The sequence below is a fragment of the Magallana gigas genome, chromosome 7 (genome assembly GCF_963853765.1).
Source record: "Magallana gigas chromosome 7, xbMagGiga1.1, whole genome shotgun sequence".
Taxonomy (NCBI): domain Eukaryota; kingdom Metazoa; phylum Mollusca; class Bivalvia; order Ostreida; family Ostreidae; genus Magallana; species Magallana gigas.
In genome coordinates this window covers 46,474,430-46,588,866 of record NC_088859.1, presented here as the reverse complement: position 1 = coordinate 46,588,866, position 114,437 = coordinate 46,474,430, and the positions used below count along the sequence as shown (strand labels likewise).

At 34.3% G+C, this 114,437-nt stretch overlaps 8 protein-coding genes across 17 annotated transcripts; 4 read left to right on the top strand and 4 right to left on the bottom strand.

The window, feature by feature from the left end:
* Nucleotides 1–267: 267 nt before the first annotated feature.
* LOC105345958 (transmembrane channel-like protein 7) lies at nucleotides 268–16,334 on the bottom strand. Its single transcript, XM_011454366.4, has 17 exons — nucleotides 16,135–16,334; nucleotides 12,831–13,152; nucleotides 12,529–12,565; nucleotides 11,695–11,776; nucleotides 11,088–11,392; nucleotides 9,723–9,874; nucleotides 9,317–9,461; nucleotides 8,811–8,972; nucleotides 8,513–8,676; nucleotides 7,517–7,655; nucleotides 7,066–7,163; nucleotides 6,669–6,782; nucleotides 6,455–6,530; nucleotides 6,219–6,349; nucleotides 5,788–5,955; nucleotides 5,522–5,600; nucleotides 268–1,356 (listed from the first exon to the last, which is right to left on the bottom strand). Exons 1-17 carry the CDS (start codon nucleotides 16,256–16,258, stop codon nucleotides 1,276–1,278), a joined length of 2,379 nt encoding a protein of 792 aa, XP_011452668.3. The 5' UTR covers nucleotides 16,259–16,334; the 3' UTR covers nucleotides 268–1,275.
* Nucleotides 16,335–28,362: 12,028 nt separating this feature from the next.
* LOC105345912 (dynactin subunit 1) lies at nucleotides 28,363–33,276 on the top strand. Its single transcript, XM_034455135.2, has 8 exons — nucleotides 28,363–28,513; nucleotides 28,821–28,874; nucleotides 29,136–29,481; nucleotides 29,653–29,862; nucleotides 30,960–31,052; nucleotides 31,409–31,561; nucleotides 32,265–32,327; nucleotides 32,413–33,276. Exons 3-8 carry the CDS (start codon nucleotides 29,137–29,139, stop codon nucleotides 32,707–32,709), a joined length of 1,161 nt encoding a protein of 386 aa, XP_034311026.2. The 5' UTR covers nucleotides 28,363–28,513; nucleotides 28,821–28,874; nucleotide 29,136; the 3' UTR covers nucleotides 32,710–33,276.
* A 1,781-nt stretch (nucleotides 33,277–35,057) lies between these two features.
* On the bottom strand, nucleotides 35,058–52,493 carry LOC105345915 (uncharacterized). The gene is made up of 4 exons (XM_011454275.4): nucleotides 51,843–52,493; nucleotides 37,412–37,528; nucleotides 37,082–37,219; nucleotides 35,058–36,261 (listed from the first exon to the last, which is right to left on the bottom strand). The coding sequence occupies exons 1-4, from the start codon at nucleotides 52,114–52,116 to the stop codon at nucleotides 36,020–36,022; spliced, it is 771 nt and encodes a 256-aa protein (XP_011452577.1). The 5' UTR covers nucleotides 52,117–52,493; the 3' UTR covers nucleotides 35,058–36,019.
* Nucleotides 40,189–42,641, bottom strand: LOC105345914 (uncharacterized). Its single transcript, XM_011454274.4, has 4 exons — nucleotides 42,013–42,641; nucleotides 41,532–41,651; nucleotides 40,679–40,816; nucleotides 40,189–40,527 (listed from the first exon to the last, which is right to left on the bottom strand). The coding sequence occupies exons 1-4, from the start codon at nucleotides 42,272–42,274 to the stop codon at nucleotides 40,295–40,297; spliced, it is 753 nt and encodes a 250-aa protein (XP_011452576.1). The 5' UTR covers nucleotides 42,275–42,641; the 3' UTR covers nucleotides 40,189–40,294.
* A 1,297-nt stretch (nucleotides 52,494–53,790) lies between the features above and the next one.
* LOC105345913 (voltage-dependent calcium channel gamma-7 subunit) lies at nucleotides 53,791–70,903 on the top strand. 5 transcript variants are annotated; one of them, XM_034455132.2, is made up of 8 exons: nucleotides 53,794–54,216; nucleotides 58,206–58,411; nucleotides 59,794–59,940; nucleotides 64,705–64,790; nucleotides 65,385–65,462; nucleotides 66,333–66,434; nucleotides 68,444–68,578; nucleotides 70,371–70,903. In XM_034455132.2, exons 2-8 carry the CDS (start codon nucleotides 58,380–58,382, stop codon nucleotides 70,649–70,651), a joined length of 861 nt encoding a protein of 286 aa, XP_034311023.1. In that variant the 5' UTR covers nucleotides 53,794–54,216; nucleotides 58,206–58,379; the 3' UTR covers nucleotides 70,652–70,903. The 5 variants fall into 5 exon arrangements, with proteins under 5 accessions (XP_011452570.2, XP_034311023.1, XP_034311022.1 ...); XM_034455131.2 differs by lacking the exon at nucleotides 53,794–54,216 and adding an exon at nucleotides 57,069–57,545; XM_034455133.2 differs by lacking the exon at nucleotides 53,794–54,216 and adding an exon at nucleotides 57,080–57,545 and having other exon boundaries at nucleotides 58,206–58,415.
* Nucleotides 70,904–71,049: 146 nt separating this feature from the next.
* LOC105345916 (uncharacterized) lies at nucleotides 71,050–88,455 on the top strand. Of its 3 annotated transcripts, none has more exons than XM_066067437.1 (2): nucleotides 71,050–72,163; nucleotides 85,423–88,455. In XM_066067437.1, exon 2 carries the CDS (start codon nucleotides 85,426–85,428, stop codon nucleotides 87,205–87,207), a length of 1,782 nt encoding a protein of 593 aa, XP_065923509.1. In that variant the 5' UTR covers nucleotides 71,050–72,163; nucleotides 85,423–85,425; the 3' UTR covers nucleotides 87,208–88,455. The 3 variants fall into 3 exon arrangements, with proteins under 3 accessions (XP_065923509.1, XP_011452578.3, XP_011452579.3); XM_011454276.4 differs by lacking the exon at nucleotides 71,050–72,163 and adding an exon at nucleotides 78,342–78,540; XM_011454277.4 differs by lacking the exon at nucleotides 71,050–72,163 and adding an exon at nucleotides 78,693–78,842.
* Nucleotides 88,456–93,200: 4,745 nt separating this feature from the next.
* LOC105345917 (NK-tumor recognition protein) lies at nucleotides 93,201–99,641 on the bottom strand. Of its 4 annotated transcripts, none has more exons than XM_011454280.4 (5): nucleotides 99,504–99,641; nucleotides 97,456–97,637; nucleotides 97,149–97,370; nucleotides 96,910–97,059; nucleotides 93,201–96,826 (listed from the first exon to the last, which is right to left on the bottom strand). In XM_011454280.4, the coding sequence occupies exons 1-5, from the start codon at nucleotides 99,520–99,522 to the stop codon at nucleotides 93,377–93,379; spliced, it is 4,023 nt and encodes a 1,340-aa protein (XP_011452582.3). In that variant the 5' UTR covers nucleotides 99,523–99,641; the 3' UTR covers nucleotides 93,201–93,376. The 4 variants fall into 4 exon arrangements, with proteins under 4 accessions (XP_011452582.3, XP_011452583.3, XP_011452581.3 ...); XM_011454281.4 differs by lacking the exon at nucleotides 99,504–99,641 and adding an exon at nucleotides 98,260–98,788; XM_011454279.4 differs by lacking the exon at nucleotides 99,504–99,641 and adding an exon at nucleotides 98,020–98,192.
* Nucleotides 99,642–105,344: 5,703 nt separating this feature from the next.
* LOC105345920 (uncharacterized) lies at nucleotides 105,345–113,732 on the top strand. The gene is made up of 14 exons (XM_066067700.1): nucleotides 105,345–105,403; nucleotides 107,824–107,869; nucleotides 108,346–108,525; nucleotides 108,641–108,897; nucleotides 108,983–109,107; nucleotides 109,201–109,324; nucleotides 109,433–109,618; nucleotides 109,701–109,823; nucleotides 109,936–110,263; nucleotides 110,346–110,531; nucleotides 110,626–111,021; nucleotides 111,107–111,292; nucleotides 111,929–113,455; nucleotides 113,551–113,732. Exons 1-14 carry the CDS (start codon nucleotides 105,401–105,403, stop codon nucleotides 113,670–113,672), a joined length of 3,789 nt encoding a protein of 1,262 aa, XP_065923772.1. The 5' UTR covers nucleotides 105,345–105,400; the 3' UTR covers nucleotides 113,673–113,732.
* Nucleotides 113,733–114,437: the final 705 nt, after the last annotated feature.

Below are 114,437 nucleotides of genomic sequence, written 5' to 3'. Positions count from 1 at the left end.
AATGAACTGTAAATCTCTGTAATGTACACGGTTATTAATTATTATAAAAATATTCTCTTTGTTTATTATGCTGTATATATGGATTATGACATTTTTTTATTTTAAAGAGGCTGTGAGACGCAATCTCCAGAGGATTTAATAATCATTTTTACAATATTCTTCACTAAAATATAAATTTATTAAGTGTATGACTTAAGAGACTTCATCTAGAGGAGACAAGACATCATTCTTACATACAACCCACTCCAGTTATCCTTTTTTTGGCAGGAAAGATTGTCCTTGCTAACATGTTAATAAAAATGGTACTACTACAGCGGAAGTAATCTCATAAGGCCCAAGCCATAGAAACGGTGACTAGATCAAACTAAGAAACTATTGAACAATAAAACTACCTAAGGGCAATAACAGGCAATAAAATATTAGAATGTCTGGAAATCAGAAATCATGTGCAAAGAAACCAACAATTAACACTACTAGATACTAGAAAAAAGAATAATGCAATAACTATGTAATCTCAAAATTACATGTACTAGTAATATTAAAAAATTCACAACAGCAAACATTCCACCTTTAATCATCTCATTAGGGTCAAAACTAATGGGCTAGAAGAATTATTTTCCTAGTCAAACATTTGGCAGTGGGTCAGCTAAACCCCCCTCCCACCCCATAAAAAATATATATATATATCTGTAATTCCCACAGGACATTGTGTGCAGTTGAAAGATTAATTCTCTATTTGTAATTATTCAAATTTAAATAAGAGTAATCATGCAAACAATGGCCATCAAAATTTCACTGAACACACTAACATAAAAAATTGCATAAAATACATTAGAAAGAATCAATTCAATCCTCATTTAATGGTCACTGAATCTCTGAATCACAGCAAAGAAAAAAGCTGAGATTTTGGTAACGGGCCTTCATTTTGACAAGTATAATAAATGAAATACAATAATACAACTGTTGTACATCGTAGAGATAAAAAATGGATGTACAAGAATGCATCAAAAAGATTTCAAGACACACTTCACTTCGAATCAACAAAATTATATTAACTGTGAAAAATACAGATATTTCTTTTTGATTCGAATTGAAAATTCTTACATTCACCAAGTTTATGGATAAAAAGCTTTCACATAAGCAATTTTGATTCCATAGCATTTATAGCAAACTAGAAAAAAAGGATCCTCTTTTACCCAAAGGCACATTAATTCAAATAATCACTCGTACTCATTATTTTCAGATTCTTTTAAACTCTGCGATTTTTACCAACAATTAACAATCACTGTCCTTCCGTAATAATTCCTCCTTTTCCTTGTTAATTTGTTTAAGAAGAAACTTTGTGTCCATTTTCTCCTGCAAAAAACAATACAAAACAATGAAGAAAAAACCCAGACCCCTTACTTCCACAAAGCAGTGAAATTTTAATATTTTTTTATGACATTAGCTAGGAATTAAAATAATGCTGTATTTCTACGGGGTTGTGTCACAAAACTTATTAAAATGGGGTACATCTGTAACGTGTTTTATTTGCGTCAGTCAATTTGCACTTAAACAATTACTAATGAAATAAACAATACTGAATTGGGTTACATGTACGTGGTTGCACAGTTTCTAGCAGAAACCCAACACATGTACACATATGCTTTAAAGTTAAATAATTTTGATTCATTAAGTGACATTCATTTTTATAGAAGCATACATTAACGGTCCGTATATATCATGAAATGTAGCTGAAGATCTAGCGATCTGTAGTCTGCTCTGATGGACAATTCTATTGCTTGTGGTATGTCAACCCATAGTAGATACATGTATGCAGCTATTATTAATATGAAACAATTTTTGTGTGATAAATGTACAATATCTGTCAAAGTCTCCTCTGAATTTTGGACTAGTTCTATTGTAAGTAATACGGGAAAATTTGTATGAAAGTCGACTGCTTGTTTCAATGTTAACCGGATGACTTTAATTTCTTGCCCACTTCAACTTTTACCTATGGGCAATATTCTAACCCTCCAATACTACAAAACGTTTGTTTTTTTTACCTTTACTAGTCTAGATTAAAATCCTAAAAATATCAAGTTGTTGATTTGAACTGCATACGGTAGGGATTTACTTAAAGTCGAACATAAAAATACGGGAAATGTCTATTGTCAAGTCGTACATAAAATTCATGTTTTAACTTCGCTGTTTTACGATAATTTAAACATAGGTAATCATAGATTACTAAGCTCACCGAGACGGAGCATCACCCTTATGAGACATCACCTTCATAAGACCACCTTTATCATTTTATATGAAAATCATAAGTTTATGATCTTGGATATTCATGGATTCTGTTTTGACAAAATATCGTATATCATCTGATAAATTTTTTTATGATAATCATATGTTCATATGTTAATCAATACAATGATATAAAATTAAATATTGCATCATGTCATATTTCTAATATAATATATATCATATAATAAATAAAATACCGTAATAAACAATAATGAGATTTGATATTGTAACGTATGATATGACATTGTATTGTGTTATACCTTATTGTATTTGATCACATAATACAATATCATAAAATATAATACAATATAGTATCATATTACAATATCATGTTACATAATACATCATAACACTGAAACATGATATTATATTGTATAATATAGAATGATATTGTATTGAATGACACTGAAACATATTTGATACATTATATGATATTATATCATATAATACAATATAATTTGATTCCAACATTGTATCTTATCAAATGATACAATATTATGTGATATGGTAAAATATTATAAAATACATTATTATATTATACATATTGCATCATATGACACAATAAAATATATTACAATATCATATAATACAATTTCATGTGATATGATAATATATCATATAAACCAATATCATATCATACAATATCGTATGATACAATATTATATAATATTACAATATCATATAATACAATTTCATGTGATATAATTCTATATTACTGAAACCAATATCATATTATACAATATTGTATGATACAATATTATAGAATATACAATATTGTATCATAGGATACAATATAATATTTTGCAATATCTTATGTAATTGTATCATGTGATAAAATAATAAATTAAAAATACAATATAATATTATACAATATTGTATCATAATATACAATACTATACATAACAATATCATGATACATAATCATATCATAAAATATCAAAAAAATTGATACAATATCATATCGTATCGTATAACTTTTTATAATATAACATATGATATCATATTGTATCATATCAAACAATATTGTTTCATATCATACAATACTTTATCATAGGAATCATGTTATATCATTTATCAACAAACACATCTATCTATCGAGCTGGTTTGAGTGAGGTAGGAGATTTCTTTAGCATCCTTGATAATGGAGATCAGGCTCTGCTTCTGAAGCAACCTCTGCATTTAATTTATAATAAAGTTAAATCAACTATGCAAGCTATCATCTATAAAACATGTGACCTGTTCCAAAAAACTAAACCTCATCCAGCATCCGAAACCTATGGCTCAGATTCAGCATTCAAGCCCATCAGGTGCATTTGTATCATAAGACGCATCATCCATGCAATTTTGGTGAAGTTTGGACCAGTAATAACTAAGATATCATCATCAGAGGGCACTAGCAATTAAAACCTTAACTTCCTCCAGCATCCGCAACCTATGGCTCAGATTCAGCATCCATGCCTGTCAGGTGCATCTGTATCATAAGACACACCATCCATTCAAGTTTGGTGAAGTTAGGACCAGTAATAACTAAGATTTATTTTTTAGCATCCTTGATAATGGAGATCAAGCTCTGCATCTGAAGCTACCTCTGCGATTCATTCATATCACAGTTAAATCAACTATGCAAGTTTGAAATAGTACTTTCATCTATTAAACATGTGACCTGTTCCTAAAAACTTAACTTTATCCAGCATCCGAAACCAGACTATGCATTCAAGCCTGTCAAGTGCATCAGTATCATAAGACACACCATCCATGGAAGTCTGGTGAAGTAAGGACAAGTAATAACTAAGATATCATCATCAGAGGGCACCTGTTTCAAAAACTTTATCTAACCAGCTCTTAAAACCTTAACCTCCTCCAGCATCCGAAACCTATTGCTCAGATTCAGCATTCAAGCTTGTCAGGTGCATCAGTATCATAAGACGCACCATCCATACAAGTTTGGTGAAGTTAGGTCCAGTAGTAACTAAGATATAATCATCAGAGGGCACCTGCAACAAAACTTTAACCAGCTCTAAAAACTTTAACCTCTTCCAGCATCCGAAACCTATTGCTCAGATTCAGCATTCAAGCTTGTCAGGTGCATCAGTATCATAAGACACACCATCCATACAAGTTTGGTGAAGTTAGGACCAGTAGTAACTAAGATTAATCATCAGAGGGCACCTGCAACAAAAACTTTAACCAGCTCTAAAAACCTTAACCTCTTCCAGCATCCGAAACCTATTGCTCAGATTCAGCATTCAAGCTTGTCAGGTGCATCAGTATCATAAGACGCATCATCCATACAAGTTTGGTGAAGTTATGACCAGTAGTAAGTTAGATATTGCTATCAATGGGTACCCGCAACAAAAACTTTAACCTGCTCCAAAAACCTTAACCTCCTCCAGCATCCGAAACCTATAGCTCAGATTCAGCACTCAAGCCTGTCTGGTGCATCAGTATCATAAGGCACACCATCCATGCAAGTTTGGTGAAGTACAGACCAGCAGTAACTAAGATACTGCTATCAAAGGGCACCTGCAACAAAAACTTTAACCTGGTCCAACAACCTTAACCTCCTCCAGCATCTGAAATTTAGGACCCAGATTCAGCATCCAAGTCTTTCAAGTCCATAGGTAGGTCCAGATGCATCATCCATGCAAGTTTGGTGAAGATAGGACAAGTAATAGCTTAGATACAGGACCTGCAACAAAAACTTTAACCAGGTCCGGACGCCGACGCCGACGCCGACGCCACCGCCGACGCCGAGGGTATAGCATAAGCTCTCCTTGACTTCGTCTCGGTGAGCTAAAAAGTATGAATCAATTGACTTGAAAATCAATAGGGATTGTCCTTCTACCATGCAAAAGAAGTGTACAAAGTTTGATGAATATTTATTAGGTTTTCTTGGAATTTTGCTAAAGAGCAGCTGGGAATGGACACACACACACACACACATACATACACACACACACGCACAGCAGCGATGCTATATACCCCTCGCAACAAGTTGCGCGAGGGGATAATAAAGTTGAGCATCTTATCAATACATATATATTAATATAAATACAATGCTTGGGCATCAAAGAAGTTTTTGCCATTTCCAATCAGTTATCAATGTTAGTATTTTCACTTTTGTTATTCAAATATTGCATTATTATTCAAATGTCAGTCCATTTGAACAATGGTCCACTATTTGTTGACATCTTCAATTTTCATCTGTAAAATTAATTATCTATTCAGAATTTACCATTTTCAAGTCCTCTAGCGCAAACTCCTCTTTAGTGGCATACCCACGTCCTATGACCCAGTAATAGTACATCAGTAACCTGCAATTTAAGCTAAAACGATTAACAAACACTCAAGATACATTTTTTTTCTCTGAGGTAGAAAAATGCATTGCTTGAAATTATACAGGTTTTAAAAAATATAAATAGAAATTCAGTCATTTGGTTTAATTTGTTCCACAAAAATTATCAATCTGTAAGGCTAATGCAAACAATAACCGTTACTCACAACAATAAAATAAGGAGTGGAACCACGAAGATGCCGGTGCCGATGAAGAAGAAGACAGCCTGGGGAGCCTTGTTCCAGGAGTAGACATAGTTCACCAAGCTGTGGTACATTCTGTAGGAGTGGTCACCATACATACGGAAAGGGCCACAACTCTGGCTCGGCTGAATTCTGCAATGATAACATTAATTAAGAATATTATTGTTACATACAGCAAGTAAATATTTTTGGTGGTTGCTTATGTTGGCTAATTACAAAAGTTAATACCGTCATCAAATTAAACCTAACCTCTTGAAATCACCGAATTTTATAACCAATAAAATGAGCTGCTACATTAGGTATCAGAAATGAAGCTATGAGCACATCATCATTATGATACAGTATGGATTAAAAGAGTTTCACCATTGCCATTCAAGTGCCATTTAATAACCTACTTTCCTACAATGTATCCAGCAGGAACAACTGCCAGCATAAAGGATAGCAACAACACCTTCATAAACAGAGAAGTGGACTTGGAGGTTTTATATGGCCTGGATTCTGGACGACAGTTTTTAAAGAGGTCAACCTGTGGCAAAAAAGAAAACTCTAAATAATAGACATTGTACCTGTATTGATGGTCTTGGAGGAATTAAGACAAACAGCTGTGATGAGGCAAACAAAATGTGCGTACCTTTTTTACAAAGAAGACTATGATATTGTGAAGAAGCGTTATAGCAGGAATCAAGGGACAAAACAGGAGACCGAACCTGAAAAAACAGAGGAAATGAATTACAGTGTATTACTATCAAAACCAAAACCATTTTATCACGGAGCATTACTCCAAAATTGAAAATAACAAGAATGAATGCATTGCCACAACAACTCTGGCATGTATTGACACTTACCAACACAGATTCTGTGCATAAATAATATCAACAACACTCTTTGCTAAGTCAAACTCTTGGGGTCCAACCAATCTCACAAGTTTAAACCGATCCCGGTATTTTGTGTTTATATATCTGAAATATATAATGAAAGAAATATTACAAATAAGAAATTCAGTGCTACTGTATCAAGATTCTTCTTATTATTTTAACATTAGATGTCTATGTGTCGTGAAGATTCATTTTAAACAACTTAAGTATGTATAAAAGATTTCTTTGCAAAGTAACCCAGATTAAAAAGTTAAATTTAGAATTTAATTTTATGGGCCATTTGCAGCCTTAATTAATTTCTTACAAAGTCATTTTTTGCCAAATTCTACAGAGTACGATGGAATCCTATCAATGTTAGCAGGCTTACCTTCTTGGGGTGTGCCACAGTAGGACCACCAGTATACCAACCACTATATCTATCAGCAGAAGCTTATAGACCTGCTGCCCTACGTAGGTCTCCCAGCACTGGAAACACAGGAAAAATTAAGATAATCAGACACATTCTCCAGACAAGTGAGTTTAATAATTATACAGGGGTTCATAAGGTTTTATGCAGTACTGAAAACTCTTTATTTTATCAGTGTCCTAAATTATGCAATTCTTTATGCTGTATCAAATTGCGACAACATTGTAAATCAAAAGTGCTAAAAAATTTTTATAAATTATTCCACGTAATATACAACATAAAAAGCAATAAAATGAGATACACTGTATTAGAATCAGCAAAAAGACCTCCATGCAATTTTAGGCAGATATTTATTCCTTAGTCCTTACATTTTATTAGGATTCTACAGTAAGATATAATATTTGGGGTTTACCCTGACAGAGCTGGGGTCATCATCAGCAGTCCACCTCAAATTCCCACAGATTTTTGTTTCTTCATCATCTTCCAACAGTAACTTATCATACAACATGACCATCAATGCAACTGGAGAGGCTAGTCGCAAAAGTATACTCCTAAAGATATCAACAAAATCATGCATTTAATCTTTACATACCTGTTCAGATATGACAAAGAATACTATACTATATCATACTACATGTAATTACCCAATAGTGTATCATATTAACAAGGAATCTAAAAATAAAGAACAGTATTTCTTCTCAGAAAATAGATAATACAGGTAATATATCATAGCAAATGACACTGACTCTTAAACATCAACACATTACTAAATGTTCATAGCTAAGGGCAAAGGATGGACATATAATCCTAGTCAAGGTCATGCATGAATGCTTCCATTGGACAGATAATCAGATATGCTGGTGTTGGATGGATTTCGATGTAATATGATGCTGCATGTGCAATGCTATCTGTGATTTTTAAATGCATGGTGATTTAAACACTGGTATGTGAATGCCATTCCTCAGTATTGCATGCACAGCAGAACAACATTATGCAAAAAGGAACAATTCTTCTCTCTAACATCCAGTAACAGCCAAGGATGATGTACTTGACAGCTTTATAAAGGCCATTTTAAGTGCCAGGAATATACATGCATGTATACTGGTGTCTTTTATTATCAACTTTAACTTTTGAAGACATTAACAACTACATGTGTTTTTAAGATGATTTTTTTTCTTTATTTTAAGTTTTTTGACAACTAAATAACATTAAATTCAACATCTCATATTTCAGGGACAAAAGATTACTACAAGACTATCCTACTAATTTTTTCAGTACGTGAACAAGTAACACAACATAATGGTACCACTGATATGATGAGAATAGAGTATACATAAACATTGCCAATGATGAGATAAATAGCGTATCAATTCATTTACAAGAACATCAAGAAATTTGTAAATATTACCTGAAGAGTGTGATTTTTATTTGCGTTTCATGTTTGTACTCCTCAAAAAACACAAGCTTCTGAAAGACTCGAGGCACAACCAGATTAATTAAAGTGATGGTTAGGTGTGGTACAAACTGGTAGAAGAGTGTGTAGCCGGCACTACTCTTGGTCCCATTGCTTTCCTGCAAAAAACCAAAATACACAAAATTAATGTACTTTCAGGACCTGGTCTAAGCTTAAAACAGCTGACACAGAGATGGTGCTGTACTGACACCTTCTACACACAAAGCTCCCCACTGTATTTGGTGACACTTACATCTATCATCTTAGAGGTGGTGAGACCTATCAGAGCAAGAGACCCACACAACAGAATAAAGACCAGGGTGTTGATGACGATCCTCATCCCCCAGACCTCCAGCCAGTCCACCCATGTCCTCAGACCCAGGCGCTTACTCCGCTCTTGTTCAGCGAGGTCAGCCTGTAACAAAGTCCGGTCAACCATTTACTGGTACAACTCTTGTTCAAAAAGTGATTGATCCATCAGATGTCATTTGAAAAGGGTATTTAGAAATACTGCTACACCATTTACAGGCTTAAGTATTTTAAAAATCATTTTTCTTTCTTTTTGTAGGCTTTCATAAACTTTACATTTAATCATTACAAATATTAAAAAAAAACAACATAAAATACAGATACAAATGTAGGTACATGTAATTGTCTGTTTAGACTTTCAAATCCAAAATTTCAAAACAGCAATTGTAACAATTCAAAATAAATCCAATTAGACGAGTAGCTTGACATAACCAAGGGACCTTAACTTACAGCCAGAGCTCCCCCAATGACCTTCTTTTTGTGATTAGCTGCCCGGCTCTCCTTGATACAGTAGTCCCAACCCCCAAACACCTTGTTGGTAAACTGAGCCACTGACTTCTCTACACCATGAGAAGCTTTCATATTCTTAGCAGAACTGAAAAATTAAAAAATCTTGCATTTTTATTCTGTATAACTTAATTCAGGAATAATATTTATAAAGGCTTACTACGTCAAGCACATCTACAGTTCTGGTGTGGTTTAAAATTCATCATCAAAAACTTTGCATTTCAGACTTAAATTGAACTGTGCGTTAACTTGCATTTATTTTCAGTAGTAGCAAGAATACAGATTTTATAACAAATAGAGGGAAAAAAATATACAATGAATGTAAATATGTATTGAAATGGAGCCTTACTTCTTGATGATAAGGATGAAGCTCAGAAGAAAGCTACTGAAGACACTGATGAGATAGGCCACTCCGATGTTGTACACCGTTTGGTGACCATCCTCTTCATACGTTCTATTGTTGTAAGCACCATAAAACAACATAGATCTCTCCATGTATCCCTGGATCAAATAAACAACAGTATTACAGTGTTGAACCTTTACATTCTACAACAGAGTCAGATCAATGAAATGCTTCACAATGGAACTAAATCTCGCAATATAAGTTTGGAAAATATTTCATCAAAATTTCTAACAAATCAATTGACTTGAGTTTTTCTAGGATATACAGTTTTATATTTAACGAGGCCGGGTCTAATTAGTTCTGCCCTAGATTTTTTAATGAAATTTTTTACATGAATTTCTACTGAAATAATTATTATTTTAAGATTAAAAAATAAGACATTTACCACACCGTTTGTTTAGGGGGTCATCTCAAATTTTGTTAATCTTTAACATAGGACCCTATGGGATTTCGCTTGAAATGTATCAATTTTGCACATTTTTTTAAACTTCTGCCCTAGGGATTTCTTTTTCTGTTCTATCTATTAAAGTTATTGCTAAAAGGCATCAAATGGTCAAATAAAAAAAACCTTTTATCTCCTGGTTTGTTCCAGGGGTCTTATCAAAGTTGATTTTTGTATGCCCAATTTCCCAGATTTGTCAGATAATGGCTATTTTTTATTTGACAGAGGCGGAAAAGGTGATCTATATAGTATTAGTAAAGCATTCAGACATATTTAAGTAATAAAAAAATATATAACATCACATATTAAGGGTCATTGATATAAAATACATGGTTACTGTCTTGAAATATATGAATTAAGCTATATTTAGGCGGGTTAAGAAAACGTGACAGAGGGTTGACCTGCTGAACCCTCTTCACGTTTTCGACCCGAGCTTATACTTCGAGACAGTTATGTTTATTTCACAATATAACATTAATTTTACGCATTAAACGAGCCATTTTCAACAAATTTCGCTGAATATCTGCAGTTGAAACTATCACGCCATGGCGTCAACCAAGCAAAAAGATGACGTCACAATACAAATGAAACGCTGCGCGAAAGCGTGCGTACTTGTTCTGTACTCGGCCTCGTTAAGGGAACACTTAATTTTTTCAAATTTAAGGAACTGTTCTGCTTATCATGTAATTAGGTTCAATTTCTCAAATAAAACTAATTTTTCCAACTTTTTATTTTTTCCCCACCATCAGTCACAATCCATTGTTAACTTTGCTCTACATCTGTGTTATAATAAGTATCATTGTAAATGGATATCTATGACAGATGCATATTAGACAAGAGCCAGAGAATTGGGCTGTTCGGGTGCTTACCGTCCCCTGAATGAGATCGACAAACAGTGTAGCACCGGTGTGTACGGATCCGTGGACTTGGTCCGTGTGTCTGATGTACTGCTGGGTACAGTTCACAGCCTGTAGGGTCATATTGTAGACCTCACTCGATACATTGGCCGCCGCAGGCAACGACTTGTTACCCAGAATATCATCAAACTTTGAGGGACTCAGCGCAGCAAAAGGAATCACCAAGATTGCAAATGTGATCAGCATGATGTAGAAATTTAAGAACATCAGCCACTTCACAAATCGGAAGTAAGTCATTATTGCCATTCCATATCGACCTGCAACAAGAATACACGACAAAATGACTGAGTGTTTTACAGTGCCATTGTAACCTTCAAATAGTAAATACTGGAAAAAATTTTAAAATATATTATTTATAGTTTAATATTTAATTTCGCATAGTTTGTATGGTAAAATCATTGTACTAGTATATCAGATTTTCATAATGCAAATTAAAATCTCCAACCCCATTGCCTTTAAAAGAAGGCGTCTTAAAAAATAAAATAACAAGAAACATGTTATTGTCCCTTAATTGAGGACCATATTTCCAGTGATGGACATGCTGTGTTTGTGACCTTACCCTCTATCCCTCTCAGGGTCCCATGGAACACGGTCAGTGACTGACGAATGTCCTTGAACTTCATTTTCCATTTGTGCCATTTCTTTTATGACAATAAACAAGAAACATTTTAAGTTTTCCTAATTAAACTAACTGAATGCTTGTGTATTTTACGAGTCCTATTAAACTTTTATAAACAATACATGTTGATATCAATATTTTGAAATAATCTAAATTCAACTTAAAATAATTTTTCATCAAAACCAGTTTTATTTGATTGTTTCATTTTCATAAAGTCATGTAAACAATAAAACCCACAAAAAGCAAAAAAAAAAAAAAAAAAAAAAAAAAACATGCTTAAAAAATCTTTAAAAAATTGAGTTACTTGTGAAACAGGAACAATAATAAACCATTGGAAGCAATCAGGGTAAAATTTCAGGGTGTTTATTAAACTCAGGAAGCATGCAATGCAGAAATAACACTTGAACACAGGAAAAACTCACTTTAGGAAGTTTTACTGTACACTTCTGTCAACTAATAAAAAGTGATAGGTGTGTTGTCATGTGTAAAACTGCAATTACCGCCTGATTAATTATCATACAAGCTTGACTGGATCAAAAATGAAACATATAAATTATGAATGGCCAGTGGCCATATATTATCAGCTCGACTTGATCCATGACACGATGTGGTACAAAAATAATAATTTCAAAGCAATTACTTTCTCTGAAATACACCCTTATATGTGTGCATTTTTATAGCCATTTCTACATCTTTGTTTAGTAAAGTTGATTGATTGGCACTTTCCTATATCTTAGATCAAGATATAAATGCTTTAAATGTTGCTATACTAACCCTTGCTTGTATTTCTATTCTCTCCAATGTTGACACTCTACAAGATAGAATAGAAAGGCTAAATTAGCTAACCATAACACGCAATGTCACTCAAAAAACACAATACTGTTCTGTTATTATGCGAGGTAATCAGATCACACACAACAAATCACACGAAATAAATCTATTAAAGACCCTCGTAACAGGAGGCATGTCACAAAAGATCAACCTATAATAATGTAGAGCTACCAATCTTTATGAATGGGTAGCATGTGTCATGCATTTATCAAAATTAAGTCATTGTGCAATAATAGTTGACTTACTTTACTGCTTTGGCAACATTTCTAAAAGACATCCGGTTCCTGTTTTTAAGGTCCTCGTACCTCTCCCAGAAAGGCCGCGGCCTGACATAGCGCCCCTCGTTGATCCTCTGTAGGTCTATCCTTCGGTCTTTGATTGACCTGGACGTCGTGTACCTTCGGATCCGAACACTGGGAAGCTTACTCCGAATGTCTCCTTGTAGATCCAGATCATTGTCATTCAGAAGCAGGGTCACCACTCGGGCTGTCCCCCTCTTCCTGAGGCGGGGGTTCTTCCTCAGCCTCACAATCACCCCTGAGTCTGTCTGACATCGTCCCCGGAATCCTAAACGACGATTCATTACGTAAACAATCAAGAACACATGCTCTCATTCTCTATGCATTCATGAATAATGACTGGGATTTACTGCTTGACCCAACTGTAACCTTGCTAAGAAACAAACCATCCATCACAATTTAACACATTAAACTGTTTAAGAGTGACAAACTTGATAAATCATTTGTCATTGATTTTTCCATATATATGAAATGAATCACATCAAATAACACTCTCTCCTTAATACGTAAGACCTTCAGTTATAATAACCACTCCACACTGAAGTGCTCTATATATATCCACTGTGTGAACTTCAACCCAGTACAGGGGCTCAATCCATCTGTCATGGAAAGGTGATCACTATTGTTTGGAGAACAACAAAATGTCTGAAGGCTGGGCTATTGACATATTTAATTTCATGGTGGCTATTTTCTGCCTGTGTTATAGTAATGTACTCAAACAGGCACTAATTTGAACCCTGGATTTGTTACAGTCAAGGCAAGAGTTCAGTCAAATCAACCCTTAAAAAACTTAACCACATGAATTTATTTTCTTATTTTAAAAAAAAACCCTGACATTGCTGAAGATTATATTCTATCCAAAATTGCTTCACAAAACACAATTAAAAAGATTTATGATTTTTAAAAAGCAAAATGAAAACTTAGAAGGCACTTTCATTTAGTTCAAATAAACAGAACTGTTTCTCATATCCCTTTGTGTTGTAAATTCAGCATATTGCAGTAGAGTTTTTCATCCATGCATGTACAAAAGATAAAAATGTGCTTGTTCAATGTCTTCAATTTCCTGAATATGTAACAATAAAAAATGTGTAAGAAATGTCTAATTATGATAACAATTTACATATCCTGTCACATATTAAGTTTGCTACACTACAGACTCTGTAGTACAGAGTATGTACTAGAGTAAGTTTATTCAGACCAGGAAGTTAACAAACATAAATTTACTCCAAGACGTACGTGTGAATTCTAGAGTGTTACCCTCTTAAATTACCACTCTCTAAACCTGCTGAGTGCTCAAAAGATATTTTACATTAATTTGCTAAAAATGGTATATCTAAGAAGATGAAAAAAAATTGTAAAAATTCTTATCTGATATTTATGAACAAAAAAAGCTTAGCTTTTAAAAACAAAAGAAATTAATAAAAAGGTTTCCAAAATTCTGATTTCAAATCAGAAAAAAAATATTTCTAGAATATAAAGGCTTAGAAACAGTGTTAAATCAGACCCAACATTCTCTGTCAAATAACATTAATGGTAATCACCAACCAACGTATGACTAAAAAGATCAAAATAGATAAAACCTCTCTCTCTTTCTCTCTCTCTCTCTCTCTCTGATCTTGGGAATATACTTATGAAAATGAAAATACTGCTTTTTATTAGGAGACCTTCACATTTGTAAGCAAAACACTCCTGCTAAACTTTTTTAACCAGTTTCATAAGAGGGTCTTATCAGCTTGTGTGAAACATATTCACAATTACATGTATCATATTTTCTCTTTGCATTTTATTTTCATTTTTTTTTTTTGTCAAGTGATTTATTACTTCATATGCTACAACCAAACAACCACACCCACAGAAATACAGATTAAATTTGATATCATAGACATTTCTATTCTACTTGTGTTTTTCAAATACTGATTTAATAGAAAGAATTTAAGAACTTTTAAAGAAAATCTAAAAATTAAACATCACATGCATGTTCACTTATTTTGTGTTATGTTATTCCTAGGTCCATTCTTTTTCTCTTTATTTATCTCTCTTTCCTCAATTCACAAACCCTAACATCCCTCCTAGCAGGAGATGATGTGTCTTATAATATTGTGGAGACAGCTTTTCCCATTCAGACACAGAGTCTGTTATGAACAACATATTCAATAAAAAGACCTTAGATGTTATTACCATTTCAATACACATAAAATATGATGGAAAATTGTAACACTAGACCAAATTATTTTAAGGTACAAATAAGTTAAAAGATAATCATTTTTTAATACTGAGAAAGAGCAAATTCCTATGATACAATGAATAAACATGCATATAACATGTATAAATGGTAGAAATGATTTTGGTTGCGGGATATACAAACTTACATCTTTCATGCACAACTTCAAACCAACTCTTTGAAGAGACTTAAAATTGTTATTTAGATGCATCCTCATTAAAATGCTTAGGAGAGCAATTTTTCAAGACACTGAGAAAGATTGACTTGTAAACTAATTTGCAAAGTAGTATGAAGTTTGATTGTAGCCAAGAACATAATTTATTTCTTCTCTTTAAACTTCAAATACTTTTAGCTATGATTTTCAAACAAATTCATAGTGTGTCATGGTTCACTCCAATAAAAGAAAACAGAGGAAAATTAAAGCAATTTATCACAATATGTGTTAGTTGCACTTTCAGGGCAAAAAGGTCATGTTAAATACACTGTAGCGCTAAAAAAAGCTTATTGACCTCCAATTTTTGCTTTAATTTTGGTAAAGCTGTGTGTGAAGTTTAAAAAATATATCATACTCGAGAAAAAACTTTTTAAAAACATTTAGACTTTTGATTGCAGGATCAATCCCCTTAACATTAAACATTTATTACGACAAGAATCATGACTGAAACTACTGTCTGATAAACATTATCAAGGCCCCATTTACAAGCACATAGACCTACCACAGGCACTTGAATTTTTATCAATCAGTCGCTCAATAAGCCAAATTAAAAAAAAAAATCTACCTCCTCATGACTTCTCTATATAAATACAATGTACACGTGTATTTTATATAAAAGGAGGTAAAAAAAAATATATATTTGGCTTATTGAGCGGCCGTTTGATAAAAATTCAGGTGCCCGTGGGCCTACTAACCTACTATAGTAAATATTATCGTATTTTAAATTTTACTGGGTGGATCCAAACACTCGGTATATTGTCTTGACTATGCTTCATGTGCAGTAGTGCGCTACAAAAACATTAAGAAATCCAAACCTTCTAATGGCGTGACATCACTCAATAATGGCCTTTCATTTTCCTGTTCAGCACCAGGTTCATGGAGCACTATATTCACAGTGTCGTCTTCTTCTTCATGTTCGTTTGGCTCTCTGGCAGCCATCACATAACATTGTCTGACAGTAAGCGCCAAAACCCATCCGGTCCTCAAAGACAATCCGGAAACACGTGAGTCACGGCATGCATCATCACTTCCACATACCTGCGTGGTCTTGTATTTAATTTCACGACGATTACTTACTATTAAAGCAGCCCCAGCACTCAGACGTGTGCACAAAGATTGATTTATACCACTGAAAACTTTTGAAGTGTTGAATTACTGCATGCGGGAAAATAGTCGCCTTTATTCCTACAGCTAGTAATTTTTTGTTTAAAAATGAAAAGGGTAATAGATGTGGGATTTCCAAATATATCTGTAGCTAATAAGCATCAAACTGGAATGGATTCTTTCTGTATTTTAACACCTTTTCCATTTAAAAATAAAATTGAATAGTCGAATTTATATACTATCGAAATAATTTTATTCAGTATATCAAAGATGTCTATTTTATGTCATATCATATGCGATACTGTGGATAATTTTACACATGGAAATGCACTCGTGTTCCTCCAGGTTGATTGATTTAGGATACCAGGTAAAGGTTTACTTCTGACAAATGTAATTAACTTTATAGAAAGATTGAGCACTCAAGGCATTACCATATCTACACGTTAGATTATCCACGTGTTCGATATGCTATCGGGTTCTCGCGCAATCGACGTTTCAGATTATTGGAGTTATATCACTGAGAAATATATATGGATCAAATAGATAAATGAAACACCGATATGCTATCGGGTTCTCGCGCAATCGACGTCTCAGATTATTGGAGTTATATCACTGAGAAATATATATGGATCAAATAGATAAATGAAACACCTGTTTGTATTTTTTTGCACTCGAGTAAAAACAAATATAGATATATGACTTGATGTCTTTTGGTATTTTAAATTTTTTATACCCCAGATAAAAACAACTGCCTTTATGAACAGTTTTCTATCTTCGTCTATAAAATTGTGGAATGAATTACCTCTTCACATTAGAATTTTACCAACTGAGTCTTCATTCAAAACAGCCATAAAAAACATATTCTTTAGAAAGCCAAACAAACTTTATGACTTTGGAAACAGAAAAGCAAATATTATACATTGTCAGATAAGAAATAATGCAAGCAATTTAAATGCTGACCTATTCAATCATTTTTGGTGTGAAAATTATATTTGTGATATGTGTGGTTATGTATCTGAAAATGCTTATCATTATTTTTTTGTCTGTCCACATTATGATGCACAGAGGCAAGTTTTTATACAGTCAGTAAGTAATTTACACTTAGATATCCTCATCTCTCTGGACTTATTGTTATATGGGGACAGTGGTTTGCCTTATAACGAAAATGTTGCCTTATTTAAGATTGTACATGATTATATATTAGCTACCAAAAGATTTAAGTTTTAATGCATTATTCACAGTGTCACTCAAACAGCTGAACTGCTAGCTTTCTACAACTATTTTTCATTTTATACATAAATAATACCCGGTACCAAGCATTTTGATTCCACTTATTTTTTCCTTTATTTTTCTCTACTATATTCTATTGTTACATTGTACCATCAATGTTTGTCAAATTGACTGATTAAGGAGAGGGCTCAAATTGTCTGCTGCCCAATCCTATTATGTAATATTTTTTACATAATAAAATATTGTTTAAATAAAATGTCTTTTGGTATTTCAATAATTTAGATTTTTGGTTTAGAATATATCAATTCTACATTTTAAAAATTTTCAAAATACAGTGCTCAGTTTTTAAAAAAGGTGAAGTTATGACATTTTAAATAATCTAACAACAATTATATGACGTTATCCTGTTAAAGTTTTATCTCCTGTTAAAGTTTTATCATCCAGGAGAGCTTGATTGCATCCAAAAGTGTTTAATTTATGAAAATGTCCGTTTCCGGGGAAAAGTGGTGGATGTTAGGTTGAAGCTTTACTTTGCCTTGAACCTTTTTTAAATTAATTCAAAGCCATTGCATAACTTTTATCAATCAACCACTCTGCGGGTGTAGTATATGGCAGATAAAGACAAAACAAGAAATAATAGAGTCCGAACAATGATTTTACACAGAGGTCTGTAGTGAACTTTATCTTTTCCATCGAAACTTGATATTGGTGTTACATTGAAACTCGATACTAATCGGATTTAGGTCACTGCAGAGGGTCTATTTGGTATTGTTATACTTTCATGTTAAATACTGAAATCTGATTGGTTAAGACGCAGTTAATAATATTTACTATTACCCTCAGCGTTAGCAACGCACTTGGCAACGGGTAACATTAAAAAATGTTACATGCGCGAAAATTATGCGCGTACGGTTCGCTGTAGAATTCACGTTATTCCTACATAAAAGCAGTAACATTTTCTTAAAATTTTTAAAAAAGACATTCAGTATAACAAAATAAATAGTGCCTGTTTGGGAGGATAACAGTTGAAATTGACACCCCTCGAAAACCATTGTCAACCTCCGCTTCGCGTCGGTTGACAATGGTTTTCTCGGGGTGTCAATTTCAACTGTTACCCTCCCAAACAGGCACTATTTATATAATAACTATTCTTAGCCAGGTAGCATAAAACCATATTTCAAAGAGATCGTACTTGTAAGACCCTAACCTTTGATCTAAAATTTGGTTGAAAGTCACTGCACGGCGTTTATTATCAGGCACTCCTTATAATAAGTATGAGTAAAACATGCAAATATTTTTTTAATAAATAATTTTGATATGATCTTGACGTTGACCTATAGACTTGGTTCAGGGTCACTGCACACCATTTACTCAAAACCACTCTGTGGGTGAAGGCTGAGCCAGATTGTTCCAAGGGAAGAGAATAATATTCTGCGGAAAAAAGTAACATGCTCCGAAAAGACCACTATAGGATGGCTGCAATGCGATCTTCTAACAATTAAACGTAAATTAAGAGGTTTACGCTCAATAACATTTATTCTAAAGGTAAGTCGTAGAACAGCGTAATTACAGTGCACACGTGACTGAGTGACAGAGTGAGTTTCTACTCAAAGCGAACTTCGAGGTTTATTCTATGGTACTAGTACATGTACATGATAAATGACATAATTTTTGCATGTTTTATTCTTTGCGAATTCAAAATGATCGCGAAAAATGGGGGAAAATAGATTACCGCGAAAAAACCGGACATACGGTATTATCAACGATTGTAAATACAATTTTGGGATATAAACTAGTGTGATGGTTTTGTGTATATTTGATTATGTGTATATCCTTGTCCCGAGCATATCTTTTCTCCCTTTGCTCGAATCTGACTCATACTTCACCCCACATGGTGCCTATGACCAAGGGGTATGCAGTAACCTTAAATGATGCTTGTAGGTCAGGTGTTAAGGTCATATCGCATCACTCAATGATCCTTTTTAAGAGAATGCATGTATATTTTAGCCCTATTTGGTTTATACTTTACATAAATAAAGCTTAAATTAGTCACGCCTCACTGCACATGGCTTGGATATCTTTACACTGTGCACATGTCAAGTGCAATCACTTTTTAAAATGCCCCTCTACTTCATAGGAAGAGTGTTCTTAATAAATCAGGATATTTTTACATAGCTTTGTTATTTACATTCAAAAAAGTAATTTGAAATGAAGTGTCTTGCGAATTTCTTGTTAGATTTAGTAAAAAACGGAAGTATAGAAAGAAAACAAAAAAGGAAAGCATGTCAATTGATCGAAAGTGCAATGGTGGAATATTGACGTGTCTAGAAATAGAGGGTTTTTTTTAAATAACGTAAATATATGCTCATTTTACACTTCAACACAATATATTTATAGCTACATTTGGCTATTATATTAATTTGGTTAACATTTCCTGACTAAATAACAATGTAAAGCAGAGTGTCTTGTATTAAAAACAGGTGGATTTCAAAAGACAACTCTAATTTGTTGCTGTATAGTATGAAAGGACAAGAAAACAGCATCAACACCCACTGTAACCATTGTAAACAAATAAATTATAATTTATGACTACAATAGACACATTTCAGATATCTGAACGCCTCACCTACCCGGACGACTGGACTTGGGAACGAAAGCGTCCGGATAACTGAGGCTCCACTGTACATTGCATCTAAAAATAATGAAATGCGAAATACAAATTATCTCTAAACTCTATTATAGATATGTGTAAATTATTTACTAGCTTGAGCGTGCAAGTTAAATATTCCTATCAGTGTCTATCAGAGCAATATATTTACATCTACCAAGTATGATTCCCTCTTTCTTACGGAAACTTAATAGTTAATTCAAAGTTCTATAGAAACAGCCAGACTGAAATCTACATGCCCCGTTTATCGGTAAGTCGAAATCTACAGCGACTGAAACTGACAGGAAAATCGACACGCCCTTTTTATCGATTGGTCGAAATCTTTAGCGATCTAAGAAAAATCACGGACTGCACGAAAAATATAATCATGATGATGTCAATTTTAAACTCAAAGTCTCACAGGAGACGGTTTGGCTGTTTCTTTTAGCTAATGTACTTATGTACGTTAACAGCAATTTAGTGAATTTTACTTACTTTTAATGATCAATTTATTAGTTAGTAAAAAGAAAGATGTTAATATAAACAATAAAATGCTTTCTTTGATGATTCATGCGGGTTAGGGTATGAAGGTAGCGATCATTTCAGGAAAAAATACATAACCCGCTAACGCTTACGGAGGTTGGCACCTGATATAATAGTAATGTCAATCATCCGAAAACCACTTAAATATAAAGATGGGGACCTAAAATGTTCATTTATTTTATTTGTGACCCATGTCACAAACAGAAATGATAATTTTTTTCTAAATTTTTGCTAAAATTTGACATGAAAATTGATAATCTGAAGAAATCAAACAAATATTTATAGTTTGAACTATTATTTAGTTATAATTTAAATACAGTATGAAGTTAAACACATGCAGTGACTATAAGAGTAAAATCTGAGTCAAAGTTTAAAAAAGCTTGCTTTACTGGTGGCTTCAAAGGCCAGTACTTAATAAACACAACAACATATGTTACAAAATTTTGGAGAAATCAAATTATAACGCAAATAAAAAAAAATTATAGTATAGTATAATGTCATCTTTCCAAAAGTTTGCATACAAATAAACATACATTCAATGTCTCGTTTAAAAGTAAAACAAGTAGGGGTCACATCTAAAAAATTTAAGATATAACATGAAATAAGCTAATTTTAGGCCAAAATTGGAGTTAATTTTTTCTTAACTTTTATGAAATTGAAGCTAAATATGCCAAAATATATCGGTAGAAATATCAAAATATTGTATAAATATGTTTTTTTTAGAACATCCTGAATATATTGTAATACACAAACTATCTAAAAGTTTGGTCTGCGCTGAAAATTAGGAAGCTAAAGTAACAGTAATCTAAAACTGGTGAGTTGTGAAAATTGTTCATTTTCTTCTTGAAAACTTCTCGCCACAAAATATAGTTCCTTACTAAACTCAGTAAAAATGTATTTTTTTTAAAACAATTTTATTCAGTAAAGTTTATTTGGCATTGTAAAGTATAAATATACTACTAGAATTGATATGTGATGCAGAATTTTCAGACTAGAGGTGACCCAAAATGGCTACCCAAAACCTAAGGAGCGAACCTCTTTAAAAGCAAAAACATTAAAGTATACTATATGACACTAGTAATTTATGAAACAGTGCAGTTTTATACTATTTTTAAGGGGATGATATATTCCCCCGAAAAATAAAAATAAAAAATCTGAAGAGAAAGGGAAAGGGGGCAAAAATATATTGTAACATATTAAAACTTCCAAAATCTTAGGTAAGATGGTTAGGGTGTTAAGTTGAGAATTAATGCTAACAGAGAATTGCTCAGCGACAGCATTAAGTGGAGAAAATTATTGTAACTCCTTTTAGTGATCCGATTTGTTCGTTTTGATTTAACAATACTAGACATCAACACGTGTTTGCACAGGCTGAGTAAAATTAACATGATTTGAAATTTAAAAAAAAATGAGTTAAGAAACTACATGTATAACCAAAACCATGCGATCTAGAAATAGAAGTATATTTATAGTATGCGTTTTTGATAGGAAATAAATATAAATAAAAAGTGTTATACATGTATAATATTTATTATTGTACATGTAATACAAAGAAGATGGGTGGATAAGGCTTGTAAAATGCCCATACGCGGTCGGACAGGCTACTGAAAAATTAAAGTATCAATAAATCTGATGGTTTTTTTTTTAATAATTTAAAACAATATATATTCAACGAATCATTGATTTTTAACCTAAAGGTATGTTCAATACTTGGAATATGTTGACTCAAACAGGCGTATACGTATCAAAACCTGCTCCCTTCGAAGAAGGGAGGGAATATTGCTTTGCTGCTGTCTGTCGGTCTGTCGGTCGGTCGGTCGGTCTGTCGATCGGTCCACCAACAGTTTCCGTTCATTTTCTTTGCAAAGGATAAACATTATAGCATTGAATCATGATTTTTTGAAGCATACACTCTCATAACTGCAGCGGTGTGTGCATACAAATTGAGTAACGCGCGTTAGCGCGTTATGAAAATTTGTATGCACACACCGCTGCAGTTATGAGAGTGTATACTTCAAAAAATCATGATTTAATGCTTATATTTACATTTTTTAAAACTTCTTGCCTTGTCTGCAAATGTGATTCATACCTTAAAATTCCTATCTTATCCTAAGGGTAAGTTAATATTAATGGAAGAGCCACAGTAACAGCCACAAGCGTGAACTTTGATTTTCGCTTGTGACGTTGCAGTTTACAGCGTTCAACATTTGTGACGTCATAATAAAACTCGTCAATTTGACCTTTGACTACTTGTTGCATTTAGAGGCCATCACGGAATTTAATGGGAAAACACAGTAGAATGTAAATATATTGAAATGAAATTTGGTATACAGGTTTATCATGATAATATCTAGGTCAAGTTCGATATTAGGTACGATCGAGCAATTTTCGACAGAGTTATGGCCCTTGGACTTAGAAAAATTCGAGTTATTTGCAGTTTCCGCTCATTTTCTTCGCATAGGATAAACGTATTGAAATGAAATTTGGTATACATGTTTATCATGATAATATCTAAGTCAAGTTTGATATTGGGTACGATCGAGCAATTTTCGACAGAGTTATGGCCCTTGGACTTATTTGGAGTTATTTGTAGTTTCCGCTCAATTTTTCCGCAGAGGGTGCACATATCAATATGAAATTTGGTATGCAGGTTTATCTAAATAATATCTAGGTCAAGTTTGATTTTGGGTACGATAGAGCAATCTCCGACAGAGTTATGCCCCTTGGACTTAGAAAAATTCCAAATATTTGCAGTTTACGTTCATTTTCTTTGTGGATGTTTCCAAGGGAGGGGGCATAAGTGTTTCACAAACATCTCTTGTTAACTATTGTTTTGATCCAAAATTAAACCGGGATTCTCAAACGTTAAGGTATGTTTATCACTGTTTTGACGAATTTGGTGCATATATATAAACTGTGGTTAAACATTTTCCGATAGTTTTACTTCGTGAATTAAATAACTTTTAATATTCCGCGTTTGTTAAAATGATAATGACATACATTCGATCGTTGCAAACAATGAAATTATTTATCAGAATAACTATTAATTGCATGATGTCTGCATATATTTTTACTATAATTAACATTCGATAAATCTATTTTATCGGCTGTGAAACTAAATGTATGTTTCGCTCGTTTTGGTGAATGTGGTGCGTTATACATTAGAACCATTTTAACAAGACCTTGGACTTTCAGTAGGACGTAACTATTTATTCCTTGCGCTAAAACAAGTTAAAATGACGCGTTTTCTAGCGAAATATGTACCGATTGCATAGTCTTAGCTCAAAAGCCAAACAAATCTTGTTGATTTCAAAGAGCAATGGAAGCCCGTTGGCGCCACTTAGAAAAATATTTTATCTGGCGGCCGCCATATACTTTTCTGGCGGCCGCCAGATAAAACCTGGCTTCCTGATGCGCGCGCATGTTTTAATGGGAGCTTTTTAGGGAGTTGCGGATACACTCTAATTTATTAGTTTTATTAATAATTTCTGAAACTTGACATTAAATATCAATTGCAGAGCCTAAGTTTTGAAAAACTGGTGGAGTTGAATGTATAGTAGACTTTGTTAAAATATAGAATGATTTAGATATTACTTTGTGCCTTGTATTATACCTTATGTTGTAAAACGTTATATTTCAGAATTGTTTCTAAACTTTTAAAACTAAACTTAACACCCGTTCAGGAAATCTTTACATTAAAAAACCTGTACTTGAGAGGACTGTTATGTAAACACGTTTAAGTAAAGGAACGCACTGCCTTCTATATGTTTTAATTCTGGTATAAGTATTTACCAACGCAGATTAAATTCAGTTTTATTGACCACGACAGCTAGTACAGGCAATATTTTCACGAGGGCGGATCCTGCTATGACTTTATAAAGATAAACTAGGATGAGTGTGTACTAGCATTCGTGGCCATAAAAAGGCAACTATTTAACTGACTGTGTTGTTAAACTCTTATTCCAAATCACATTGAAGGCAGTACAATATATAAAAAGATCGCGATCGGCCACAGTGTTTCTTGGTAAAAAAATTTATGGTCAGTTAAGAGACTTTATATGAATGACATGACTGATGGTCAGCATACCAAATTCAAGCGTGAGAACACATTGGCTTAAAAATCCCCAAACAACAGAAACACTGGAATTACTTAATTTATTACTTTCCTAAGAGTTTTAAAATATGACTACAAGTTATATATAACATAACAAAATAAGGGGCATAACAAGGACAGCTTGCATTTTTATTCCATACTTATAATGAAAATACCGGTAATCAAGCATGTAGTCTAGCTTTCGACATGTTTATTTTGTGGTGTTTACACATTTCCTTCTATGTAAACACCATATGAAAATACATAGCAGCGGCTGTGTCAACATTCATCTTCTCAACCAAATATAAATACACTAACACTCACGTTTTGCAAAATAATTTATGTGGCGGCCGCCAGACATTAAGTGGCGACCGCCAAAAAATTATGTGGCGGCCGCCTGATAATAAGCATAGGAGTCGGAACCGGGGAGGCTAGGGGGGGGGGGGGCTCCCCCCCCCCCACTTTTTTTGCAAATGTAGACCTAACCATTAGGCACATAGCATCATAGAGGGTTTAGCCCCCCCCCCCCCTCCACTTTTTATCGCCGGAAATATAGTTGTCCCTAAATTAACCTTGAAAGATTGAGAAAGTTGGAGTAATAGGCCTATCCCCCCCCCCCCCCCGCAGATTAGGAATTTCATGATTTGGGGGGGGGGGGATTTTGGTAGGTAAAATTTTTTTTGGATAAGTATACCCCCCTCCCCCCACGGATTACGATTTTCATGTTTTTGGGAAATAGTTTTTTTTTCGCAATATTTCTGAGGTTTAGTGTAGCCCCCCCCCCCCCCACTTTCAATTTGCTTCCGACGCCAGTGGTAAGTGGTGGCCGCCACATAACTATCTGGCGGCCGCCAGATAAAATATTTTTTCTACGTGGCACCAACGGGCTTCCGTACCATGGCGAGTAGCTAGCAACGAAATAGACAGGCCTACGTACGTCACATTGCTGTTTGACACAACTATTTTCCCGCCGTTGGTTCCTCCATGCATATGACTTCTAAGAGCTCTACTGGCTGCGGCTGTTGCTGCAATAGCATAGTGGCTACTAGCTTAACGAGGCCGGGTCTAATTTGTTCTGCCCTAGATTTTTGGATGAAACTTTTTACATGAATTTCTACTAATATAATTATTATTTTAAGATTAAAAAATAAGACAGTTACCACACCGTTTCTTTAGGGGGTCATCTCAAGGTGTGTTAATCTTTAACATAGGACCCTATGGGATTTTGTTTGACATGTATCAATTTTGCACATTTTTTACATTTTTTTAAAACTTCTGCCCTTGGGATTTCTTTTTCTGTTCTACATATTAAAGTTATTGCTAAAAGGCATCAAATGATCAAATAAAAAAAACCTTTTACCTCCTGGTTTGTTCCAGGGGTCTTATCAAAGTTGATTTTTGTATGCCAAATTTCCCAGATTAGTCAGATAATGGCTATTTTTTATTTGACAAAGGCGGAAAAGGTGATCTATATAGTATTATTAAAACATGCAGACATATTCAAGTAATAACAACATATATAACATCACATATTAAGGGTCATTAATATAAAGTACATGGTTACTGCCTGAAATATATGAATTAAGCTAGGCCTATATTTAGGCGGGTTAAGAAAACGTGACAGAGGGCTAGGCTTGCTGAACCCTTTTCACGTTTTCGACCCGAGCCCAAAATATAGCTAATACTTCGAGACATTAATGTTTATTCCACAATATAACATTAATTTTACGCATCAAACGAGCTATTTTCAACAATTTTCGCTGAATGTCTGCAGTTGAAACTATCACGCCATGGCGTCAACCCAGCAAAAAGATGACGTCACAATACAAATGAAACGCTGCGCGAAATCGTGCGTACTCGTTCTGTACTCGGCCTCGTTAAGCCTTGTTTAGATTGGAATTGTATTACTAGTTTTCAATATAATTAGTAATATTTCATTCTTTTTTATGTTTTACGGTAAATTTGGGAGCAATTAGGTTTGCTGCGAGAAAAAGTGAGGGGTCCCTCCCTGATGTGTGTCTAATGGTGGTGGTCTAACTTTGCAAAAAATCCCCCCCCCCCTTACCTGCTCCGACGTTCATCATCTTCATATTTTTTCAAGCATCGTGGAAAATGTTATTAGAGCCACATTGAGGTGGATGTATTCTGAAGGAAAACATTTGATAATTATATACCTTATTACTAATCGTGAGGTGGAAATAAAGTCACGTTGAGATGTGTAAGATTAATCCACATTGTGGTGGAAATGGAGTCAAAATGGAAGTTGAGGTGGGTGTAAGTTTGATGCATGAGAAAATATGATGCTGATGATGATGATGAAAGGATCATGCAGATGTTCAATATCGAATAAGGAAAACGGATTAAAAAATGGATTTTGTACGTTCTTCAAATTTTGATTCCAACACAGAACTTATAGAATAGGTTTCATAAGGACTTGATTGTAGGTCGCATCTCGTATGAGGTCTATATATTCAACCCCCCCCCCCCCTTTCGTTAACACAAAGCGAGTAGGAATGTGGTTTTGGAGTTAATGACCGTTTTCTGTGTAATATACTTTAGGTCTGTCACTGTGATAACATGCTGGCACATGTAAAAAAAAATTAGTCTTTTTACAATTCAATTCAATTCAATTCAATTTTCAATTCAATTCAATTTCTTTATTAACCAATTAAGGGCCTTCAACATGAAGACTGTACATACAACATCCAATGTACATAAAACATTCAATAAACATATACAAGAGGGAAAGAGTAGGATGATTGAAAGAGCTAGGACAGACATGAACATTTAATTAGTATATATATGTATGTCTCTATACATTCAATACAGTGTCTTCTATATATTTATGTTAAACACCATACATAAATATGTCAAAATACAAATGTACATACAAATTTGAAATAGTTTATCATATGATTGAAAAGTTAAAAACCAATATTTGACTAGGAAATACAAATTAAGGCAATGCCTTTTGTAAAAATTTACCAAGAGAGTTTAATATATCTAATTCTTCACAGCTTAAAATCCAAAATAATTTTTGTTTATCTTGTATACTAGTAAAATGTTTTGCTTTAGATGAAATTAAATCAAATAGTTCCTCTCTTTCTTTTGTAAATTTGCTGCATTGGATAAGAAAATGTTCATCTTAATTCTATTAAGTGTACAATTTTTACATGTTCTTTCTGTTCTAGGTGTGTTATTATATCTGCTCAATTCAATGAAAAGTCTATGCGCTGATATCCGCAGTCTACCGATCTACATATAACGTTAGTGTCTCTAGCTATTGATTTTTTTTTAAGATAAGAAAGTTCATTTTTTTCTAAAATGGAATATGTTGATTGAGCTTGTTTTGACATTGCTCTGGAAATCATATAAATAAAGTCATTCGATACACGAGATAATACTAAAAAATGCATGTTCAAACAAACCAATGAAGGAAGTAATCCATTTATTGCACGAGTTAACCACAAAGCAAAAGTGAAAGTAGGAAGTTCCCATAATGTTTGGAAGTCCCCGTAATTTCTGTTCTTGAAATGACTTCAGCAATATTGACTGTTCACTTACGATTTACATTAAGGTAAGAATTTACGATTTGAACAACTTATATTTTAGGAAGGTTGTATGTAGTTATTGTCTTTTGAGTTGAGCAGCAGAAGGCTTATATAGAGCATGCAGAGGCTAAAAGGGGGTATAAACTGTAAATTTCTTCTCTAGCATTGCAGTATCATTATGAGTCTAAATATCAAATAGATTTTCTTGCTTTCATAGACGTAAGGGTAATTGTAGACATTAACGAAACATATAAATTTAATGCCTTTTTGTAGTTAGTTCTTGGACATACAATATGTTAACAAGTTTAGTATTTTTTTTTCAATTTGTTACAGAAACAGGATGTATGATAGCATTAGAGAAACTACACCATTAAGGTCTTAATACAGGTGAGTAAATAAAAAAATATATATTTTTAAGTGTCCTCAGTCATATATCAGGATATCCTGTGTAATGTTTACGGGAAAAACCAAAATGAAACAATTGAGTTAAATGCATAATAATTTATAAAATAATAGTTTGTGATTTTGGATTTAACAAAAATATGATTACAGAGAGTTTTGTTTCAGATAATCCTTATGAAATACCACAAATTAGAAAATCCCCTTTTTTCTGTTAAAATTTTCAATTTTCCTTTGTTTACTGTTTAGGATGCATCATAACACTGGAGGTGGTGGGCCCCACAATGCCTCAGAATTATCCACGGATGGAGATTATTCATCAAGGCAACCAAAAATACAGACGCATCTAGCCTATCAAAAGAACCAGTTTCCAGTGAACTTAGACTTTGCAGTTTTTAACAACTCAATGGATCCCAGAAGTTTTCCACATTCTTCTCCAGGCTCCATGTCAATGGATACCAAAAGAAGGGAACAAAGGATGGCTGACCTTTGGTCCCATAGCAACGGAGTGTCACAAAGTCAGTTCTTGTCAGTTGTTAGAGAATTAAAGAGAACCCAAAATGCTTTGAAGGAAGCGCTTAAAAAACCAGGCAAAGTAAGTATTCTATAGCTCTTTTCACAAAAAAACTTATTAATACAGTTAAATATGAATAGATATTTAAATTTTTATATGTCTTTTCTTGGTACATAGACAAATAAAGGCCCAGTGTATGAAACAAAAAAAAAATTAATTAAACATCTGTAGTTTTGATGATTGATTTACTAGGGAGATCAGCCAATTGAAACTACGAGTACCCTGTTGCTGGAGAGTCGAGTAAAAGCTCAGCAGATTGAGATCTGTGAACTCAAACAAAGAATCGAGAATCTCCAAGTCCACAAAAAGCAGCTCAAAAACAATATTGAGGGAATTTCTGTAGCCCCCTCCTCCAGTTCTTTTGAAATATCCAGAACAAGCAGAGAAAATAGTTTTTCAAAGGTATACAGGGAATGCCTTCATTGTTTAACTTAATTGTGACATATTTGCTTGATACAAAAATCAGTACTACCTGTTTGCTTCTGGTATAAAATTTCTTTAAAGCTTGAACTTGTACCTGAAAAGTGTTTTCGTTTATAAATAAATACTTATTTTTAAATGTTATATAATAAGTGGAGTTTTAAAGTCATTTTTAACACTTGGCAAACAGAAGTGCTTGAAGCAGTTGTACAAAACAAATGAAATTCTTATATACTAAGGACGACGGACCCAATTCCATTTGCGCAGATATATCACACAGGTTAAAGGAGTAATTGTCACGAACATCTCAATAGTACGTCACAATCACTGAAAGTCAATGAAAAATCGCTTATGACACAATATGTAGCTGTTCAACGTCATCAATACACACTTTATGTAGCACAAGTAGAGGCTGACCTTGCTATAATTTAACATGCTGAAATATGCTTTTCAACATTATTAAACATGCACAAATATTTTTAAGGGATGTCAAGTACTGTGGTGAGTTTTATATTGTTCAAGTTAATAAGCATCTACATACAGGTTAGTTTACAGAATTTGAGCCAGTGAACAAATCACTTACATTTCAATCCACTTCAATACATGTACTCATATTGAAAATAAAGTAAACACCTTTTCCTATTATGTTCAGTTGAAAAGGAGAAGAAACACACAAATTTGTTTAAATGGTCCTTACTAAAAATCTAATTCAATTTTATGTTATTTTTTGATTGCATTTTATATATCTTTAGTAACTCTTAACTCATATAAAATTTTCATGAAAATCCCTATTGTAGAAGTGAATTGGGTCTGTCATCCTTAAGCAGAAATATTTTATCAGAAATAACTTGTATTGATGTCAAGTTTTATCAAAAGTCATTTTGATCAATTTATGTCCAACTTGGTTTCTAAGATGTATATCATTTTGTATTGCAGAGGTATGTCATCTCAGATTCAGATATCTTACTGAAAAGTGCAATCAATGTCAACTTTATACTTGTAGATGTATGACTAAATTATTTCAAATGCAGTTTTAATTTGAATTTTGTATTATGCAGTTTGTGAATTTTATTTCACAGGAGGAGGCTGAGTTTAGTAGGAGGGAAAAACAGCTGCAGGATGAAATCAACAACTGGAAACAAAAAGTGGAAAACCTCAGGAAGGAAAATAATGTATGTGAAATCTTTTGAAAGGCTAAATATGATATATTGTTTATTGGTATCACTCCATTTTTTTTTAAAGCTTCTGTAACTTCAATTTTTTTCTTAATCTACAAACAATTATCTGATCATTAAAATTTCTACCGAGAGACATTAACAGAAAAACATGGTTAGAACAAAGTGTAAAGGACAAGCAATTTTGATTTGTTAAAAATTATAGTAATTAGTGACATCCCAACAGATTATAATACATTTCTAGATCTGTGATTATGGTAATGATACTGACTTTGCTTAAGTGTAAGATGTTTCATGAATAAGTCGATTAAATTAAAATTCATGGGTGATTATTTTATTTATTTGTCTCCTAGGAGATGAAAGAAAGCTGTTCAAGGTTAGAAAAAAGTTTAGAGGAAGGAAAAATGTCTTCAATTCAGAGATTGACAGAACTCACTAAAGAAAATGCAATGTTTACTAAAAGATTAGCAGAGGCAGAGGAAATTCAGAAAATCCTCCTTGATCAGGTATATTCTCAAAGTTTCAGTCTCAGACCCTTAGAGTTTTACACATTGTTTACTGAAAATGCTGAATGCATTATTTGATATACAAGTACATGTAAATATTTTTTTAAAACCTTAAGTAAAAGAATTCTGTTTAGTATCTTCCATTTCATGATTGTATTTCATGGGGCTCTCTCAACAGAACAGTTACCTGAATTAAAAAAATGTAGGGTTGTTTCCCTTTAAATGTCATGCAACTGCATGGTCATATACATCATAACATGTATCAAAATTAGAATTGCAAAAAGACATAGATGTGTACGTATATATGATATATCCGTCATGCGTTTGCTGTAAAACTGTTCATAGACTAGCTTGCAATTGACCATTGTGATAGACACGGATCTTAGCTACTTGTATGAAGCGCAAGTCCACAGAACACACCACCATTCATCTACACTGCTGGTTTTGATAGGCTTCATCAGATCTATTGATTTTTTGTTGTTGTCTGTGATGAAGCCATGTACTGGGAAGTTGATTGCTTTTTCAAAGATGTTGCAATTATAATCCAGAATTTTTTTTTATTTAATTCTGCGAATTTGTTTTGCCAGGAACTTGGTAGAGTAGTTTACTATAATACTGTTTTATCGATATACATAAACATTGAAGCAAATAAATCAAATGTAGATATAAACATAAACTCTGTTTTTTCTTTTGATGATAACAGGTACAGCAGTTGAACTATAGGCTTAAGGAGGAGACTGAGAGGCTACAGAAAATGGAGGAAAATGTAAGAACATTAGTTTATATGTGTTTTCATTCCTAAAATAAAATGTTTTATATTTAGATATTTACTCTTAGATGTTTTATTGCAGTATAAACAGGCCATTCAGGATAAAAATGTGTACGAGCAACGAATTGCAGAAATGAAAGCGTGCCAAGTTCAGGAGACCAATCCTATATATAGAAGCCCCAAAACAGTTGCTCATGGGAGCTATGAGAAGCCCGTAAGTGGTAGAACTCACAGGACGGTGGAAGACTTACACGAAGCTCTAAACGAGTTTAGGAGGCAGCCAAGTAACAACCCGCGAACTTACAGGTGTGATAGGTGCTACGAGGAGTTCACCTCAGAGGAGGATCACTTACAACACATTCAAAAGTGCTACGATTGATGGAATATCTGTTTGAATCACTCGGACTACTGCTTCTTCCACTTTTATTATGTGTGTCAGTAAATATGACTGTTGTATATTTGTTATTACTGAATCATTAGCATCCATATTTCACTACTTTGAGATTTTTATCAAATTGGCATACACTCATTAATATACAGAGAGAGAGAGAGAGAGAGAGAGAGAGAGAGAGAGAGAGAGAGAGAGAGAGAGAGAGAGAGAGAGAGAGAGAATCAAATTGGCATACACATTAATATACAGAGAGAGAAAAAGAGGAAGAGAGAGAGAGTACAATGGATGATATATACGGTATGTGGAAACTGGTACATGTAATTATTTCGTAAAATAGTTGATATGTGTTGGCCTGTACTACTTATTTTAAAAGACCATTGTTTTACTTTATCATATACATGTATTTTTAATATCTTATTTTCATTCACTGAAAATAATTTATAAAAGTTTTTACCAAAAACTGTGAAAACATATGGTTTCCACACTCGTAAAAAGCAAACAGGACATGGTGTACAATGACTCCACAATGATTTGTGAATTAACAACTACACCCAATTTTTTTTTCTGTTTCTTGAAAAAAAAGCCAACTAATGTTTGAATAGTAATTAAAAAGTCAAATCTATTGTCTGTATATTTAACATTGATTAACACTTAAATTAGTGACATTGTTTTTCAGTGAATAAATTTGTACACTGTAAAATGATTTATTCTTCAGTTTTGGTGTTTACTGTGGATGGATGATTTCGAGATTGATTAAGACTGTTTACTACATTTACAAAGCTGAAATTCGGACTTTGTTAGATTTACAAATAGCTGTAGTGACCTCCATACAAGGAAAGTTTGGCCCCTCCCTCTGTGTAACATACTGGTCGACAATAAAGATAGCGATCATTGCAGAAAAAAATCACAAATCTGTAACCTGGGGGGGGGGGGGGGGGTTGTTATGTATTTTTCATGGTTCACTGCCTTTGTACCCGCATGAGTCATTTTAGGGTTATACCACTTGGTTTCAGTTACTGCATTTTCAACAAATATTTCTTTTGACCAGGCAAAACTTTTTGAGAAAGGATTAGTTGAATGATGCATCTGGGTATACGTGTGTTGGAAGCTTTAAAATTTATGTGACCTATATTTTTTCATGAGTCAACAGGTTTAAGTTTTTTTTGTAGCAAATCATCTCATAAAGTCATTTTGCATGGATGTAGTATCTTAGCCTGCAGTATTTATGTCATGCATTAGAGGCTGAAATGTATAAATGGGCACTTGTGTCTGTAATAAAAGTTCACCCTATAGTAAAATGATAACATCAATATAATAATATAATGATAATAATATAATATTATTATAACATGGGATACATTTAATCGCAGAAACAGATGCCTCTGTATTAACAGTTGAATACTAGTAATTAAGCGGATAATATTAATGCTAATGAATTAAGAGGAAATTTCATTCTCAAAATATATTGGCCAAATATGGGATGAAGCATATACAGTTATGGCTAGTATATCAGTTCTGATGTCGAATTATACACGTGGAAATAAGTAATACTGTATATTGCCTACATACTTTGCAATGAATAAAACTGTTTACGGAAGTTCCTTTGACAGCAAACGTGTATGGTTGATGTATATATAGGTATGCAATATACCAATCTTATTTCAAGTTATTACATATGTAAAAATAAAATAGTAATTACTTAATAAATAATAAATAATGACTTAAACTTCATGCGTGAGTTACTTTTTAGTATATACACTAGAATACATGAACGGAAAAAGTTTCAATCAATCGATATCATAAATATGGTTTTGGCCTCTCATATAGATGATCGTAAATCAATGTATGGTACTTCCGCAATCAAAGACCAACTTCTGTATTTTATAAGGTTCAAAGCTTGATTAATAATGTTGAAGGGAAACTTCAATATTAATCAGAAAAGTCAGTTTAGAATGACATTAATCAAGGTAAAACAGTTTAAATAATGCAAGGTCATCTTCGGTGAAAGTATTTGTGTACCTTTTACGGCGCTTTGAAGACAAAACATTTTCTTAAGGTGTTGAAATACTAGTACACTCTCTTAGAATATGAGATAACTCAGTTTAATTAAAATAATGTGGACAGACAATTGGAAATTCTATATATCCATCCATCTTTGAAAAAAGGAGTGATACTGTTAAAGAACGATAATCAATAGATCTGTAGTGCTACTGACTTGAATCATAGCCATTTCCATTTCTTCAAAAGAGTGGTAACCTGGATGTCTGCCAGAGAATGAAGAAAGTCGACCCCGGGTACGAAAGAGCTACGCAATATATTCATACACTGAACACAAATAAACTGATAATTTTATTAAAAGCAATATAGATACTGTACATAATATTCTGATTACAAAAGATTATTAACTGATTAACATTACAAACAGTATAACTAACAATTATTAACAAAGAAAAACATGTTATAGAGTATAACTTTATATAACAGTACTATTTGCTGTCACCGTGTCTAAAACATTTCTCGTTAGTTTATATTTTACCTGAATTTGGAGGAATAATTATTGCTGGTGTCAAATTTAAATATATCAATGATACACTAGCATATACTAATACACAAAAATTCAACAATAACGTTTTATGCTTAAAAAGAATTAACATGAACAGAAATAATTATGACCATCTACCATCATTTAATACACGTAGTGCATATACAATACAGTGGTACCTTATCATTACGACCACCTTTAATCTAAACACTATCGATCGATGAATATAACGTCGATAAAATTAACAAACAGACAAACAAACGAGAACTGCTTTGGCGTTTCACAAAATATAATTATTACAATATTTCACTAATCCTGAAATCTTGCTTTATCAACGCCATCGGAGAAATCTTCAAAAAGTTGCAAGAAGGACGGGTTGTTATGGGACGGAAATGCTTCATTTTTGGGACAAGTTTACCACTCACGACAATGTTTTTTTTTATCCGAGCTTTCTGTCTTTCTTCTCACAGGCGCTGAGTCACGTGAAATAACAAACTTAAACCATTCTTAATAGAAGAAAAAAATAGAATAACTGCTTATCTAGGCAGTATTGAATTTTGTTCTTCCTTGAGAATAGTTTTAATCGATTCAATGTGATATATCCCTATGAATACCTCAATGTGATATATCCCTATGGATACATTCAATGTGATATACATCCCTATGAATACATCAAGTGTTTTGCACGTCTGTCCTTTCGGGTAAGGCACATTTCTAACTGCACCAAAAAGTCCAAACCGATTACAAAAAACCCACTTAATACTTGTCGCTCATAGTCTTAGTTTTGATTATTCTTAATGCTTGCGTTAAGAAGACCCAAAATATGCTGTCTGCTACTAAGAGAATCAGAGAAAACCACGCCAAAGGAGCGGGCCAACCCACGCTCACATCTCGAACCGGACAGACGCTGTCAGGGATATCGTACAGCGCGTGGCAGTAGTAATGCTCGTAGTGGTGCTTCAGGTGAAAGATCACTAAACCAAAGAAGACGAACACACCTGCGTAAAAGAATTGAAAAAAATATCAATATGTAAATTTAATAAAAATGAAGTTACCGTATATTTTAAAATATTTTCTGCATTTACTTTTGAAAAATTTATTTAGCATCAGTATACTTGCTATGCATTACTTTGAAGAATCAAATAAGCCCAACCTACTTGCTTTCTAGGACTTGAAATATCTAATAAGTCCTGGCATACATGGTCTTGCTTTGCAGTACTCGAAATATCTAGTTTGTCCTTACATACTTGCTATGCAGTACTTTTAAATATCTTGTTAGGCCTGACATACTAGTTCTTGCTATGCAGTACTTTGATATATCTAGTTATGCCTGACATACTTGCTATGCAACACTTTTAAATATCTAGTTAGTCCTTACATACTTGCTATGCAGTACTTTGAAATATCTAGTTAGTCCTTACATACTTGCTATGCGGTACTTTGAAATATCTAGTTAGTCCTTACATACTTACTATGCAATACTTTGAAATATCTAGTTAGTCCTTACATACTTGCTATGCAATACTTTGAAATATCTAGTTGGTCCTTACATACTTGCTATGCAATACTTTGAAATATCTAGTTAGTTCTTACATACTTGCTATGCAATACTTTGATATATCTAGTTATGCCTGACATACTTGCTATGCAGTACTTTGAAATATCTAGTTAGTCCTTACATACTTGCTATGCAGTACTTTGAACTATCTAGTTAGTCCTTACATACTTGCTATGCAGTACTTTTAAATATCTAGTTAGGCCTGACATACTAGTTCTTGCTATGCAGTACTTTTAAATATCTAGTTAGGTCTGACATACATGCTATGCAGTAGAGAGCGCCCGCCACCATACAGACGGGGACCATCTTCCTGTAGGTCCCAAGTATCGCCAGAAAGTTAGCCACAATCAAGTCTATGATTGTCACCATAAAACACACCACTGTTGAATTGTGCAGACCTGAATAAAAGTTTGATTAATTTGAAAATTTAAAAAATTGAGTGTATAGCAATTGTTTTCTTTTCAAATTCTTGATGCAATGTTTAAAAGTTTTTTAACTATGCCATGGACGTATAATAGTAGTTTGGTGCAAAGTATCTGACTTTAATGTAAACACTATGATATCGCATTTCCGCCATACTTAACGCATACCCATGAAAGACTTGGTGTTGGTAGACACCACCATCGATTCCTCGTCATAATCAGACAGGAAGTTAAAACACTCCTTCCGGTCCAGCCCTGCAGCCGTTAGTGTGGCCCTCGCAGTGTCTGAAATGCAAAACTCAAAACTTAAGTCAAATCTTTATTTGTAATTCTGAACAGACGTGTCTGAATGGCATTTAAGGTGGCTCGACAGTCCAGTGAATTATTTAATGGGTCGACAAAGAATCATTTTTGACAAATGATTGATCAATTTATGCACAATACAATTATCTATTCCAACAAACATATCAAAGACGGCCTAATAAACTCTATGATATTTTTTTAAACAAAAATATTTATGCAAATGAAAATCAAGAATTGTAGATATTTTTTAAACAATCAATTGAGACCAAGTTTTAAGCTCTAAAATACTCTGCTTGCAGTTAAAACAAAGGAATTCATGTAAAATCATTAAAAGTCGATATTGGTCCCTGTTTTGTAAAATCATATTGAAAAAAAGAGTCTTTACCGGTCCATCAAATAAAATGTTGGTGTGTCGAGGAACCTTAGATGACCTCAGTAGATTTATATACTAGAAGTTTGACTTATATGAAGGATTGTGCAGAAATTACGTAACGAAAGTTAACTAATTTCCTCTCTTTTAAATGATTAAACATCAAACATTCGTTGTTTTGATCATTTCATATTTCCCTGAGTTTTGGAAATTCATTAAAAACGTTAAAATTCATTAAATTGAGAAGGCCGACTACATATTGTACGTGCACGGATCTCCAAAACTAATAAGCTAAAACCAATCCGCCTTTCATCTCAATAAAGTTTTAATTTCATCTTCTGATGATAAAAGGTTTGTCATTAATGAAGCTTGATAAGACGAGCAATATATCCAATTAATTGGTTAATGAGAGATGAGTTAAAGGGAAATTACTGCTCCACGTAACGATACAAACAAAACGAGTTTGCTTGAAGGTTATTTTATTAAAAATATCCATCACTTTCATCCAAACAGTAGTTGAATAGGATATTTTCGTATGACAAAAGTTGTGTTTTAACCCTGAAAAGTGGTTTGCCCAAAAACAAATCTTCGTAAAAGAAGGTGTAGGATTCACAACATCGTAAATGTAAGTCTTTTAAACATGGATATTTGGTCGCTACAACTTTACAGAATTTTCATATCTGAATGATTTTATTTGTAAAGATGTCACAAGGGATTTCCGAAGTAAATCTAGAAAGATCAAATTGTTCTTTGATAAACATAACTAATGTATCCTTTTTCACAACATGTTTGTTTATAAGCACATTGAAGTCGGTTGAAATATGTTTTAAATTGATCTCCATTATCAATATACATAAATTACTCTCTATTCTGGTATAGCCCAATGTAACAGATAAAAAGTAAATTTGCTGCATACACAAAAATAGTAAAAGGCAGTTGCTAAGCGATACAATTTATGTTATAATTGGATAATTAAAATCTTCCGAGTCGTTCTTTTTGTGTAAATTGTCCAACTACATAAGCTTATGAGAACAGAAAAGATATCTAATCGAGAAACTGTTTATCAATATGGCTGAGAATGCATTGGGTTGTTTTATAAATATATCCCATTGAGCTAGACAAGGTTAATCCAATTATCTTCTGCATATAAATGTATCAATTATTTCGACCAAAACCTGATTTTTTTTTTCAAAGTGCGTTAACATCGACGATTCAAACGCACTTTGACAATTTATTTTTCAAAGTGCGTGACTTTGTTCCAAAATTTAGGCACTTTGAAAATTTTTTTCGAAGTGCTTAATTTTTCAAAGTGCGTTGTAACATGGCTTTCAGCTTTTTATTACAAGGATATTTTCTAATATTACAAGTGAAAGATAATGCTTGGTGTTTTGTTTTAACTTAAAACTGGTGTTCTGACTCTATCTTTGTTCCGAGATACGTACACTTACGTTAAACAAGTTCATTAAAATTTTATGACCATAAGCAGCTAACAACGTTCCAGTTTAAATTATATGATGTCGTTGACACCATAAAAGGACTGTGACATTCTCAAAGAGACATAAAATCCTTTTGTTTAAGCAAAGAAAAAAGAAAAGAAAAAAAAGAAGAAGGCGCAACTCCGTGAGGAAATTCGGAGTTAAAGATACAACAATAATCACAGAAAAAGAGCGAGTCACGTGACATTGTGGTTTGATGTATTGATTTATATCACCAGCTTGTGCAAGTGATAATTTCGAAATAACATGAATTAGAAATTAACAGTACCTGGAAAAGACAAGTGATATAGGCACTTAGAGACATACGCATTAGAATGCCCTGATGTTTAGACTAAAAACGACATAGGTCCTGTCATCAGGAACAAACAACACTGTGTGTCTACACTCTTCAATCAATACCAAAAAGTCTTCGCTCAACGAAGAATCATTTAGAAATAAAAAATACTAAAATTTTTAAATATCGGGATTTATCGATTTTTCATGTAGAAGTTATATCAAATTCATGGACAAACAAACCGTTTGATTTCTATGAGCGACTGCGTACTGCAGCCATAAATGTCAACTGACATTGCTCTCTAATAAGGTTGCTCAAGATTTGAACAGCCACATGAATGATCAAAAGCAAGATATGACGAAATCATATTAAATATTATCAAATGTTTACTTTTTAAATTAACTCATCAATCACCGTGTTTGATGGAATTAATTCCACCATGTAACACTGACTTTGAGTTTTGAGCACATTGCTGTATTTAATAAGTCAATGTTTTATTAATGGATTTAGTTCAATTTATTGCATCAACATCATTATCATGTCTTCATAGAATATTATTACCAAAATACTATATATTATGACATGGAATAAAAATAAACTGCAAATGATCATATCATAGTTTTTGCTTTGATGACTCTGAGAGCACGTGTCAGAAATAACCAAAGAATACTGGCTACTGAACAGATGATGACGCCCACCCACGCAACAGGCACCGCCCACAAAATGGTGACTGTTCGGGTGTCACAGGCAGACTTTGGTATAGGGTACAGTGACTGGCAGTAGTAAAGCTCGTAATGATGCTTCACGTGGAAAATTGCGAGTCCGAAAACAGTGAACAAACCTAGAATAACAAAGTAAAAATAATACATGTAACTCTATTACACAACGTGTTAGTACCGGAATTTGATGTCAATGAGAGAGAGAGAGAGAGAGAGAGAGAGAGAGAGAGAGAGAGAGAGAGAGAGAGATTTTCATCTTCATAGGATACTGACTAGCCATACAGTACAAAACTCCGGTAACCATGCATGCCGTGACGTGTTTGTTGATAAGCGAAATGACCCCGACACCTAGCGCCGCCACGAGGTCAATGATGCAGACGATAAAACAGGAAGCGCCAGAATTCTGTAGTCCTGTAAAAGCATAATTACAGTTAAAGATAATTTTATACGGAACTGAGGCAAACGATGAAATCAGTAAACTTTAATAGAAAGAACGGTTGGTGCCCTCACTACCCCATGGGTAAAATATTCTCAAAATTATCGACTTATTTTGTGCCGAAACCTCATCAATATTCCATGAAATCTGTGACTTGATCGTAAAATACCCCTAACAATTGCTTATAGGTTGCATTGTTCTGGAAGCAGAATCTTAAAAGTCTCTCGGGAGTAATAAGAAGTCGACAACTCCTTACATAACAGCTATAACGCGAATATTGCAATAAAGCACGCAGCAACAATACTGCAAGACTTTACTCTTAAGCACGATTTCTTGTGGTTATTAACCCCTATTCATAAATGTACCCGGAATGAGTCATAAAATACATGCATATATATGAAAAAAATAATAGTAAGTAAACCTTCTTATATGAAAGGTAATGCATTTGCATTTAACTGATTGTTACGACAGTATCTGTAACTTACTGGCAATAAATCTCCCGTAACTCTGTATGGTTCTATTAAACATGTAACTGATGGTTAATTTTACTAGCTATATGTCTCCTGTAACTCTGTATGGTTCTATTATACACGTAACTGATTGTTAATCTTACTGGCGATAGATCTGCCGTCACTCTGTATGATTATATTATACATGTAACTGATTATTAAGACAGTATGTGTAGCTTACTGGCGATAGATCTGCCGTCACTCTGTAGGGTGGAGGACTCCTCGTCATACTCCGACACAAAATTGTAACACCTGTCTCTGTATTCACCCCCTAAGGTGCCCATCTCAGCCCTGGCGGCATCTGCAGAAAGACAATAATGTTCACCATTGATACACCATACTAATTCCATTTTGCACGCTTACCACTAGTGAAGCATACAGTCTTTACAACCAATTAACCAAAATTTACTAAACTGTAACTAAACTATATATATATATTTAATGTTGTCTGCACTCAATCATTACAGCAACACAGTGATAAGACAGAAGGTGGAAAGTTAATCATGAATATTAACTGGAAATTAAATGTGTCTTGGACGATTTGTCTTTCATGTTTCCTTTTATCGAAACAGACGCTAAGTATTGATTTGCTCATTATATGAAAAGAAAAGACCAAGAAATGAAAACAGTTAAACAAAAGAAATGACGATCGCAATATTTACCTGTCAGTAGGTCACATAACTTCCATGGCCCCCCATACTGGTAGTACAGAAAGTAATATGTCCCAGAACCCAGTTCCTTATAAACTGTGACGTCAGAACGTGACGCGGCAGGCGTAACTTGAAGCGTGGATGAGTTGGCTTCAACGACAGAAAAGTCTATCTCTTCCCAAGAATCCACAGAAATGGCCAATAAGATAAACACGCTGCCGAGAATCCCGACTACCACGGACAATGACGCTAGAATTACCAGCGGCGAAGGCATCACTAGACACTTACAATGGAATGCTAATCTTCAGCCATAATGAGTTCTGTATCAATTTGTAGTGGACGGATAACTTTGAGTGGCAATTTCCTCTTCCAATTACATCTTTAATTCATATTTTAAACAAAAACAACAACAACAGGTATAAAGTTTAAAAGATGGTCCAATTTCCTCCTCACCAGCGCATGCGCAATGCGAGAATCACCATGGTAGTTAAGTATGTGTATTGAGCGTTTCATTTATAGGGTAAATGGCAGTCGATTAGCGGGATAACACAAGAACAGCAACAGGGAGAATATCGTTATAATCGATCGATTCTCTTCTTATCAAAATTTTAAACACGCCATACTCTGAACGAGATCACGGAGTAACCGACTTGATTGCAAAACAATCACTATACGAAACAAAACATTGACGGCAATTAGGAATTCCCGCAAAGCAAATTTAAATATACCTCAAAGGAATGACAAAAAATGTGATCATATTCAAAGACACATATCGCACAACTAATTCAAAACACACTCAAGTTCAATACATCTATAAGGCTTTATAGTTTTGAGTTAAGGACCAACAAGAATTTTTAGAAGAATGGAAAACTCAAGTTTCTCCAAGATATTGCTGACGATTTTTCAATTTTTCTGGAAAACATGGCTAGCATGTTTAACATTGATTAAAACTGGTATTACTTCAGTAAGTCCAGACATAATCCACACATAAATCCTACTTAAACTTTAATTACATTGTAAACTCCATCCTCCCGATTGGTTCCTGCAATCGCATTTCAATTTGAAAAACACGGGGCAGACCGACAAAGACGAGAGAGGGGGATCCGATGTCCTATTATGGCACATTATCTTGGAGAAGTGCTGTGGCCATCGATCAGTTTTCCTTCCTTATTCTCAAGGGCATTCAAAATCTTCAGTGGGATTAGGAGAGTACTGACTAAAGTGCATACATGCAACAGAACATCATTATAAACAATAAAAGGGGATTTGCAACAAAAAATTCATAACAAATGTTGATAGTTTCCTCACAGTTCAGTCTAGCATCGCTGAAGTCATTCATATTCATCTAAACCCTGGTTTCGCCTAATATCGGTAACAAATCAAAGTAAATACTAGTACATGTACTGTTATTTAGTGTTTTAATTGGCACAACTGATATAAAGCCTCAACAGAAAGATAACAGATACATTTTTTTTAACTTCTATACTTATGAATTAAGACTTTTTGCCGATAAACTACAGAATGCCTGCACCAGAGTAACTGCTTACACCTTAAGTATTTCAATACGTGTGAGATGATGTCCGTAAGCTATAATTGAATTTTATCTGATAAGTAATTATTGAGAAATAAATTAAAAACCTACTTTCATTTTCGACAAACCAGCCTAAAATAGCAAATATGAGAGTAAGGTGGTGGACACGCTTTGGTGGATCCAAGTCGGGGGGATTTGCATCAAAATATATGCTTGTATTGGATGAGAATATCTACTGGTAACTTATTTAGGATATACATAGAAAATAAGATATGACAGATGTAGAGTAAACAAAATGAGCCAATTCGTTTCATGAATACGCGATTTTAGTTTAGATGGAAAGAACTTTCCAGAACTGGGTAACCAAGAACGCGGATTGACTAATTAACGTCATGGCATTCAGTCTTTTATCTGAAATCTGTATTTGAGACAGTGATAAAAGTTATAGTGAGATTTTAACTATAGAACAAAGTTTAGAAAAGAGATACGACGCACTTTACACCCACTCCCTAATTTGAAATAAAATAAAAATGTTTGTAATTTTTTTCAAGTCAACTGCAACAGAAGGATTAAAGGCCTAGGGCATGTACATGAAGTACATTGTATAATATCAATGTAAAAAGTGTTAATTTCTGCGCTTGCGCGGAATATTATCTAGTTTAACTAACAAAAATGCATTTGATTAGAACGTGGTTTGCAACACCTTATTCAATAAGGGGGTTTAAAGATTTGGTGGCAGGAAGGGGCCTAAAGTCAAAAATGTGGAATTTAAACATTGAAACAAGCTAATTCACTAAACTTCTACAACTACTTTTGCACACAGCACATCGTCATTTAATCTCTTGGCTTATATGAAAAATTGTTAAAATATTCAGAGAGAAAATAATTGTGTACTTATGCCAGCAAAATAATTGGCATAAATGCAGGAATCGTTAATCAGAGAATTCAGTAGCTTTCTTCTCTGTTTACTCTAATAATTGTATTTGTTGTAAACTTTCTTCAGACAATAAATATACGATGGTTTTTAAACACTCTTGCGTTAGCACGTTCTTGTTTAATGTATGTAGTAAGCATGGAACTTGTTGATTTGTGTTTTGTTTATATATATATTTTGTGTATGTGTGTGTGTGTGTGTTTGTTTCCTGTAACACCACTTTCTTATTTGATTATCATGCTCATTCACTAAACCCTGAAAAGACAACCTGTCTGTGTAACTCATTTACTCAAACTGGATTGATATCGAGTGGCTACGACGCACGAAGAAGTTTAAACATTCCAAATTCTCCACATTATAGATTTTTCTTCTGAACCATTTCCCGCTTTAAGGCACATGTCCTCACTAAAAAGAGAGACAACTCCCACAAGAATAAATTTTGTAACAAAATTATATTTTTTTCTCTAATCAGAAAGCCCCCGACCAACCACTTCAGATTTCAGAAACAATTTGATTCACAAAATTTTGAATATTATCAAAACGCGTTTACTTGATCGTAGTGTCCTTTCGTGGTCTCGTAAAAACAAGATTTGAAAAATATATAATATCCGAAAGGTGAGAAGTAATGAAATTTCATTTTTACACCAACGTTAGTTTCAAAATAAGTAAGAAAAGAAAACCACCAACGTTTGTTTTAAAATAAGTAAGAAAAGAAAACCCACCATAATTACAAATGTATAATATTATATGATATCAATGATAAGATTTGACATTTAGAACCATTTAAACAAGGCCTTGGACTTTCAGTAAGACGTAATTATCTTGCGTTAATACAAGTGTCCTTTAAAAAAGGACTACAATACGTGGACCATCTGCATGTGTTTCCAACGAAAACGTGAAAGCCTTCAGATTATCTGATTCATAGATTCCACCGACTCTAGCCCTCTGCTTTTAACCACTAAATTTGTACATTGTATTACGTATATACATGTACGTATAGCCCTGACTTTTTATCTCAGAATTTAAAGGGTTCATACTTCTAAAATAATTATGATCTATCTATGAATGAAGTTTGCCTGTATAGTATCAGGCATTCGGTGAATTCTACTATTTGCGCACACATTACGATTCGCACTACTTTGTTAACTATGCAGTGACAGCTTTGTGTAAATTAAAAATTTCATATTTTAACGCATTTTTCTTGAGATTTAAACTTTTACACAGTGACATAATTATTCAGTCATACTTAAATGCTTAAAAAATTTAATCGAGAAGTACTCTAGCCTCGCCTTCTAGGCCTATAAAAGTAAAGTTAAGTTACATGTATATTCGGAAAACAACAAAACATTGCTTATGCTATTTGATGCATGTTGTAGTTTCGGCATAACATTAACTTATTTCATAATACTGATAGTTCATATCACATGCCAATCATTTCTTTAAAAGGAATACTTTGTTTCTGTACTGTTTACTGACAACATTACAATTAAAGCGCCTTTGAACTTATGCACACATATGGCACGGAATCCCGATCCCGATTCAGATAAACGTGTGCTAGCCTGGTTCCCTAAGCTACCCATTACGCACAAGAACCAGGCTAGCTCATGCGCAGGCTGAATTTTCCCCAAAGCATCCGGTTTCACCTCGCTTATATATCTCAGGGTCCACGCAATGACTCTGGCTTCAGGTGAAATATACACCGATTGAGTAGTCTTAGAACAAAAGCCAGACAAGTCGTATTGATTTCAAAGAGCAATGGCTGAGTCGCCTACAATGAAATAGACAGGCCTACGTCACATTGCAGTTTGACACCAACTACCCAAAGTCAAAGCTCTATGGAACGCCAAATTAACATATATTCAAATATTTGTACCTATCTTCAAATAATTGTACCTATCTTCAATTAATTGTACCTATCTTCAAATCATTTGAAGATAGGTACAATTGAATTAGAGATAGGTACAATTGAATTGAAGATAGGTGTAAATAATTATACCTATCTCTAAATAATTATACCTAGGTACAAATGAATTATACCTAGGTACAAATGAATTATACCTAGGTACAAATGAATTATACCTATCTTCAATTCAATTAAAGATAGGTTCAATTGAATTATACCTATCTCTAATTCATTTGAAGATAGGTAAAATTCATTTAAAGATAGGTACAATTGATTTGAAGATAGGTTCAATTCAGACATATCTACAAAGTATTTGAAGATAGGTACAATTCAATTATACCTAGGTTCAATTCGTTTTGTGTATTGTTGAAAATAATGAACGCTCCCTTTAAGACAATTCAACATGGAGGGAAACGAGTGTGTGTGTGTGTGTGTGTGTGTGTGTGTGCAATATATTTGCAAAAGGCATCATTTACTTATTAAAATATACATGTATATCAATAAGTAAGCCAAAAACATGTATACCCGAATACCCCATTCAAAAGTGACGGAGTTAGGGTAGTGACGTAGTTAGGGTCACTAACGTTATATACCTAAATAAAAAAACTGGCTTTATTTTTTTCCAAAATTTTATCAAAGAATGTATAATTCAGTTGATATTCACTCTATTTATTAACGCAGTAACAATTATTATGAGTTTTTGTTTGTTTTAAGGCTCAATCTTTCGAAAAGTTGACAAAATCATATTGTCTATTTTATCATCCCGATCCCGATTTTATTGTGACGTAACGAAAATGACGTACTATACAGGGAGTATTCATTATTGCCAATATTTTAGTAATTGAAGATAGGTTCAATTCAATTGTACCTATCTTTAATTCAATTGTACCTATCTTCAATTCATTGCATTTGTACCTATCTTCAAATCAATTGTACCTATCTTCAAATGAATTAAAGATAGGTATAATTGAATTGTACCTATCTCTAATTCAATTTGAAGATAGGTACAATTGAATTGAAGATAGGTACAATTGAATTGAAGATAGGTACAATTATTTGAAGATAGGTACAAATATTTGAATATATGTTAATTTGGCGTTCCATAAAGCTCTTGTTAAAATGGTTCTATTTCTTTGCACTCGAATTATATAAATCACAAATTACAGAATGTACTTAATTCCACTGAGATGACAAAAATCATTTCCACAGTACGGAATCAATACACGGCACTGTTCAGGCTTTTATGTTTGACTGTTTCGATCCTTCTGATCTCAAAACTTGCCAGAAGCGCTTTAACAAATGACTTTGATTTGAACAAGCCGAGGACAAATCAGCAGAGGCCATCAACTTCACGCTTACTACATGGTACTACAGCTGTAGCAAAATAATTAATATCAACAGGTAAAGGGATCTTTAAACACAAATTGTTTACATTTGCTTTTGAAAGCAAACAGAAAAAAATCAAAATAATTTACTAAAATAATAGATGTATGTATCATCTGAATCAATAAAAATAGATTTTATCTTACATTCTTTACAAGCACATTATCTTTTCAAAGATAACTAATCAAACAGATTATACACGTTGTCGACTAAATGTTGCGCGGAGCTCAGAACGTTAGTGAAAAATAATGAACCGAGAAAAAGATAAAGATAAATGATATCATATCATATATTTCTTAAGATTTCTCTTGGATAAAAAATACATCACAAAAGAGGATAGCGTTACGTAATCTATTGACCAATACCGACCTTTGATAATGTTCTTTTCTCATAAAGTCATTAATAATTGGGGAAAATAGTAAAAGATAGACAGATTTTCATATCATATCAACAAATCTGTTGAATCAAAACAACAATTTTCGGATAGGGACATTGTAATTGACCAGCGATGTTTTGTGATAACAGTCCACCAGCTGTGAACAGTAGAGGTAGCGAAATACCAGTCCACCAGACACACCGGTAACCCCCCCCCCCCCCCCTTATATCTCGCAAAGGCTCATCATAGTCCAATCCACTTAGTAGTATATGGACGGCTAATTGCATTCCACTTAAGTAAATAGATAGATTAGGGGAAAATGGCAGCAAAGGTTTCGTGTTTTTCGCGATAACTAATAAAAAATTATTCATCTATAAATAGAATATTTAATGGAATTCAAAATTGATTTTTATTTCAAAATGTTTGTCGTCTAAACAAAACTAAAATGTTTAGGAGAAGAATTTCATGGACACTGCAAGTATCTTTGTTTATCCAATGAAATTAAAAGTTTTCTCGAAATTAAATAGAGATTTAGATTGAAGGTTGTAGAAATGATCGCCAATCCTCGATATTTAGACTAAATTTATCGCAGTTCACAAAGTCACAGCATTGTTTTATTGATAGCCGTAGGCCATGTCTGTCCCCAGCATCAACTATCATTGACTATAGAGTTACATGCGAATCGTAAATCATTTTACTAATTGATAATTTTCAATCTTGGATAAACTGTTAAAGACAAAAAAACAATACCAAATAAAATAAGCAACAAAATACGCAGAAGAAGTTGTACTCTTTCCAGAATATCTAAATTGTTAAACGGGCTTTTATTAAAACTATTTGCTTGATACAATAATGCACATTTCTATTATTTTCATTAGATTTTAACAAACAATAATTAATTTTATTCAAAACACAAGGTTATTCTCATGGAGCCAAAGGTCACAACTTTAACTAAATATAATCAGAAGATCGGCTAGTGACCAAAAGTTGCCCTTTCTGACGAAATTCCTATATTTGCGAACGACAAACATATTCTAATTTTGAGATACTTCTGTATTGACGTCTCTACAGATACTCTAAGAAATCGTATCATAGTTGTCCACTTCGTCACGAAAAAGAATATATCATTCGTTTGAAACAATCTTTTGGTCCCGTCGCATCATCAGCCATAGCGATATATCAAGGAAGCTGATCCCGAGCACGCTGTACCGGAATCCGGAACTTTATTTTTTATTTTAATGCTGATTCAGCCTGTTAAGTTATTTTCTCATTCGAAACAAAATCAAAGAGAATACAATTAAGATTATTTTTAATTCACATCATAGACTTGAACTTTTTTTTACAGTCTAATCAGTGTACTCTATACGAATTTCAATGTTCAACGATTCTATTGATCTTTAGGCCGAATAATTTGATATTTTGCAAACGATTTGGATGCTGTAATGATGTTTAGTGGTAAATTATTTATCTTTAATCGATTTATCTGCTGTAATTGTATTATAATCATTGATTTTTTTTGTATTTATTTACCCCATTCTTACACTAATGTAAATAGTTTGACCGATGATTATTACAAGGACTCTTTGTTTTTGTTTGAAATGAACAAGAAAATTGAATTAAAGTGGCTGTAGTTCCATTCAAGGACTTATGCAAACGTTTGTACAGGTGGAAAACAACAGAAAAGTTTCAAGCTTGAGATCTGTAATTATACGGACTGTTAACGTCTGTGTGGTCAAATTCATCGGAAGACTATCCTCAACCAAGCCAATATTTGTTGTTTCTTTGCGTAACGACAATGATTGCCTCAGAATATAACAAGATGTTAGGTAATCCACTCATTACGCAAACCACGTAATTCTCAAGCGTGCGTAATATCGTGATTAAAATATTGTGATAACCAGAAAAAAATATAATTTCTATTCAACTTAAGCAAATCATGTACAAGTAATATAGTATATAAAAAAGAGAAAGGCACAGACAATTATAAACTCTCTAACTGTGTAAAAGGGAATTTACTTTTGAAAAGCTAAAAAAATATATTTTTGTTTTAACTATAACTGATAGCAATAATTCACACAGTTAGTCACAGTTTCATATATGTTAACAATTTCAAATTTTGATATGCGTCAGTTAACACTTCTCTGGCCAGTCATATTTCCCCAATAAGTTTATTGAAGCTCTTTTACAATTTTTCATATATATGGCATTGGGACTAAAAAATAAATAAATTTATAACATAATATTTTGTAAAAGAGTTATATAAGAGAGACAGAAAGAAAGAGAAAAAGACAGACGGGCAATCACATCATGTACATCAAACATAGAGCAGTTATGTAGAGTTTACCTTTTTACTGACCAGCCATTTAATCATGGGGGTTTATTTGTAGGCACTTTACCACTCTTATAAATTTATCATGTGAGGTTTATTTTACACTACAATATTGCGATAATCTCAGACCTGCTTATTGATTCTAAGTGAACATAAGGCCAATCTTCTGAGATTCTCAATGAACCTGGGGCCAATCTTCTGAGAGAGAGAGAGAGAGAGAGAGAGAGAGAGAGAGAGAGAGAGAGAGAGAGACTTACAGTATCAAGTAAAAAAAAAGATTGATATTAAGACGGGAGACAAAGCAGTTTTGATTTATTTTGTTTTGTGTGTTAATTCCATTAAATGCGTTCCATCTCTTGGTACCAGAATCGTCAATCAGCTCAGATTTTTCCCTTCACTCACGTTGTAAAATGAAAACCTCATCTCTTAATTCATTTTAGTAACCAAACTCCACATTCATATTATTTTCTAAACCCCTCATTTTGATTTAATGCCTTACCTTATTCGACATTAGTTTCAATCTTTTGTGCATCTAGTAAAAGAGGTGGTTTCAAAATGATATTTTTTCCTAATGACTTTTTACATGGACAAAGGTTTATAATGCGCCGGTCTTTCCGCGTGATGTCTCTAGTGTTTCATTAATGACTTTGCAATAAGACGGGGATTGCATTTCATTGCACTGAACAGAACTTTGCTCACGATAGAAGACAGGCTATATTGCGTGATTTATAAATTCATCACTAAGATGCTTTTCATATTGTTATGTTGTTAATTTTGAAAATATCAGGTGACGGGGTATAAAACATTTGGAATTTCCTGTGGAACATTTGATGACGCATGAAACCTACATCATGAATAGAAAACCAAATGGAAAATCTTTCAGAATATTTTTTTTATATTTTAAATTTATCAAATAAATTATTTTTACTCTATATGTTAATGAGACTTAACAGTATGGAAACCCTTATTAAGTAAGATTTGAATCGCAATTTTATTTGAAAATGATAAAAGAATTCATTTCAATTTTGAAAATTGACAATCGTAATTTTTTTTCATTAAATCTCAGCTCTTTTGAATTTTCATGACGACTGAAGTAATGAATTTTTTTAAACCGAATTCTACTTTAAGAAAAACAGAAGATGTTTTATGTTTAGCGAAAATTTCCATTAAAACGGGAAATGACACTGCATCACTGTAGAAGCCCGAGTCAAAAACGAGTGTCGTAGTGAAGTGCATCTCTAGCCCCAGGTTCCGGAGTATGATACATCACAAATTGTAGAGTCATATTTCATAACCGGTGATAGCAAACAAAAATCAGAATATCAAACGTCAAAAAAAAAAGATACAGTGGTAATATTTGAGAGTAAATTGTCTAAGGTTACAAACCTGTCAGTACGTCACAAAGCTTCCACAGTCCCCAATACTGGTGGTAAAAATAGTAAGTGGTCCAGGGGTCCACCAGAGCCCCCCGGATACTGTAGACATTTAAATCACTGTCCGAGGAGGCCACGGTCACCATTCGGTACGAGTTGTTGGCGGCGGTGAAGCTGTAATTGGCTTCCTCCCAGGTATCCACAGAAAAGACTATGATCAGAAATAAACTGGCCACGAGGCCCACCAAGACCGTCCCGGCCTCGAGGATGGCATACGGGGCCGGCATACAGACAGACAGACGGACGGATTCCTCTCTCTCTTTCTCTCTGATCTGAACACTGCCCTGGTCTTGCGTCACATCTGTGCCAGTCTGATGGCGAAGACCGGCCGTGAGAACGTCTTAAGTATCCCGCCTTGGATTCCTCAGTCGTCTTCAATAGTCGTCGCTCGATGTATCGAGCGCTCCGTTCAGTGGCTGTCTCCCGTAACTTGTGTCAACACACAAGTACCTGACGAAATGTTTGGATAGTATTCACACGTGGATGTGGTCCTCAGGTACCCTGGCTGATCACCAACCGCTGGGTTCTCCCGAGGCGCTCTTTCTTTTGTTAATTTTTCATCCAAATTGTCTTTACAATTGCTTTATCTTTGTTTGGTCAAGGGTGATAGAAAGATCTTATTGTAGCTTAAAACCGTATAACTAAAATATTTACACTTCCAGGAGAACAAAACACCGGTATCTTAATATGTATATAGATATAATATTTATTGATTAGGTTCGGAATGTTTTCAATATCGAAAAGAAAACTTGAGGTACATTGAAAACTGATTTTCAATCGATTATTATTTCTTCACAGTGATGAATTAGACTGCGGCTGTAAAGTCGCGTTGAAAAAAAAAGTAATAAAATGAATTATACAAAACATGGATGTTCCAACCGAATAAAGTCTTTGAAGAATAATCTTTTAAAAGTCTTTAACCATTCTCTATGATCGTGACAAATGGGGAGAAATGCCGCCACGTGATACAGGATCGGGGGACCTACCACGAGAGATGATTGTCAAAAGGTTTATGAATAATTGCGAGAAGGAAGCGTTGACATCGTTTATTGGTTTGTTGCTTATGTCGACCCCCCTCGCTATTATCTCAGTCGCAGAAACCGAATAGGAACCGCTTCGAACTGTGGGTGAACCAGAACTAATCAGGGAATCGTTATCGTCATATAGAAGTGAAAATCCGTCCTCTTTACAGACAGAGAAACATTTGATATATCACAAGATTAAAAGGACAAAAGAATCATTATCCTCGTCATCTATTGATTGAATCTCTGTCATTAAGTTGCTATAAAAGAAATTCAAGATACATGTGGAGTAGTATTGATTGAGATCGAGCGCGTCATGCGTCTTTTTTAGCCGGCATATTTCATCAAATGTATCAAATCAAGAAACGATTTCATTATAGCATTTAAAGAACTTGTCAAACAGTAACTAGTGGCTTGGTCTGTATTTCTATTTGCTGCAAGTGTCTCTGTGGTTTATCAAACTCACATCTGATCTGATTTGAAGTATCGATACCAGTACCTAGTCATTAGCACGTAGACGACAACCAGAAACAAAAGAGGATCGGGAAAACACTGGTAATACCGACTCTCCATTATGTATATTTTTTCCTTACGTATATTCTTTGCCTCGCAATAACTGAACAAATATTTATTTTATTTTAACTATCCGCATTTCAATTCTAGTATTGATATGCAAGTAAATTTCTTTAAATATCGAAACTTCGCAATTTTTTTTTATTTAATCATAAACAGCAAGTGCATATTTCTCATATGTATTATTCAAAGCTATTGACTTTAAGTACAGTGCTGTGTATTGTATCTGGAGACATAATCATTTAAACAATCAAGCTTCATTGTTTCAGATTCATCCATTATGCATCAGTTTATGGTGCCGCTTAGGTCGCTACTGAGTTACATCGACAAACTTTGAAAAATGTGCTGCTAAAAAAATCTTGATAGTCTTAATCAAAACTGACTTAGAATCTTCTTTAATTAATTTAACTTAATAGTCTTAAACAAGAATGCCGATAAACAGTGCGACGGACCCTATATATTTACACAGCTAAATGAATACTACTGAAGTCTGCTTTCTGTAACGGTCACCAAGGGAGCGCATGTCAATAGCATCTGCCGCGCCATTGGTCCTCCGGTCCAGGAGCGCGTGCTAGACGCATCAAATTCACTACTTTCTGTCCCTTGTACCTGCCCCTGACAAACTTTATCCGTCCCCGAGGAACTATTCCAACAACAGCCTCCATGAACCCGGCCCAGCATGAAGGGTCCTCAGCGGATCTCACAAACTGTAATTGTGCGACTTGAAGTACGGTAAGTGACTTGTTCTCTTGTCCTTGTCTTGATGTGAACGCTTGTTTGAAAATGAATGCCACTTTTTATCCGTTCTTGTAGTTTTAGCTTGTGTATATATATTGGTAAGTGTATGTAAAACACATACACTGAATATTTTGGTATTTTATTTTGCATTGCATGGACTTATTAGCAGATCTCCGGATTCTTTTTTATCTTGTTGAGTCTCAGGAATGACAGCGTTCATGGACAGCATTTTTGCCGGAATAAATCTCCATTTGGGGACCTTGCATTAATGAAATTTCAAGTAAATTTGAAAAAATAATGGATAAACATAAAACTGTACATGTAATATGTTCTTTGAATGGATTTTACATTTGCTTGAGAAGTTCAGCTTAAAGTCTGAATAAAATTCAAACTTGTTTCTTGTCAGTTTTAATATATATTAACAAACAGAGGTTGTTTAAAGTTACTCGTATCATTTCAAAGAAATCAACACGCAAACTCAAGATGTTCGCATACAATTTTAAAAAAGTAACTTGTGTAAAATCTAATGTAAATGTCCTATGAAGCTGTTGAAGCTGTATATAAAATAATATGGTGTTACCTTGGGACCACTCACACATCCGCACTATCGCTTAGAGAGAAGATGCGAGAGTGCGAAGTATAAAGTGCAAGTCGCTCCAACGGACCACCACAACAAAGCGAAAAACATAAGTATCTTAATTATGAATAGCAAAGTTTTATATTTTGTAAGTAACCGTAAATCAGATTTCATGATAATAATCTTTTGTATTTTTATTTTTGGGAGTTGATTTTAATTAACTCTCCTATGCAGTCACTCTGGCAAACCGAAAGTGAAACAGTGTTTGGACCTAAGCACAATAAATCATCACCGCTGACAAGTCTTAGTTCTTGAATATAATAGAAAAATTCGATGTAATGTATGCTGAAGCATTATTTTTCAAGGAAACTTATCCATAAACACTTTGAAAATAGTAAGATTTTATATAATACGAACAATTTAGATATTTATGTAGTCTCATGTATTCCTACGCCAGAGTTTAATACAGTCTCGTTCAACCAAAAGCTCGGCTGTCTCCGTAAATCTCCGACAAACAGAGAGGTTCTCTTGCTTGTGGGAGATTAACGGAGACAGCTGAGCATCTGGTTGAACGAGACGTGAGTTCAATATCAATAGTGCTTGGATCCATACAATTTTTAGAATTGTTTCGATTACTAATACATAGTTTGAAATCTATCTTAAATATTGCGCAACATGATTCATATGTGGTTTCTCTAAATTCTTGTCTGAAAAGTATAATTAATATTCATATTATAAAAAAGTGCGTAACTTAAATACAGACTACAAACTAATTACCACGCAAGATAAGTTGATTTTAAAATAAATGATAATCGATAAAATCAACTCCCGTCAGTACTTCAGTACTTTGATTTTATATTTTGCCATAAAGACTACCACAATAAAAGAAAATGTGTTGACACTTATTCAACAACAATTAAAAACTACATGTATCTTTATGCATTCTTTTTGGCTTATCAACACGTGTTCCTATTTATTTAAACTTGTATTATACAAATAAAAATTCGGTTACCAGTGCTAGTATGTGGAAGGTGTTTTCTATGCATTTCTGTCACAAAAAATAAATTTGTAATAGTAACTTCCAACGTTTCCGCGATACAGTGGGGCTTAAGATATCCGGATCCAGAAAACCGGACTCTTCTGTTTACGGAAGATTTTATTTGGGATCAGGAAAGCCGCGTGTAAACACTCTTATATTCAGCAGTGCTTACAAAATAGTTTGCAATTCTATACGTTATAGAACCATTTCAACAAGAGCTTGGACTTTGGGTAGTTATGTTTAACAGCACATTCAGAGATGGCTCTTTGAAATCAACTAGATATGACTGGCTTTCTGTTTATATTTCACGTAAAACCAGCATTATTTTTACTTGTTTTGATGCAAGAAATAGATTGTTGCATCTTACCGAAAGTCCAAGGTTTTGTTAAAATAGCTTTACTTTAGAGTGACGTAAATCCTACAAATATCAAACACCGGCATGTCTTATAGACCACGCACATTTTCAGCACAGTGAAATGCACATAAACTACTACATTTTTCACAAAGAATAACCCGTGATACCTCCTCATTAACTTTACTCTAGTATTTCTCTCACTTTTATCAGCTAAATATCATTTACTTGTACCAGGAACTCAGTGAATTTCTGATATTTCGTTTTTTCCTGTTGATGATTCTTTCCATTTCCGTGTAATGCCTTAAGTCCATCGTTCACCTTTTGCGTTCTCCTTCCTTTCGTGTTAGCGCCGGTTGTCATCCAAATCCCCGGGGAGCCGATCGTGTTAGAGCAAGGAAGAGAATTTTTGAATAAATGACCAAATTAGCAAAAAGAAATATATCTCTTAAAAGCAATTTTTCATCGATATCAAACTTCAAAAGGAACCAGAGAGAGAGAGAGAGAGAGAGAGAGAGAGAGAGAGAGAGAGAGAGAGAGAGAGAGAGAGAGAGATGTTGGCAGCTACACCAGCTGAAAACTTACCGTGGGCATGGTAAAGATTTTTTCTCTCAGTAATTCAATTATATTTTTCGTGTGCTGTGAATTGCGTGCTTCATCCATAGAAGAATTTCACGTGCTCTCAAGTTATTAATGTCTGATTGCTGTTTAATAAATGCAAAGAAAAGTAATTTCATATTGAAAAAAAACACCACAGGAACGATCGATTTGGGATATCTTTAAAAACGGGGGAAAAAGCAAATGTAGACAGTACAATGTCATGAATAATACAAAGGTTGAAAACATAATGGCTGGTATCAAATTCATTACAATCTGGAATTAACGTTAGGTACCGTTTCTGATATTCTGTCTAGTCTCGTTCGTCAAAGTATAGAGGTGCTGATGGTGGTTTAAAACACTGTCGTCGGTAAACCCCCGAGGACTCCTAGGGTAGGGACACATCTATTTTTAGCTTAAACACAGTTAATATCGGTCTTCATTTCTCTTCGGAATAAACATTTTTACTCGCTTGATTCGGTGCTGGGCAGATAGTGATGAAATAAAACTAGATAATGTACATTTTTCACATCTAGATAAGATGACGGGTTTGGAATCATTTGCACCAATCGATCTGCTTGTTGTTCAATAAACTATTTGTATAAAGTGCATTTCAAATATCACATGATAGTAGACGTGGTATAAATTCGTGATTATTCGTTCCGATAACTTGGATATCGCAATCTGTCCACAAATTGTTATGTTCACATGAAGCAGTGCCAGTTTATAATCGCAGGGTCTGAGGACAGTCTTTAAGCGTAAGTATCTCTAACAAATGCCTTTCATCATCAATTTCATGCAGTTTTGAGTGGCTGTCAGGTCGCTGTCAAGTCTTTTACAATATAATATGGACGTTCCCTAATATTCCAGTTTACGAGTGCTTAGCATGCTATACTCTCAAGATCCATGATTGCTACAAACGCTAGGGAAACTTTGTATACTAATCATCGTTCTCCAAATGTGTTGCAAAGGTTTTCATTTATCTTTTTTCAGATACTAAAAGTATTTAAGATTTTTTTATGATTCTTTTTCATTTGGTGTGTCATCGTAATTCTTTTACGTTTTCGTTCTTTATTTCGAACCGAAAGATGTCATAATATTTAAAATATTGCGAGTTTTTGTATGAATATTTGTGTTCAGATGATTTTGAGTTAGGTCTTGTAGGTAAATTTTGCGAATTCTTGTATTGTGGTTAAGATATTGATAGTAGTGTTTCGTCGATTCTTCTAATAAACTTATAAAAATTTCAACTTACATGAAAATATAAAAATTTCAACAGAGTAGAGGCAGCGAACGGAGTGTTTTCGATTATTTTTCAACAAATGATTTATTTTCAAATGTTACAATTCAGCAAATTGTGTAGAGTTTTCTCTTTAATCAATAATTAACTGAAATGTGATATTGTGATGTTTGAACAGGCAACGGATTCTAACCCCAAATACGACTAAAGGCTGGCTTGATAAAGCGTTTTAATAAACCCTGATGAATCTGTTCGAAGCCAAATAAATTAGCAGCGCCATAGAAGGGATTTCCAGCATATCCGGTGTTCATCCTGCAAGACTTCAGATCCTGTTATAGGCTGGTGGCTGTAAATGGGCTGCTTTTTATCAGTATCTGCCGTACAGTAGGTACTAGGAAAAAGTTAAAGATTGAATTTTAAGAAGAAAATAGATAACAATTAAATTTACAATATCTGTATATGAAACGTCTCGATAAATGGGTGGATAGATAGATAGATAGATAGATAGATACTGCAGTAGATAGATAGATAGATAGATAGATAGATAGATAGATAGATAGATAGATAGATAGATAGATAGTGGGACGGGGAGACATAGAATTTTCTAAAACAAATAATAGATCATAAAATTTGAAAGTCAGAATTAGATAATATCAGTAAATAAAGAACCACACGCTTTATTGTGAGTTCCCAAACTTCATAGACCGGGGGTATCAATCAATTGTTACTAGTAACTAGTAGACCGCTGGCTGAATTGGCAATAGCTTATTGCAAATTCACTGATTCATCCTATCAAAACAAGCCACTGTGAGATAAAACAACACCCGATAGAATACTATTTCAAAGTTTGTGTACGACAAACATTTAGCTTCAAGTAATCTTTGGACTGCACTGAAAGTGCAGTTTAGAAAAATAGATTTAATCTAATTAAAAACGATGAAACTATCCTATTAGAATTATGCATGTAGTTTATTTATGACCGAACAAAAAGGGACAAATTTACTTAGCAATGAAAACTTTGTTTTAACAGTAGTTTTTGAGTAATTTTCTTTTTTTATCATACATGTAGCACCGCTCCGATGAACTTATCAGACTCTGATGTTGAATATTACAAGAAAGACAACTGTTTAGCTCACCTGAGCTGATTTTAATTTGTCTTGAGTCGTATTTCACACCATTACTTTCTGTAATGTATAATCCCTACAAACACAAGACGAAAAGTTTTATAAAGAAGCATTAAGGTTAAAATTCTCAAAAAAATCATGAGGCAATCATATGCTCAAACTGAGACTTCGTGGTTGAGGATAGGGGATTCAAACTTCATCTGAGTGTCTCGGAAGAAGCTAAAGACAACAATTTGTGATGTGACTGCAATAATCTTTACAGCGTAGATTCGAATTTGTTCATACTGCGTCCCCTTAATATGTAATAAAACCAAGGAAAGGGATTCCACTTTTGGAAATATCGGTGGAAAATCACATCCTCGATAACTATAACGTGATACGTGTATTTCTAAGCAGGTACATATGTTTTGATAAACAATGTGGCGTCATTCGGGTTTAAACTGAATGCATAAGGATGCTTTCTTATATGATAAATATTCACACTCGTTTACATAACGTAATACCCTTGTAGTCAAGATGTAGCCATGATTACAATTATGTATAAGAAAATATAGAAATAAAGAAAAAATTTCAAATATTGGCTTAAAAAAGTATTACTCAAGTGAGCGATGTGACCCAGAGGTCTTCTGTTTTATTCTACAGGTCATGTTTATACATCAGTAGCATCATGCGATGTTCTACACACACAATCACCAAAATGTCGCTGTTCTTTGGCGCCGTCGCCATCAGCACCATGGCGCTAGCTGTCGCCACCAACCACTGGATCATAGCATGGGAAACCACCACGCCGTACGTATGAACCCTCTCCAGAATATTCCTAATTGTGGAAACTATTAATCTTATTCTCGTTCGTTCGGTTTGCAGAACATACATTCATACTATCTGACAGACACCCTGGTAAAGAAATTTAAAACTGCAGTTCTGATTTGCGTAAAATCATATCCTTATACGGATATTGTAGTGTTTTTAATTTACTAGTATACGGTAATCGTTCTCAGGGTTGCATCCTTAAGCATGCAATATGCCTACCCCAGAAAATTTTTCTTTAAAAAAAAATCAGCAAAATTCAAAAGTAAAGGAATATATGATATATGCTTTGAAATTATCCCTTTTACTAGATAAAATATTGGTTGTCTAATCGTTTAAAAAATAAAGTCGTAACAAGAGGCCCATGGGCCACATCGCTCATCTGCTCACCTGATCAGCAATAGCCTTGATAAAATCAGCTTTATGGACTCATAATACAAAATAACTGGATCATGTAGTATAATACATGTAGATTCTGTATAAACTAAAGGTACTGTGAACACTCTCGCAAATGATACACCATCATGTCATAATCAATCTTTGTGTGAAGTAAGATCTTTTAATGTTTCTCCATAAAAAAGACATGGAGCAGACATGAATTTTGCACTTTTCTGCTAGGACCTTGTTTAAATGACCTTGATTTACGGTCATGACACATCCTCACTTTATTAGCAACCTTTGTATGAAGTAAGAACTTCCAATGTTTATCCATAAGAAAGATATGGACCGGACACGAGTTTTGCATAGACAGACGGACGCCGGACAAAAAGTGATCAGAAAAGATCAATTGAGCTTTCAGCTCAGGTGAGATAAAAAATAGATTTCGAAAGTGTAAGTGCAATCAAAATATAACATCTTCATTGGTATTGTCACAATGCATATCGGGTATGCAAAGAATATCTTTGACTCTGTCAATAAAACTAAATTCTAAATGAGAGGTTACAATTTGTAAACATAAAAAAAGACAGGCAAATTGGTCTGCATTTGTCGGTCGTTACCTACTTTGACCTAAAATTGTGTATACTAGTACTAAGAGACTCTGATTTTACCAGGTCAAAGGTCAAGAGTCAAATTTCTCTGGAAATAATATCCATTTTTAAATCGTTCGCTTAACAGGCATAACAATTTTTAAACTTGTACCTTGTACCTTCCAAGATGCAGATGACCCTATGGATTAGATGTCACAACGTTTACTAGTAAGTTCAAGAGTCAAGTTTTTCTGGAGATAAGATTATAAAATATATTTTCACTCAAAACGTTGCTTATACATGTAGATTCCCGCCCCTAAAGGGAAGATGATCCTTGTTGAATTGGAAGGCACAATATCAAAGGTCAAGGACACATCCATAGTACTATGGATGAAAAGGACACTAATGTTATGGGATTAATACCTTAAAAATCCTTGACAAAGATCAAAGCTGGTCACTCTAAAACCTAGATGCCCCTTATTGATAAAAATATCGCCAACATGTATACATGTATTTTAACCAGAAAAAGTAAATGTATACTTGTACCCCACAAGAAGTAGGTTTCCCCTCCGTTCAATTGTTGAGAAATGGTATTGCAAAATACAGTTTTTGTTTGTAATAACCTTGCCTAATAGAGATCTAAGTTAGTATTATAGTTAACTTTGACTGGTAGAATATCCACAATATCACGATCTTTACAGAAATTGTAAATCCAAAAGAGGGTGTTGCAGAAAAGCGGGATTATTCCCTAACGTGGAAAGGACCTTTAAACACCCGTAACGCTTGAAGAGTCTTATCTAGATATAGACACATTACGTAGAGAGGCTATATTTACATAGCGGGTATGTTTCGTCATCTTCCCAGGTCAAGGGTTTCTGATCCGCTCCGCTCTACCAAAACTGACCGAATAGGCAGACTTTGACGGGGTTACATGTAGAAACCTCGCATGCTGGTCGGTGTCATACAAGTTTGCATGATCCAATAAGAAACGTTGTTTCAATAATGATGTTAATTGTGCATTGATAAATGTTAAAGCGTTGTCTATAAATTTAGCAGACGGACTAGTAAGTATTTGACTTTCTGCTATCGGTTTTTAGTCCGAGTGAATTCATCTTTTAAAACATTATGATGTTTGTTCATGGGAGCAGCCATATTGCTTTAGTGTTTCTGTTTACAACGCATTCTTTAATTGGCCAGAATAAGAAGTCACAAAAGTTCAACAATTAGTACTCTCACTACATGACGTAATCGTTCATTTATTGTCTTTTCTGTCAAAGGTTTATTCAGAGCGGAGCGTAACAGAAACTCTTGACTTGGGAAAATGATGTTTCGTATGTAGGCAAAATACAAATATTTTACGCGCATTGCAATCGAACACGGCAAACACCATTAGATTTTCAGTTAGTAAGATGACCATTTATTCGGTATTATGATGTTAAGATAAATTAGCTTGATTTCTACTGTCAAGCATGTTTAAAATCAGGGATGGGGTAATTGAAAAAAGTATTTGTAATTGAGTGTAATTAATTACATTTTTCAAAGTAATTGAAAGTAATTTGTAATTGAGTCTGTCTTCAATTACAAGTAATTGAATGTATTTAAATACATTCCAAAAATATTGTGTATTTTCAATTACTTTTCAATTACATCTCAATTACTTTTTTTCCAAGTTTTAAATATATCATCATCATCATCATTTATTTATTATAGTGACATGTGTTACATCTTTTACAACTAAGTAGTATAAAATTACATATATCAAACACCCAGCCCATTGGACCTATAAGTCACTGTAAACACTAAGTAATAATTTTAATACATGCGCGAGAATTTACTTTGTCTTAATTTAAATGCAGAATGTATAAAATTAGCAGTTTGTCTTGGAAAATTGCAAATGAGAGTTTGAAATAAATTGTCTTGAGATAAATATGAATTATTCGAAAAATTAACACTTTTATAAAGTTCACTTCTGAGATTGTTATATAGATCACATTTTAGGAGAAAGTGGAATTCGTCCTCTATTTCGTCCAAGATACAGAATTTACACGTGCGCTCAGTGGCAGGTTAAAAAAAGTGTCTTATAATGATAAATAGATTTTATACATGTTTGGCATTGACTTTTGTTTATACAATAATTTAATGTCCCATAATGTTTCATATGTTTATACAGTCAACACTGCCCAGGGCAATAGGTAAAGATCTTATTTTGTGGAGGTGTGAACTCTGTTAACACCCAAGAACCCCCATTGATTTTAGACTTAAGGGAGTCAAAATATCTCATTCTTGTGAATTATAGCAACTATTATTTATATATACTGATATGCTGTACTGCCGTAAGTTGTACTTTCTGAATAAACATAGTTTTAATATGTGAATAAAAATTAATTCACTGTAGAGAAAATATTATTCAGAACCAAAAATGAACTCAATGGTACTTAATGAATTTAATGTTAAAGAAAATTTTTCTAGAAATTTTCAAGAAATCTGATCTGAACTGAACTATACAACCTTTAAAAACATAACCGTACATAAAGCTATGTATATCTTAATGCTATTAATATATGTATATGTTCTCAAGATTTAAAAAAATAAAACTAAAGTATTTGAAATGTAATTAATTACATTTATCAAAGTAATTGAGAGTAATTAATTACATTTTAAAAAATCAATGTAATTGTAATTGCAAGTAATTGATAAAATTGTCAATGTATTTGAAAGTAATTAATTACTTTTCAAAGTAATTGACCCCAACTCTGTTTAAAATAACATTCTGTGAAGCTACATGAATAAATTTGATTCTGGCTATCATCGCATGTTTCTATAGTATCTAAATAAACGTCTAGTCTAGATAAACTCGTAGACCAATTATATTTGTAAATATTTTCAAATACTTATTACTTTACTCCCGGCTCATACTTTTTAAATGATTTTTTTGTTTTGCTTCCAACAACATTTACATGTATCTTTGAAACGACATACCCAGCTATTTCTTTAAAAAGAAAAAACACCAACTTCCTACATTGATGCGTACCCATGTTCAGAAGAAAAAGCTAATGGTTCAAGGTTATAATGTGAACTTCACACAGTAAGTAATGTTGAAAAAATTAAGGATGCATGCAAAATATTACATTGACAATAGCATAAATAACTTTATTCTGATATTATTAAGTTATCAATAAACAAAACCTTTTCATGCAACTATTAGAAATATGTTTTAAAAGTCCGATTATTCCGGGATTCGAACCCAATCAAAAAAAGTATTTCTCGTTTTCAAGCTACATGTATTTTAACTGCGTAAGCACTAGATTTATCTAGACGTGACTTATACCTGGGAAAAACAAAGTGTTCTCGGAATTGAAAGGTATGAAAGTTTTTTTTTCTAAAAGTAAGATTTTTTAAAAATATGCCTCTTTGAAACAAAAATCAGTTTTCAAGAAATTTTCCGGCTCTAAACGTTAAAATTAAAGTAATTATATTTTAAGGAGGAAGTTTTTCACAACAATGAGGATTCCCCCTTTAGAAAGCGTGAAATTTGCCACATTTGTCTCTGTAACTTTTTTCAATTTTTTTATAGTCTTATAAAAGTTAGGATAAACTTTCCAGATAGAATTTCACACTGAATGCTTTATGTACAACGTTGAAAGGGAAAAAAATAAATCGAATTCTTTAACTTTGATTTATCATTTTATCTGCAACACATTTGGGGAAAAATAGATAGGAACTGCAACACCCTTCTTTATCTCGTTGTTTATCGCCTTTAACTTTTCTTTGCCTTCAGATATTATCCATCCCACTTGGAGGACGAGTTTGAAGAGGACTTGAACTTCACAATGGAAGGCGTTTCCTCCGACCTACCAGAAATAAGTAAGAAACAACTAGGGTTCGCTGCTTGTTTTCTGCATGCATCAAGATAAAAAAGTATCGTTTATGCCCACATAACTAAACGTTTACGCATTGCAATATTAAAATAAACTGAAGATTTCAATGCATTTTAAAATAACTGCATTGTTCTGGATACATGTCATTAAATACCCAACTTAATTTCCCCCTATATCCAAAAACTTTTTTTCTGAAAAGGGTGGGGGTAATTTGTTTATTCTATGTTCTCAATTTTTACCAAAATTCATCTGTAAACTAAATACTAGACATGTTGTAATAGGAAAAAATTTCGAGGTAAGATGTTTATTTATTTTATTTTGTTTTTTTTTTGGTTTGTTTTTTGTTTTTGTTTTGGCTGATTATGATCTTCGGGTAAGTCAAAGAATACCCTCTATCTCTTCTTTAACTTTGGACGTATGCGATGCTACGTGATTGTAAGTTTATTTCAGGACCTTAACAATTATAGTCATATTGACGATCTTTTTAGTATCTGTGTATTAAACTTTTTTCTTTTTAAATATCAGTATTTTATCCATCAATTTTATATTTATAGGAAATTTGAGTGCATAATATTTGTAGATTTACTGGTCAATACAACGTCAAACTTTGGACTTTGGCAAGTCTGTATCAGCGCTAAAAGTTTTGAGCCTTCTACAGGTAAGATGACTATAACAAAAAGTAAAAACATAATTTTTTACTTGAAGAGAGAGTACAGCTGAAAAAAAACCCGTATTTTTTACGTCAGATTTACCCATTGTATCTTTAGAAAATAACATTGATCATGACAGTTAAAGTACATACAAAATCCCTTTCACATACCTTATTGATGTAATGAGGAGCCTCCGAAATTGAAGGGTCGTACAAACAGGATTAATCTTACCAATTTCAGTTCATTTTAACATGAATGGACATAAATATGTCATATAACCCCTCAGTGGGCCTCACTTACACAACGAATTATTAAGTTTGTAGCAACTTCTGTGATAAAATTTAAAAAAAAAAGAAGAAGCAAATACATACTTACAAAATATTAATCAGGTTATTTCAAAAACTTTGAATAATTATTACCTGGGAGAAGTAAAAAAGATATATAATTTTAACAACAAACCTGTCCAGGAGAATCTTCGCGAGTCCTGCACATTTTTTTGTTTATAGTAAATACGCATGCATAGTAGTACAGAAGGCTGTGCGATGTTTAAAATTATGTCTGTGGACCATAAATATTTATTAATTTTAATGAAAAAATTTAATTGATTTAATGAAGAAATTTGTAATTTTCTGAAAGTTTATACACTTATGACCAGTATAAAAATGCTGAACCCGATCAGAAACATTAAAGTTTTTCAAGTCGGTTTTTTGATTAGTCATAAGGTGCGCCGTACTGTCTCTTTAATAAATCATCAATCCAAAAATTGCCGAAACAAACGTCACCTCAACTAACATAATCAATAAAAAAGGAATCCAGAATAAAGACTATTTGCATTGTTTCAAATTTTACTATACTATTCTTATACTGTTGCTTTTTAGGCTTCGTAAATGGCATCTATGTTGAGTGTATGAGTCTACTGAAGTATAAGACCACCCCAGCTGAGGACACCTCCAACCAGGAGATCAGCTTAAAAATAGCAGGTATGGTAGACAGCAGACACAATACCAGGTATGGCAGACAGCAGACAAAACAGTAGGTGTGGTAAACAACAGACAAATAACAGGAATGGTAGACAACACATAAAATAGCAGGTATGGCAGACAGCAGACACAATAGCAGGTATGTTAGATAGCAGTCACAATAGCAAGTAAACAAACAGACGATTAACAGGAATGGTAGACAACTGATAAAATAGCAGGTATGGTAGACAGCAGACACAATAAAGGTATGGTAGACAGTAGACACAATAAAGGTATGGTAGACAGCAGACACAATAAAGGTATGGTGGACAGCAGACACAATAAAGGTATGGTAGACAACTGATAAAATAGCAGGTATGGTAGACAGCAGACACAATAAAGGTATGGTAGACAGCAGACACAATAAAGGTATGGTAGACAGCAGACACAATAAAGGTATGGTAGACAGCAGACACAATAAAGGTATGGTAGACAGCAGACACAATAAAGGTATGGTAGACAGCAGACACAATAAAGGTATGGTAGACAGTAGACACAATAAAGGTATGGTAGACAGTAGACACAATAAAGGTATGGTAGACAGCAGACACAATAAAGGTATGGTAGACAGCAGACACAATAAAGGTATGGTAGACAACAGACACAATAAAGGTATGGTAGACAGTAGACACAATAAAGGTATGGTAGACAGCAGACACAATAAAGTTTTGGTAGACAGTAGACACAATAAAGGTATGGTAGACAGCAGACACAATAAAGGTATGGTAGACAGTAGACACAATAAAGGTATGGTAGACAGTAGACACAATAAAGGTATGGTAGACAGCAGACACAATAAAAGTATGGTAGACAGTAGACACAATAAAGGTATGGTAGACAGCAGACACAATAAAGGTATGGTAGACAGCAGACACAATAAAGATATGGTAGACAACAGACACAATAAAGGTATGGTAGACAACAGACACAATAAAGGTATGGTAGACAACAGACAAAACAGTAGGTGTAGTAAACAATAGACAAATTAACAGGAATGGTAGACAACACATAAAATAGCAGGTATGGTAGACAACAGACATGATAACACGAAACAGATATGGTATATAGCAGCTATGGCAGACAGCAGACAAAATAGAACCATTTTAACAAGACCTTGGACTTTCGATGGGACTTAACTATCTATTTCCTGTGTCAAGACAAGTTTAAATGACGCTGGTTTCAAGTGAAATATACACAGATTGCGTAGTCTTAGCTCAAAAGCCAGACAAATCTTGTTGATTTCAAAGAGCCATGGCTGAGTGGCCAGCAATGAAATAGACAGGCCTAAGTCACATTGCTGTTTGACAAAACTACCCAAAGTCCAAGCTCTTGTTAAAATGGTTCTAATAGATAAGTAAGATAGTGCACAACTTAACTGGAACGATAGACCACTGATAAGATAGCAGGTATGGTAGACAGTAGACACAATTATAGCAGATATGGTTGATGACAGACAAAATAACAGGTATAGAAGATAGCAGTCAAAATAGCTAGAATGATAGACAACAGACATAATACTGTAGCGGGTACTGTAGACAACAGTATCAATCGGACGTCAACTTCCTGTTAAATAACGACTTTGTTTATTTTTAGCCTAAATCGAACACATCTTCGTCAAAGATTTCTCAGCAAAAATATTCATCGCAGATGCTTGATATTTTTACACATTCTTTGTTTAGGTATGCCATACGATAAGATCTATTTTTGTACCAATCGGACGTGCACTTCATGTTAAATGACGACTTTAATTATTTTTAGCCCAAATTTTCAAACAAATTTTCGTCAGAGATACTTTAAATTTTACCACACTATTTGTTTAGGAATGCCATACTTCCTGTTAAATAATCAGAGCGGGAGTATTACTATTGAGCATTGGCTCACAGATATCTTGTTTTTGTTGTGTTCACAATATGATTTACTTGGAAGATATTAATGACTTGCAATGAAGTTGGCTTTACATTCCTTTCCAGATAGTCAAAACAACATGGCACCTCATTTCGTAGTCAATCTATTCCTAATGTTGTTGGCTGCCATTTTCCACGTCGTTGGCGCTGTAAAAGCAAGCTCTCGGACTCTTATTGGTGGAATCATCTACATTATTGCAGGTATGCCGTTGGAAGACACTGGTGTGATGCTTATGTCGATACGATCACATGTTCTAGGCATATTTTCTGGAATTGCCTTTCCTTTTTTCAAGTTTTTTTTAATCATTCTACGTCATCCAAATTAGATAATTTACCTTGCGTCTTGTGATGATAATGCTGAAAACAGATTTTTTTTATAAATTGCGGGAATTTTTAGATAATTTCCTTTGTTTTACCATTATTTTATTTTTGGGTCATGTCGATATTTCAAAATTAAAGTAAACAAATAATAATTCGGTTATTTTTACATCGATTTTTTTTAACTAAGGTATTTTTTCTAGCACATCTATCTACCTATGGCAAATAAAAGTAGAGGCTGTGTAAACGCAACCCTTCAGGATGACGTTTACTCAGAATGAAAAAAAAAATTCCACTGATAATTATGAAAAACCAACTATTGTGTGTTATAGACCTTACATGGTAGTGCTATTATTCACTTTCAAAAAAGTACGTCAATGACTTACTTTTTGAGTTAATCGCCATTGAATATTTTTTGAAAATTTAAGAAAAATCCATAAAAATTTTACACTATGATTGAGATTTTCTTAATTGTGAAAATAATACAAATTGCTTAACTCTTTAACAAATGAAATACAGTTTATGAATGGTAGAGACATTAAATGGTTACAAAGCATTAAGTTTTCATTCACAATTTTTATATTCTAGTCCGAATTTCCTCTATCAGTTTTCAAATTACTACCCATTTTTGATTCAAAATACAAAAAACTGAATGATGATAATGCTAAAACATTTACATTTCTCTGCTGGCATAAAATTTATACGAGGTCAATGATCAACATTTTGAGATGTTGTGTCTTTTATCATTTTTAAGCATTTTTCAATATTTTTGTCGTGTTCTTTACGATTATCGAAACGAAAAAGTAAGATAAAACCTACAGAAAATATGCAAAATTATGTTGACTAACAAATTAAATCTTAACTTTAAATAATTTACTACTATGAAAAATATTTCAGTGGAAAACAAAATCTGAAAAATTTAGTCCGAATTTCCTCTGTTTTGCTAAAAGTCAATATCGATTGTTATGTCAATAATAATTCATTTCATAAATACTTTTTGAATTTAAAACAAATTTACTCATGAAATTGAACTTTTTAACAATCCGGATTTGAGAACTCTGAGTAAACAACGTCCTTAATTAATCATTATGAATATCAAGTCCAAAAGTTCTGCCAAAAATTTATTGTCTTCATCATCAAACTTGACTTTACTGTTAACGTGTTGAATGTGATCACACCTTGGGTACTTTTTGGTTATTTGTTGGTCCTGTCTTTTTGCAGTCACTTTACCTAACGTTGTCCCAGTGGAGTTAATCTTCGCCTATCTTAAAAGCTTTCCATTATTTATCACATTGAAATATTGGATGCGTGTAATATACTAAGTCATTACACTACAATAATAACCTTTCCGATCCGTTCAGTGAAACGATTTATGTCCCTGTATATATTGCGCAGTTTAGTTTTAAACGTGGAGTTTCCTTTGGATTTCGCAAATTGGATTTTTTTAAGGGGCTTATTTTACTTTTATTTGATAAAACCTTGAATACTTTGTACAACTTTTACTTAAAATAACATTGCTATTCATTTCTTGTGCTGTACAATTGTTCGTTTTGAGTCGTCATTCATTACACATATCAATGACGTCATATGCATGTATTCCCTTAACTTCGGTTTGCCAGCCTTGTGTTCTCAAATATATGTATGTCAGTGACGTCATTTATTTCTCTGGCTGTAGGTTTGTGTACTGCTGTCAGCATCGTGATATATATTACCTTTGTCAATGATGGCGTCCACTATGCAGGCCCAGAGAAGGAGAACAGCTACTTCGAATATCGCTATGGTTGGTCCGCTTACGTCCTCACCATCTCCTACTTGTCTTCCCAAGTGGCCGCCGTTCTCTGTGTGACGCTGTTCTTACAGAGATACCCCAATGTCAACGATCTAGTCAGACTCATACCTGGCCTGGACAAGAAAGTGCCAAAACCTGAAGGGCCTGACCAAGGAACCCTCATCTAGGGCTGTCGCCCTGGTAATAATAAGCTTGCTGAATGAATATGACTCGACTTTTTTTAACTATGAGGGTTATATGGTAATATAGAGTATGTCCTTATGAAGGTATACCCCTACCTGAATAACTTTTTTATTGTGCTCAATATTATGTACATTGTACATGTCTATACATGTTCGTTTTTTTAATTTTGCATATTGAAACTTTTGCATTGTAATTTATTTAGTTGTTATCAATTATACATATTTGTTTAAAATTTATTTAATGGTTGTTATTGATCCAGTCAACCACATATATACATGTAGACGTCCCTCGTGGTATTGTCTGTTTTGCTAACCTGTCTTTATAGATTACGTTCAACATTAGCAAAAGTATCTCCTTTTGACTGCAAAAGTATTATTTTTGTCTCATCCTTTAAAACTAACTTGTAAATGTTCTTGTAAACTAAGTATTCGTTTTCCAAATATTGTAGAATAGAGTTGATTATGTAATAGATGTTAAAACAATGACCTGCCGATTGATCTCAAGAGGAGCTAACTTTTGTTAATGTGAAAATCGTCTACAGGAAAGTGATAGATTTATTAAATTTTGTTTTTGTTTCTCTATAAAATGCACGGCCAAAACATATATATTGATGCAGACACAAGCTAGGGAAAGAAGATCTATCAAACTGAATCAGAAAGCAGTTGATAATCATTATGGATCGTCAATTTCCAGCTCTCCAGTTACGTTTGTCATTTTCCTAACGTCGTTACCATAGCTTCCATGAATCAGCGCAAACAATTTTATTTCATGTTTTTTTTAAATGAAACTCTGACAAATGCTTGATTTTTCGGTTGCTTTTCTGCAAAATTGCGATGCAGGAAGAAATTGTGTTATAAAATGTCGGTGTTTGTTGTAAATCGTTCAGACTAGAATCTGTTTAACACAGAAAAAATATTAACTCAAGATGATGAATGAAAATAATATCGAATAACAAGTCCAGAAATATGTTCCATCACATTCTAGGATTAACTAGAAATAAAAAAAAATGCATTTCAAACCAAAAATGTTGCATGTCAATTCCACCGAGAGAATAGTTTGCCTGAGAAATCTCACTATATGCTAGCAATTCTTTTTCACATGAACTCTCTGCTTTTTTCTCGTTTGTTAGCCAGCGATATTGATGTGAAAATCACGGGAGATATCAACAGTCTGCTGCTCTCGTCTTATATTCCGGTCTCCGACTACTTCACATTATGGAGAGGTGGAGCGGAGACCAGTGAGCTGTAGAAACGGCTATATAGAGTTATATATGAACCGTTATTTTTGATTGTGTCAGATTAGATTTGGTCCATGGTCAATTCATACCTTTAGTCTAAATGATAATGATTAAACTGCGGTAAAAAGTGTCCAAATTTTGCTGGAAAATTTCCACTGAGAGCAACATTGCCATGATTGCTGAAGATTTGACATGAAGGCGATTTACCATTGAACGAGCTCTCAAGGAGGACCATGGATTGCCAACCAAACTGGAAATTGTATGATATATCTTACTGTTTTGGAGCGAAGCTATATACGTATACTGTTTTTATTTTACATGTTGTTTTCATCCTTAAAACTCTAGCTATGGGTCTGTGATTGTAAGTGCTATATTAAACGAGTCCAAATTTTATATATCTTATTCCCCGGTCCTCGGCGATTTCATGTGTATATCGAGTGGCTCTTCTATGGTCATCGATCCTAATGTCTTATACATGTATGTCATTTCAGTTCATATCATTAACGTTTATCCTAATAATGCAGTTCCTTACATAACTTACTATTGAGTTAAATGCACATGGCTATGTACATGGAGATCCCAGATAACAGGACGTCATTGGACCTTTGTTGGGCCAACAATGTTCCTTATGTTGGGCCACAGTATGCATTTAACATTGGGTCTACGGCAATTTGCTAATCGGCCCTTTATCGGACCAACTTGATGGCTTATTGTTGGACCAATATAGCAGACAGTAGTGTGCCATTGTTGGGCCACTGTATTTTAATATTGGGCAAACATAACTTTTGTACGGTTGGGCCATTGTAAGCAGTTAACATTGGGCCAACGGCAATTTTCTCATCGGCCAACATCTGAAAGTCACACATTAACTTATGTTGATCAATCAGGGGAATGTTCCAACCATTAAACCCTCAGTGGCAAGGGCGGTCGGTGCTTGGGGTTGGTCTCGAGTATTTTTTTTCAGTTCATTTATTTATTCACTCAAAACCATTTCAAACATATGGTTTATGAGGACAAAAATAACACTAAAATATGCATATAAATTGATCAGAGGTACAAAAGTATAAACATATATAAATATAAGGGTTATAAAGTTGGGAAAAGTTATACAAAATGAACCTAATGGAGGACGGACTACATCGTACATGTAAATCTTTGTTATAAACATACACAATTTTCTCAAACAATTTCACGTTACATGTTGTCATGAGGTAATTTTAGCACATTTGGTCTAGCCGAAATTGTTTTGTTTTTGTCTATAAACTCGTTCCGGACTGCATGGTGATATTGCATCACGTGTTTCAGTTTGATTACATTGATTTTTATGTACTAACTAAGTAATAGATAAGTCTATAAGTGCACGTTGTTTACTTAAAGTTGCGGGTTTTTTTAAAAGGTTAATTTAACCTGTGTACGTGTACACCCAGTTTCAATCTTTGGTGAATAATATATATGAGCTGGATCACATAGAGTACCTGCGTGTTTGTACTATATATGTACTCCTGTACTATATATGTACTCATGTACTATATATGTACTCCTGTGCTATATATGTACCCCTGTACTATATATGTACTCCTGAACTATACATGTCCTCCTGTACTATACATGTACTCCTGTACTATATATGTACCCCTGTACTATATATGTACTCCTGTACTATATATGTACTCCTGTACTATATATGTACCCCTGTACTATATATGTACTCCTGTACTATACATGTCCTCCTGTACTATACATGTACTCCTGTACTATATATGTACTCATGTACTATACATGTACTCCTGTACTATATATGTACCCCTGTACTATATATGTCCTCCTGTACTATATATGTACCCCTGTACTATATATGTCCTCCTGTACTATATATATACTCCTGTACTATATATGTACTCCTGTACTATATATGTACTCCTGTACTATATATGTACTCCTGTGCTAAATATGTACTCCTGTACTATATATGTACTCCTGTACTATATATGTACTCCTGTACTATATATGTACTCCTGTATACTATATATGTACCCCTGTACTATATATGTACTCCTGTACTGTATATGTATTCTGTACTATATATGTACTCCTGTACTATACATGTCCTCCTGTATACTATACATGTATATGCACCCCTGTACTATATATGTACCCCTGTACTATATATGTACTCCTGTGCTATATATGTACCCCTGTACTATATATGTACCCCTGTACTATATATGTACTCCTGTACTATATACGTACCCCTATACTATACATGTACTCCTGTATATTATATATGTACTCCTGTACTATATATGTACTCCTGTACTATATATGTACCCCTGTACTATATATGTACTCCTGTACTATATATGTACTCCTGTACTATATATGTACTCCTGTATACTATATATGTACTCCTGTACTATATATGTCCTCCTGTACTATATATGTACTCCTGTACTATATATGTACCCCTGTACTGTATATGTCCTCCTGTACTATATATGTACCACTGTACTGTATAGGTACTCCTGTACTATATATGTACCCCTGTACTTTATATGTCCTCCTGTACTATATATGTACGCCTGTACTATATATGTCCTCCTGTACTATATATTTACCCCTGTACTATATATGTACTCCTGTACTATATATGTACTCTTGTACTATATATGTACTCCTGTACTGTATATGTACTCCTGTACTATATATGTACTCCTGTATACTATATATGTACCCCTGTACTATATATGTACTCCTGTACTGTATATGTATTCTGTACTATATATGTACTCCTGTACTATACATGTCCTCCTGTATACTATACATGTATATGCACCCCTGTACTATATATGTACCCCTGTACTATATATGTACTCCTGTGCTATATATGTACCCCTGTACTATATATGTACCCCTGTACTATATATGTACTCCTGTACTATATACGTACCCCTATACTATACATGTACTCCTGTATATTATATATGTACTCCTGTACTATATATGTACTCCTGTACTATATATGTACCCCTGTACTATATATGTACTCCTGTACTATATATGTACTCCTGTACTATATATGTACTCCTGTATACTATATATGTACTCCTGTACTATATATGTCCTCCTGTACTATATATGTACTCCTGTACTATATATGTACCCCTGTACTGTATATGTCCTCCTGTACTATATATGTACCACTGTACTGTATAGGTACTCCTGTACTATATATGTACCCCTGTACTTTATATGTCCTCCTGTACTATATATGTACGCCTGTACTATATATGTCCTCCTGTACTATATATTTACCCCTGTACTATATATGTACTCCTGTACTATATATGTACTCTTGTACTATAGATGTACTCCTGTACTGTATATGTACTCCTGTACTGTATATGTACTCCTGTGCTATATATGTACTCCTGTGCTGTATATGTACTCCTGTGCTATATATGTACTCCTGTACTGTATATGTACTCCTGTACTGTATATGTACTCCTGTACTGTATATGTACTCCTGTATATTATATATGTACTCCTGTACTATATATGTACTCCTGTACTATATATGTACTTCTGTATTATATATGTACCCCTGTACTATATATGTACCCCTGTACTATATATGTACTCCTGTACTATACATGTACTCCTGTACTATACATGTCCTCCTGTACTATATATGTACTCCCGTACTATATATGTCCTCCTGTACTATACATGTACTCCTGTACTATATATGTACTCCTGTGCTATATATGTACTTCTGTACTGTATATGTACTCCTGTACTATATATGTACTCCTGTGCTGTATATGTACCCCTGTACTGTATATGTACTCCTGTACTGTATATGTACTCCTGTACTGTATATGTACCCCTGTGCTATATATGTACTTCTGTACTATATATGTACCCCTGTACTATATATGTACTCCTGTACTATATATGTACTCCTGTACTATACATAAACTCCTGTACTGTATATGTACTCCTGTACTATATATGTACCACTGTATTGTATATGTACTCCTGCACTGTATATGTACTTCTGTACTATATATGTCCTCCTGTACTATATATGTACTCCTGTACTATATATATGTACTCCTGTACTATATATGTACCCCTGTACTATATATGTACTCCTGTACTATATTTGTACTCCTGTACTATATATGTTCTCCTGTACTATATATGTACTCCTGTACTATATATGTACCCCTGTACTGTATATGTACTCCTGTACTATACATGTCCTCCTGTACTATACATGTACTCCTGTACTGTATATGTACTCTTGTTCTATATATGTACTCCTATGCTATATATGTACTCCTGTACTGTATATGTACTCCTGTACTATATATGTACTCCTGTGCTATATATGTACTCCTGTACTATATATGCACTCCTGTACTATATATGTACCCCTGTACTATATATGTACTCCTGTACTATATATGTCCTCCTGTACTATATATGTACTCCTGTACTATATATGTATTCCTGTACTATATATGTACTCCTGTACTATATATGTACCCCTGTACTATATATGTACTCCTGTATAATATATATGTACCCCTGTACTGTATATGTACTCCTGTACTATACATGTCCTCCTGTAATATACATGTACTCCTGTACTGTATATGTACTCCTGTTCTATATATGTACTCCTGTGCCATATATGTACTCCTGTACTATATATGTACCCCTGTACTATATATGTACTCCTGTGCTATATATGTACTCCTGTACTTTATATGTACTCCTGTACTATATATGTACCCCTGTACTATATATGTACTCCTGTACTATATATGTACCCCTGTACTATATATGTACTCCGGTACTATACATGTCCTCCTGTACTGTATATGTCCTCCTGTACTATATATGTCCTCCTGTACTATATATGTACTCCTGTACTATGTATGTACTCCTATACTTTATATGTACTCCTGTACTATATATGTCCTCCTGTGAAAGCGTTGAGATTAATGAAAACTTGTGGAAGGAGATTGAATAATGATTTTAAACAAATCTTTGTCTGCAAAATTTCGTAACGTAAATTGTAAAAACATATTTCAGCTTTTCTTTGAGTTAATGCTTATTAAAGATCTATTACGTGATTTGTCCTTAGGAAAATTTCGTAATGTAAATTGTAAAAACATTTTTCAGCTTTTCTTTGAGTTAATGCTTATTAAAGATTTATTACGTGATTTGTCCTTAGGACTTTTGTGTCAGACTGTTAATTGAATAAAGCATTTTGGCATTGGTAATAAATCTTATGAGAACTTAATTAATCTACTTACCACCCCGAATTATTCAATTGTTAACCAATTCAGATGTCAGCTTCAGGCGGTGAGGCATTTGATAATCCGATCTACGTGTTAAAATCATATCCAGTCAGTACAATGAAATTTATTTGGTAAAAAATAAAAAAATGAAGAAAAATAATTCAAGTTAAAAAATTGCTGTGAAAAAATTTAACGAATATGTCGGTAGAAATCACAGGTGCTTGTGGACAGGGCCGTGCACTACCCCCCCCCCTTTCCATCGTAATATTTCTGTTATTTTTCGACTTGAGACATACAATGTATATAAGGGGTTGTTAATGATAATGTATTTTTTTTTTAAATACAAAGAAAAAAATTGGAAAGGGGGGAGGGGGAGGGGTCGGTAGTGAACGGTCATGTCCACAAGCACCTGTGGTAGAAATGAGGATATTTTAAACTAAATCATGGGCTTAATTTATATAGATAGCAACATTTCGTACATGTACCTACATAGATGCATGGGTAATTAAAATTAATTTCATTCTTTTTCACGGGAGCTTAAGTAGTTGGATGAGTGTTCATAACATTGTCAAATTTAGAAGGTCACGTTTATACATCAACATGTATTAAATAAAAAGAATATATACACAGTATATAGTTCTTATATATGCATTTCAAGGTTTGAATTCCATTCAATTGTTGCCAGGCCAGAATTTTAAAAAATCATTTTAGCGAAAATGTACAACAGAACCTTATAAATTATGTATTCATAGTGTCAATACTGATCGAACTGCTTATTTGTGAAATCCAAGCACAATCAGATATTTTTGAGAGGATAACTAATTCAGTTAGTTGCAAAAACTTTCATCTATTCTATTTGTAATTTACACTAATGAAAAAAAATCAAAACAAGTTTGGTTTTTATTTGACTTTTGCTTGAATAGGTCAAAACTTTAATAAGAAAATTGTTTAAAAAAAACATTAATATATCGATTCATTTTAAAAGTAATTATGAAATATGTGCTAAACGGTACAAACGCATTTATCATATACGTGGAAAATTGAAGCCTAAGGATATATGTTTACATAAAAAAAACTGGCAGTAAGGGTATATAACCCTATAACAACAGACCCCACGCAGCAGTTCCTGGTGTGAGGTCACAGGGTCGGGGAATGAGTGTCTGCTTCAACAGCTTCTAACTAGGTTAATGTTGAGCCAAACGGGTCAACTCAGCGGGATCCAGCAGTTTTCAAAGTATCACCACGACACCACAAACAAATTAATCGAGCCTGCAAGATGAGTTTGGGAAGAGAAATGACAAAGGAAGAAATAATTGATGTTCTGGTAGGTTCCGACACCTAAGATCATTTTTTCCCTCAGATTCTGAAGCTTTTGTACAAACGAAGTCCTTTAATTAAATAAATTACGAAAATCTACTTTAGAAAGGCAAAGAAAAAAAGGGGTTTTAATTATCCCGGAATAGTGCATTCCATCCGAACGTTTTGAGGTTTACGTATCGGAACCGTAATTTCCCGCATTTTTCGATCTTCTGCTTGTGGTGTCGAGCGTGCGAGGAAACCTGCGAGTGGTCGAGTTGGAAGAATTAACAATACTTATGGTTAAGACAGAAAGGAAAAATAACGGAAGTATGTAAATTATAATAAGGCAATTCATTTATGTGTTCATCAATGATCTGCTTGAAGCGTAGCAGTGCACGAAGTGTACGTAAATTCACTGAGTGCTTTGCGAAACCTGCAAGGATTCAGTTGTGATGTGTTGCGTGAATCTAGGTCTACACGTTTTATTATTATTATTTTTTTTGTATAATAAGTTTTTGCACTTTGTAAAAAAGTACCGGATGTCCATGTGTATACATTTTAGTTGAGTTAATTTTTTTAAACAAATGATCATCTCGCATATATGTGATGCTGACCAAAGGCATTTAAAAAATATGCTAGTTGTTTCTCAGTGTAACAGTTGTTGGAATTAACCCAAGGACTCTTCATGACTCCCATATTAGGGGTTCTGACTGCAGGCTGAGCTAGGGATGATTTGTATACAAAATGGTGAATTTATTGACTGCTGGGATTGGCAGTGTAATATGAGGCACATATGGCAATGGACTAAAAAGGGGCTGTTATGGAACATACATGCAACAATGAAATCAAGCAAACAAAGCTTTTTTGACTTACTGCCAGAACGAACAAGCCAAAGCTAAATGTGTCGATACAAGCATCATCAACAATTTTTTAATGAATCCCAGAATTCCTTTGTGTTGATGATAGAACATTCATCAAAAAGGTGATGGATCGTTTATTGTAAAGCGAGAGTTCTTCCATACCTTTTTTGTTTCTTCTCTTTGTAAAGATAAACTATGCTAAGGAGTACAACATTGCAGTGAAAGCTTATTTCTGCTTTTTCCAGAGTTGTCGAAATATTTTTATCGCTGTCAGACATTCGGTCTGACAAAGTGAAAGGCTCTGTCAGACCGGACAAAGTGAAAGGCTCTGTCAGACCGGACAAAGTTCTATCGGACCAGAAATGTGTAATAAATGTAAAAAAGAAAAAAGTGCACCACTGAAATAATTTTTATTGTTATTTACACAATTCCATTTCGTATTCAGGTCCAGTGCCTCTGATAAGTCAGTTTATTACCAGTCTTTTCATTTTACCACTACTTTTTTAATTTCTGAGCCAACATCATTTTCAACAACTCTCTCACAGGCACTCTCTGGTGTCTTAACTACACTAATTATTGTTATGTCAACTCTTTAACAGCAGCTGCTGTTAATAAAAGAATAACAAAGACATCCCTGGTCGTTCCAAGTTGGCTGATAAGCAGACCAGGCATGCCTGAACTATGATAATGAAATACTTTATCATAGATTGGAACACACAATGACCATTGGTGTTCTCGTAAGATATTTTTAATTGGCCCGGATGTTGTGACATCTCTTTTCTACAAACTTGAACGACATTGCCACCATTGCTGTTTATTTGACCTTCACCTTTGTATTCCGATCGCAATGGACAAGAATTAGCATCATGGCCAAATTTTTCCTTCGGTCATTTGGACCAATAATTTCCATAAAGTTATCGGTCCAGACAAATTTGTACCGGCCTTGCTGACAGGGCTTTTTGGAAATCGCAGTCAAATACCCAAAAATAGACCTCAGACCCCCTTGGAAAACAATATCATCCCTTGGACACCTCCCTCCCCCTGGAAAAAATTTCTGGATGGTCAGTCAGTTTATTCTAAGACAGCTTATACCCAGAAGGCCAAAGTTTGCACTTTCCTCTGGGAGGATACAACACTACTTAAAAAGTGGTTATATTTTTGAGTTGTCTTGGTCAAATACTGCAAAATTGCTTTTTTATCTGACGGATGAATTATAAATAATACTGGTAGATTGGATAAATTGATATGCGTACTTTATTTTAGACTTCTTATCAGTGGGCATCTGATGACAGAACTTATTTATTTCAATCTTTTCAATTTTCTATCATTTTTATATCTATGTGAATTCTAAAAAGGCAATGGCAGGTGGTCCGGTTTAGAACATGAGTTGCAGATTGAGTGTTGAATGCGTTGGTTATGGCAGATTAAGTTTCATATAAAAGTGGTGCTGACTCCTCCTGGTGGATATGACCATGAAAAGAAAATGGTTCTATGTTGCTGCTAGGGCTAGCTGTGTCAATATTTTCTAAATGTACTAGTATAGTACAGTAGCCTATTAAAGGTCGGGATTGAAGTTCGGAATTTATAAATGGCTTCCAGTATGTGTAACTGCCTATTATAAACTGGAGCATGAGTAGAGTCTGGGATATTCTAAAAAAAAAAACAATTTTTTTTTTTAGAAAAATACATCTTCGCTAGCCAAGGGTTTGTGATCCGGACTGTTCCTCACAAACCATTGACAATATCGTGCTATCAAAAGTTGGGATTTTTTTTTGTCATGTGATCTCCCAGCCAATTTATAAATCAGCCAAAAATGATGAAGATGCCTTACTTTTAACATCACTGGTGCAGTAATGGCAGCCTCCATAGACATAGATAATGACACATTAGGAATATTGTTAAATGTTACAGATAGAGTGTATTCATTCGAAGGGTGTAAGACTGGGAGCCGTAAATCCTTCATCTATGAGTGCATGCCTCTGTTGATACACAATTACGTGGTACTTGGTCTTGTTATTGCATCCATGCTACCTGTATCATAAAGGCTCAAACAGAAAGACTTGAAAAATAGGGTTTTTTAGCTATTCGTATTAGAGACACACTCGTGAATATTTAAAACAGTTTAAAAACATTGTCAATTAAATCAGATATGTTTTGCATTTTTTGATTGGTCAAACAGTTTTAGTAAACCCCAATCAAAATCCAGGGAAAAAAATCCTGACTTTTGATTACACGTTATGCCAAGGATTCATGAGCGGTGCAGATCAGAAATTCTTGGCTAGCGAAGATGAGAAGATAACTGAATTTTTGTTTGAAAAAAAGATGATTGGTCTGACAATAAATACAGTAGTTAGAACAAACTTGATTGATTATTACTCGGTATTCAACTGCATGAAAAATTGTCACTAAATGTCAAATGTTAAAGAAGGAAACGATAGGAATTTAAGTTGAACAAAAATTAAACAGCAAGTGCTGAGCCCTGAAAATAAAAATTTCCTTGTATTTCTGAAAAAAAGATATGATTTAAGAAAAAGGTTCTAACATTATTGGGAGATTTAAAGCTTATAAATACTTACCAGGAAATCACGGATATCTATGTAACTACTCCCTGGTCATCTCTATCCTTTGTATTTTTCAATAAAGGATATAAGGAATCATTCTTTGAGTATTATGAGGTGATAATTTTGGTCGGGTGTGATCAAATTCAATAAAGCCCGAAGGGCTTTATGATAGATTTGATCACGCCCTGACCGAAATTATCACCTCATAATATTCAAAGAATGATTCCTTATTACTTATATTTATATAATTTTAAACCATCGTACGATTAAATATTTAAATATTCTCACTATAAAACTCTATACAGAATATTAGTCAATAATTGTAATATTAGCTTGTCCGAAAAATATTGACCAGTCAATATTTTTTTGATATTTGATATAGGAATAATATCTAGAGAACATTCCCTCTAGTATTTAAAATAATCGCCTCTGATTTGTTGATTCGTAAACGATGACGTAAATAACTCTTCGCGACTCCAAAACAAAGTGACGTCATAATAGACAGTCAGTCAAGGCAAGTAAACAACGGACGCGCAATGCGACGGTTTGCTATCATAATGGATATAAGGATTTGCGAATTACTGTGAAGTAAAATCAGGTAAAACATCTGTATGTTAATTCTTACAGTCGGCGAAATATCACCAGTGACCGTTTGATGCTAAGGATATTTTGGAAATGAACTTTGCCGCACAAAATTGAATTCGTGAATTCTTTGTTGAGCTGAGAAACTTACGGCGATCTGTTTTCAATTACTTTCTTAAATTTTGGTTTGTTTCTTCATATAACAAAACAAATGTTGACTGTGTTTTCGGGCAACATTGTGATATAAGCCCCCTTGGGCTGAAAATATTGCCCTCCGCTTCACGTTGGGCAATATTTCGTCCCTCGTTGGCTAATATAATCAATGTTGCCCTCAACCCTAGTCAATATTTGTATAATATATAAGCAAACCCCGCTGGCGCCTCAATTTGGCTTTATGAGTTACATAGTACAAAATCGATACGTAGTGTTATCACAGGCAAAGACACTGGAAAATGTAAATACAATGTATATAAAAATGATCACTTTATATATTTAAGCATTGAATGCTTAATTTTGGATGTTGTCTGTCCTGTAACACACCAAGCGGTGAAGACAAATTGAATACCGCGCTAATGCGCGGTATGATAATTATGACTTGGTTTGACATACCAGTAAAAAAAAAAAATTTCAAGCTGATTTGTCTATCTTCTTTTTCATTTTAAGCATAAATAAACAGTTTCTAATGTTTAACACAATCATTTCAGGTCTAAAACTGAAATTTTCACTTCAACATTCAAAATGTATCGTAAATAAAAGCTTTGTTTATGTAGCAAACAATTATAAGCTCTGTAACTTGCTTATAACTCAACGGATGATACTCAAATTTTAGTTGCCTATTAAAAATGCCTTACTTAGGCAATGTAAACATTAAAATCGGACAATTAATTTTTGACCAAAATTGTGACCATGCCCCTTCAACAAGCTATTGATGTTTATAGCATGATATACATGTGGCATCACAGCGTCATGAATTAACGTCTTTTTTAAAGGTTCGCATTTATGAATAATGACAATCTTCAAAAATTGAAAAAGACCAAAACAACACAATATTTTAAAACAGATATATCATACACTTTTTCTAACTGTTTTAAAAACCTAGGAAATGTTACTGCCCATTTCGGATATCTACGCAATGCCTTTTGTCTCTAGATCAAGGAGTTTTAAAAGACTGGGCATGCGAATAGTGATATGAGGCATTTTTGCTCCGATTGATAGAAATCACTATATAGAAAAAGTACTGGAATTGACATATCAACCTAAAATCGTGAGAGGGTGAACAGGGTACCCTAAACGTGGTTCTAATATCTGGTCCATTTCTTTCTAATTGGGGATCATTGGAAATAGAACCTATAACTTAACACAAAGATTGATTATGACTTGTAAAGGATTGTTGATGTGTCATGATTTCGAAGCAAGGTCATTTGGGCTAGTTTAAGGTCACTGAAAGGAAAAGTGCTTAATTTGTGTCTCATCTATACTTTTCTAATAGAGAAACATTGGAAAGTCACACTTCACACAAAGATTGCTTATGACCTTATGCCTATGTTGTTTTTATGAATTTGAATCCAGTGTCATTTTTAATGTTCAAATTAAGTCACCGGCCGAAAAAGTGCATGATTTGGGTCTGCTGTATACATTTTGATGGAGAAACAGATGAAGTTTCAACTTCACATATAGATTGTATATGACCTGAGGGTGTGTCGTGATACTGACCTAAGATCATTTTTGCAAGTTCAAGGTCATTGTAAAAAAAATTCATAATCGCTCTTTAGACCATACCTTGTAATAGAAATGTTTAGAAGCTTAAACCTTAGTCGGACATGAATTTATGAAATGTGCATTATTAAGACCGAGAGCACTATGCAGGCTTCATCGCTTTCAGGTATTTTATTTACCGGAACATGTTACATTAGACTGAAAATTTTATAAAAAGGTGTTTGAACACAAATAATATGTCAACCACTGCACTGGTAGAGAATATCCAAAGAAAGATGAAACAAAACAGACTGAAATCCAGGAACTGATATGTCCAAACTCCTCGATCATTGTAAACCGTTTTCCTGTGTTGTCCTGTTATAACATTGCACATGCGCATACCATACACAGTAGCAGATCGTGCAGTGACAGTGTGGACTTTAGAAAATGGTGCATTTTTAGAAACTGATAAAAATGATGTTTACAATGTTTCTTTCTTGGATCAACTATCACTTATCTGCTGTGCTGGATGTAGTGCAGCCCGGATCTACAATAAGATGTACCGGTAGATGTTGTGCACTCTGTATGAAAGACGCGCATGTACAATGTGCATGCCAAGTAAGGATCTGTGCAGAATAATACAGAAATTTTTCAAAGAATATACTGTCTTTTATATTTAACTTACTGTAGTTTCATTTATTCTTCCCCCCCCCCACCCCACATATTATAACAGTACTAGAGGTACTTTGTGTAAAGTTGGTCAGATTGTACCCTGCTTATTTATAAGGAAGATGACTCCCATTAATTTCAAGTCACATAGTTGAAGGTCATGACTCAAGTGACTGATGATTTGGAAATGTCTGCTCGGTTTCCTGAAAACTTGAACCTTTAGCCTATTGGAGATCAAACTTTATAGTATTAATCTCGTACTTTATAGTATTGACCCAGATTAGTAGACAACCAGATATTTTTCATTATCATTACAGACACTTTGCAGTAATAAACAAGATGCTTTGTACATCCCTGTTCAAAACAAAAGAAAACAAACATTCTATACATGATGATACTTCTTTCTTTGATGTTTTATTTACTGGTATATAAGAAAAATTGCATTCAATGTATAGCATTATATGCATTGATGTTGATAAATAAGGTTTTAATGACTACATGCTTACAGAAGTGTTGAAACTTAATTTGATTTAATTTCAGGTAATGGCACTGCACATAAATAAGCAGATGACATCCAGTAGACTTACAGAAGGAAAAGATGAGAGAACAAAATCATCATATCGTGGAAATATCAGGAAGCCCAAGAAATTATTGTCAGATAGATTTGGGTCAATCTCTAATATCACTACAGAATTGGGAAATCGTGAAGGAGACCCTTGTGGGACCGGTGTCTACCCTCTGACCCAAGAACTCATGGACTTTGAGAAGGGAATCCTGAAGAGAAAGTATGACAACTTAAAAGTGAGTGTGAAGTTGGAAGGAAAAGATCACTGTTTGATTGCACCAGGTTTTACACACAAGAAGCTCACATCCAATTCCCCATTTTGTGGGATAAACAATCATGGTTTAGCTTTAAAAAACAATGAAAGATCCAAAATAGAGAACAGTCTAAATGAGTCATCAAGAAAATTTGGGAAACATGATAGAAATTTAGCTGGGGATAATGGTCTGTTTAATCAGGGTTCTACCAGGGCAGGAAAATGTGATGAAACCATTGGAAGGAAGGGATCCTACAACAATGTTGCAAACAACTCTGTTCCATTGACTAATGCAAAGTTAGTCAACAATACATCTGAAGCTCCAAAAAGACCATTTTTCTATGCTGAACAGAACAGTGTTCCACCAAAAAAGAGATTCACCATTGATCATGAGTTGCAACAAAATTCACATGCAGAACACAAGAACAAAGAAGATGCAGTAACAAATAAACCCAGTGGTTATCACAGTAGTTTGCAGCAAGGGGAATCCACACCTTCATCCATTGCATCAGAACATAATGGTTCTGACACTTTAATGCTCTTTGAGGGAAGAACCCTGTTGAAGGGTGGTGTGAAACCTCGCCACATTCCCAAAACTGTTGTGGAAAGAGATGATAAGGAGCTTCCAACTGATCCACGACTCCAAAGACCAGATTATTGCATGCTTAATCATGTTATGGAATATAAAGTACTGTTGTGGCACAAAGATTGGCTTTTTGATTACACAAAAAAGTTGCTAGAGGCCAGAAAGTCAAATCAAATGAAGAGAGAACAGGAAAGATTGAATGTTTGTGCGATGAAAGATACAAGCAATGAGCATACTGAGAATAAAAATGTTGTGGAATTAAAGGACACCACACGTATGAATAAAGAACAACATGATACAAAAAATATCTCCAGCTTGATTTTGGAAAGTAAAAATGTGGACACTTTGAAGTCCGTTTCACCCAATCTTGTCGAAAATGTACGAAACAGATGTGTTGGAGCCGTGCAGTGTTTTGAATATGAACATTCACGTAGGAAAAAGGAAGTTGTACCAAATGTCTATGATCCGCGTCTTAAAAACAGATCCCAAAAGCAAATGGAGACCAGTGAAAGTCATGGCAGAGTAAATACATTCAAATTATCAGCATCGAGAAAGAATAGTGAGAAAAAGGACATAAAATTCCACAAGTATGATGCAAAGCACAAGTTTCAGAAGAAAAAATCACCGGATGGAATCCAACTTTCCCGTGGCAAGACTGGAGCGGTGTTAAGAGAGGATAGCAGGTGCAACTCCCCAAGTTTCAATGCAGTTGACAAAGAATTCAAAACATTATCAACAAACTCTATGCACTCAAACTATTACAACAAAAATCTGTCTCCAATTTATCAAGATACACAGAATTATAACAGTTACCAAAGGCATTTGCCTAAAACCTGCAGAGGCAGTACTGATGTGAACCCTATAGGAAAAGACAGAAGTCAGGACATTTATCCCCAGTTTTGTCAGGATAACTGGTACTGAAAAATCTGAGACACAGGAAGGTTCTTATAGACCTTGACAATATGTTGTTTATATTTATTTTGATCAAGAAATCCATGGTTGTAACATATTTTTGAAAATTATGAAAAGATCATGTACATACAAGTTTGTACTTTGCTAGTTATACAATGTGTATCTTTAAAATCTTTTATCCTGGTGATTATGTAAGCATCTAAATTACAAAATATATGTCCTATAGTATAAAGCACGAAATACCTGTGCAAGATATTTGTAAATTGGAACGAAACCAAGACAGTGAATATGAAGTTGAGGGGGGGGGGGGGGGGGGGGGGGGGTCTATCTTGACAAACACAAATTTATCCTGTTGGCCTTGGTCAAGTATTTTATTTCCCAAATATTTGATTTATTATCTGTATTTTTCAAAAATCTTTGGTATTGTATTTATTATTCAAATGTACTTAATCCATAATTTAACATATGCATCATTGATATTACTAAGCATCATGTTTTCTATTACATTGGCAATGTATAAAACATTTGACAACAATTTTTAGAATTATCATTATATTAACTCATTCAGTATTCCTTGAACATTGGTAACAATGAATCAGTGTTGGTAGAATTACACATCCTAGACACTTGTAAAAATAATTGTATTTCTGGGTAAATATAAGATTCAACTTAAAATATGAAAATAATATTGTTTAAAATTTTATAGAAAACCAGAGAGGTGTCTTATTTTTAAGATTGTTAATCATTAATGTTTTAGTACTGTATGTAGTTAAAATATTGAAATTCAAGACATATCCTTTACATATATTCTTTTCTAAATGAGCATGATTTTATTTTGTTCTTGTATATGTCTTCATTCTTTTGAATTCTCATTTGCGGGGACCAATATGTATAGAGGATTCTGAGCTGTGTAGAATTTTGGTAAAATTCTGTGATAAGAATTATTGGAAGTCTGTTTTATCATTTGTGTAGATATAGTAGTATAAAAGATATGTTTTCTGTATGTTACATTTTTTAAAAGTCTTAAGCAGTTTATTAATGCTATTGAAATTTGCTATGTTTTAGAAGCCAACAGGTTGCGAGAAATTGTTTCTGTAAAATGTGTTTTTATGACAACATGAATGTACGGTTCTGTTTATGGTTATTTTATGTTTGCCTTTAGGAGCTTGAGCTTCTTCACAGAGAATCCTGTAGTGTTAGATGCTTGGAATTTGTTATGTTTACAAAGTGTAATAAACCTATGGTGCTAAATCCAAAGTTCTAGCAGTCTTTTTATACTGAAATGTATCAATTTATCATTAATTTTATTATGCTTTACCCTCAGCATCGGAGTCCACTTAAAGTTTTTGGAGCAGGTCTTGAATCTAAGTTATTACAGGTTCTTACTTTATCAAACTTGCATGAATGTTGCATCTGATCATACTTACGGACTAAAGGGACTTGGATACTGAAGCCAAAAATTTCACTGGAGGATGTTCAGGTTTTTAAATAGTAGATCTTTGATGGCCATATTTAAGTTATAACATGTAGTACTGGTTCTATCTTCATCAAACTTACATTAATGGACATCTTATTAAAGCTGAAAACCGCTTGTAAATAGGCACTGCCCATCAAATTCCCTCGCCGTGTTACTCGATGGGGGTGAAATGATAAAATTTTACAAATAGAAGAATACTAACGCCAAAAACAGGTAATTCACAAACACAGTATCCATATTATGGTCAGCTTTAAACAAGTACACGTGCGAGCGCTCGCCAAAATTCCCTATCCCTGCAATATTTTGGCGAGCACTCGCTCTGCTGAAAACGCCCCTGCCCTGACAGGTATGAATGCTTGATCTGAGCTTTAAGTTTTATATGTTGGAGAAGTGCCTGTGGATGGCAATATCATAGAGTTATTACTGGTCCTATCTTTACCTAACTGATTGTGTATCTTATGATGCTTAAATACATGATCAACATGTTTGAATGCCGATTTTAAAAGGTTTCAGATGCCAGAGGAGGTATAAGGTTTTTTGCTCACCGAGACGAAGTCAGGGGGAGCTTATGCTATACCATACCCTCGCCATTGGCATTCGGACCTGGTTGAAGTTTTTGGTGATGGTCCTGTATCTAAATTAGTACTTGTACTATCTCCACCAACCTTGTATGGATGATGCATCTGGACCTGCTTATGGACCTGAAAGTCTAGGATGCTTAATCTGGCCCATAAATTTCAGATGCTGGAGAAGGTTGAGATGTTTGGAGCATGTTATAGTTTTTGCAGGTGCCCTTTGATGACCTTATGCAAGTTACCACTGGTCCTGTCTTCACCAAACATAGGTGGATGGTGCATCTTGTGATACTGATGCATACCACAGCCTTTGATGCTGAATCTGAGCAATAGGTTTCGGATGCTGGATGAGGTAAAGGTTTTTGCAGCTGGTTAAAGAATGCACTGCATAACCTTGGATGCTGAATCTGAGCCATAGGCTTTTGTTGCTGGATGAGGTTGAGGTTTTTGGAACTGGTCAAAGTTTTTGGAGCAGGTGCCCTTTTATAGACAAATCTTCGTTATTATTGATTCAATCTTTAACAAATTTAGATAGATGATGCATCTTGCGATACCCATGCAATTCACAGGCTTGGATGCTGAGCCATAAGTGTAGGATGCTGGAGGAGGTTAAGGTTTTTGGAGCTTGCTACTTGTTTATGTAAATTATAATAGTACTTCTTGAAACTTGCAAGCCCGAATTATATAACTTAGATACTGAGAGTGATCTTGATTATCTAGACCCTTAGGCAGGTTTAGAATTTTAAAACAACTCAAATTAAATTAGGGGCTTAGAACTGGTTATGAAATGAAGTAAATTATTATTTTGTTCATACCAAGTCAGACTAAAACAGTTGATATAAATAGAGATATCTTCAGATAAAAAGCTTGATCACAATTATCTTGATGCTTGAGCAGGTGTAAGTGTTTTAAGTAGTTAGATACAGGTTTAATTGTTGGAAAAAAAATTGTCCTGACTATTATGGCACACTCAACTTTGGTTTTGAAACATAAGGCAAGCCCTAGATACAGGAACTGAACTCCTTCATCAAGGCTTTATAGATGTAATTTATGATATACGTGTATATTATCATGATTCCTATGAAGTGAATTATATGATATAATATTTTATCATATAATATGATATTGTATCACATCATATGATACTGTAATATATAATATGATCTTTTGTTATACTTTCATGTTAAATACTGAAATCTGATTGGTTTAGACGCAGTTCATAAGTTGTTCTATTACCCTCAGCGTTAGCAACGGGTAACATTACGAATTGTTACATGCGCGAAAATCATGCGCGTACGGTTCGCCTTAGAATTCACGTTATTCTTATCTACAAGCAGTGATGTTTTCTTTAAAATTAAGACATTCAGTATAACAAAATAAATAGTGCCTCCGCTTCGCGTCGGTTGACAATGGTTTTCTCGGGGTGTCAATTTCAACTGTTACCCTCCCAAACAGGCACTATTTATATAATATTATATGATATTGTAACATGTGATAAAACATGATATGAAATTATATCATATTATATGATACAATATATTATAATATCCTGATATTTTATAGAGTGATTTGATATTGTAAAATACATGAAATAATAATGAACATTGTATTATGATATGATGCACTTTATATACGATATATTTTATTATACTTTCATGTTAAATACTGAAATATCATTGGTTAAGACGCAGATGATAATCCGTTCTATTACCCTCAGCGTTAGCAACACACTTGTAACACAAATTGTTACATGCGCGTACGGTTCGCCGTAGAATTTGCGTCATTTCTATATAAAAGCAGTAAAAATATCTCTAAAATTAGTACATTCAGTATAATAAAATAAATAGTGCCAGTCTGGGAGGATAACAGTTGAAATTGAATTAGAATTCGCGTCATTTCTATATAAAAGCACTAAAAATATCTCTAAAATTAGGACATTCAGTATAACAAGCATTCTGAGAGTATTGCATAAGCAATACACGTCCCCTACCGGTTTGTATTATTCTATGAAAGCTTCCAAGCACACAACTATTTCAGAGCTATTGTAAACGAGATGTCATGCTTTAATCAGAGATAAAAGAACAGAGGAAATTAAAACTATATAGTTGATATAGAAATTAAATAGGAAATAGGTAAAATAATACTCTTCATTTCATCTCCTGTAATTTCGCCAAGTCTATTCTGTATTCGCTGGTAAAAATTTGTAAAAACAATGCACTGTTATGCACAATATCATTTCTTACCGTCTTCTGTACCCCGAATCAAACCAAACAGTTAAACAGCCCAACCCGACAACGAACCCGATTGTAATAATACAAAAAAAAACCTGCCGATTAAATTTACAACACATTGCTTGACACTATTTTATAGAATTTATTTGTTTGTTAGAAATGATAAAAGGAATGGTACAGGAAAAGGAATGGTACAAGTAACGCACGATATTATTACTGACTACATACTGACCTCGTTTATACAGTTACACACCGAACCCGATAACGAACCCGAACATTAAAAAATTGGAATATAAAAAATTAATTTTCTCGAAAATATGTCAATCAGACGCTACAAAAGTGTAAACTTGATCTGTAGTTTGACATTTTGAAGCTGTTCAGCAAGTTTCATATTATTCCTCAAATGCATAAAGAAAAAAAGTGTGGAAAACTGAAGTGGGACAGACGGACGGACTGACGGACGGACGGACAGACGGACGGACGGACGGACGGACAGACGGACTGACGGACGCAGAGGAAAGCTATAGTCCCCTCCGGTGAAACCGGTAGGGGACTAATAAAATAAATAGTGCCAGTCTGGGAGGATAACAGTTGAAATTGACACTCTTCGTAAACCATTGTCAACCGACGCGTGGCGTCGGTTGACAATGGTTTCCTCAGGGTGTCAATTTCAATTATTACCCTCCAAAACAGGCACTATTTATATAGTATCACATATGTCACACATATATCATATAATATTGGGTCAAACCACGAAACTGTATCCAATGTCTTGATATAAGAGATCATTAACTACATGTATGATTTTCATAAATAGATATATGCGTGGGTGGGTGTGTGTGTTATGATGAAGATGGTCCCATATAGGTGATGCCTCGTTTCAATGAGCTTTGTAATCTATGATTACCTATGTTTGGAGTTGGTGTTCTTTTATGACCATATCTAAGTTTTGATATAATCCAGATGTTGGGGCGGATCTAAGTTTAATGAATTGTGAAAAGCAGGTTTGAATGTTGGTAGAAAATACTGTCTTGGCCATTTGTGACTCCTGTTTTATGTAACTTTAGATTTAATACACAAGCGTTTCTTTAAATACAGAGCATGACCCCCACTGTCAATGATGCTGAAATTGAGTCATATAACTTCATATTATACTGCTTCATGATATGATACGATACAAATATCATGATACAGTAACGCATCAAAAGAGGTAGTATAATATTTTTTAATAATGCATCATATAATGCAGTATCATATTGTATGGTATGATACAATAAAATCATATCAATATCGTATCATACTAAACATATCCTGTCTTATCAAACGATAGAAAAATGTTTTACTTGATATCTTGGTATCATTTCAATATTGAACCATATCATTTACATGATTTGAAAATGGGTAATATCAAAAATATCATAAAATAACATAATGCACTTTTGCATCATATCATGATGTAGATAATACACTATCGCTTATATTTGATGTTTAGACGTTTAAAACAGAAAACATGAGGTTTTCTTGTAACGCAGATTAATGGTATTACTTGTAGACTTGCATGTCTTTTTAGTGAGTAAATGTGTTAAAGCAGAGTGAGTATATTATGTACATATTCTGCTTAAAAATGTTTTATTAATACTTAACCTTTCGGATTATTGGTCTAGAACTAATTTTGATATCAATAAACTTGGCTTTAGTTGCGGAAACTGTAAAATAAACCTGATCATGAATTGCTTTTATTCATACGATGTTTAAAAATTTGCATTCAAATTACTCTTGCAAATACAGTGATATAAAAATGAAATTAAAAGTATCCTGTTCAATCCACTAAGCACACTGATTTTAGGGAATAATACAGTTATGAGGATGATCCAATGATAATATTCACAACCAGTTCATCTTTTGTCATAGCTGCTGTTATCCTTAAAAGTGCGATGATAGGATGAAGATCGATGATTGGAATGTCCACCGCTTCTTGATCTGTAGCTTCCTCTAAATCCTCTTGTCTGGAAACTTCCACGAGACGAACTCAGTCTTCCCCTGTAGGACGATCCCCTCGTCTTCTTCGTCGTCTTTAATGATAACAATTTCCCTCTGAATGTTGTGTGAGGGGTATTGCTGTGATGGTCTGGTTGAGAGAACCCAGAGTGTACCCGCTGCATGAATGGTGCCCTTGGAGAATAAGAAACATTTGTTCCACTGTCTGCTCTCTCATCGTGATATTGCTGCTCAAGGAAGTCATCAGGGAAGTCTAAACCACTGGACACTTCATTTGTAGCACTGCCTGACATAGTGGAATGCCAAGGATTTGAGGTGTACAGAGATTCCACACTCCGTTCTTGCTTTAAATATGGCACAAATGGATGTACTGGCTGGGCAGCAGTAGACGCTATGGTAGGCATTACTTCAGATTTTAATTCCTTGCTCATCTGATCTTTCACCAGCTCGATGACCATATCTGCCATTCTGCCCTCAGCGCTGTCGTCTTGGTTACTGTTGTCTCTGAAAACTATTTTCTTTAGTAAGCTTGTCATGGCTTTCGACAGGGTTGTATTCACAACAGCCTCGTCGTTGGTCGTTGGCTGTTTCCGCTCTGAAAATCTAGTTTCAGTCTCCATTGTAAGGTCAACATATGAACTTCTGTGGTTGTTGTAAATGTTTAGATTGTCTTCGGGTCTCATTTGCATATTGCTGAACGCCATGGGATTAGACATATTTCCTCCCGTATGATCATTATACAGTTTTGTAATTTCTTCTTTGTAATGTTTAGCTTTGGTTATAAATCGTCTTGAAATGTCAATTTTCTTTCGTTCTTCGAGATATTTCAACCGTCCGGGTGAATTCTCTCTCTCAAATATTTCTTCAGCTAGAGACCTTCTAGTGGATTTGCTGTCTTTGCTAGCGTTGCTGGTCATCTTATAACTGCTCTTCGTTCCACTATCTTGAGAACTATTCGATCTAGAACAAAACGGACTAACACTTCTAGACCTTCTCCTTTCTCTAGAGTTGTGCGATTCTGGTCTACTCCTGAAACTTGATTTATCTAACGAGGGAGATCTTGAGAAATGTTTCTCCTGTTTGTTCCTTTTAAGATGTGGTGATTTGGATCTGGTACGACCTCGATCCCGATCAGATTTGCTTAAAGATCTAGATCGACTTCGTTTTCGTTTGATTTCTATTGGTCTTTTGCGCGGCTGAGATGCAGGTGAACGAGATCTACTTCTCGTTTTGAGTGATCTCGATTTGTTTCGTTGTACATCTAATTTTTCGTTGCTGTCGAATTCTGGTTTTTTCGTTTTTTGTTTTTCAGATGCAATACTATGTTTTGAATCATACTTTTTCTGTTTAACTGTTTTCGAGTATGTTGTAGATGTTGTAGATATCTTTTCGTTGTGTTTTTCTTTTTTGTTGGACTCTAGAATTTTGGCAGACGACTTTGTTTTTATGAGCTCCTTTGCTTTACCACTGTTATTTTCCTTCTTTTCTGCGTTTTCCTTGGGAACTTGCACAGATCTAGTTGGTTCACAACTAGAGTTGATATCAGACAACTTCCTTTCTATGTTACCTTTGTTCGTTGAATTAAGGTAAACATTTGGATTACTGCTACCAAAGTAATCAGACATGCTCATATGTACCTTTTTAGTAGGCGATGCTGCCTTCTCGCTAAATACTTCTGTTAATACACGGGCTGTTCGTTCAAAATCATCGTTATATTCAGGTAGATATGAAGAAAATCCCATGTTCCTTGGAAGAAAATCATCCGTATTGCTCTCTCGTTCTCTATCTCTTTCTTTATCAGTTTGTTTTCCTGATTGTGCTTCAGCACGAGTTTTTCCATCTGTACAATTCTCTGTCTCCCCAGGCTCCTTCTTTATTTTGACAACATCCGTGTCTACAGACGAATTATTTTGAATGGCTTTTATAGCATTATTAAGCTCGTTTAATGCTTTTTCAACATCATCTTCTGTCTGTTCGTTCTCTGGTTCCATTTTGATGAATTCAACTGGAAGAATGTTCTTTGTCCTTTTCTCTGATTTTTCTCCATAAGACTCATCTTCAGGAGGCTCCTCTTTTATACGACGTAAAAATGGACCAAACCCAGCCATGACGGGTGTTTCTATGACATGACCCATTGCACGTAGTATTCTTGGATCTTTCACAGTCTTTTTCTCACCCGATGGAATTCTAATACCCCTTAATTCATGATAAATACTAGGCGCATCTGGCTCGTCAAGTGTAATTCTAACAAGCTTATAAGTGAGGTCAGTTTCATTGTCTTTTGATGAAGCACTCCTTTTTCTTGTCTCTGAAGAAGCTACCTTTACCGTGTCTACATGGGGCGAGCCATGATCAGACGGCTTTCTCTCTGGGGTGACGCTGTTTGACAATTCCCGTGACTTCGTGCTACCATGATCTTGAATGGTCTGACGCTTTTGATCTAAACACGTTCTTGAAAGTTGTGAGTCATGTCTGACATAAGGGTCTGATCCTGTGTTCCTTCCATGTTCCTTTATTGATGACACATCGATATTTACATCATTACATTGACGTTCATCTTGTGTTGGTGTGTGATTTCCTGAGCTTTTCTGATCCACAGTTTTCTTACATCCTGTATCAATACTGCTAATTGAAGGTTTTTTGTCGACAACAACACATTTTGTTGTTTGTTTTGTTACTCCATTATTCGATTTTTCATCATCAGATGAGCTATCACTTGTTTGATTTTGTTTAGAATTATCAAATAATTCAAACAAATTCTTCTCCCGGGATTTTGACGATGACGATTTCGGACTCCTGGTCCTCGATCGCTTGCGTTTTTCAGGCTCCCTGTTTTGTGACCTTGACCTTGATCGATCTCTAACACGTTTCTTGGGAGAATGTGAACTCTTTCCTTTCCTTTTGGAATGGAAACCAAACATTCTCTGCCACGTTGTAGGCATTTTATTAAAAGGTCGTCTGAAAAACATATACCCCATGCCAGTCCCCCCCGACAGAGCGGAGGGTCTACGAAACTTTTCCAGTTTTTTGGTGGTCTCCCCAGGAGGTTTTTCAGATGGCGGTTCTATTGGTACATCCGATATCAGCCTTGTTCCAGACCGCCTTCCCTCCACTACATATTTTTTATGAGGCGCTGACCTTGGTAGATGTTTTAAGGGCTTAGTTTCGTTTTTGAGCCGCTGTATATTTTTACTAAGTGCAAGGTCTCTCTCTCTTGTGTAGTTTAACAATACTGTTCGATCTAGCCTGTTCCTTGTTCGATGCAACCGTAAAACTGCGATTGGTAGTACGTGGCTTGGATAATTCATTGGTATAATTGTTTCTTCATCATATTCGTACATGTACGCCTAAAAAAGATAGCAATAAAATGAGTTGAAATTTTCAGTGTTGTTTTATTCAACCTGTTGTAAATGTATGATTATTTACTTACAAAATTGTACGCAATGGCATCGCTTATGTCAATACTGGTTAAATCAGGCGCGTTCTCCGCTAGATGACAGTCGTAGTTTGGAGTGGGAGCTATACAACCATATTCCCCGGTAAAAAATGGCTTCACTTTCTTCACTCGGCCGAGCATACCCTATATAAAATGCATCAAATTGAAAATATCAAAAGTGTTACCTTCTTAAATTAAACAAAAATAAATAAAGTGCTAAGTTGAGTTTTTACCCTTAATATGACGAGGTAATTGGCCTGCTGGAAGTTTTTAAACACCATAAATCTGGTCAAAATATCATAATGTCTGTTCATATGAATCCCATATTGTGTATCTCCCAGCACATTGTTTTTCTTTTCCTTACAGCGTGGACCAATTTCGCAGATTCGCTGGACATTGTTGAATCCCTCAGCCATGAACAGTAGGTCATCTTTAGTCTCTTCCTCAGTCCTTCCCTACAAAATATCAGCGCCATATTAACGTCTGCTGACAGCATACGGAGTCTTATTTTACCATTGATGTAATCTCTGTTTTTCATACCAAAGATTTCATCAACTTCCGCTTCCGTTCATATCTCTCTGTGAGCTCCTTGTTCCTGACCAGCCAGACCTGCTTGATTTCCCACAGATACTCTATATCCTCATTTGTTACACATGTCTTCTGGATGTCCCACATCAAGTTAGACACGTCCAAGCTGTTCAGTTCAACCTCGTGTAGCATACCTAAAATGATTGGACCATAACGTATAAAGATTCAGAAGAACTCAATTACAAATCAGTTTAAAAACCTTTATAAAATTTACGCCGTCACGACACTTTGTAGCCACTTAAACTCTACTTCTTGATCTCGTACACGGAAAACCACACTACAAATGGTCATATCTTAGACGTCGTTCAATTCACAGATGAACTTTGAGAATGCTACTTTCTACACTTGTAGTTTCATTTTCTATACGGCAATAAAACTTTAATATTACACACAGATATGCGTTGCTGATAACGTTAATGGGGTCATCACGTACTGTGTCTCTTGCTGAATGGCGCTGAGTACCATATATAACACGAATTAGTTGATTACGGGATTCTTTCCTGTTACTGTACATACATGATCTACTTAATTCCTCCGCCATGGTTTTCCAGATACTGAGTGAGTGGCGGATCCTTCTATTTACTTTGTTGTAGAATGAAGGAACATGTAACAATACATATTAGTATCAGACGACATGTCGCGACAGTATAGACAGGATCTACATATACATAACTTTCCAGCGCTGTCACCTACTGTCGTTGTCCCCACACGAACTACTGATAAGATAACAGACTTGTACAGAGCTTGGATACTTACGGTTCATTATGGGGAGATAACTCGCACGTCTTCAAAATCTGTAGATTAAAAGAATGTACAATAATCCCACAACGATTGTTCCACACATACGAGCATTGTTAATTAATCCGTTGACTTTAAATCCATAGATTTCAACAGAGTGGCCATTTATTTAAGTTTTCAGCCACTTCTAACATGTGCAGCAAGCCGGAAGTTTAGAACTTTTCAATGAATTGTAATCCGGTATTATTCGTTCTGCTCCCAGCTTTCCGTTTGCTGTATTTTTCCACTAAAATAACTACTAATTAGGACACTATCATATCTCTCCAATCTGTGTCCGATGTCATGTGACTTCAGTGTTTATCCCTTAAGGTCGCCTCCGATTCAACGTTTTAAACAAATAATTCCGGGTTTTAAATTTTTCGTTGTAAGGCCTGTGGTATGCTGGTTTAGATTAGACTCGTTTTACGCGGTTCGGTTTACACCAGCCAGGTACCCCTTAACCTTGCTGTCACGTTCCGCTGACTTCTTTGTGCTAGCCGCAGTAGTCATGCAATCTAACGCAGCCTTGCACTGTTTACCGAAATATGAACCAGGGTAGAATTTGGCATTCATCCATATTAGTCGCGTCTTAAAATATCATTGTTTCCCCAAAATATAAACATATAAGGTAAAATTGGCAGTCATCCATAGCAGTTAAAGTTGAAAAAATTCAAGTCGCATTGTTACCCCCCAAAATTGTAGTTGTCGTTATGGACTCATAAACAACCCCAAAACTTTTTTCGATAAATATTGTTATAGTTAATGAATCACGAATTTTAATATAACTCTAAACAGAATATAGAATGCTTGATTTACTTATATATACACAGATTACAACGATATACCGTAAATTGTCTTACCTACTGAAAATATTAACTGTTCTGTTTCTTTATATAATTGAAGGATAGTAAATAACTAATTTTGAGGGTTAAATCCAACATTCATTTTACCGTTCAGGCACGTAGCATCGTTTTTGAAAGTGGGGGGGGGGGGGGGCAGACTCATCCAAAAAATCTTGACAAGCAAAAAAAAAAAAAAAAGGAAATTTTTTACATACTCACAAAAAAGTGGGGGGGGGGGGGGCAACTCAATGATAATTCCATTTTTTATATGTGAATTTTAAAAAATTTGTTGCTGCGAGAAAAAGTGGGGGGGGGGGGCCAGCCCCCCCCCCCCCCCCTGATGCTACGTGCCTGCCGTTTGATCTACACAGGGCTACTTACGTTTACTAGGATTCATCATTCTAGGAAGGGCACCCTACGCAATTTCAAATAAATCAATCCTCCCTTTTTTATACAAAATAAATTCAGTGATAATGATTTTAAATATTCCAAGAACTCGATTACATAAATTAACACTCCAACAAAATAGTTTTATCCCCCGTACTTTCGTTTTAAATCCTCTAACATTTAAATAAAATTTCATACAGTAATTAAGGATGAGTGATTTTCCATAACTTATCAAAAGTCGGTCATACTCGTAAATGAATCTTGTCCAAAAATAGTTTAACTCCCCGGTATACTTTCGTTTTTAACAATATAAGTGTGTATTTATTTACAAGCAATATTTCACATGACCAAAAATTGATCAATGTCACAAGGATAAAATGATAAATGTAAAATGTTGCATGTAATTAATTACAAACTTGATTTTTATAAAGTTTGATTTAAGGAAGAAGGAATCATTCTTTGAGTACATGTATTGTGAGATGATCACTATGGCCGGGGCGTGGTCAAAACCAATAAAAATCCGAAGAGCTTTATGATCGATCTGAAAGCGCCTCAATCATAATGATCACCTCATGATATTCAAAGAATGATTCCTTATTTACTTATGTCTATATAATTTTCAGCAATTGTACGATTGAATACTAAATCATTTTTTTTTCATTTCGTATAACAAACCCCGCTTGTGCCTCAACAGTTACTCATATGCATTAGCATGATTAACTATGTATACGATACAAATTTGATTCGTATTGTTATCTCTGACAAAGACGCTGCTGGAAAATGTAGATAAAACAATATCCCAGATGTCGATTTCTGTGTAATCTAATTCTTTATTTGTTGATTAGATCATACAATCAGCTGACTGATAGCTTGTTTTCTGCTCATCGAATTACCCATCAGATCTACCTGTAATTTTAACATATATCATTTTGTAAAGATATAATCCAAACATTTTAAGTTTAAAATTTGAGCATTTTCTTATATCTTTAAAATTATGTGAACAATAATATATATGTGAAAATGGTTTTGGAGCAACGATGCGTTTTATATTTCATACTGCTGAATATATGAAGAAAAACTTTTTTAATGTTATTGATGAGAATTTGCGGAAATCGGCCCATTTACATGACGTCATGAAGGCAAGAGAAATGAAGCTTTATATGCTCTCAAAATATCAGTAGGATATAATTTTTTTTTTTAAATAAAATTTGTGAAGGGGGGGGGGGCAGATATTGGACCTTGTCGAATATGGCCTTTAATTTCATTTTCTTTAATTTTCGTCAATTCTTACTCATAATAATATAAACGTAATTTACCCCTCACCTTTTTTCTTGCTACGTTTAGTTTACTTTCTGGCGTGAATCAATAACCCACCCAACCCCAAAAATGCAACACAAGAAAAAATCCAGTTGATTTATTTATGGGACTTTTAACATCGCGTAACGTACAAGTACTACAATAACTAACATGTTTATGCAACGACAACAATATTGCTTGCATAATTTATAAAGTGTTGATAGTGTAATAGTTGATGCAAATCTAATAAAAAAAAACTCTAACCCATACATGTTATATAGAGCTTAAATATTTTTTCGTCGGTATGTATAGAATACTAAATAGGTACACGGTTTACCACCTAAACGTTACAAACAGGTTTTTGGTTTTGTATTTAACGACAAAAAAGAAATTTATCATGCGTGCAACCTTTGTATTCGCCTTAAAACTCTGAGATTATCAAGATAACGGAGATAACAGTTACCTCTCCCTGGTTGTACACAAACAATTGACCCTAGATGATGGGAATTTTTATTGAACAAACTACTGTGATCGGCAACTTTTTCTAATCCAGACTTGCATTTTAAACTTTATCTTGATTAGTATTCTTTTTTTAAAGCACTGCATTCGAAGGATAGTACATGTAATGTTTCGTCACCTATCAAAAACCATTTTATCCAATTTATTGAACATTTGCACAATCAAACATATTATGTTTCATTATAATATAAAGGGCTTTCTTTGGAGATTTGTTATTGTGACTATAAAGGTAGCAAGCATTGGTTTAAAATACAATCCGCATTTTATCTGCGACGAGCGCTACCTTCAAAATATTACGCGAGTTAGAGGACGATTTTTTTAAATCTCATATATCTTTTTATATTAATGAACAGTGAAAACATTATTAAATATGCAATGTAGGTAGTTGGGCAAACTTTAAGATTTAATTAGCGAAACAAAATGTTTGAAAATTTACCGAAATATGGCATTTTTTAAACAGACATTAAAATCATGCTATTGAAGAAAATAAATAAAGTCAAATAAAGTCGTCTTACTTAAAACATTATTTGATTCGACAATTTGATTTTTGATGGCAACTTTGCGACGTATATTTCCATTATTTCCGGTCATGCACATGCCAACAAACTTGGTGTATTAGGTAGCAAGGGATAGTTTCAAATATTTTTGTAAAATTGAGCGTTGCTGCATATTATTAGTTAGAGGGATGTCTCTTGTTGAAATTGGTATGCAATATGTAAGCCTCTAATGTTAAGTACATGTGAATCAGAAGTAAAATGCGAAACTTGCGGCTAGATGACTGTTGTGTTGACTTTCCACAGTGAAATATGAAAGTTACAGACGGGAGGTGAAATAACGCAAAAAGTAGATGGATGGGACAAAGTCTACTATAAACTGCGAAGTTTCTGACATGTGGTGGTGCAACATGCAGCGGTACGGAATGTCGACCCTGAAGGCTTTGCAGGGAATTAGCTGGGGGGGGGGGGGGGGGGGGGGGTCTTAAAAGTATGGTGTTCCGATGGGGCCACTTCGATCTTCGCACTTTCGTTTTTAAGGCGAAGATGCGAGAGTGCGAAGTTGCGAAGGTGAAAGTGCGAAGGCGAAGGTGCGACGGCGAAGCACGAAGATGCGATGGCGAAAGTGCGAAGATGCGAAGGCGAAGGAGCGATGCTACTATCGCTCCTTCGAGTAAATTAGTAAAAATAGAAAATAACCAAAAAAAAAAAAAATACATGTATATAAGCAATGTTTCAAATAAATTTTTCTGGGGGGTGTGTCCCAGGCATTTTTATTTTTGGGGGCAGGTAATCTTAATCTTATAATGTAATTTAAAGAAATCTGAATTTTGCAGGGGAGGGGGGTCTGGACCCCCTGACCTCCCCGTTAGATTCACACATGATGGATTTGATCACTAATATGAAACATAAGAAAACATCAAAAACATGAACAATAGAAATATTTTAATTTGGAGTTTTGTTTCTTTACGCCGGATCTTCGTTTAGAATTAAATCACTTACCTGGTCCACAAATCAACCTTAAATATGGTGTATTACCGACACTGTGCATATACAGCCACTCTCTATTTATTCATTACCTGTTCTTTCTATTGACATTGCTATCAGCTTACTTGTTTGTGTGGTTTACAGAGATTTTTTTAAACATTCCTTTTTTTTCAAATTAAGATAGATGAAGCACTTCCTGTCATCCAAAAAAAAAAATCAATGACAAGCTCCCAACTCTCAAACATCAAGAGTGTTAACTAGGACCTATGTATCTAGGTATCTAATTACTTCAATTACAAATAAATACAAAAAGAGTAATACGGATACTTCTCTACACATTTGATTAGAGCTGACTTGGTCGTTTCTGAAAAAAAAAATAGATAATAATTGAAATTTAAGTTTACGGCCGATGTAGGACAACGGAAAATAATGGCCAGAAAAAGTTATACAGAGTGACTTATAAACTAAAGACTTTTTCTCTACAGCTTGCTTCAATATTCATTTCACATCCTTTTATAAATGTGAAAGGAAATACCCCTTCCTTTTCTAAGCGACTGCTTGTACGTACTATAATTATCTGATTCGTGGTTCAGGTATATACAGTCTTTAAAACAAGAGGCCGATGGGCAACACCGTTCACCTAAACAAAGATAGCCATAATAAAATCAGCATTTATATGGAGTCATATACCTAACAATTGTCCACAGTCTAAAAAAAATAAGAATCAACAATATGTCAATATGTTGCATATAATCTATAATGCAATAACATTTGAATTTTTTAGAATTATATAAAAAAAATCTTTGTAAAATTAGACCCCTTACCCAATGTGGCCCCTCCCTACGCCCGAAGATCACGATTTTTACAAACCGAAATCTACGCTATCTAAGGAAGTTATCACTAAGGGTACATCTTTTCTAAGCAAATGGTTTTTAGAAGAATATTTTGAAAGATATTTCTTCATATATTACAATATGAAAAAAAATTCGACCCCCCATTGTAGTCCCCCCCCCCCCCCCCCCCCCCCCAGGAATGATGATTTGAACAAACTTGAATCTACTTTATCTGAGGATGCTTTCACACAAGTAAACCAGCTTTTCTTGTCAGTTTTTTAAAGATTTTTATCTATATATTCATATGTTAAAATTAGACCCCCTCCCCTATTGTGGGCCCACCCTGAGGATTCTTCCACACCAATAGTTACAACTTTTGTGGTCAACAGGTTTTTGAGAAAAAGATTTTTGAAAAATACCCAACAAGTTTTAATGTTCCCCACTTGAAATAGGGCGTGAGCCTTCACATAACAAACTTGAATCCCCTTTACCCAGTAATGTGTTGTGCCAAGTTTTCTTTAAATCGGCCAAATGGTTCTGAAGAAGAAGTCGAAAAAGTAAAAAAAAAAGTTTAAGGACAGAGGGAGAGACAGACAGACTGACAAAGTGTAATCAGAAAAGCTCACTAGGTGAGTTTAAACAAATATTAAGCTACCACTGCTCCCAAATTACATCCTCCAGTTCCTCTGCATGACTTCCCCTGTATTATATAAGAGTAGAATTGAATCTCTTTACTACAGCTCCGTGTTGGTCGTAACAAATAGGGTCCGATGTTTTACCAACTATAATAACTTTTGAGTGGTTAAATTAATTAAAACAATACCGATATCTTACCTCCGAGGTGATGCTAGGCAAACACTTCACTATGATGACTAGTTACTACGTTATCCCAAGATCTAGCCTTCGTGTTCTTATAAAGAAACTTAAAGTGGGTACAATTGAAAGGCTAAATAAAACATATGGGTTATTGCATGTGTGTACTTTCTTTCTTTTCCACTTACTGCAAGTTTGTTAAAAAAAATCAATGAAGGAGGGTACCTTTTCTAGATGGTTTTGATTGTGCCAACTCTTAAGGTATAAATTCTGGAAAAATGCATTCAATGTTTTCTTTCTTTCTACCCTTCTATGTCAAGCTGAAGTTTATTCTCTTGCCTCCCTATTTTTGACTCTAACTATTTTCTCTCTGCAAGATTAGTACTTTAGTCGAGACTGAAGAAAAATGGGTTTTGTTCAATTTGATTTTAACTTCGACACCATGGTGGGGAAAAGGTAATTTTGACTATTCGATTTCCACTAGAGTGTGAATATTTATAAAAGTCATTATTAAGTGTAACACAATGTTGGAAACATGGAAAATAAGGAAGAACTCATTTCATTATTATCGAAATGCAATTGGTTAATCTAATTGTATAGACAACATTTTTTTAATAAAACTGTGTTTATTAACTCAATGCTAAATCAAATAAAGACCAAAAACAAAATTTGTTGTGTTGTTGTTATGATTATGGTGCTTAAAATGGAAAATGATGTGGAATATAAAAAATATTAATAGTTTCCCCCTAACGGGATAAAATCTCTCTCTCTCTCTCTCTCTCTCTCTCTCTCTCTCTCTCTCTCTCTCTCTCTCAAGAGCAACACGAACACAATTTTAAACAAAATACTACGAAGGTTATATTTAATTTTACTATGTTCGTCGTTTGCGGCCTATTTAACTGTTGATCACTGCTAGGGGTCGTCACTGGACGAGACGACCACGGCAGTCATGGTAAGTGTTGGTATCTTTATTCAATTCAATTTATTTAATTCAATTAAGTCTTTTAAGTATTGATATTTGTTGGACTTAAAAATAAAATAAGTTTGGTGATTACAAACTAAATGTGATCGAACAATGAAAATTAAGTTTCATACCAATTAAATGTGATTCAAAATCATTATTGAAATATACAAATAGACTGCCTTGGTATGATCGACAAAAATATTATCGCGTCTAATAAATCATAGAAAACATTAGGTCAAACACAAACAATTAAATGACAGTATTTGCAGGTTCAATTTGCAAATTGTCACAGTTGTTGGGGTTTTTTTTTACGTTGCAATGAAATATAATGTCAATGAAAAAATTCAATTTCTTACATCATGTCCTTGGTGATATTTATGAAATTGTTTTTTAAAGTTTAAACAATAGAAAATAAATCAATTTTTTCGACTTTTAAATGAAATATTTGAATGTAATATCAAAAATCAAAACAATAGGTATGAAATTATAGATATCTATTTATGAAGTTAAAGCGCGTAACATTTTGATAAAAAAAATCACATAATTATTTTTTGACCTATATGAACCTTCAATACTGACCGACAGCTCGTCAACAGTTTTTAATCACTTAAATTTAAATGTTTTATCAAAAGACGTTAATGCGATGATTCAACAATCGCTTTCAAAAAGCATGTCACAGATTTTCAAATTAAGACGTTAGTAAAATATATTCTTTGAATTGTTAGCATTGCAGAAAAATTCAGTTTGATTTTACTGACAAAAGGAAATCAATTTCTTTGATTCAAGGTCTCTAGAGGCAAAGTGGCAAAACATGTTTGTTATTTTGGTCCGTTTTCTGAAGTATGGATGAAGAAAAATTATATTTTTATTTGATGAATAAGATCGGTTTTACAGTGCTGGAATATATATGAAGATTTACTTATTCTGCAATGGGAACATTAGCCAGAAAAAAAAGCTTCCCTCGTAATAATGCTTTTATCGTTGTGTGCATATTCATCATTTTTAAAAGTGCTGCATATGGTTATGCTCCATTTTTTTCATAAGTCACACTTAAGATACAGCGCTCGTAAAATCAAGACACAGACGAATACCTATAAATAAGTTGTAATTCACAATCAATGTTAATTCATTTTTCAAAAAAAAATATTTTGCAAAAAGTGAATCAAACTATTCAGGCAAACAACTTTTGATTCTTAAATAATTTAACTACATGTATATAATTTCGCCATTTTTGAATAAACCCTTAATAATAATAATAAAAAGTAAAGAGTTAAAAGCATATACTATAGCATTGAATGATTTATTTTTGACGTCGTCGTGTCAATAACTGCCGTCAGGTGAGCAGACAAATTGAATAACGCGCGTTAGCGCGTTATGATAATTTGTCTGCTCACCTGACGGCAGTTATTGACACGACGACGTCAAAAATAAATCATTCAATGCTTATATTTACATTCCCTTACTGAAGAAATCAATTATTTACTTAAATAAATCGATATAAAGTGCAGATCACGGAGGGAGTGAATAAGTAACAGCAAGAACAGCTGTTTTGTAAAACCGGTTTAAACTGGTTTTCACATAGACTGTTGAGATGAGATCCACGAGCATAAAAATATAATCCACGATAAATAACTCTTGAAATGTTGCTTTTAAGAATAAAGTCAAATTTTTTGTTGAATAATTATAAAACATGGTGTTTTGACAACATTCATGAAATACCTTTTTTAAACGATAACATAGAAATCACTGTTTGAGAACTACTTATGTAAATTACTCGTATATTCATACGCAGTGAATAGGTGTTGCATTTACAGGCATTTTTAAAAACATCACAGAATTTAATTAAAAAACACAGTAGAATGTAAATATTAAAGCAAACAGATGGTCTCTAGCTGTTGGCTTGACTGTATGACCATAAAAAATTATTTTCAAAAGATAGCTAGTATCCATATGTGTAGTACACCAAATATACATGGTACGCCATGTCAATGTTTGCATCCTTATTGTTACATCATACATATCCTTTATCGGAATTTTGTGTCAATATAATATAATTTAACATATGTAGATAAATATGATGTTTAGTTTTTGTAAGTCCTGGTTTGTCAGTACATCAGGCGACAAAGACACTTGACGGTTGACCGTTTTCTGACACCAGGTAGTCTTTCACTGTCTCAGTTCATAGTACTTGCATATTTATCTGCAGTATAAAAGAGTCATTGTTTTCTCTCATCCAGCAGATACAATACTGTTTGATGCTGTGAATGACTTTTAGAATGATAATTAATACATACAGTATCAGATATGAAAGCTGCTGGACAGTTGTTAGAATTTCCCTGACAAAACATTGACCAAACATTGTTTATAAATTATTTGTTGACAATTTGATTGTTTCCTATTTCCAACAGAAACGACTGTCTTTTCTGGGAATTGTCCTTGTCGTGCTGATCAGAGGTATAGAATAGAATATCTAAATACATGTGTAGAATAGAATATGTACTGTTTCTTAAATATTTCATTGGGTTCATAGATGTTCAATTACATACATGTAATGCATCGATATAAGAACTCTAAATTTCCTCTCTTTAATATTCTTTCTTTACCAATATATTAAACAAATGTTAGACATAGCTCAATATATTTTGAACTTAAAAAATAGAATAATACATGTACATGTATATTGAATATTGCATCCTCACAAGGCAAAAATAAAAAATAATAATGAAATACAGCCATTACACTTGTTAAAACCAAAATACTCTCTCTTTATAATGTGAGTAAATTTTTTAAAGAAAAATTATCATTAATGAGTTTTTTTTTATTGTTAAAATTTTTGTGTAAATGATTATCATCAACGTATCAAGTATAGCAAATGATATAGCAAACAATGAATTACCTAAACACATTTTTAATGTACGTACTTTAATTAGATGTACAGCCCTACAAACGAGTGTGCTACTTTACAAACTGGGCACAGTATCGCACGGCGCCCATGACGTTCACGGCCGAGAATGTTGACCCTTTCCTGTGCACCCATATCATGTACGCTTTCGGAAAAGTTGTAGGAAACACAATAGATGCTTACGAATGGAACGACAAGGGCGCTGGAGGTAAATAGGCAAGACTTAACTTGTCTTTGCTTTGATTGTGTTTCAACAGTGTAGTTTATGTTATTTAGAAACAAACATTTATCAGAAATTCAGCAGTTCACTATTCTTGCTTCAGGCCAATACGAAAGGATAATGAATCTGCGTACGTTGAATCCTAACCTAAAAATCTTGCTGGCTATCGGCGGATGGACCCACGGAACTGCACCCTTCACAGCTGTGGTAGTTGACCCTAACAACATAGCCGCCTTCGCTGCTAACACGCTAGAGTATCTGAAAACCTACAAATTTGATGGCCTGGACTTGGATTGGGAATACCCTGGTGGTAATGGTAGTCCCCCGGAGGACAAGCAGCGCTTCACATCTCTAGTGCAGGTCGGCACTAAAGTTAATATGCAATCAAACTGATTTAAAGCTGTTTATTATTGGTGGATTGTGTAAATTAATTGTACCGTTTCAGAAACTTCGACAAGTCTTTAACGACGAAGGTGCAGTAAACAGCAGACCCCCCATGTTGTTGACGGCAGCGGTGGCCGCTGGAAAAAGCACCATCGATAACGCTTATGAGGTTGATCTCATTTCCAAGTAAGCTGATTCAAAATGGAATATATTTGATTTTAAGTTCGCCTGTGCTGATTTGTTTGTCTATCAATGTACATTTTGTATACCGTATTTCAGGGATTTGGATTTCATCAATCTAATGAGCTACGATCTTCATGGAAGTTGGGAGGTGACCACTGGACACCACAGCGCTCTCTACGGCCGTTCTGGTGAAGTGGGAACGGCAGCATCAATGAATGTGGTACGGTTTTTCAAAAGTGATGGTGGATTCTCATTTTACATGGGTTATGAATTTTTGTTTTACTAAAATCTTTATCTAAAAGTGTATTTCTCTTCCTGAACTTCGAAGGATTACAGTGTCAATTACTGGATATCCCTGGGAGCGCCTCCACATAAGCTAGTACTAGGACTAGGTCTGTACGGTAGGTCCTTCACACTGTCTAGCTCTAGCAATACCTTTATCGGGGCACCTGCTGCCGGCGCCGGAAGTGCTGGACCTTACACCGGAGAGGCAGGATTACTCGCTTTTTACGAGGTACACAATTTCACAGACATGCGTGTTTAGTTTATATGTATGCTTTTGGAGAAGATTTATTTCCTGTCAATGAACTTTTCAGGTGTGCTATAATTTGAAATTCAACGGATGGACGCGAGAGTGGCACAGTGAACATCAAGTTCCATATGCTTATTCCGGCAATCAGTGGATAGGTTATGATGACGCTGAAAGTTTTAATGTAAAGGTACGATTAGTAAATTGGTGATAAAATACACATACATATAGAGAGACTTTGTCAATTGTTTCTGCTTGTTCAGTTTTTAGTGATTTTATAAAGTTGTGTCTTTGTTAATCAGATTGATTACATCATAGCCAAAGGCCTCGGTGGTGGAATGGTTTGGTCTCTTGATCAGGATGATTTCAGTAACCGTTGTGGTGATGGATCTTATCCACTCATGAACGTATTGCGCTCCAGACTGTCCACTATTCCCCCAACGTCAAGTCAGTCCATCACGGCGCAACCAACTTCTACCACAGTTCCACATTCCACGACAACAAGACAATATGATGTATCTCACACAAGCATTTTACCATCTACTAACAGTCAGCTTATTACAACACAGACAACAAAACATACAACAGCATCCAACATTCTCACTTCCTCTAGGACTATGTCATGCGGAGGTACAATATTCATTTTTGATACAAATTAATGTATGTTTTATTTATTATATTGTCATTGTGTATGGTAACTTATCTTTTTCAGCGCCCCAGCCGTGTGTTGACGGTCAGCTGTACGGGGACAGTTGCGACCCGAAGATCTACTACCAGTGTGCTTCAGGAGTGGCCTATCAGTTTCAATGCGCGGCGGGGACCGTCTGGGATGAACGTATCAAGAACTGTAACTGGGACTATCTCGTAATCACCTCTCCAACCCCCTGTGGTTGTGGGCGTAAGTAAAGTTACTGTGATCTCACAAAAATTGAATTTTTGGTGAAAACAACAAAAAATTCCAGGTTCCACTAATGTTTCGTTTTGCTTTATAGCCCCACCGGTCTGTACTGACGGCCAATTCTATGCGGATAAATGTGACATGAAGGTCTATTATCAGTGTGCTCATGGAATACCGTATTCGTATGAGTGTAACACAGGAACTGTTTGGGACACAGTCATCAACAATTGTAACTGGGATTATGCAGTACCAAACAGAGCGCCCCCTACCGGATCTGACTGCACGTCACTAGGTCCAATAACAACAGGCACAACTCTCAAAAACACAAAACAAACGACATTAGCTCCGGCTAAACTGACAACAAATATCAATCTGTCTACTGTGGGACCACCGTTAACTCCTTTTCCTACAACTCTTGATCAAACAACCCAATTTCAATCTACTCTACTGCCGAAAACTGACCTGGTCACATCTAGTGTGTCATGCGGAGGTAATGAATACAAGTATAGCTAAAAGGTACCCTTTTCCCCGGCTTATTTGTTTAATAATTTTTATGTTTTTTTCTTTTTCATCAGCGCCCCAGTCGTGTGTTGACGGTCAGCTGTACGGGGACAGTTGCGACCCGAAGATCTATTACCAGTGTGCGTCAGGAGTGGCCTATCAGTTTCAATGCGCGGCGGGGACCGTCTGGGATGAACGTATCAAGAACTGCAACTGGGACTATCTCGTACTCACCTCTCCAACCCCCTGTGGTTGTGGGCGTAAGTATATAAAACGAATAATGATTTTAGAAACACTTCGGTACATAGGACATTTGCAGAAATTTGGATGAAACAATGTATTAGTGCGCCAACGCATATTAACAACAAAAAAATTCCGTCCATTTTTTGTAGATGCCAAAATCCACTTTGAAAACCGTACGTTTAATTAAGGTTTTCTGATCCTAAGCCTCAAAGTATTTTTTCATTTATTCTTCAAACTTTATAAATGAAATAAAATAGAAAGAAATTCTTTGATGGTATCCATGCATTTTACGAAGGCCACGATGGATATAATGGAATAAATATACAAGTTGAGATCAAATTAGAGAAAAAGTATTGTACCGGTGTATCGGTGGCTAGAACCCCTTTGCGTTTATCTAGTGGTTCTCGGTGGAATCACTAAGCCAAGCAGTTCGTTGTAGAGCGGAGTGAAATATTAAAAGTATAACGAATAAAAAATCCGGATAATGTAGAGTTATCGAACATTGCTGAGGATCGGAGATCTTTAATTTATCAACCAAAAGGAAGCTTAAGTAATCAAATATCAATATGAATACATGTATCTAATGAATTATATGTGTGAAGAAGATTTTCAAATGCAATTTTTTTTCGGTAACTGTTCGTTTTTTTTTGTAGCCCCATCGACCTGTACTGACGGTCAATTCTATGCGGATAAATGTGACATGAAGGTATATTATCAATGTGCTCATGGAATACCCTATCCATACGAGTGTCATACGGGAACTGTTTGGGACACAGTCATAAGCAGCTGTAACTGGGATTATGCAGTACCGAACAGAGCGCCCCCTACCGGATCTGACTGCACGTCACTAGGTCCAATAACAACAGGCACAACTCCCCAAAATACAGAACACATGACATCAGTTGCGGCTAGAATGACCTCTGTAGGGGGATCGTTAACTCCTTTCTCTACAACTGTTGATCAAACAAATTCCTATTTTCTGTCTACATTATTTCCGAAAACTGACCTATTCACAACTACTGCTAAAACTTTATCATTTGTTGAAACGTCCCCACCAAATCTTATTACAACGTATTCATCAAAACTAATTTCATCAATTGGCAGTCTTAAGACAGATCAACATACTACACCAACATCACTGACAACCACAACCCAACAACAAGTTACAACACTCCTCCACACTGCAACACCTGACAGCACGCGTTCTCAGGCCCAGCAACATGTGACACCACAGTCTACAAATACCACTACCAATGGCTTGTCGTCCCAAACCCTGCAACAATTAGCAACGAAGACTTCAATTCCAAGTACAGACAACACACAATCTCAAATCCAGCAACAGACAACAACAAAATCCCGTATCGCAGTCACAGATAGCACACAGGCTCAATCTTCGCAACAAACACAAACTCCTATTGCTACCTCAGATAGCACAAGGCAACAGACAACACAATCCCACAGCACTTACAGCAATACAAAAGACACAACGTCACATATCACGCATACAGGTAACCCATTCTCTAAAACTGATGCACAGACAACTACGCAACCCTCGGGTATTACTAATGGTGTTTGGTCATCGCAAATCCCGCAACAAACAACAACCAACGCTCCTTCGACATCAGATCCCGCACCAATAAAAACAACAACCTCTCCGTCGACATCAGATCCCACACCAATAAAAACAACAACCTCTCCGACGACATCAGACCCCACACCAATAAAAACAACAACCTCTCCGTCGACATCAGACCCCACACCAATAAAAACAACAACCTCTCCGTCGACATCAGACCCCACACCAATAAAAACAACAACCTCTCCGTCGACATCAGATCCCACACCAATAAAAACAACAACCTCTCCGTCGACATCAGACCCCACACCAATACAAACAACAGACAACGCACCTTCGACATCAGATCCCACACCAATACAAACAACAACCTCTCCTTCGACATCAGATCCTACACCAATAAAAACAACCTCTCTGTCGACATCAGATCTCACACCAATACAAACAACAACCTCTCCGTCGACATCAGATACTACACCAATACAAACAACAACCTCTCCGTCGACATCAGATCTCACACCAATAAAAACAACAACCTCTCCGTCGACATCAGATCCCAAACCACAACAGACAACAACAGAATCTCAAACTACTACCTGTGGTCGTAAGTAATGCATGAATATATCATATCACTTGTTTAGCCTTATAGATGTATCATTTAAGATATACATGTATCATAATAATAAATTTATTTTTCAGCTCCGAAAACCTGCCCATTTCCAGCATGGGATTCCGGAAGCATGACTGTATCGGCGCATACTCTTACCGTTCTAACGGGAGTTCTGATAGCATTAGCTTGGTTTTCGACGTGTTCGGAATGAGAATTAGTTTTAAGGAAGCAAGATACTTGTAAACTACTGATGCATTACGGGATTAGTATATTACAGGCACGTAGCACCAGGGGGACCTGCCCCCCCCCCCCACTTTTTCTCGCAGCAATAATTTTTTTAAAATTTACATATAGAAAATGGAATTGTCATGGAGTTGGCCCCCCCCCCCCCACTTTTTTGGGAGTATGTAAAAAATTGATATGTAAATAAGAAAATGAGGAGTGAAATTGAAGTTATATAGAACGCCCCCCCCCCCCCCCCCCCCCGGATTAGGATTTTGAAGATTTTGGGAAACTTAAAATTTTCCTTTTTTTTTTTTTTTTTTTTTTTTGCTTGTCAAGATTTTTTGGATGAGTCTGTCCCCCCCCCCCACTTTCAAAATCGATGCTACGTGCCTGTATTATAAACTGATTTAGGCATTGATGACATACTAGTAGATATCAACTTTCTAATAATAGAACAGACGCCATTTTGTAGATTTTTTTTGCTCACATTCTGTTTCACATTAACAAGTTGTTGTTTTTTATTTCCCACACTATCTGTACTGATTTATCTGTTAATATATCATTTAATCATTCAGCTGTGTTGCCAACTGTAGAGCAATTTAAGCTGCATTTTTCATGTCCGAATTCTTTGTAACATATAAATTTTCAAATGTAATAAAAAATATAATCAGGAATTAGTTAATATACCCTGTTTATCATATTTTGCGGGAGAATCTAACTAGAAGGAAATATAAAACAAAAATACACAATA

Excerpts from the sequence above, each read along its gene's own strand:
- LOC105345958 (XM_011454366.4), bottom strand. The coding sequence starts at position 16,258 with ATGGCTGCCAGAGAGCCAAACGAACATGAAGAAGAAGACGACACTGTG. Across the intron at positions 8,677-8,810 it reads CCACCTCTAAGATGATAGAT|GAAAGCAATGGGACCAAGAG; the intron begins GTAAGTGTCACC and ends GGTTTTTTGCAG. Across the intron at positions 5,956-6,218 it reads GCTGGATACATTGTAGGAAA|AATTCAGCCGAGCCAGAGTT; the intron begins GTAGGTTATTAA and ends TTATCATTGCAG.
- LOC105345912 (XM_034455135.2), top strand. The coding sequence starts at position 29,137 with ATGCATCATAACACTGGAGGTGGTGGGCCCCACAATGCCTCAGAATTA. Across the intron at positions 31,053-31,408 it reads ACCTCAGGAAGGAAAATAAT|GAGATGAAAGAAAGCTGTTC; the intron begins GTATGTGAAATC and ends TTTGTCTCCTAG. Across the intron at positions 32,328-32,412 it reads TACAGAAAATGGAGGAAAAT|TATAAACAGGCCATTCAGGA; the intron begins GTAAGAACATTA and ends GTTTTATTGCAG.
- LOC105345914 (XM_011454274.4), bottom strand. The coding sequence starts at position 42,274 with ATGCCTTCGCCGCTGGTAATTCTAGCGTCATTGTCCGTGGTAGTCGGG. Across the intron at positions 40,817-41,531 it reads TGACGGCAGATCTATCGCCA|GACTACAGAATTCTGGCGCT; the intron begins GTAAGCTACACA and ends ATGCTTTTACAG. Across the intron at positions 40,528-40,678 it reads AGTTTTGTACTGTATGGCTA|GTTTGTTCACTGTTTTCGGA; the intron begins GTCAGTATCCTA and ends TTGTTATTCTAG.
- LOC105345915 (XM_011454275.4), bottom strand. The coding sequence starts at position 52,116 with ATGCCGGCCCCGTATGCCATCCTCGAGGCCGGGACGGTCTTGGTGGGC. Across the intron at positions 37,220-37,411 it reads CAACACCAAGTCTTTCATGG|GTCTGCACAATTCAACAGTG; the intron begins GTATGCGTTAAG and ends ACTTTTATTCAG. Across the intron at positions 36,262-37,081 it reads CGCTCTCTACTGCATAGCAT|GTGTGTTCGTCTTCTTTGGT; the intron begins GTATGTCAGACC and ends TCTTTTACGCAG.
- LOC105345913 (XM_011454268.4), top strand. The coding sequence starts at position 54,164 with ATGAAGGGTCCTCAGCGGATCTCACAAACTGTAATTGTGCGACTTGAA. Across the intron at positions 54,217-59,793 it reads ATTGTGCGACTTGAAGTACG|GTCATGTTTATACATCAGTA; the intron begins GTAAGTGACTTG and ends TTTATTCTACAG. Across the intron at positions 68,579-70,370 it reads AATCATCTACATTATTGCAG|GTTTGTGTACTGCTGTCAGC; the intron begins GTATGCCGTTGG and ends CTCTGGCTGTAG.
- LOC105345916 (XM_011454276.4), top strand. The coding sequence starts at position 78,493 with ATGAGTTTGGGAAGAGAAATGACAAAGGAAGAAATAATTGATGTTCTG. Across the intron at positions 78,541-85,422 it reads AAGAAATAATTGATGTTCTG|GTAATGGCACTGCACATAAA; the intron begins GTAGGTTCCGAC and ends ATTTAATTTCAG.
- LOC105345917 (XM_011454279.4), bottom strand. The coding sequence starts at position 98,044 with ATGGCGGAGGAATTAAGTAGATCAT. Across the intron at positions 97,638-98,019 it reads GGAGGAATTAAGTAGATCAT|GTATGCTACACGAGGTTGAA; the intron begins GTATGTACAGTA and ends CAATCATTTTAG. Across the intron at positions 96,827-96,909 it reads ATGCCATTGCGTACAATTTT|GCGTACATGTACGAATATGA; the intron begins GTAAGTAAATAA and ends TATCTTTTTTAG.
- LOC105345920 (XM_066067700.1), top strand. Across the intron at positions 109,824-109,935 it reads CTGAAAGTTTTAATGTAAAG|ATTGATTACATCATAGCCAA; the intron begins GTACGATTAGTA and ends TTTGTTAATCAG. Across the intron at positions 110,532-110,625 it reads AACCCCCTGTGGTTGTGGGC|CCCCACCGGTCTGTACTGAC; the intron begins GTAAGTAAAGTT and ends TTTGCTTTATAG.